The sequence below is a fragment of the Musa acuminata genome, chromosome BXJ1-8 (genome assembly GCF_036884655.1).
Source record: "Musa acuminata AAA Group cultivar baxijiao chromosome BXJ1-8, Cavendish_Baxijiao_AAA, whole genome shotgun sequence".
Taxonomy (NCBI): domain Eukaryota; kingdom Viridiplantae; phylum Streptophyta; class Magnoliopsida; order Zingiberales; family Musaceae; genus Musa; species Musa acuminata.
The window spans coordinates 321,155-443,050 of NC_088334.1; the positions used below are offsets into that span (position 1 = coordinate 321,155).

General features: G+C 36.6%; 11 protein-coding genes and 1 long non-coding RNA gene across 36 annotated transcripts; 6 read left to right on the top strand and 6 right to left on the bottom strand.

Moving 5' to 3' along the window:
- The first annotated feature begins 718 nt into the window (after nt 1–718).
- On the top strand, nt 719–11,877 carry LOC135680460 (serine/arginine-rich SC35-like splicing factor SCL28). 3 transcript variants are annotated; one of them, XR_010515442.1, is made up of 8 exons: nt 719–1,296; nt 3,228–3,305; nt 6,877–7,041; nt 7,234–7,301; nt 7,403–7,442; nt 10,553–10,711; nt 10,819–11,067; nt 11,351–11,488. XR_010515442.1 is itself a non-coding variant. In XM_065194359.1 (7 exons), the coding sequence occupies exons 1-6, from the start codon at nt 1,115–1,117 to the stop codon at nt 11,553–11,555; spliced, it is 738 nt and encodes a 245-aa protein (XP_065050431.1). In that variant the 5' UTR covers nt 719–1,114; the 3' UTR covers nt 11,556–11,563; nt 11,630–11,877. The 3 variants fall into 3 exon arrangements, 1 of the variants encoding a protein (XP_065050431.1); XR_010515443.1 differs by lacking the exon at nt 10,819–11,067; XM_065194359.1 differs by lacking the exons at nt 10,553–10,711; nt 10,819–11,067 and adding an exon at nt 11,630–11,877 and having other exon boundaries at nt 11,351–11,563.
- A 2,656-nt stretch (nt 11,878–14,533) lies between these two features.
- LOC103994200 (uncharacterized) lies at nt 14,534–18,518 on the bottom strand. 2 transcript variants are annotated; one of them, XM_009414528.3, is made up of 8 exons: nt 17,845–18,512; nt 17,660–17,754; nt 17,459–17,562; nt 17,282–17,382; nt 17,109–17,209; nt 16,599–17,036; nt 16,393–16,524; nt 14,534–14,994 (listed from the first exon to the last, which is right to left on the bottom strand). In XM_009414528.3, the coding sequence occupies exons 1-8, from the start codon at nt 18,118–18,120 to the stop codon at nt 14,796–14,798; spliced, it is 1,446 nt and encodes a 481-aa protein (XP_009412803.2). In that variant the 5' UTR covers nt 18,121–18,512; the 3' UTR covers nt 14,534–14,795. The 2 variants fall into 2 exon arrangements, with proteins under 2 accessions (XP_009412803.2, XP_009412802.2); XM_009414527.3 differs by having other exon boundaries at nt 17,109–17,382; nt 17,845–18,518.
- Nucleotides 18,519–19,486: 968 nt separating this feature from the next.
- On the bottom strand, nt 19,487–26,350 carry LOC135680461 (uncharacterized). 2 transcript variants are annotated; one of them, XM_065194360.1, is made up of 3 exons: nt 26,169–26,350; nt 23,860–24,003; nt 19,487–21,534 (listed from the first exon to the last, which is right to left on the bottom strand). In XM_065194360.1, exons 2-3 carry the CDS (start codon nt 23,937–23,939, stop codon nt 19,599–19,601), a joined length of 2,016 nt encoding a protein of 671 aa, XP_065050432.1. In that variant the 5' UTR covers nt 23,940–24,003; nt 26,169–26,350; the 3' UTR covers nt 19,487–19,598. The 2 variants fall into 2 exon arrangements, with proteins under 2 accessions (XP_065050432.1, XP_065050433.1); XM_065194361.1 differs by lacking the exon at nt 23,860–24,003.
- Nucleotides 26,351–27,771: 1,421 nt separating this feature from the next.
- On the bottom strand, nt 27,772–43,382 carry LOC135584866 (putative inactive cysteine synthase 2). 5 transcript variants are annotated; one of them, XM_065194365.1, is made up of 10 exons: nt 43,095–43,382; nt 40,122–40,231; nt 39,988–40,045; nt 39,651–39,914; nt 39,402–39,539; nt 37,039–37,090; nt 36,895–36,947; nt 34,065–34,124; nt 33,832–33,896; nt 27,772–28,095 (listed from the first exon to the last, which is right to left on the bottom strand). In XM_065194365.1, exons 1-9 carry the CDS (start codon nt 43,293–43,295, stop codon nt 33,837–33,839), a joined length of 996 nt encoding a protein of 331 aa, XP_065050437.1. In that variant the 5' UTR covers nt 43,296–43,382; the 3' UTR covers nt 27,772–28,095; nt 33,832–33,836. The 5 variants fall into 5 exon arrangements, with proteins under 5 accessions (XP_065050437.1, XP_065050434.1, XP_065050438.1 ...); XM_065194362.1 differs by having other exon boundaries at nt 33,832–33,912; nt 43,095–43,381; XM_065194366.1 differs by having other exon boundaries at nt 36,895–36,944; nt 43,095–43,380.
- Nucleotides 43,383–49,043: 5,661 nt separating this feature from the next.
- LOC135680462 (uncharacterized) lies at nt 49,044–60,583 on the top strand. Of its 8 annotated transcripts, none has more exons than XR_010515445.1 (6): nt 49,044–49,459; nt 52,685–52,826; nt 54,810–58,347; nt 58,726–58,807; nt 58,993–59,222; nt 59,295–60,583. It is a non-coding gene; the product is annotated as an uncharacterized LOC135680462 (long non-coding RNA). The 8 variants fall into 8 exon arrangements; XR_010515446.1 differs by having other exon boundaries at nt 54,810–57,081; nt 58,159–58,347; nt 58,993–60,583; XR_010515451.1 differs by having other exon boundaries at nt 54,810–56,708; nt 58,159–58,347; nt 58,993–60,583.
- Nucleotides 60,584–61,843: 1,260 nt separating this feature from the next.
- LOC103994195 (17.4 kDa class I heat shock protein-like) lies at nt 61,844–62,606 on the top strand. Its single transcript, XM_009414522.3, has one exon. The coding sequence runs from the start codon at nt 61,913–61,915 to the stop codon at nt 62,348–62,350; it is 438 nt and encodes a 145-aa protein (XP_009412797.2). The 5' UTR covers nt 61,844–61,912; the 3' UTR covers nt 62,351–62,606.
- Nucleotides 62,607–63,171: 565 nt separating this feature from the next.
- On the bottom strand, nt 63,172–71,411 carry LOC135680464 (ethylene-responsive transcription factor-like protein At4g13040). Of its 4 annotated transcripts, none has more exons than XM_065194368.1 (8): nt 71,184–71,411; nt 70,334–70,450; nt 68,001–68,063; nt 67,351–67,481; nt 66,570–66,654; nt 65,750–65,930; nt 63,610–63,731; nt 63,172–63,526 (listed from the first exon to the last, which is right to left on the bottom strand). In XM_065194368.1, exons 2-8 carry the CDS (start codon nt 70,434–70,436, stop codon nt 63,381–63,383), a joined length of 831 nt encoding a protein of 276 aa, XP_065050440.1. In that variant the 5' UTR covers nt 70,437–70,450; nt 71,184–71,411; the 3' UTR covers nt 63,172–63,380. The 4 variants fall into 4 exon arrangements, with proteins under 4 accessions (XP_065050440.1, XP_065050439.1, XP_065050442.1 ...); XM_065194367.1 differs by having other exon boundaries at nt 70,334–70,467; XM_065194370.1 differs by having other exon boundaries at nt 70,334–70,423; nt 71,184–71,409.
- A 1,744-nt stretch (nt 71,412–73,155) lies between these two features.
- On the bottom strand, nt 73,156–76,282 carry LOC103994193 (serine hydroxymethyltransferase 4). Of its 2 annotated transcripts, XR_672452.3 has the most exons (5): nt 75,458–76,282; nt 74,195–74,585; nt 74,005–74,106; nt 73,440–73,747; nt 73,156–73,340 (listed from the first exon to the last, which is right to left on the bottom strand). XR_672452.3 is itself a non-coding variant. In XM_009414518.3 (4 exons), exons 1-4 carry the CDS (start codon nt 76,133–76,135, stop codon nt 73,515–73,517), a joined length of 1,404 nt encoding a protein of 467 aa, XP_009412793.2. In that variant the 5' UTR covers nt 76,136–76,270; the 3' UTR covers nt 73,156–73,514. The 2 variants fall into 2 exon arrangements, 1 of the variants encoding a protein (XP_009412793.2); XM_009414518.3 differs by having other exon boundaries at nt 73,156–73,747; nt 75,458–76,270.
- A 3,547-nt stretch (nt 76,283–79,829) lies between these two features.
- LOC135680465 (uncharacterized) lies at nt 79,830–98,661 on the top strand. The gene is made up of 7 exons (XM_065194371.1): nt 79,830–80,175; nt 80,294–80,699; nt 80,787–80,943; nt 85,602–85,646; nt 88,082–88,247; nt 95,267–95,628; nt 97,541–98,661. The coding sequence occupies exons 1-7, from the start codon at nt 79,957–79,959 to the stop codon at nt 97,857–97,859; spliced, it is 1,674 nt and encodes a 557-aa protein (XP_065050443.1). The 5' UTR covers nt 79,830–79,956; the 3' UTR covers nt 97,860–98,661.
- Nucleotides 98,662–101,539: 2,878 nt separating this feature from the next.
- LOC103994191 (polyphenol oxidase, chloroplastic) lies at nt 101,540–102,638 on the top strand. The gene is made up of 2 exons (XM_009414516.3): nt 101,540–101,919; nt 102,011–102,638. Exons 1-2 carry the CDS (start codon nt 101,689–101,691, stop codon nt 102,494–102,496), a joined length of 717 nt encoding a protein of 238 aa, XP_009412791.2. The 5' UTR covers nt 101,540–101,688; the 3' UTR covers nt 102,497–102,638.
- Nucleotides 102,639–103,229: 591 nt separating this feature from the next.
- On the bottom strand, nt 103,230–110,944 carry LOC103994414 (uncharacterized). 6 transcript variants are annotated; one of them, XM_065194377.1, is made up of 7 exons: nt 110,631–110,944; nt 109,702–109,868; nt 109,526–109,617; nt 108,705–108,871; nt 106,099–107,140; nt 103,896–103,963; nt 103,230–103,465 (listed from the first exon to the last, which is right to left on the bottom strand). In XM_065194377.1, exons 4-7 carry the CDS (start codon nt 108,836–108,838, stop codon nt 103,363–103,365), a joined length of 1,347 nt encoding a protein of 448 aa, XP_065050449.1. In that variant the 5' UTR covers nt 108,839–108,871; nt 109,526–109,617; nt 109,702–109,868; nt 110,631–110,944; the 3' UTR covers nt 103,230–103,362. The 6 variants fall into 6 exon arrangements, with proteins under 6 accessions (XP_065050449.1, XP_065050446.1, XP_065050444.1 ...); XM_065194374.1 differs by having other exon boundaries at nt 103,896–104,053; nt 108,705–108,839; nt 110,631–110,943; XM_065194372.1 differs by having other exon boundaries at nt 103,896–104,053; nt 110,631–110,941.
- A 1,475-nt stretch (nt 110,945–112,419) lies between these two features.
- LOC135680467 (uncharacterized) lies at nt 112,420–121,562 on the top strand. The gene is made up of 8 exons (XM_065194378.1): nt 112,420–113,202; nt 113,312–113,380; nt 115,169–115,648; nt 115,725–115,793; nt 120,106–120,267; nt 120,385–120,595; nt 120,716–121,051; nt 121,152–121,562. Exons 1-8 carry the CDS (start codon nt 112,579–112,581, stop codon nt 121,259–121,261), a joined length of 2,061 nt encoding a protein of 686 aa, XP_065050450.1. The 5' UTR covers nt 112,420–112,578; the 3' UTR covers nt 121,262–121,562.
- The last annotated feature ends 334 nt before the right edge of the window (nt 121,563–121,896 follow it).

The window sequence follows — 121,896 nt, forward strand, 5'->3', positions numbered from 1 at the left end:
TAACGTATGGTTTGAGAGTGCATATGTTTTCTATGACGTGCAATTGGAAGTGCAGTCATAACGTGTAATACATATATATGCTATAACTTACATTGTAAAAGTGCACAGTACACGTATGTATTATGATGTACGGTATGAGAGAGTACATATATATTATGACGTACATTGTGAGAGTGCATGTATATATATTAAGATGTGTGATGTAGAAGTGTATATATATATTATGACGTTCGATGTAGAAGTACACATATATAGCACGATGATGACGTACAGTGTGAGAGTGCATGTACATGTTATTCTATATGGTGTGAAAATCTATGAATTTACTATATTTTTTATATATACATATAAGTATTTAAATTATTTTAATGTAGAATTTTACCTTTGTATTATGTATATATTATTATATAGGGTCATGCTTACTAAAGAAGTAGGATGAGGTGTTAACCATTAAATATCTTGTGTTAAGGATTTTAAAATATTATATAGATCGATACAAATCTAATAAAGGGAATAGGAAAAATAAATTGGAATACTGAGCTTGAGAGCAGTTAGATAAGGTTAGGAATTTGGCAATATCGAGGTAGGAGAAAATTTTTAAAAGTTATAAAATAAAAAAGGACGGAGAGATGATTTGAACCTTTACCTAAAAGACATAAAGGGAAATACAAAAGAAATAATTAAACACATAGGATCGATCACTAGGTCGAGGAGCAGCGATCGGCTCGAACTCAGAGGGTTGTTGTTGGGGGCAGCGATTGCAGCAAGGGCGGAGGTGCGGCAGAGGAACGAGGAAAACAATCTTATCATTACGAAGAAGGGATACTAGTTGGGAATTTTCGAAAGTTAAGAAGAGTGCTCAGAGTTAAAATTCCCCCAATTTATTTATATAATTTTGCTTTTTTTTTTAAAAAAAAATATCAAATAGAAGCGGCTCCGAATTCGAGTTCATCCCCAACACTAGCTGTATCCGCCTCTACTGTTTAACACTCGCACACGCCCAATTACGACGCCGTCTCTCTCGCTCCCGCTCCCTCCTTCCTTCCGTCTTTTCCCCTAGCTAGGGTTTCTGTTTGCCCTTCTCCCTCTCCCTCTCCCTCTCCCTCTTCTTGCGATGGCGCGATACCGGAGTCGGAGCAGAAGCTTCAGCCCGCGGCGCGACAGCCGGAGCCCCCCTCGTCGCAAGTACTACGACGACCTCCGCGACCGCCGCGGCGGAGGAGGTCGGGACTACAGGGACCGGCGCTCCTCCGCCCCCTCGGGCCTCCTCATCCGCAACATCGCCCTTGACGCCAGGTCCATCGCTCCCCCTTGTTCTCTTCTCTCACTTTTTTATTTCTTGATTCTCTACGGTTTGCTTTTCTTTAGTCCTTGTTCTGTTTATTGCTTCCGTACCTTAAGTTTCAGTTAAAGGATAATATCTTTTTTTTTTATATTGCGCTGCTTATAGTACTGTCATGTTAAATATTTGAGGCACGTATAAGTGAATGCTGTATCCACTCGTAGGACTTCACAATGTTCTGGTAATATTGATGTAAGGAAGACATGGAAGTTGAGCATACTTCATTTTGAAACAGACTTAGTTCTGAAAGAATTGTGGCTATGCATAAGACAGTTTGAATTATAAAATTTTACGGTTGGTCTAGGTCTCTAAGGGTGTTGGTTGTTTCTTGCTTTTTGGAAATATGCAGCTTGACTTCAGTATTACATATGTTTGTAGTTTAACTAACTGGGTTTTACGTAGGTAGTAGATGAACATTTGGGTTCTTTGTTGGATTACTAGATTATAATTTTGGAATGTTTTTATATTAGACACATTAAATCTGGCATGCTTCATAGTGGCTAATAACCCGTGTACAAGGCTCCTTTGAGGGTCGGTCTATTTAAGTAACAAACTTCACTTTACAAGCTTTGGCAATCTTATTTTCAAATTGCATTTGATTCATGCTAATCCCAATGATCTTATAATGTAGCAGCATGGCCTTCCAATCTTATATAATTATCATGTACGGAATCCATTTTGAGCAACGATGTTGAGAACTTATCCATGTTCATGTTTTCACATCCTTCCAAGTCCAAAAATAGATTTGAACAATGCTTTATTAAGTATGTGGAAGCTTGCTATTCACTGCACTCTCCTCCTTCATTTGTTATTGCCATCAAATCAAACAAGTAGTGGGAAGGAGGCTGGAATAATTAAGTCAAAAGGAAAAAACAGTTGGTTTTACTCCTAAATCTCCAAGTAAGTTTGGTGAAAACATGAGATGTTATACAATTTATTATTTAAGCACTAAATAAGTGTGAGCTATTGATCCACCCAATGCAGTCCTTGTTTGATATTGGTTCTCTGTGAACATCATCCAACTGACAGCCCATATAATTTGCAATTTGATTATTGTTGTGTAAAACATCGCTGAGATAGGCAAGAGTTTAATTGAAAATGAAAACTAAGGTGAGATGTGATTGCAAACTAAAAGGCAACTAACATCACCATTTCCAGGCTACCATATGCTTTTGGAAAGTCCATACAATTTTTTTATTGGTTTTTTACTATTGCGATTGAAATGGTTTGTTTAGTTGGTAATTAGATCAGAGAAAAGCAAACATAGTTTTCTTTTAAATTAGCCAATGATATCATGCATGGTTGATAAGAATTGTAATTTTAGAATTTATAAAAATACTAAATTTGAGGTGTTTCAGCTAGAAATTGATGCTTATAAAAATGCTAACTTTCCATCAATTTAAATTAGAGATTTAAAAGTGTGATAAACATAGATGGTTAATAAATTTCAAAATTTCTAGTTTCATTTCATAGTTCTATTTTTGCTTCTTTTTATTTTTTTTAGAACTATTCAAAATTTTATGATTTTGAATTCTTTTTTGGACTGATCTGTAGATCTAGCATATTATAATCTTGCTTCTGTTTCTGATCTCCAAGCCATTGTGTGCTATACAAAAATGTATTTAATTTATGATTATCTTGATATTTTATCAGTTCATGCAATTGTCTATGAGATCGAGTGTTTCTGGTTTCTGTTGGTTTTAGATGCAAATGAAGACCAGTGCTACCATGTTCCTTACTGTAGCTTCTACGTTAGTGGTGTATTTGCAAACTTTATTTTCTTTGTTTCTAGATGTATGATGGTCATGTTTATTATACAATAAAATTTGCTTATTTGTTAATCTCTTGTGAGTTTGATAATAAATGATGTTGCTGTTATATGCAGGCCAGAAGATCTTCGCAATCCATTTGAGCGTTTTGGTCCTGTGAAGGATGTCTACCTGCCAAAGAATTACTATACTGGGTATATTTTGTTGTTGCCTGTAACCAAATTGTTTTTTCCTACTCTTATTATTGGCAAAGATTAGCTATGTAGCAGTTTGGCATGTATGTCGCTATTTAATTTCTGATCTAATGGCCAGCTATGCACATGCTGTTCTTGTGCGGATCCACTGTTTGAGAACCTCAGAGTTAAGTGCAAATTTCAGCCATGATAACTGCATGTATGGGGAAAAAGACATGTAGTTACAATTTCAAAATTCAAATGGCCACAGTTATGTTTTTTTTTATGAGATGGTTGGTTACTTTCTCAAATTTCTGCTATAAGTGAATAACATAAAGCAAAAAAAATTCAGCTTCTGAAATTGTCAGTTTTTTTCTTAGTTCAGCTACTTCTATTCACATGCCAGAAATATTTTGTTAAATAGATTTAGGTCCCTACCACTTAAATTATTTTTATTGTTTGTTATATTTTAATTGATGGTGAGAATGACTAGATAGGGTGAGATAGTGAACTTTAAGATGATGAACATATAAAGATCCCTTTACCTGGATGAGGCATTTGATGGAAATCCTAGTGATTTTTTTTTAATCAGAAGATTGCCCGAGACATCTTTGTGGGTTAATGTGATGCTGACAAGAAGTACAACTGGCATTATTCTTTTTTAGAATTGTATTTCAAGTTCCTTCTTGCATACTGTAGTTTGTTACTGCCATGAAGATGATAAGGTCCACACTAGTGTGTGAGGTCTCTGTGCTGCAAGGAATTGTTTGCCTTGGTGTGAACTGTGCATGATTTTGCCCTTTTATTTTTAGCAATTTAAGATAACATCTTGCATCCATAAAGGTTGGCAAAGGATATCCCAGATAGAGTGATTTATTAAGGCAAGTTATTTATGAGGGTTTTGTGCAAGAATCATAATCTGGTTTGTAATCTATGGAAATATGGTATTATACTATAACCTGCCTGTTCTTTATTTTGTTTTCTTGGAGATGCCCACAGGTCTTGCTGCTAGCTTAACCACTTTAATAGGTTCTCATGTACATTGGAGGATTTAACTCCACACTGATTTGTTACCACAATAGTCCTCTTCCTCCAATAATACAATTTTTTTTCATTACCACATTTCTTGGGCATTGGTCCTCTTTGTTAGTAAACTCTTTAACTGATGATGGATCACCATAATTCAAGTTTGTAGTTATGCTCATGACATGATGGGCATGTGGATGGTACCAATTATATGCTGCAATAATTGGGCTTTAGCAGAAGCCTTTTATTTGATAATCTTTACCCCTTTTTGTTTGTCTACTCCAGTTGGCACCAAAACAAAGTATGAGTGGTGATAGGTGATGAAAATGGAGCTAAGGGAGCTTATGAGAAGGGAGTAGCGGAGATATTTTTCATGGACAATTAGTTGTGGCCAAAATTAAGATCCTTGCTAAACTCTCAAGACCTTTTTTTTAGAAAATTAGGTTGTTTGTGTGGACTTTTATTGTTTAGTGTCAATGATGATCTGCACATTGGTCACATTCTTTTTTTCCTAAGGATAGTAAATGGTTATCACTTGTTCTATCAAGGGTAGGAAATAATGGGTATAAGATCCGGGAGAAAGCAAAAAAAAGAAGAAATACAGATATCTACACAGGATCCTGACAAAACCTGCAACACATGCTTGCCATGGACCTCTAATTAGAGACTGTGCCTTCTATTGCAATTGGATTAATTTCCTTGCCAAAAATTGATTTGCGGTTCCAGAAGGCTCCAAATGGTATTAAGTTTTAGGTTATAATTTGTCAAGTATCACTCTTTAACTATATATTGTAAATATCAAGTGAGAGAGGTTACGTTTTATTGAACCATCCTGTAAAGATTTTGCATTAACAGAAAGGATGTTAGTTTGGGGGCTTGGCAATCATTTGAAGCCTACCAGATACCACATTGTTAACCATAGGATTTTTGGAGGCGACTATCTTGATCTTTTTCCCTTCTTGTTTATACTCTTTGTCTCTCTATATTTTTCTTTGCTTTGTTTTGCCTCTCGTGTAGGCATGCTTGTGTTGGCACAGCTGCTAATGGAAATGGGCATGCATGATACCAGTATTTAAGAGTAATAATAGTCAATTACTGAATCTTTAATATATCTGCTCTATTTTATGGCCACTTGTTTAGATTAATCTCGTATGTAAATCCACACTGCTGAAAGATACTCAATATGTGTGCAAACTTTGGGAGGCTTTTTATGGATAAAGATGTTTCAAGTCTTGGGCATTGATTGAGGCACAAATTTTCTTAGGAATGCATTGTAAGCAAATGCTGTACATCTATAGTTATGCACTGCACCATTGAAGCTTTATACCATTTGAGGACGTTGCAAAGACGAAGTGGCATGTGATAGAAAACACAAGAAACCAATGGTTTTTTCCCTCAAAAGATTAGCAGCTGACTAGCATGTTCGTTATTTGCTTATATACCAGAACTCCTGACAAATCTTATGCCCCTTCAACAAAGACCTGAAAGTACGAAAAAGAAGTAACTTTAAAGAGAAAGCTTAACAAAAGAATGTGGTTGTTTATCCTCATGACAACCAATAGATGGTTTACCATAGAAAACATAAACATCACTCTATTTGGTTTGGCTTCTTTGTCATAGAGGGTTGTTATGCACCCGCAACACCTTCGTCAATGGATCGTTCGTCACTTTTGCTTGCTTGTACATATGTTTGACAGCATGTTTTGTTTTGTTTTTTTGTTTTTGCTTAAAAACTGAGCAGGAACAATTTATAGGGTTGCAGAACGATCGTTCACCAGTATGGGCAAAATTGCTGTAGAATGGCCTTGTTTTGTGTGCCATGACCTGTTTTCCACAAGCTGTGTTGTGGCAAAATGTTGGTCATCTCAGCACTTCAGAACCTTCCGGGTGGTATAGGGTTGGATGGGGGTTTGGGATAGTGTTGGGTGTTGATAGGATTTACAAGTTTGCACGTTTAGTTTACAGGAACTTGCCAACGTGCCCGACACTCGGTGAGCAGTCGTTTGCAGACCTGCGACTATTCGTTTTGTCTACTAAAATCTTTGTTTTTTTTTTTTTTTCTCTTGCACACCAAGTGTTTGTTGAATTGCTTGTAAAATTATCCTTTTTGTGAGATGTCGGGACTTGTCTGTCGTTTATTTTTGAATTAATCAATTTGTATTTTTATAGGTCCTTCGGGACCTGAGCGAGGTTGCAACTAGGTTGACCCCTTGCGGATGGATAATACAAGGGTGTCTCATAACTTATGCAATTTTAGCTAAGTCAATGACAGTTTGGTAAATTTCTTTATGTTATGCTGCATGCTGATGTGTGTTGACACTGTGCAAGGCTGTAAGTAGGTAATTTGGTGAAAGCTTTCCATCATGTGAATGAAATGGTGAAAATGATCTTTTTGCACTATGGATTGACAAGTTACTTTCCTCTATTACTGCATACTTTGAAATTCGTAAGGAGCTTTTATTTCTCATATACCATGAAGTAACCTAAGGAAACCAAAAATGGATCTGTTTCAATATTAATGTTGCTGCTGTTAACAAAGTCTCATATGTGGACACTGCAATTGCAGGGAGCCCCGGGGTTTTGGATTTGTCAAGTTTCGCTATGCAGAAGATGCTGCAGTGGCTAAGCAACATATGAACCATCAGATTTTAGGTGGACGTGAGATCTCAATTGTCTATGCTGAAGAAAATAGGAAAACTCCACAAGAAATGCGTATGACGACAAGGATTAGGTGTGCTTCATGTTTTTCTTTGATGACATCATCATCTATATCCTAGATGCTATGCAAATGGTTGCAAACTGTGTTGGTCTATAATCCCATCGAATATCATGATATTACTTTTTATTTGAGGAGGCCATACATTTGGATTAAATTAATTTTTTTCAAGGAATTCAGATAGCACTCACATTTATGCTGGTGCAGTGAAAGATACATGGAAGGAAGATACAGTAGGTGTTCTTTATCCAGATCTCCTAGACGTCAATATTGCTGTGAGTATTCAGAAGTTAGCCATGTATACTGAGTAAATAATACGGTGAATGATCTTTATTGTCTTCAAATAAACTTATGATATATCATTCTCTTTTGGCAGCATATTCACGTTCCCCCACTCCACCCAGACATGAATCAAGGTCAGACTTATTTTTCTGCTTCAATATATATGTATTGGTCACCTTATTTCTCCTGTGCTGTTTATAATGAATTTATTAGTAATGGTATCATTTCTTCTTGCTTCCTGCTTGTTGATCTTGCTTGGAGTTTGTGGTGGTTTAGATTTGCTTTAATTCATCTTGGATTTAGAATTATTCTTCTAGCTGTCCGTTAGGATTAATTACTGGTTCTTTGATGTGCACATGCACTGAAATTTCTGTCTACTTATTTTTTTCAAAAACTAGCTTAATATTGTTATTTTGCTGCTAGTTAAATTTTATTTAGTTCATTTTAAGAAATGATTTACTGTATTCTATCATATTGGAGACAGATTTTTGCTATGTCCATTCTATACACCATAATATTTGGATTGTGTTGCAATTATCGACTAACAGATTTTTGCGATCTCCAATCTATCCACCACAATATTTGGATTGGGTTGCAATTTGTGACATTGGTTTCACAGCCTAGGTTATGGTATGTTTGTAATCTAGAACCAAAAAAAATCAAAATATGAAAACCCTAAAAGGAAACAACAAAAAACATAATTTCTCAGTTGTAAACCGAAGAAACCAATAACAAATTGTAATTTCTCAATCGTATGGAATTAGCTTGACGAATATTTTCCTATCAGACGATGACAACAATAATCCATAAATCTCAACTATTTGAAATCTGTTACATGGATCTTTTGCCACCAATGAGATGGATAAAAAATCATATATTTAATTAAGTTAAGAGTACCTAAATCTATATTTATAGTTTCTATTAAAATCTTTTTAGTTTTGCTCTACCTCTCCTTATATCACTAATGGTAACTATTTCACCTCTCACTTCTGTATATCTCCTGAGCATATGTCCATGTCCATAAGTAATTGTTCACGAATAAAAATATTTTTTGTCCATGTCCATACCTAATTGGTCACGAGTAAATACATTTTTTTTCCAATCTTTCGTAGTAACTTTATATATCCACCTCAATATTTTCATCTCAGTAACATTGACTTGTTTGTATATGTTATTTTTTAAATGCCCGCATTCCCAAAAAGCATTATTGGTCTAATAATTGTATTATAAATTTTTCTTTAATCTTAAAGTTAAGATATTCGATAATCACACAACTCTTAAAGCCCTTCATCATTTTAACAATTCTGTTTTTACTATATGAATATCATCGATCAAAGTAGGAGCAAACTAAGAAAATAAAAAGCAAGAGAGCAAACATTCATTATTATACTGTTTATTGATTAACCTTATGCTTCCATTACATGTTTGTATATACACGCATACGCATACAAGAACAACAATAATAATAAGGTTGTAAAGTCCCAACTAAGTTAAGGTCTTGATCTTGTGCCCCTATTGAACTATATAAAAATTATATTCTTAGTTAAATTAAAAGTATTTATAGTTTCTAATAATATCTTTTTAGGTCTTCCTCTATCCTTCCTCGTAACTCATATATATATTATCTTAAATGATTCTCCCTCTTTGTATACTCTATCAAAGCTACAATAATTCACAAATAAAAATGTTTTTATTTCTTTTCTTGTTCTTTTTTGTAACTCCGCACATCCAATATTCTCATTTTGACCACACTCTTTCTATATGTTATTAATTGCCTAATACACATCCATGAAGTATTGGTGATCTAACGATAGTCTTAATAAAATTTTTATTTTATTTTTATTTCAATCTAAGAGGTATCTGATGATCAATAACCCTTGGTATCCTTTTCCATTTTGATCGTCTAGTTTTTACAATATGAATAATAACAATCTTTGATCCAAGATAGTCTAAAACTTTCAATAGAGCGTCTTGTTCATCCAATTTAATTATATCCTTATGTTTACTATTTCTCGTATTACTAACCTATCTCATTTATTCAATCTTAGTCCTACTCAATTTAAAATTGTCTCTACAACTTAAGTTTAGAATAAAATTCAACTGCAATAATATCGTTAACAAATAAAATATAATAAAATATACCAAGGAGCTCTATTAAGCTTTCTCTAAATCAACAAAAACCATTTATAAATTTTTTTTGTTCTTTCTATACTTTTTCATTAATTGCCTCAAAAATAGGTATCTTCCCAGTAGATTTCTTTGTATAAAACCAAATTAATTTTCGATAATAATTATTTTATATCTTATTTGATTTTCATTCACTCATTCTCGAAATTTCATAGTGTCACACATAATCTTAGTTCCTCTATAATTAGATTAGCCTTGGTATCACCCTTGTTCTTATAAATTGGTACTAAGAAGCTTTTCCACCATTTCTAAGTTTTTTTTTCTTTTCTAAATTTCAAGATTTTGTTCAATAAATTAGTCAACCAAACTATTCCTCAATCTCCTAAGCTCATCCAAACCTCAATAGGGATGATCTTATACTTTTAACATATTTTCATCTTTTTTAAAGATTTCTTAAACTCACTTGCTCTAATATCATGAACAATTTTATGATTATTAAACCTAACACTATCCTCTATATTTAAGCTAAGTTATTTGTAAAATATTCATTAAGTAATTTATAAAAATAGTTTTTTCATCTTTGAAAGTCAGTTGGATCTTGGAATTCAGATGGTTTGGATCACTACATGACACCAAAGACATTGGTGCATTTAGTTTCTGATATCTCAGATATTATAATGCATGTTCTTGCAACTTGATATATGAAATTATGTAATCATGGCGTTGTTTTGACTTTTGAGTTATATAAGACATGTCGATATGGTCAGTAGTTGCTCAATGTCGATGGTTTCCTTTAGGATGATATTACTGAAGCTGATGAAGTTTCAAACAAAGCTGCATTTTCCTCTGGCTTTGCTTTCTTTCTTCAGTGCCTTTGGAAGATGAGTTAATTCTGGAGGAAAGATAGTACTGTAACTAAAAGTAAAAAGTAACCCTTTTTTTTTGCAGCTTTTATGACTAGAAGTAAAAAAGTAACTCTTAAAGTGCTTGTAGAATTTCCAAGTCTAATTACCAGTTACATTGACATGCAACCATTTCTTTGATATTTGATAATTATTGATAGATTGCTTCATGTTCTTCAGAAAATATGAAATGATTTTTTATGTTGCTCATGCAGATCATAAAAGTGAAATGGGATTGTAAAGAATCAAAGATTATTTAAAAAGAAAAGAGTGTGACTCTAAAGTTGTTGGCTAGTTGATTGACTTGTTTGAAAGCTATTGAAGAAGTTTCAGTTCCAATTTTCAACAACAGTGGTTACAGATTGCAGAGTTTGGTAGAGATACTACAACACTTGAGAACTTCCTTTTCCCCTTTTAGAAAGAACTTTCAGTTTCATGTTTTGCATTCTAAAGATGATGTTTGCTTTTGTATACTATCCAGTTACGAAAGAAACTATAGTTAAAGGTTCAAGAGAGACAACCATGGCCTCCAGTGAATAAGCCGAAAGACAAACTAGGATGATCTCCAGAGAATGGAAGCCCATCGAGATACCATAATTCTTGATGGTGGTCATACCTGAGTTGAAAGTTAACAGAGTGATCAATAAGCAAGTACACTGTTTAGGAGAATAACCAACACATGCTTGGATCAAAGTTGCATATCTCTGTTCAGGAGTCCCTGTGATATGTGGTAGGTAGAAATCAATGTCGAATACTTAATCCGGTTTGGAGAGAGACTTTTAGTCGATGTTATGGCACACTGTTAAACTACCATATATATTTGAACACACCTGCTTTAGATTAGGCTATTCTTCCTTATAGTAAGATTGGCGAGAAGTTGCCCTTCCATTGCAGATAATTTTGTGTCATGATATATTTAGTTGCCATCCATAGAGATACACTGGCCGATGGTTTTTTGCTTACATATCATGCTGCGAATTTCGTTATTAAGTGATGCTTATGGATGAATGCAGGGATAATGGCCGGAGCAGTAAGGATAATTATTACTCTCCACCGAGATCCATCTCCCCATCTCCACAGAATGATAGGGGTTATAGGTCGCATGATAGGAGGGATGATGATAGGGAATACAGGTCTCATGATGATGAAAGGGATTACAGGTCGCATCATCAATCTCCAAGTCCTGCAGGAAATGGCCGGAGCCCATCAAGGTCATGATCCTACAGGTGAGGGTGATCTTCTCTCTGTGTTGGCTAATGAAGAAGTTCTCACTGTTGACTCAACTCCTGCAGCCCTCGGTGAGCGCTGGAGGAGGCATTGCAGCTGCATCTAGAGATGGCATTATGAAGCCTGGTGATACATTAGAAATAGGCAAATCTGTATGCAGAAGACATGGATAATCCTGGAATTTCAAGTTTTCCTTAACTTGATGTTAGGAATTCAGATTTACCTCTGCCCAATATCCATTCCCGAAAGCATGAACTTGGTACCTTGAATCTTTATCTTATTTCCTTGCGAGCAAATGTTGCATTTCAGATGATGATCATGCCCTGTCTCGTGCTTCGCTCAACGCCCAAATGGTTGTTACATGTGGGATATTTTACTTTAGGGAAGTGCAAGTGATGTCTCCGAGTTCTTTTATGCTTAAGATTTGTGTGCCCTCTATATTTACATCGTAATTTCTCAGAAACACCTTCCGGTGGTGTGTTATTAGCAGTTCATAACTTGGCTGGCCAATCGAATTGTTCAGATCAGAAACTCTTCTTCGAGGTATGGTATTAATTTCAGATATTTGCAGAATTTTCTTTTGACTTGGTTGGAAGTTTTCATTTCTGGCAAGCTTAGCTTGCTCGTTCCTTTTTCTTTTTTTTAAGAGTCATATGAAGAAATTTGTGAAAATAGAAACAAATAATATATAAAAATGCAATGCCTAGAATTGGACCTATAAAAAAACATTGATTTGGTGTGATATTGATGAATCGTTTTTTACAAAATCTACTAATTTACACGAGCAAAGCTCTCTACTTGCATCTCCTATAAAAGTGATATCTTCAATTAGTAAGTAATAATTCGAAGTAATATATTCAATTAGTAAGTAAACACATCGATCAAATACGGCTTGAGGTAGAATTTAATTTAAACCTCACCGGTAGAAGAAATATTTGACAAATGATATTATACTACATTATCCTCACCTAACTTCTTTTTAAAACAAGAAATATGAAGAATTGGATGTATCTTAAAGCTTGCTGGTAAATCCAAGCGACATAAGGCTCAAAGAATCGAAGAGATAGCTTCGTAGAAGATCGAACATTTATAGAAGTTGGTTTATAAGGTTAAAATTGAAGGAAAACCCAATGGCATATTGTAAACTCTCGCTTGTTGAATCTCGAATTTTGATGATGAAATCAATTGGTAAATTATTTGATCTAAGACATGTGTTGAGATAAATATGCAGGATTAACTACGATAGCAGTAAGGCGTAAAGCAGATGATGGGTCGGAGTCGAAGACTCAGACGATATACCGGGAGCTGGCCAAGAGTTCATCGTGAGATCATCGGAAGCACGTTGGAAGACTCACCGAAAGCTCGCCGGAAGACTAGCCGAGAGTTGGTTGGGAGTTCGCCGGAAGCTCACCGGAAGACTCACCGAAAAGTTCACCGGAAGATCGCCGAGTGAAAAATCGATGAACCATGCTTGCCTTAATCGTAGTTAAAACGATAATTAGAGTTGATTTGGGAGGTAATCCCATCAACTCTATTAGGGGCCAACTGGGCTCGGAGTTGGGCTGGTTTGGGCCGGAGTCAAGGCCTAACCAGGATACTGAATTCCTGGCCGGCGATGGTATTGCTTGGAAAATAGCACCCCATGTGATCTGGGCGGTGGCAACGCCGGCAGTTATTACTACCAACGGTGGTACCGCCAGAGCTCGGTCTCCTAGTTCTGTCAGACGGTGGTACCGCCCAAATTGAGCGATAGTACTGCGCAATGTCAGATGTCAAGCGGTAGTACCACCCAGTAATAGCGGTGGTACCGCCAGTATCCCGAAAATCCGGGATGAGACACTTTTTGGCTCCATTTTTTAAAGCTATTGGGGCATATAAATACCTCACCCTTTTCAGCATGAAAAGACACCGAAGTGTGTTATTGGGGTGTACAAGTGTTGTAAACAAGTGCAAGAGTTCTCCTTCTCCCTTTCTAAGTTTTGAGATCATTGAAGAGAGGTGTGAGACTTAAGGGTTCTCTCCTAAACCCGTGAAAAGGAGAAAGCGCTGTAAAAGGTAGTTGGTCTTCACCTATTGAATGAAGGCCTTTAGTAGACGCCGAAGACCTCATCGGAGGAGGAATCCGATAGTGGATGTAGGTCACATTGACCGAACCACTCTAAATCTGGTTTGCATTTCATTTTAAGCAATTTTCTTTAACTGCAAATCATTTCATAGCAAAATGCTTCTTCTCTCATCTTGCTTTCACTACACTTATACTCTCTTACGTTTTAAAGTTAATATCTTTCCGAATCGATTTCCTTCGTACATACAAAATATTTTCTGAAATCGCGTTGCACTAATTCACCACCCCGCCCCCCCCGCCTCTTAGTGTCGCTTTTGATCCTAACATTGCTCACTCTAGGAAGTTTACTTCGTTCTAGCTAGTGAGAATACGAGATTATCTCTTAGAAGTTGAATAATCTTATCCCTATCAAAGAATTCCTTATCCACTTAATTAATCTTAAAAGAATTATTTTGTAATCATGAGAGAAGATCGATCATAAACCATTTCAAAAGGAATTATTTTCATAAAAGAATGATATATGGTATTATTCTACCATTCTGCCAAGGAAATTGTTTTATCCACTAGTTTGATTTATTCATCACTTCTAAGATAGTTTTCTAGACATCTATTCATCACTTCTAACGAAAATAATAAATAAAAATAATAATCCCTAATTGGCTACATCAAAGGATTCTTATCACAATTAAAAAATTAAACTCAAAACTAAATAAAAAATAAAGATTAATAATAAATTCTTAAATTAAGGAATCCTAACACTGTAAACTTATGTTTTCTCCTTCTGTCTGAAGAAGTGCCAACACTAACAACCAGCCAAGAAAATTTGGTGAATACAAATCATCTCCTCACTCATCATTCTTGGCTCTCTTTAATTTTCACCTTCACACAAAAGCTTACCTGGCTGTGGACTACTGAAAGAAAAATCATTAAACAAAATCCAAGTAAATTGTCTTGTACATTATCAAAATACTTTCCGAAATCTTTTGATTCAAGAAAGGTATTTGTACAAAAAAAAAAAAAAAAGACTCGAAGAATTCTGGATCACTAATGAGGCCTGGCTTTATATGGGACTGGAAAATAGTCTAATTTATACTGGAGCTCAATCTTAGAAAGAATACATTATATATGAATGTATATAATTTATATATACTATTTTTATTTGTTCTCTAACCACCTACTTGAGTAGTCTGGAAGTTTTGGGGAAGTAATTGGCTGCTTTCACTGCGCAATGCTGGTGTCCTGCTTCTAAACATGTGCTTTCTGCACCGCTGAAAAATGCCATCATACATGAGATCAAATTGTGCTCCTGCTCTCTCCCGATTCAAGATGAAAAAGATGTGATCGGCTTCAATGATCTTATAGTACCTGAAAGAACATCAAAAGAATTTTTCGCTTAATACATGAATCCATGACATTAATTGTACATATAACAATAACAAGGAGGACATACAATCTTGACTATTTTGAGTTAATCCTATGTATCTTTTGCCATCATTGTGTTCCGTAGAAAATTATATCTTTAGTTAAATTGAGAAAATTTAAATATTTATCTATAGTTCTTAGTAAAATTTTTTAGATATCCTTCTACCTCTCGTCGTACTATTGATAGTAATTTTTTTTTTAAAACTACAACATCTATGGGTATCTTTAATATATGCCTATATCATTTTAAATATTTTTTTTACTTTACTCACCACGAAAGATTCACTTAATTGTCAATGAAAGAAAGAAAATATTTTTTCCTAATTTTTCTTATATCTCAACACATTCATCTCAATAATACAAACTATACATATAGTTTTTTAATTACTCCACGTTTAGATTTACAAAATATTGCATGTCTAACAATTGATTAATAAAATTTTTCTCTTACTTACTGATCCATGTTGGTACAGAAAGGAGGAGGATATTTTTGGAAAAGATCACTTTTTTGTCACCATATAAAGAAGATCTACAAAATGAAAGCTAAATAGCTGATAAAAAGAAAAGGAAAACTGAACACATGATTCTTCACTTAAAAAGCAGTAACATCAAGCACTGAATAGCATGCACTTTTCTCTTCTTTTTTTATTTTTATTTTGTGTAATATACACACCTGCACAACTTCTCTCTGAGACATAGTCTGCAAACGATATTACTTACATAAAAAGAATATATATCATACAAATTCTAGCCTAGGTCACTATCATGGCTGGTTCAAAATATCAGGTTGGTGACTTCAAGTTCCAATTACCTCTTTTAATTTAAAAGAAGAAAAAAAAAAAAACATGAAGTGCTTAACGCCACCTCAAAACATTGATTGTCAACATATGATTTGATGTCAAATCTGATCTGAGTAACCCTATTATTACTTGCAATCTGTTGGTTTTTAACCCAAGTCAGGAAAATGCCTTCTAATTTTCTTTTTCAGGTTCATCAGCTTCTGCTAGAAAAATGGGCACAGCATGGTAACTTAGTCACTGTGAATACCTTTATTTAAAATGCTAATTATCCAATAACAATCCTTTAACACTGTGAAAATGTTGTGATGCAATGTTTTGTTCTCAGTACAAAGGGAAAAAAAAAAAGAAAACTATAGACTGATGCAATGCTGCTATCAACTAAGAAAGCTTAAAATACACAATTTTAATACATACAAGACATGAAGAATGAAATATATGAAGTAGGAAGTGCTCTATATACTTTTTTAAGGACTACAAAATGTACGTATGCTGAAATGTAATGCTATCACATGAGATAAAGAAGCAGAGTTGGAGTACAAACCAGATTCCTGGCTGCAAAGGAAGGCATGTCGAGTCATCCACAACAAGAAGGCTCGGGTGCTCTACAGGAAGGCGAGGATGAGTCATGGATATTGTGTTGAGAGCTCCATCATTGTCTTCCCAATCTTCGTCTCTGTGCCAACTCCACCAGATCTCAGCTTAGCACTCAAAAGAACATTAGCTTGCATTGGTCGATCGCTCACTCACCTGTAGCCTTTGTAAGGCAATGATGCATTGCGAGGGAAACGCCACCGGCACATCTGCAACACCCGAAGGAAGAGCAATGGATGGACGCCCAAAATGGTGGAGGGAACCGTGAGCCCAAATATCTTCCTCGTCCTCTTGGTTGCGTAGCTGAAGTAGAAGGTGTTGGGGAAGGTGCGGAGTCCCGAGTTGAGCTTGATGGAGCCTTCAATGGTGAGGTCCGGTAGGATCCAGTCGCCGGTGGCGAACGGCCCGGTGTTGCCTAAGAGTAGCTCAGCCAGACCTGAGACGCCGGTCTTCCTCCATCCCATCTCGAAATGATCGAACCCGAAGTTGTAGTAGTTCTTGAGCCATGCAATGTCAAACCAGTCGAAGAGTGTGACCCCAATGCGACAGAGCTGAAGCAGACATATCGACTTCATCGTCCTCCCATTTCCTGGTCTGCAACAGAAGAAACCCGACATGAAGTCATCCATCCATCAAGAACTTGCTGGAGGAATCCTGATGACTCACCGCATGCCGTCGTAATATGTTCGGATGGTTCCGTTGATTGCGCCGGAGAGGGAGGTGATGCTCAGCACCCAGTCCTCGGAAGTGTCGTAGCCGCTGAATGCCTGCAACAAGGAACATGTTTGATTCAGGGAAGTGGAGGAGGAGGAGGAGGAAGAGGGAGGAAATGGAGGCACCTTCTCGGCAAGCATCTGCTGCAGCACCCTGGCAACCTGCACGCCTGCGGAGTGCCCGACGAAATGGACGGGGTGGTGCTCATCCCATGAAGGGTGATGCCCTAAGTCGCGGCGCAAGAAATGGATGAGCTGCAATCTAATCCGGCAGGAGCGGGCAGTGATCGGTTTCTGCCTTACCTCGTTCGTAGATCTTCCCGAGCTGTGCGTGACCAAAGTTCCTGCTGTGTTCTTCTCCGTAGTCCACTTGCCCTCCCTTCAGAAAGTAGAACAGTTCCCTTGCCCTGGAATCATGGAGCACAAAGGTCTCATTTTTCTTTCCTCTTTACATGAAAACCCCTTCCAATTGACCTCAAAAATGTGATCTTTGGGTAGACCTACCTGTCGTGGATGCTGGTTAGGGATCCTAAATCCGGCACCAGAACGTGGTCGTCCTTCTTCTCTGCCCCTGCGAAGTACGACAACCCTCCGAGCTTCTGCAACCCGATGAGAGACAGAGAGAGGATTCAGTACCAAATCAAGAAAAGAGAAGATAGGCTTAAGCATCGTTGACGAGGAAAGCAGACCCCTTTGCCGAAGCCGAAGATGCCGTGCACCAGAACGATCGGCGGCTGCGGCAGCGGCGTCGGAGACCCATCGAGAGCCGCTGCCTGGCGCTTGCTCCCTTCGTCCGGGTCTCCGGTGGCCAGGTTGAGGACGTTGGGGCGGAAGCAGTCCGTCAAAGCCTGAGAAAGATCCGACGCCACCGCGGTGCTGAATATGTAGAAGCCGAAGAGCAGGTGCACCGCCGCGCTGACGAGGAGCTCCGTCAGGCCGAGGATTCCGATCGACAGCCTCGCCATTTCTCGTCGCTCTCTCTCAGAGACACCACACACCAACACTTGCTGCTCGTCTTCCAACAAGGACAGCAGAGATGAACAGGTTGTGGAGACGAAGGGAAGAGAGAAGGCAAATGGACCCCTTCCTCTTCCTCCTCCTCTCCGTCCCTATCTCTCGCTTTCACATCAGCATTTTGACGAAGGAAGAAGCGAGGAAAAGATGACTCCTTCCTTCCAATTGTAATAATACCACACAACCTTCCGAGTAAGCCAGGAAGGAAAGAAGAAAGGTGGGTGGGAGTTGGGAACGGGCACTCTCTGCCCCATTCATCTTTGAATCCCCAATTTGTTTTCTCGGTTTCCGCTCCTCTCATTCCCACTAATGCTTGCTCATTGGTTCGCTGCCAGTGCCGCCAGGCTGACCTCTCGATCTGTTGATCGACAAACAGGGATTTAGGGACCTAATGATAGACCAGTCGTCGAAAGAGGCGTGGGATTCTAATCCATCCACCTCAGCCTGTCGATGAAAACGGTTATAAAACTTGGATCATATCAACGAATGATTTGATGAGTCGATGATGTCGAATCCAATTTTAGTGAAGAGAGGACAACAGATGTCTTTGACTGGAGATGGTGGGTTAGTTTAATTATATAGCAATATCTTTTATGATTGGATGAATGCATAAAATAAATTGTTGTTTGCTTTCCTCTTGTGTCTATGGTGAGAGAACATTGCAGATAACTTCATCTCTTTGAAGGTTGCAAATGGTAGATTTATATGGATAATGATATGTATTGTTTATTTTCCTCTAGTCTGTCTGCTGTAACATGAAAGTAAAGTGAAAAAATAAAAAGGTCAACGATTGATTGATTCTATTGGATGTATAGAGAGAGGGATGAAGAAGAACGATAGATAGATAATCAACAATAAAAACCAGTGAATAAAGTTTTTATCGTCTTTTGACTTACAGCCGCGCCGCTTGGAAACGATGGAGCAGATTCACTACGCGAAACAAGGGGATGGAAACGAGCCCCTTGGTTGGCCCATTAGAATCAACACCGAGAACCGCTGACGTCGGCTTGGTCAACTAGGTAGGGCGGCAGTCCACGATTGACCATGGAATAATAATAGTCCAACTTACAAGGCGGTTGTTTCTTAAGCTCATGGGCATCAATGACAAAGGATGAGAATGTGGATCGATCTGTGCATTGACAACGACCCAAGGGGACCTCAAATAATACCACAAACGCATGGTATGGTGTTCATAACCATAACCTGGACGGATTGATTGGAGAACAATATTGTCATGCATCGTGAGCCTATCTATGCATTACTTCATCCTTCTCATCTCAACATGTCATAGAGATACCAACCCATTGGAACCAACCAAGAAAGCAATGCAACTTTTTTCAACCAGGAGCATCAAGAGCCAGCAGCTGCTGCTGCTGCTGCTGCAAATCAAACCATGTCCATTTTCCTCAACATCTTACAGCTAAACTTCCTAGAGGGACGAAGAATTAGTGACGAACCGTCTTGGAACACTGAACAGATCCCTCCCTGCAAAAGGGGATGACCACTCGAGTGATCCAGACAAGTACGAGGAGTCCGTTGAGAGGCCGTCATCGTGCATCCCTGGTACGTAGATGCCACCTGTGGCGTCCATGCCTGGCCTCGCAGCTCTGCCACCCATAAACATGGTAGACCACGTAGCAGATAGACGATCGCTCTTCGTTGATGGCCTCATCAGAGTTGTATCCAAGCTCCAGTCTATAGAGGTGTAGTCACATGGTGTCGATCCACCAGAACTCCAGTCTGCTGGTGATGAAAAAGAGGAACCAGATGAACCCCACCCGGTGAAGATTCCAAGTGAGGGTGGCACCACAAGCGACGATGACGACGATGATGAAGAACCAGCAGCGTTCCATGAACCATCGAAGCCAGAAGAAGTTTGGAAATGACTCTGGGGAACCAATTGCTGGGCACTGGAACCATTCAAACCCAAATAGTGTGGACCATGGCCCAGACCCCCATTTGCCACCATCATCTCCATGCTAGAAATACCATTTGAATACCATCCTGTGGAAGCTGGTGGTGATACACTAATGCTGGGGCTTGTGGACGTGACATTGTGCTTGGCATTGACGGACTGGGGACGCTGCATTACACTGACCGGTTCCCTCAGTTTTATCGATGGCATGTTGGCCCTAGATTCACTGGTTGCCATCACAGACCGAGTGGTTGGAGATGCAGCTACCTGCAAGGATGACAAAGAGTATGAAATGGATGGTGTAGGACTAAAATTTGACCACTTTTTCTCCACAGGAGCAGCCACTTGTGTTCTTCCCCAATCTGGCTTAGACTGTACTCTTCTCAAAGATTGCAAATTCCTACTTGTGGACTCTACATCTCCATTTGTCACAGTTTTGAGGTAGTTTGGATCCCGTTCATCTCTTCTCTGCTGCTGAGTGCCAACTGACGCCAGCCCCTTCTGTTGATGTCTTGAAGTTGCATTCTGAATAGGTATTGCAATCTTATTGTCCAGATCACTTGCAGTGGCAGAGTCACCTGTTTCTTCCGATTTCAATGGAGTAGATTTTGGCTCTTGCTTCTGTGCCTTTAAAGTCTCTTCGGCCTTTTCTAGGTCACCCTCACAAGCAACTACAGCTCTTTCAACCTCCTGCTTAGTGCACTTGAACTTCACCACCATGTCTGAAATCTCTGCAAGCTCTGCGGTGATGTCTATTTTCAAGTTAACACTACTGTCTATGTTTGCGGCAATCTGCTGTTTGCTTTCTTCATTCCCTTCAAGGAGCCAAGCAATGGATTCTTCGACACGCCCTTCATTTTGTATAAGAGCCATTGTTGCCTGTTCTGAAGAGAAACCCATTGCTACAAGTTTCTGGGAGAGCATCTCTAGTTTCCTAGACATGAGGTACCCACAACAACGCTCATGTAGTTCCTGTGCTCGCCTCTCCTTCTGGCGTTGATGCTTCTTCTCATTTTTCTGCCGAATCTTCTCGCGCTTGTCAGTATCACAACCAGGTACAGATTCAACGCGAATTGCATTATTAGTTGTACTTTTCTCCTTCTGATCCTCGGACTCACCAGAGTAGCCATTATGGTTAGACATCGAATCAAACTCACCTGTTGTACCAAGTGAACTACTACCAGAATGCTCCTCCATTTCATCTATGGTTCCAAAATGACCATTCAATTGGCCTGCCGGCAATGAACCAGAGGCCGTTGTATCAAAGGTGTGGAATGTCCCTGAATCTGGATTGTATGCGTTTGAAGAAGAACCATTCCCATAGCTAGGAGCCAGAGAAGGTTTCGAAGAGACTTTGGCTTGTTCCTTGGCAGCCTTTGCAGCCAATTTATCCTTCGACTTAGATTTGGACGCTGGAGACATTTCTAATGATTTTATTACAGTAATTTTCCTGCAAAAGATCATATTGCAAATTTGATTAATCAGACTGTCATCAAACGATTCACTCAAATAGTATTATGAGGCCTGCCAGAACAAAAAATAACAGACATGAACAGCAGCTTCAACCAGGAATCTCAACTCACTTCAGAAAGGAATATGGAAGAAATAGAAACAGAACCAAGGACAACAAACCAACACTTACAATCACAAGTTACAACGTCCTGACTAATTAAAGTTGACCACATAGATCTTTTCCCACTATATGATATTTTCTATAGGGCATATCCCTAGTTAAATCAGTGGTATTCACTTTTTTTTATATCATTTCTATAAAGTATTTTTAGGTCTTCCTCTTATCTCCCATGGTACTGTTAATCCTAATCAAATCAGTTCATCTAATCATGGCATACGTAGATCTTAGTAAGATGTCTACACAATCTTAAAACAATTTTCACTTTATCCTTTGTCAAGACACATAATTGCACACGTATAAAATGTTTCTATTTTATTTTTTCTAATACCTCCACACATCCATGTCAACATTCTTATTTTGAGTGCATTAACTTTACGTATTGTTTCTTAACTTTCTAAGATCGAACACAGAGCATGATTCATCTTATAACTATATTATAAAACTTTTTTATCTATGGGGTACACAACAATCACACAAAAAAAAAATTCTAACACACCTCGACTTCATATCACGTTTTCATTTTATTAACAATATCTTCATCAATCCTTTTCTCCCAGTAAACAATAGATCCAAGATGACTAATATTCTTAACATTTGTCCATCCATCTTAATTATAACCTTGATTGTCATACTATTACTGAGATAATAATTACATACACCAAGTATAAGTCCTACTTAATCAAAGTCCTCTAGTTAATAAACATGGTCTCAAAAACTCAAATTAATCCCAATTAACCTTTCATCAATTGAATCAAGGAATGAACTAAGTGCATCCAAATGAAAAATGCAACATAAAAATGAATATACAAGTCTCCATCCACCCTCTCACCACAATCATAAGAAATTTCTGTTGACTTCATTCTGTTCAAGCACATAGTGAATAACAGCAAGAGACAAGACAACACAACTTGCATATATACCTAGTATCAGAAGAAACCACGAGTTCCTGTTGCAAGTATAACTTCCTCAATATTACTAGCTTTATCTACCTAACACGTTGTTTTTAATGATAATACAGGTAAATTACAAATAATTTGTACTAGTCCATCTTCAAACGTCTATTTTTTGTTTGGTGTAACATCAAGATTGAGATAATAATCAAATAAAAGTACCCAGGGATTATACATCAACCAGTGTTCCTAAAGCCAGTCCTAAGTCAAATAATTTGTACGGTTAAACCCAAAACAACCCATGTTAATGTTGAACCTAGAAGTAGCAAATAACAAAGTCTTTCTCGGGAACATATCCACAAAGAAAAATTACAACAAAGAAATTACTGATTCCACAGAAGCATTAGTGATCGATCCCAAGAATGATGAAATATGCTTTAAAACGTATAGATAAACTAAGCATTTTTAACTTACGGTCATACCATGCTCAATTATGAAAATAAGAGAAAAGACAAGAAGAGAAATATGAAACTTCAAGAAACAATTACTTGCATAATAAAACATAGAGATTTCCACAATTATCTCCTGGTAATGTTCCAACCATGCAAAGGACTGAAAACAAACTGCCCACAAAAATAAATTATTGCAACAAAAATATGGAAACTCTAAGTTTGGTCATGCTGAATATAAAAAGTGAACAGCTCGACAAATGGGGCGACAATGAAGATATCATTGTATTCCAATTCCAATATGGTATGCTCCCATAGCAGTATTATCCAAAGCTGATTAGATTCAGGCTGATTTTCGGCCTTATAGTTAGAATTTAAAAAATGGTCAAAATTGGATTGAATCAACCATATTCAGCCATAGTTTGCAGATTTTAACCAATTTTAGCTGATTCAACAGACATAATAAAAAACAAAGAAGGGAGGAAAAAAAGGGGAGAAAAAGAGAGAAGTTGGAATATCTTCGATGAAATCGTCAATGAGACATGAACAAAATGCTGAGAATATCTTAAGCACCCATTTTCTCAAGGTTATAATATCGTTCATTGCCACAGTTCTTTCGTGTTTTTTTACTGTTGATTTGACTTCCAAACAAACAATACTTGAAAGTGACATTTGTTGAAAGGGAATCCTTAAAACATCTCCCAGTGGTTGAATTTATTGTTACGTTAGATAAAACATCAACCAAGATTCTGGTTGTACAACAATGACATTCTATGTCAACCCTATGCCAGTAGTGAACTTACATTGTATGTGGCATGTAATGCTGGGTTACAACACAAGGACTTGCATATCCGCCAGCTAATGGCATGTTATAGTGCATCATTTGTGGTATGCTGTTGTGGATTGCAGAATAGCAGGCTGGCACTAGCAAGATGCATGGCTCCTTGCTGTTGGTATAGGACAACTTGGTTATGAAAAGAAATGAAAGTTTGACGTAACACTATTTGAACTAAATAAACAAAATTGTGGAAGGATTTTATAGATGTACAATATTTGGTCATTGGTAAGATTGCATAAATTTGATCCACCCAAGATCCTACATTCCTGGGAACCTGATACACTGTACCATGTTTTGCATCTTTAACTATCCTTTGTCACCTATGTTTCTGGTGTTTATGCTGATCATTGATTTTTTTTGTTTTTTGCAAATACATTTGCATCGTTGGTACAGAAAGAAATTCGTCTTTTCCTAGGGATTTATTCATTAACATGATTATGGAATATCTTAAATTCATTGTTCCTTGTAATTGTTGACAGACTGCAAAGTTAGTGGATAAAGGACTTTGAGGTCATTGTTTAGCTTTAAGCAACATCCTGTCGTATAGGCTGGTTAGCTTGTTCATTGGAACATTCGAATACATCTGTTTTCTTTCACCAATGCAAAGCTAACCTATGCTGTCACTTGTTTACTCAATTCTGAATACAAACAGGAAAGCATTCACAAGAATATAATTAATCTATTAAAAATCGGAAGCCTATGGATCCACACACTACTCCAATAGCTGAAGACATTTTTGTTAGAAAATCAAATTTATAACTCCCACATTGAAAAATAAAATTAATAAAAAAACAGTGTGCCAGCACAAAAAGGATCTAAAAAGCTTTTTAGACTTTAAATAGTAAAAATCTAGCAAAAATCTCATAATTTTTTGCTGGTTTAGATGGATTATTTTGACAAAATATGGCATAACCTTCTAACTCATTACAAACTTATATCCTTATGTCCAAACATCCAAACTTCTATTGATCAATCCATTAAAGATGTCAGCTTATTATAGTGTTTGGTTGATGCCATCATGAATGTAAGGTGCATTTTGCATTGCATGCATGAGATCTGTGCATCTGAATGCCAAGTCCATAAAAACAAAATAGAACTCTATTCCAATTTCAGATTGATACCCCTGGTCAAATAGTTGTATATAATCTGAATGGAAATATGTGGGTCGACAAAATTTGATAATACCTATGGCATCAATCGTATCCAATGAAATCTTTGTAGAACTTGCTGTGTTTATATGTGGATAAAATAATTTGACAAGCTCATAAAATAAATAAATAGGTAGACCATATGCCACTTGACTTGTCTAAACAAAAAAAAAAAAAGGTAGAGGATAAAGAACAGTACATATCCTAGTTATATGTTAATAAAAATGCTAGAAACAGACAAATTATGTTACAAACTAAGGCCAGAAAGGTTTAAAAACAGTTGCATCAAAATATCAGGTCGATAAATCATAAGATGTGACTTAAACAGCCACCATCAACTTAGAGAAGGTAAGAAAAATAGTGGTCCGCTACTTAAATTCGAATATGAGACATATATAACCAGCTCGAAAATTTGTGTATAGGATGCAGATATAGCATAAATAAAAGAATTCTTAAATAAGATTTTATTTATACTCCAAGTTAATAACGTGACACAAATATATGACAATAATATGAACAAAAACATCAACGAACAAACAACTGAAACTGCATCCGACAACCATTTCCGAAAGAACTATGGAGTATATGCATACCCCAGTTACACAAATCTTACCATCATTAAGACTCAAGAAAACAAAAAAAATATCACAACAAAGGACTCAACAGAGCCTGAGCCCTACATTACGTCCCTAGACCCAGGCGCATCAGTAGCTTAATCCTCTGACGAAGAAAACCACCGAAACGACCAAAAGCAATCTAACCAATCAACGGATCCACAACTATATAAAGAACAATCCACGAAAGAGATTATATTAGTCAAACACGCGTCGGAATTCGCAAACGGCTCAAAGATTCAAAACCGACAAAATCAGAATACCGAAGATCCAAACCCTAGCTCAAGTCCCCTCTAAAAGATCCGCCCCCAACGAATCGCCAAGAAACAAGAAGAAATCGTGCAATCCAATCCTCTTGCAAAGAAACGACCAACCGAACCGGAAACATATGCGAAACAATCGTAATTCCCTGGCTTGACCAACCAAGATCCAGAAAGCACTAAAACAAATAAAGCAAAAGCAGATCGAGATATCGGAGAGAGGGGCGGGGCTGATTGAAAGCGAGGACTAACCTGAGGGACAAGGCAATCTATCTGAGGGCGGCGGCGGCGGCGGCGGCGGCGAAGGGGAGGTCGGAAGACGTGATCGATCGTTGTCGGAACAAAAGCTAGGGTTTCGAAGGAATCGGAGTTGGAGAACGAGCGAAACCCCTCTCTCTTTCTTTCTCTCTCCTAATTTGCGATTGGCTGTGGACGGGCGTAAGGAGGTTATTAAATGGGAATGACGAGGAGAAGATTTGGGATCCGGAATTTTGCCGTGTGTAAATAGCTCGCCGCCTCACGGATCCGTTTCGACTTTCTGACACGTCAATTGACTCGCCTAACCAGAGGATTGCGTCACGATTCATCTCCTACGGTTCGGATTGGTGGTGGTGTCAGATTACAGAAACTACGACGAATTCGGTCCAGCTTTCGACTCGCCCGACTCGAGGATTGGATCAACGTTCCGCCCCGCCCCCAAATTCGAATCGGATTGGACTCAAATTGCGAGTCCGAGCTTGACAGAGAATTGAAGGAATACGTATCACCTATCGAGTGTAGGATTAAAACACGCGACATCTTTATCAATTTTTTCTACGATCGAAATAATTTGATTTAAAGCAATATATAATTATGATGACTATAATGACATACATGGATCTCATATATAAAGATAGATATATTGATAAAATACTTGATATTGATTATCATGAATTAACATAATTTTGTAATTATTAATGAAAATGATTATGGATGTATAGGTTACAAATTGACATATTCCAAAGTTATAGTTGGTTCATTTATAACCAAATTGAGAAGCATATATCCAACAAAATAGTGTGTAGTTGGATGAACTTATGCCTTACCTTTCAAACTGTTTATTTGATGACTTGGTTGAGCTCAACTGTAAGTGGGTAACCAACAAAATGTAAATCCACATAGGCTCCAAATTTATGAATCTTCAATTTTGATAAAAGTTCAAACCTAAACTAATTAAATGAATTTTCCAATTCAATTCGATTTCTTTTTCAACCTAGATTCATTAAAAAAATATAATTTAATTTTGATATATATATATATATATATATATATATATATATATTATCAATTGGTGCAAAACACCAATTGATAAAATAACCCATCAAGTGGGACTTTTCTTTCAGCTTTATATATTTATTTTTTAAACAGAAACAACAGCCTTTCAGAAAAAAAAAAAATTCTTCAAGAAAAGTTTGATAAATGTGGGCCAAAAGAATAATTTAAGTTCGTCACAAGATTACTCGAAATATCCAAATAATGCATATACAAGTACAAACTTCACATGCGAGCGAGCATTAACGAATCTTAATTTGAAAGGGATTTCAAATATCTAACTATTCCACAAAGCTCTAATAATTCTGGAAAAAAAGTTTTTAAAAATCATACTAGACAATTTTCCTATAAGAAAAGCATCAAAACGAAAAGTCTTAGACAACATTATAGTGTTGCAATCAGTAATCATATCGATCATTCCTCAAAACAACAAAAATAAATAAATAAATAACACAAAAGAGACTACCAGCAAATGACAGAATATAAGCCTTAATCATGTGGATCATCCCCAGATTAACAAATGGCACAGTAAGCCTTAAACAGCTAATTCCAAACCTAAAGCTCCATATTTTCTTGCCAAAATATAATAAAGACAATTTGATTCATACATAAACAAAATTGTTACTGAAGCACCATCCGAAATACAGTTACATTATCCGCTAAACAGAGATACAATTCAATTGCTTAGTCAGATATGCCACAAGATTTGTGCTAGTGCCTTGCAGCGGTACCCTTCAGTTGTTCATGCTATAGTGATACAGTTTCCTTGACATTGAGAATATTACTTCTGAATCTTCCTGACTTCCTCATGAATAGAGTGAAAAAGAACTGTGGAGATGTACCTTTCACCAAAGCTCGGAAAAATAACCTGTATTTGTGGTTTATAGCTTGAATGGACATTGTGTTGATGTCTGTCATTGTAGCATAGAAATAAAATGCACAATTCAAGTTGAATGCATAACAAAAAAGCATCTGCCTTGATTTTTTTTGTTGAGGATTTGAAGATCAATTTTCACATGTTATACCATATTTATAGTAAATATATTAATTATGATTGTCGCAGCTTTCTCTTATTCCTTTGACTTTGGAGAGGCTATTTTATGTAGGATATTTGTTTCCTATGGAGTGTCTTCTTATGTTGGATGAAGATAGTGCCCTTGAAGATAGAGTAAAAAGAAGCAAAACGGAGAGAAGAGATTTGAGTATAGGTATAGGAAAGATAGAAGGGACAATAGTAAACAGGAACTCTAAATGAGGAGATTGCATTTGGAAGAATAATTTAATTCTGTATCTCAAGGGCTACGTAACTTAGCTATGGGAACTCTACTCCCAGGCATATACAATACCTGACATTCTCCCGAGTTTCAGTGGAACTAGAAAAAGGAAATGTATTAAGTCGTTGGCTGTTTGTCAACGGTCCCAGCTCTCAGCCACACCATCAATAAATCAAACTTCTAGCAAATTTCCTTTACGTTTATCCCCTACTCCACCTAGCCACGTTTGGTCCTGTTAGGACATTCCTAATGGATATTCAATCTAGAATGGTGCAGCTCTGGTCTGATTAGGAGTAGTAGCTGACCCATCAAACTTGGTGGTGTGTTAGCTAAGACGCTGTTTAAGGCCTCAAGTGATCTCTGACTATTGATTTGGCACTTGGGACCCTTACTGGACCATCCATGTGACTGGGACCTTAAGTATGTTATACTCCTATTGTGAAGGGTTGTTTTGAACTCTCTCTTAGCCCACGCTGGAAAAGACTTTGGCAGGCCCAAACATGACAAGAAAGAGATATATTCTCTTGCTTCTCACTGCTAACACTGAGGAAGAGGCTTGGAGCATTTCAAAATTTGCACCACAACCTTTTCACCAAGAGCAGACTGATTCTGCAAATAGCATATTTAGAAGAATTCTTTTTTCTTTTCATGCGTGGAAATCTTAGAAAGAATCTTCATCATTTTATAGGATATCCGACCATCTAGCTTTCGGCAACAATACCTGGAAGTCTTGCATAGATGCATTTTTGTCGATATTTATTTTATGATCTTGTTGATTCTTTTAACCTACTTACTGATAGCATCCCAGATCAATTTAAAAACTCCATGCTAAAGTTGCCCATCTTTAGGCTGCTACCTGTAGCAGATGAACATTGTCATATGCCAGCTTAAACTCAGGTTTGTTTTCAGTCTACTAAAGCCTTCCACTGAGCAAGTTCCAAGTATATTCATTTTAATAGATTATTGTGCAATTTGTTAGTCACTTTTTATAATTATGTTTTACCAGTGGTGGCTCCCTGTGCAGCCAACTAAAGCCTTTCTATAAGAAACTACCAAGTTAATTCATTTTAATAGACTATTGTACATCAATTTGTGAATCACTTTTTATAAGAAACATTCCTTAGAAAAAGCCGATGGTTTTGTCCTTTTTCCAAGGAACACTCAAGTTTCATATTTTCTGGTGGAGCACCACTATATTTTAAAATCCCAACATTACCCTCTATTTTCCCTTCCGTCCCTTTACAAATAATTCTTTCCTAATACGATCCAATGAATTAAAAGTTGATAGGCAATTTATCAAAAAATCCCTTCACTATTGGCTTTTTAACAGACAGCTCCTTTTTACCTTGGGGGGTGCCCCTATTTTCCCATTTGAACGAAAATGCCCTCATTCTTTAGGTCAAATGACATCGGCACCAATGCAGAATTCATGATACCGTTCTTTTCTGTTGAACCAGTTTGGTTCGATTCTTTTCTGTTCAGTCAATCCGATCTGCACATATATTCCAGATTTAACCCCGCCTCTATCGCCTCCTCTGACATAGGAGTGTCTTCAGAATTTAAATTCAGAGAAGTCAATATAATCACACTAATTGTTTAGTTTTTAATAAATCAAGAATACTCATTTCACATTAATTCAGAGATTATTTCTAATATATATATAACATGAATTATACATCATTGGAAAGCTTATTGAGTCAGGAATCAAAGGCATCTTACAGAATTCGATTTGATTCTTGAAAAAGTTACCTAATGGGTGCTCTAGAAGAAAGTTTTCACAAATTGAAGTCCCTAGATGACACTGCATAGTCATGCTTGTTGCCATAAAATTGAAAAGGCATACATCTTTATGATGGAAAAATCTCAAAAGAAGAGAACATGAACGTGAAAGGATCTTATTTAATATGGGAGAAAAGGAAGAGGGAACTTTAGAAGAAACATGTTCCTAACAACTATAGGCAAGATGTTTTTCTTAAGTTTGATAACTTCAAACAAAAGGATCTTTCTATAGAAGAGTACACATCCTCCGAGTTTGAGTGGGATAGAGAACCAGAAACTTGGGTGGTCCAGCACTTCAATTTCAATCTTTGAATCTCGATAAAAGAAGCATACCATTTTCTCTAGTGCTCTATTGCCTGAAGAGACCACTTCAACCTCCACATCCTCCAAAAAGGATGAACTAGCCCCAAGCTATTAAGGCGGAAGGAGTCAGTGTCGAAAGATTGGATGATCAAACTAGTGACGTCTTCAATCTCAGAGTATAAGATGGACATGGGAAGGAACTTATTTTCACAACCTAGTGATGCTTAAGGATTGTTCTTTTTTGACGTGTTTAGGTATTATGATACAGTTCAGAGGCTAAAGCTTGATTTCTTAGAAGTCAAGGTCGTTGAGGTAAAAAGTTTGCCTTCTATAGAGGCTGAACGACCCTTGGCCTTCACCCACATTTTATGATTTCTTGTTGTTTTGAGTGATGGCACGCATGGTGACTCCTCATTGGTTCAGGTAAACTAGGCGCTCGAGGGAATCATCCTAGCACTAAAAATTGAAGCGAATCAATTTGGTAGATGAACAATTCATGGCTGCAATTGATGCACAGCAAAAAAGTGATCATGCCTCCAACATGAAGCAACCATGCTCAAGATGTAATCAAGTCATGCCTAAAGAAAAAGAAAACAATTTACTGGTTTGCGTTCTATAGAAGAAAAGGTCGCCGTGGTAAAAAGTTTGCCTTCTATAGAGGCCGAGCGACTGTTAGCCTTCACCCACATGCTCTGATTTCTTGTTATTTCTAGTGATGGCACACATGGTGACTCCTCATGCCAATACACAAGGGTGCCATGAAGAAAAAGATAGCAATTTACCTGTTTTGATACCATTTGATTATTGATCTAATCTAATCACGGCTCAAATCTTTCTGCAAAATAGTTATAAAGAGGGAACTGAGAAAGGTGGGGGAAGGAATGACCAACGACTATAGAGGAAGGTGGGGCAAGGAGAGGGTGGCAGACGAAACTACAACTGCGAACTGATGAAGCTATAGCGGCGAACGAAGGCAGCAGACAACGTTGTCGATGACGGCGAACGGAGCTACAACGTCAAACAAAGCGAATGAAGGCAATAGAAGAGGTTGCCAACAGCAGTGGACAAAGCTACAACGACGGATGAGGTTTAGGGTTTAGATAAGCTATAGCAGCGGATGAGCTGCAGAGACGAACAAACTGCAACGGCGAACAAGCTGCAACAACGGACGAGCTGCAGTGATGACGAATGAGATCAGATGAGGTTTCTGATGGCTACGGTTGAAGCGAACAAAGGCGAGGATGTAGGGTTTCACTTTCACCTCTACTTTCTTTCACAAGGTCAGGCAAGGGAGGGGGTTGGGGGGTGTCAGGTCACTACGTTAGTTGGTTCGATTGACCAAGTTATAAGTCAAACCACCTGACAAAGTACATCAATAAAGCACTGCTCCTGAGGGTTTTGCGAGGCGCTCGGGCCTAGCCTCACATCGTCCGAGCACCTTTTGAAATCACTGGTTACACGATAGTGGTTCATTCTTAAAACTTCTCGTCCAACCATTCCATAATTATAATTCTCCTATAAGAACCCTACCATTATGAAATGCTCTCTAGGTTTTACAAGTAGAAATTTTCACTCCAGACTCTTTGAATCAACCACTTGAAATTAACTTAAGCATCAAAGAGTCCAATGACAAGAACAACCCGAGGTTGGACTCCCTTCTTAAGAGAGAACCCTCAATTCAATTCTTCTCTTTAATGTGATCCTCTACATATGAGCCAGGTTGAACTCGCTTCATTAAATATAAGCAAGCAGCCAAGAACAACCTTAACACGACCATTTGAAGAAAAGCAAAACTTCCTCTCAAGAAATTTGCCCATGAGAGAAAGGCTCCAAGTCTAAACAATTTTAGAAAATTGTTGCAAAAGGGGGCAATTGGAGAAGAAATGAAGAGAAAGATGGAAAGGGGCTGCTAGTAGAGAAGAAATAAGAGGAAACAAGGAATCAAGTGAGGAAAAGAAAATCAAGATGAGACTGATATTGGCGTTGGTCAGAAGGTTCACACATTGGTACTCACATTGGTGGCATTACAAGTAAGCACAATGAAAATATATGCAAGGCTTGCTATATCGCTCGAGTCGGTATGGTATGAGCAGTATGTATCGATCTGACTCGCCACCGAGACATAGCTCACCCGAGCCCACCCTAACAGACCATATGTTGATACACCGGTATAGATCAATACATATCGTACTGACAAATCTCTAAGATGGGTCTAGTACCCAAAATGGTCAAATTATCATAAATGTACTAGTTATGTTATGTACTTGGACCAAGCAAAATTGCTTTATCTACATGTCAATTCGAGGTTGGACAATATAAACTTCTCGGTATGGACTAGTCCAACTATACCAATATTCTTGGTCCTAAATAGTAAATACCAATAACTTTGCATGCATTTATAGTCACAAAAAGGAAAACTTCGCTTTTTACATATTAGTAACATAAGAAGCTTGTCTTTTGAAAGAATTTTCCTGCCAATTTTTTTTTATTTTTGGATGACATTTATCATTATATTTAATTTCCAAAAGTAATTTTCACATTTGACTTGGGATCAAGAATACATTTCGAGAAATGTCCAACATGCATCACACTAGTACATACTATGATATGAAGAAGACAAGCGGAGAGGATGAGGAGAGAAAGACGAGGGAAGGATACGGCAAAGTAAACGAAGAGGAGAGGAGGCAATGGCAATGATTGAAGAGGTCGATGAGGAGAGGAGCATTGATTCTACCAAATGGGTTGATGGATGATGGGAGTTTAGGATTTTTATTAGGGTAAAAAAATTGAGAAAAGGAACCAGACAATAAGCTCAGTTTACAAGCTCATTGCGAAGTAAGCCTTTTATCACATGTGGATTGATGGTCGTATTCAGTTCATGGGCGGACCGGTATGTAGCCACTAATTGTTCTTCCAAGGGGTCACACAACAAATGCCAATTTTCAAGCAGGGACCATTATGTGAGAACGGAATGTGTAATAACTTACAAACTAGATTTTCTCACATGCATCACATTATACTCTCCTAATTGCGGTATTAATTAATAAGGGCTTCCTGCTTTCTATGTTTTTCCAAGCTTGTTCTCCCAGCATAAGACAACGTCCTTTGGACACAAAAAGTAGACTACAAAATGTGCATTACATGAGTTGCAGAAAATTTGAAAAGCATGTTTATCTTTTAGGAAACCCATTAACTTTATGCTATATTGGAAGAAAAGCAATGTGGAGAGGGAAGATGTGTTTCATTACCGCAATCAACTTTCCAGCATTTTCAGGTCTTTTAGCCACATGGATGGCAGCAGCAGCAGCAGCTCCTGAAGATATACCAATCTGAAAATGATATTATTATGAATATTTTCGATGACTTGCACAAAGTAAGATTGCTAGAATCAGCAAAAACTAGTATGCTTCTTATTCTTGAAAGATATGGATCGTCCATAAAGAAATTAATCTTCAAACAATTAGAGACCAGACATAATTACCAGTAAACCTTCCTCCAATGCCAACATCCTTGCAACTTCAATGGCTTCAGTAGTTGTAACCTAGGATTAAAGAAACAACTAGATTGGTGCTAAGATGTCATAAAGTTAAATAGGAAAGAAATAGAATAGAACCAACTTCACCTAGAACATCAAGACTAAATAGAAACCAGCTCTTTCATCTTGTGCCAGTGCCACATCAAGAATATGCAAGTCCAGGAATATGAATGACAAAGGATTCTATTTAAATTATTTACATAGTGCAGAAAATCTAAAATTAGTGACAAATGGAGAGTAATTTTTGGGTTCCCTAATCGGAAGATATGTTAACAAAAAAAGAAAGTTCATGTTATCAGTGTAAAAGCAAATAAAATGATGATTTACACAACCACTATGTTGTACAAATTGAAAATATTTTGCAGATTTTGCCTTGTTCTGTACTTGATCAATACAAATATCACATTTTTTATAAAAAAAGAAAATTATGCCTACTTCAAATGTTGAAAATAATCATTTCAATGTCTGAAATCAAGCTAGACCATTCTGACACAAAAAATGTGGATCATCTGTTTGGAAGTTTTACCCAGAGAAATGAACCTTTTCTGGAAATTGACAGAATCTTCAATTCAAGAAAATTCTATGTATGGCAGTCAACACAAACCGTTGATGAGCTGCTTGTTATACATCAAGGGCACAGGCAGACATAAACATGACACCATAGAGACATGTGGGCATGACAAATCTTGTCAAAGTATTTTTATCTTTTGTGCAAAGGTAAATTGTAAAGACAAAACTCAATTGACCTTGCTATTAATAGTCAAGGTCTTCGACAACTAAACAAGCTGACATCTTTAGAAATTTGTCCAATTGAGACTTCAGACCTCTAGTACACAACCACAAGGCCTCGCTCGCTATCTTGTAGAAGTAGGATAGAACACAACATAGGTATGACAATTGATAAAATATACAATTTCTTTTTATTGTTATAGACTTGTACCTCGTAAAATTTAAGCAATCTATGATCATCATATATAATTCAATCCATCTATCAAGTCAAAAATTCACAAAAATACCTTAAATCTATATAAAAACATTGATTCAATCAAAAGCTTGATTTAAAAATCCAAGCATGCTGGTCAGTCCAAACTGGTATTTGTCAGTCCAACAACCATAGTCTTGACTACTGTAATCCTAGTCTGGCTGGTACTAGGAGATCATCTTATTAACCCACTAAACCATATCCATACATGGTCAAACTTGGTGGTGGCCTAACTAAGATGATATATGCACTAAATAATCTGATCCTTTGCAGTGGGACATAAACCCTACTTTGAGCTACCTATATATGGTAGGGATGCCTGAATTTTGACTCCCCATTTGAAAGGTTGTGGTTAAACTCTTTAACTCCCGTTGCCAAGACCAGAGTCAGCCCAAATAGGACTAGAGTGTGGTCACTGGCCTTTTTTTCTCAAATTAGTTCAGATGATACCAACCAGCATGAATCAATCCGCCCAGCAACCAATATGGCCGGTCGGAGGAGATGGCCTCCAGAACTTCCAACTCAATTCAAACTCCAAATCACACTTGCAGAAAATTCCAGAGAAGAGAAGGTTTCCTAGAAGTTTAGGTCTTAATGGGTCATGGATGAGTAATGGGAGAATGAATAAGATTGGGCAACCAATTAACATACAACTTTTCTTTTCCTAGTCCGATTAGCTGTCAAGAATGGATTAGCTAAAACTATATAGAAGCTTGAATGAAAACGTCAGTACTATATTAGGTGAGGGGAATTTGCGAAAAGGTGTGCTACGTAGCCCATAAGACATAAAACAGAAGTATCTTGCAAGAAAATTTCCTCTTCAAAATTCCTCTGTACTCGCTCCTAGAACCTTTCATCTCCATTCTCAATGTGTTCTCTCTTTTCTCCCACTTTTATCTTGATTCTCTATCTTCGAAGAATATTTTCTTTCCTCAAAGCAAGAAAACACTTGATTGAAGGCAAATATCCTAATAATCCTTGGTCTAGAGTAAAGAAAAAATTAACAAAAGCTTGAGGTCAAATAGCATAGATTAAGAAAGGCAAAGTTCCTCTAAAATAAAATATTGAACCTAGGTTAAAAAGACAAGAAAGGCTCAACTTAGTTGACCAACTCATGTCTGAGTACGATTGGTCTCAATGTGGGATGCAATTAAGAATTAGGCAAAAGCAACCACCTCGATGCATTTATAGTCGCCCACAATATCAATCATTATGGTGCTAACACACACACACCAGTCCCCTTTTTAATACTCCATTGCAGCATTCATAGGCAAAAAAAATCAGCCCTACTGCCTTTTAGAAGAATGAATCTAAGTGCACTTAGATATAGTTTTTGCCAACATTAATAACTTGTGAATTAGAGTTAAACAAGCATCTATTTTCTTACGAGCCAAACCTGATTCTAGAAAATAAAATAAAAAATTAAAGAACTGATTTATAATTTATAATTTATAATTTATTTATAAAAGCATTATTATAATTTATAATAAGTAATTTGGATCTGAAATCGATCAGCTGGGACAAATTACAGGTGAACGCATATGTTCACCTATTTTCTTAGAAGATTCTTCAACCAAGGTCAATCCTAGAGTCAAATCCAACTGTAAAACCATAGTTGGAGTTGCCTCTGATTGACCCACACAGTAATTATCAAAATAATTCCAAAGTCGAATTCAATTGTCAACAAAAGTGTTGGACATGTACCAAGTGAGCGAAGATTAATGCTTTAGAAGATCTAACAATGTACATTGGGGAGAATATCATGTAATGTGAGTTAAAATAAGACTTCCTAACCTTTATGACCTCATCAAGTAACGTGACGTCCAAGATGCTTGGTACATAACCTGCTTTAAATTATCAGAAACAATCAGTGAGCACATGAAGAAAATACCAGAAAAGAAACCACATTTTCTATAGGCAATATCATTTAGCATTTACCTGGATTGTCCCCACAAATAACACTAGTTTCAGCAGGTTCTACTCCAATTACCTAGATTAAATTTTCCAGAAACATTAGTGCAACAATGCAATGTCCTTAAGAAGCAGAGAAATAACATAAAACCTTGCATAATGAGCAATAGAATGCTCCTGCAAAACTCATTTTCAAGCAACACGCAAGATATTAGGCAATGCTACTGAAAAATTTCACATTATACATGGTTAAACAAACCATATAAAAGGTGAAAATAAAGAATAAAACCTGAAAGCAAATTATGTTGGACAGCCACATGGGTTTGTGATGTCAAATATCATTATGCAAAAGTTAAATTGCCAGTGTCTCCCTGCATCAATGAAGTCACTGATGCTGGATAGTGATTTGTCAAAATACTTTCAAGGTGGCTCAAAGAAAGAAACCACCTCTAATTAACTGAATATAGTAGATACCAAAGCTGTTAAAGTGATAACAAGTTGTTTGAGTGGTGATGTTCAATTCACGTCAAGTATATAAAAAGTATTATTAGCAAAACTTTAATGAATGTCAAAGCTATAACAAATATCATGCAAAAAGTTGATAAAATCAGAACTGCAGAACTACAATACATTGCTAGAACCTACAACATAAAACTATGAGCAGATGAATGATCACAAACATGTTAACAACATCTCAAAAAATTATTTTGAATGAAAATGGTCAAAATTTGGGTTTTCTTAGAGTCTACGCAATGATATATGTCTCAAGGGAAGCATTGGCATACAACCACAAGAACACAAATCCAAGAAGCCAAAAGCTAATATTAACAAGGATCCAGGCATATCTTAAAGCCAAGATGTGGCAAGATTTATAAAGATCAGAGTAGTATTCTAAAATGTGACAAAGGCATATATGCATATGCGAGCATAAGACGAGCAGCATGTACCGATCCGAGCCTGAACCCATGTGCAAACTGCCCTCATTTCGACCAGTCCAATCTAACCCATTAAAAATAGAAAAAACACCTATTTAACTCATCAACCGCTGGTTTACATGAGCCATTTCTGTCATGCACACCCTGCAAGTCGCCTACTATCTCCCATCGAAATCAGGTATGCTTCCTCCTCTTCATCCCCACTTTCTCTTCTTGATTCATCTTCCTCCTTCCAATTCCTCTATCGCCTCAGCCAGACCCATCTTCTCTAGCATCCAATGAGAACTGAGGAAATGAATTTATTCTAAAGATTATGTTCCCAACGTATAACAGTTACCATTTATAACACGAAATACAAATTTGTAAACCTCTTATTCCTCTTTCATCCTCCTTCCAGCCAGAATTTGGATATTTATCGACTCTAAGAATGAGGTTTGGCAGTAACTTCATGGAATATAAAGAAAAACCACCATGAAATCTTTTAGCAGTGAATTAGCCATCAATTGACCCAATGCAAAATACAAACTATTTCATTTATAAGGACCAAGGGACTTAAACCACAGGTAATTAAATTGCTCAGACTTACCTCTAAATAGTACATAAAATCAAATTTTAATATGGCTGAGTTAGACCAAACTAATTCAATCAACATAGACCTGAATTAGAATCTGTTAGACTAGCATAGACTAAATAAAATATGTGCATCAGTGGCACATTCAAAAGCCCAGTGCTAATCATAGATTCATTTGTCGGTGAATTGAAATATGAAGATCACATGTATCAACCTTCACCACTTGTTCTTAAAAACATGTATTTGATACTTAAGCTTTCAACATTTAACAAAGTTTATTTAATTTGCAGATAATTTTTCTTTACAATATTGATTTGTATGTGATAGTGCATTACATAAATGCAAGGTTTGCTCATTATAAAAAAAGTAGCTAGTGCCATCATATATAGTTGAGCTCCAACTTATATTCAATTAATGAGAAAATATGCAACTTGCACTTTATTGGATTTACCAGGTATCAATACATGTTAAAACGTTTTCCCTCTTCATTTTCATTTTTTTTTTACAAAAATACTAAAAGAATCATTAACCAATATCAAGTATACAATAGAGAACCTCTTAGGCTCCTAGAGGAAAAAAAACAGGGAACTATTATTGCTTCTTGAACCAGGATAATGTCAACAAACTATCAAAAAGATCATGTCAATGAAGAAGCGATTATCCCATATTGCATATTCTACTCTTGTTAACAACTCAAAAAGATGGCATATAGTTGTTACAGTTGGACCCTAAAGTTAACAGGAAGCATTATCTAGCAAGATCTTTACTTTCCTATGAAATATTCTTGAAGGACAAATTGACTGCACTGTGACAAATTATTGGTTTTCGCATGCCAAGAGTGGATAAAGAATAAAATATAAGATTCGGCCAAGAGTATTTCAGACCTTGATATGCTTGTTCATCATTTTAAGATAACGTCCTGCACCTGTGATAGTACCACCTGTTCCAATGCTCGCAATAAATATGTCAACACCACCCATAGTGTCCTCCCATATCTCTGGGCCTGTGGTTTCAAAGTGGATCTGTATATTAAAAGCTATGTATGAATTATAATAAAAGCCACTCGTCTACATATAATATACTTCAAACATCATAATAAAGAAAAGGAAAATCAATCCATCTGAGTCAAGAACCTTTGTATTAACTGGATTGTCAAACTGCCGAAACATGTATGCATTTGGTGTCCTGCTAACTATTTCTTCAGCTTTGTCCACTGCTCCTTTAATCCCTTTATCAGGATCTGTTAGAACAATATCTGCTCCAAATGAACGAAGGAGTACACGTCTCTCCAGATTAATTGATGCAGGCATAGTTGCTATAAGCTTATATCCCCTAGCAGCAGCTGCAAATGCAATACCAACTCCAGTATTTCCACTAGTCGGTTCAACTAAAATGCTCTGCAAAGGATAACATATACACCATCTTTAAAGGAATTCATAGTTTTAGGTAAAACAAGCAAATAAAAAATACCTTCCTCGGAAAAATTAACCCCCTTTCTTCGGCATCATTTATCATGCTATATCCAATCCTAAGGGATAAAATGATAAGAACTAAGTTAATCAGAAGCATCAGCTGAAAAGAGCTAAAGTGCAAAAGCAAGTTACCTGTCTTTGACACTTCGACAAGGTTCCATGGACTCAAGTTTCGCGGCAATGTTAGCAACACAACCTTCAACAACTTTGTTAAGATAAATCATAGGCGTCTTCCCAATTAACTGATAGCAAGTATAAATAAAAGATATGAGGTCACAGAGGCTTAGGCACTGAACAGAAACTTCAGCAATTCCATCACTTTTTTATGTCATTTCTTTATTACAAAAATATGTTTCAACAATCTTTAGTACACCACTGAGGCTATCTGAAGTCATGACCAAAGAGTTCATATCGCTATATTGTTAAGCATGATGCAGTAATTAGGAAGGTCACTTCCAAATACTTGGATCTTCCTTCATTCCTTTTAGAACTATATTCAGCCAAAGCCACTTGACATAATAACAGAATGGCACTCAAAACCCCAACAAACCAGACAATTGTAATTAGATAGGCGAATCAAGTTGAAATTTTTTTTTTGTTAATCCCAACAAGATTTTCCATGAGTTCTGTAATCAAAGAAATCTTTGTAAACGAAGGGCGACAATCCACAAGGAGTGCGGGCTAGGGGATGGGCATCAGCAATAATCACAAGCTGGGGGGGCAACGATCGATGATAGGGAGCTGGGGAGCATTTATAGTGGTAGGGTGCATAGGTGATGATCGTAGGGTATGTGGAGAAGGGAAAAAAAGAAAGGGTAAATTCAAAATTAGAGGGTTATAAATACTAAAATATTATTTTACTAGTTTTTTAAGGGATTGCGAATAGTAAGGAGGTTGTCAATACTAAAAAAGGGGCTCCAAATATTAAGCTCCTAAGTAATTGACATTAGAGTTTATAGTCCTTTATAATAGAACAATATACAATATACAGGTTTGTTTTGTTTGAGATCTAGTGATATTTGAGATACTCTATTCAGACAAAATTATCATATCACCTTGTTTGTTAGCTCACAAAATTTTTTTGATAGCTCAAATACTGCAAAAAAAAATTCAGCAAATTTAACTCCTATTAAGTAGGTTTCATTCAAAATTCATCATCAACCACCTCATTCCATACTTCTATCAATTATCTTCAGTTTTCAACAAGCAGGCAAGAGCATACGAAAGCTAGCAGTGAGCAAGATTCAATGTTTGTATGGACTCAAAGATAAAGTAGATGACAAACCAAGTAACATTGAGTCAAGGCATTGTCCCTATGTGAATTTCTACATCAAATACATGCACACAATGATACTTATAAATGAAACTGACGATGCTTTATATCTTTGTTATTGTCCTCGTCGCCATTGGGAATATCATCTACGTCCTTTATCATGAGATATGGCTACACATGAATTCAAAACATATGAACTCTACCATCCATCAATTGTTTTCAAGCCTTCTTAAAGATAACATCATTGTCAGTAATTGTCTGCACTACAAACTTGGGTTCAATCTCATCTACCACAACCTCCATAGACCCTAGATGTACCATGTATTGTATCTAATTTGATGCATCAATTGATTTCTGAGAAACCATTTTTTTGTTATAGCATACCAAAAGGTTTATGATACTCATCTTGGTAGGATCAGACCAATTGTTGCATATACATATCACGACATATAGGTCTCATTGCTTCTTAAAAGAACAATTCAGTCCATGATCTCATCGATCTTCTTATCAAGATATACGCCGACGATCTCATTTGGTGGGGACTATACTCTAGAACCATACTTTAAATGATGGACATCATGGATTGATGGTAAGGTCCTCGAACTACATTTAGCAGGGATGTAATTAAATTGGATAATTTTACAATTACCCATCCAATATTATTGTTTTTTCTCCCTCATATGCATTAATGATCTTGGTGGCTAATTTTGCAATCTAAGGTGGGAAAGTTTTGAGATCTAGATCCATAATATCAAGATATCAAGAGCAGGCCTCCTATTAATTTTGGATGAAAATGAATCATATACCACCTACTTGGGGACACCTCATATTAGTTGTGATGCCCAGGAACCAACGAGCTGCCTTAGGCTAGCAATTTTGTTTAACCTTTATGCATTACTACCTTGATGTGAACAATAATTTTTCCGGATCTTGAGATTGAATCCTCTTCTTGTGCCAAACAACCATAATGACCCTTGATGAATTTAGAAGGGAGCTAAGAGTGAATTTGATGTGTTTTGAGAGAAATTTTAAAGAGAATAAGAGTGACAAAGAGGGATCGAGAGAGAGAGAGGAGAAGAAAGGGGCTTGTAGGGGGGCTATTCATAACCACCCAAAACAGTCTCTCTCTCTCTCTCTCTCTCTCTCTCTCTCTCTCTCTCGGTAATAGATCAGTGCATATAGTTTGATGTCAGTTTAAACACTTTAAGATGTCTCATCAAGATATCTTGTTTCCATTTCTTTAAGAAAATATGAAAATTCGTTAGCTTCCCTCTAAGGGGTGATAAAAAAAGAACAGGAAACATCAGAGTAGGAGCTTCAGCTCCCCACTTCAAAATGTTACCCATCCTATGAGCAAAATTCATTATCCTTCTATAAGTTGCTCCTTTTTCCTATGCAAGAATTCTACTACAACTTGTTTTTGTCCAACATAGTCTTGGCTACACAAGGCACCAAACCAAAGTTGGGCTGATTGTACCCCAGGAACATGCTCACAGATCAAGAACGAGAAGGCTTCAATTATGCATTTAGGATACTGCTACTTAAACCTCCATCTCTGAGCATATTTTTCTTTGTTTCACTTTTTTTTTTTTCCTAAAGGTTTTGCATGGACCTTGGAAATATTTCTGTATTCAAAAGCACTGTACCAATATTTTCTAGCAGTAAAAGCTTCCAAATCAAATAGCAGTCTTAGATTGCTGGTTAGCACATGAATACTCTTTTTATTTCTGTAACATTATGACTCGGACAAAGCCTACAAAAGAAATGCTTACTTTCCTAGCTTATTCTAATAATATATGTAGAGCTCATTAAACAATGAAGCTGAATGTGACCTGGGTGACGTCCTCGGCGATGTTGACGGTCTCAACCTCCGCCGTCGAGCGAAGAGAGACGGCTATGGCGGAGCCGGCGACGGGCTTATTCTCGATGATGCCATCGAACGAGACACGGCCGGAGAGAGAGGGTCTGGAGGGGAAAAAGCGAGAGCGGTGGGGGGAGGAGAGGGGAAGGATCGAGGCGGAGAGCAACGCCATAAGCGCGGCGTTTATGGAAGGGTTTTGAGAAGACGGGGAGTTTTATCGCTTCGAGGTAGAGACTTGTGGATAGAGAACCGCCCGATAGCGGTGCCCGTGCGGTTTATATCGCTTGCACAATAATATATCTCAGCATTTCGTTCGAAACGGGTATTTATCGCTTTTTTTTATTTATTTCAAAATCCCTCTATCATTTTATAAATCCAAAAATATTTCTGATAAGACTCGACATAATTTTTTCACACAAATACCCTAATATTATTATACAATCAGTTACAGCATTTTAAATACTATAATTAAGAAATTAAATCGGTTCACCCTATTTACTTTATCCAAAATCGGGTTCGCAAACACACGAGTGAACCTATTGTGGAACGCCATTGTGATCTATCTTATACCATGAATTACAAATAATTTATCGTGGGATCAAACTTTGTGAGCTGATACTAGTAATTTTTTAGTGAAGTAGTTTTGGTTGTAATTAATGAGATCTGATACGACATATTTTGACCCCCAAGATACATCATGTCAGAATCTGTATTAAGGCATTGCTCGACCTCGAGAATCCTGAGACGACGACGCCCCCAAGACACGCTATGTCAAAATACGTATTAAGGCATTGCTCGACCTTGAAAATCCCGAGACAACGTCGCCCCCAAGACACGTCATGTAAAAATCCATGCTAAGGCACTGCTCGGCACATCCACCACACTAATCTGCATATGACCGACCCACGTACAGTAATATAAAGACCTATAGCCAGCATCTGGTAAAGAAGGAAAAAAATCAATTGATCACTCAACTGACTTGCTCGTCGAAGGGGCATCGTTGGGTGATCCCGACGGGGGTCATTTTTGCAGGAAAATACGATCACCTCACGAAGACGAGCTGTCAACCACCCGGGAATCACCACCTAGTGCACGAAGGAGAGCAGCCAAACGGTCCAGATCCCGACCAACGCTAGCCAGCACTCTTTCCCGAGGGCGTGGCCACCTTATGAAAACGAGCTGTCAACCACCCCAAAGAAGGAGAGACGCAGCTCGGCATACACGGCGCTCGGATCGGCGCACCAAGGAACACTGATTAATACCCTATCGCGATTGCCCGATCGACCTCGGCACCCAGCTCAGCCGACAGAAGACTCTCGACATCGACCCGTGAACCAGGCCGTACTGACTCATCAGCCACGACACATTTGTTCACTAACAAGATCTAATATGGTCGAAAAGTTTGAAAACAATATTGGAATGTAATTCATGAGATAACGAGAGTTGCAATTGTTTTGGATCTAAAACTTAAAAAGATTTAGAAGCTGAAACCATTATTTAATGGTTAATAGGTTTTGATGGCAATGAGTCCATTCCTCTTACAACTTACGTCCGTGAGGATACAGCTTGCGACCATGGAGTTAATAGGTTTCACATGTCTTGGACATTATTTAATATATAATCATTACAATCCCCACCAACGTATCATTATAAGAATTGATGGTACGTGTTGGTGCATTATCTATTAAATCAGTACCATGTTGATATTAACTAATATGCTATGGAAGTCGACGTCCATAGATATCTTGACTTTAGGTTTTTAGGTGTCCTGAGAATGATTTTAAAGACTAATTAGTTTTTATCCCATGGATATAGAATGACACATTATATTATATTAGTATCATATTTGTATCTACTAATATAGGTAGGGGTAAGGAAGCAGCCAATATGTCAGCACTATATAATCGATACCTTAGTGTCATGTGATTGATACCACAATATCATATGATCTTGGTCAATATTTTAGCATGAGATCGAATTAATCAAACGTTATAATATCTTAGATTTGGTGCTTCATGATCTCGATTAAGTTTGAAAGAAATGCATCACCCTCTTCGTAATTAATGTTGATCACTAGAGTAATGATAGTAAAAGTTTACTATAAAAAAGGTTCTTCAAGTATACCCCTCGATACATATGGTAATATAGTATAAAACCTAAGTTTGAATCCTTCAAATTCAAAACTAATTTAAGTATTAAAAAAATATTATCAAGAATATTTTGAATGTAGTTTTGTAGAGTTTAACATGTATTGTTGATTTCAAAGTATTGTCGATTGAAATCAACATGAGACAAAGTTAATATCTAAGTTTGACAAATTCTCAAGAAAAAGACCCTCAGATTGTTCTTATGAGTTTTTTTTTTTTTTTTTCTCCGATTCAAACATTCTAAACCAACAACCAATATTTTTGTTTAAGATTATAATGTATATTTGGAGGTATCAAAAATACTATAGCTAATATAAAAATATGATTTTTTTACATATTTTTATTCCCAAACCAATAAGAAAATTAATTTGTATTATGTTTTGAGTCATCATTCATTGGTTATAGTATTATTTATATATTTATAAAAAATACTAATAACTTTATGCAAAAAAATATAATAATTGGATCACACCCGTGGAGTAGTCAAAAGAAAAGAAAAAGCTACGATGAATATTCAATAATAAAAGTATTTTTGGATCAAGAGAAAGAATGTTGGAGAGAAAATAAAAAAGGAAAGATACCTTTCAAGAAAAACCTAACAAGTCGATGGGATTTTCGTGGGAATCGGCTCATTGGATTTAAAAGTTTCAATTTCTTAATTTTTTGCTGAGAAAAAAACACAAAAAGAAAACTCAAAAGAATTTGGACATGGAATCTTCGTAGAGAGAGAGAGAGAGACGGTACAGATATGTTGGATCTACAAAACCTTTTCCCCGTCACCGAATCCACTGTACAAACCACTTGTGCCCACAGGCGTACAATTTGCTCGAGAGCGGTACTTTTTTTTGTCCTTCCTGCCTTTGTAATTGGAGGGACCCTTGATAGATATAGGAGGCGTTCACAACACAAAATAAACAGGTCTACATAGCTTTTTATCGATGAATTATAAGTATATGAATCTATTATAACATTTCAAATGAGTTTAATATGAAAATAGGTATTTGAATCCAGATTAACTATGGTTACCATGGTTTTTTTCTTTTTTGTTTGTTCGCTTGATGCCAAAGTAGGTATGTTAGCGAACCCTTACGCCACGATCGACGTGTCAGCATGGCTCGGTCTAATCGTTGATGCAGAGACGTCGAAGCGGATAGTTGATTGTTTGAAACGTCTATCGGGTCGGGTCGAGGTTGAGAATGTCTCCAAACGTGGTCATTCTTATTAGTCAGGCATCTACTTCATCGTTGTCGGGTTCTTACACACAAGTCGAAGTCAGGAGGGGGTTTTCCTGACTCGACCCCTCTAAAGACCAAGTATTGAGTGAAGTATAGGAAATTGTCCTCCCCCTAATGTCGATAAGGTGGTTGGCTTTTATACTTGCTAGCGAGGGTCAGTCGTACGCGATCCTAATGATGGCAATCGACTCATCAGGCGATCGACTTGTACCTCCGTGCGAGCACCAATCGACCCGCATGATCTGCGTCACACGACATCATTCCAAGTTTTCTAAAGCGAATCTGTATTGTATGCCATTGTCTCGTATGGTTTCGGATGGCGCGAGAAAGGATGATCGCCCACCCGAGTCCAAGATGCCATGTTGACATGACGCATCATCTCAGTCTCGAGGCTCCGTATCCATACTAATATATTTGCTGACTATCGCCCCTACCAAAATATGTCCTATCAAGTCCAACCAGAATCCAAGCACTCAACCTACGCCATAATATACGTAGAGTTCCACTTTAGAAGGAACAATTTGTTGATGGATTCGAGAACAAACTATCATACTTTTAGTAAATTTAGACACTCATAAATAAAGAATTTTTATATTATCATATATCTCTTTTTTTTCCAAGACATGATTGGAAAAAATAAGAAAAAATTATTAACCACAGATATTTTACTATTTACAATCCTTATTTTACTATTTATAATCTTATTTTTTTAAATTAATATTTTTAAATATTTTTTTTCTTCTTCTTCCTTCTCATCTTCGTTAGAGGATGGCATTAAGAACTGACATCGCTTCTTCATTATGACTGATGTTCATAATGAGCGACGTTGGCGAGGATTGACATCGATTATATTTACGATGAGCGCTAATGGGCCAATAACAACTATATAGAAGAAAAAAGGAAAAATCAGGATGAAAGAAGGGAGAGAAATAAGTGAATGCACACGGTAGCTTTTTCTTTAAGGGGTAAAATCAATAATATTGAGAGAGAAAAACAAAATAATTTTTTATCAAATTTTATAAGTGTTGTTAATAATAAGAGAGTTAACAATAAAAAAAAGGAACCTTAAGTAGTAAAGCTTCTCAACCGAGTTACCTTGAGATTAACCTATTGAAAACATACAAATTGCTACTCATCATTTATTTCCTAACATAAAAAATAATCTATCCTAAAGTTAGAATAAATATATACTTAGGTTTTATATCGAATCACATCATAGTGGATAGTTTATAAATGATTTTGTCTTAATTTTTAAATTAAATTTTGATGAATCTTATGTAATACCCATGATTAGTCTCTCATCCGAAGTGAACAAGATTAAGATTGACTTATAAGGATTTGATGAATATATTACTAAAAACTTCAGCTTAAATATTTTGGTGCTCGTAAAGCCTCAAGCCATGAGATTTTATGATCAGAAATAATTTATGTTCTATATTTTATCATTTTACATATTTATTTACAGTTTAGTTTTGTGAAATTATAATCACATGCTTCTACAAAGACTACAAACTTACCTCTATCATATACATCTATATTTTTAGTTATTTGGATAGTGTTTTGGGCGAATATTCAGATAAACTTTTTTTTTTTTTAACTTTTTTGCAAGAGGTACATTTGTCGTATTTCCTTAAATGTCTTCTTGATAAGACAATTGGAACTATTTAGTTACACTTATGGATCGATTTAATCTCCATATATAAGATTTACATGATTAGTTGTAATATTTTTTGAATAGTTTATATATATATATATATATTTATGTATTTATAGAATTTTTTTAATAAATTTATTTTTGACACAATCTCCAATTTAGTTACAGGATTTTTAATAGGTGTGTTTTATCAAAAATAATTTTTGCAAAGATAGGAAAAGGAACATTAATTATCCTAATGTTCCTAAAATATATTAAAAAAATGTTTTGCAAATGCAAAATATTATCTTTTTATATTTAAGAATGAACAGGAAATTAATTTCTTTTTTTAATCTATTTATTTATTTCCTTTTTAATTCCCATGCACGCTGTACTTGCTGTTTTTACACCCAATCAGTTCACCAGAGGCCAGGAGAGTGCAAGCATGTGAAATCAAGGGTGTGTATATATCAATCAATCGTGCTTTCCGTGATCACAGGGATAAGGCCTCATGATTACCGATACGACAGCGGAGGACGAAGTCGCGTTCCCCCAAATGACGCAGGCCAACCGCGGTGGCATTCTCGTAGTTACGGACGAGGACGAGGGCCAGTTCCGTACCGCCACCGCCAACGGTCGCGCTCCAAGACGAGACACGTTTCGATTGCTGACTCGTCCGGACACGGTGTCCGGTCCTACCGAGCCCGACACCGCATCACCGCCCAAATTCTCTATGAACCCAAACACCTACGATCGTCACCCACACGCGTACCTCTCCTCCTCCTCCCTCCCCACCCCCAAACCGTGGGTCCCGCAGAGGAGGACGTTGTCAGAACTTCACCGTTCTTCTGTCGGTTATGTGATTGGTGATTATTATATATCTATATTTACCGTCGCCGTATAACTCCGCTCGTTAAATGGGAGGCGAAGCCCTCTCCATCCTTTTTGTCTTATCATCATCGGCTGCTCTTTGATTCGATCCATCCTTTTATTCTCGTGTTCTCGGCTATTTTTCCTTGAGATTGTAGTTCGATTTTGATCTGCGATCATTCTAGTTCTTCGGTTTCTGCTTCGGACCAAGAATTTCCCCATTTTTTGAGGGTTTCGATCGTCTCCCGCTGAATCCGGCGGTTGAATGATCGATTCCGGATTTTGATGCCGCCTTCTGAAGGTTGCATGCGTGGTTGACAACGAGAGAGAGCACGCCGGTCCGCAATCATGCGGGCGGCCATGGTTGTGTGTACCAGTGTGCTCTTTCTCGTCGTCACCTGGCTCGCTCGCCCTCGCGACGAAGCGTGTTCTGTGCCTAGATGCCCTCTAGGTTCGTTCTTGTCACTTCGATCCTTGGTTGTTCACTAGAATCGATTTGCTTTCAGTTTGATTTAAGTGAACTTGAGAACTTACATGCTACTGTTTTATGCTTCTTCTTATCCTCGCATACATTCTATGTTGAAGCTAGTAGACATCTTGATGAATCGTTTGAGCTTCATTCTTTCTCTAGAAAAGGTGCCATTGTCTTCACTCTATTACAAGTGAATGCTCTACTTTATAGTTCTATAAATATAATATAGCTGAATGAAAGCACGATTAACTGACCTGGTGCCCTACGATGTTGATGCTTATTTCCAATTAGTGTACAAGTTGTAGCGAAGATCCATCTGTCATGTTTCCCTTTTAGGAACCAAGCGAAGATATGCAAGTGAATTGGATGAGGTGAACATAGCGTGAGGAATATCCGAGGCACATAAACTTATCAATAAAATTTCGAATACTATGTCTTTTACGTACAGGAGAATCCCCATCTTTACCAGCTTTTTAATTGTGCTGCACTCTAATGGTGTTTGTACTAGGAACGGATTAATGACACTGCAGTAGCGGAATAGTCTCCAATTCATGTTGTTGTGTTATAGCTGTTAATACTGTTGCGCTAGTTTGGGTTTAAAAGATTGTATTGGCAATTTTAATGTTTCTTTTATTAGATTTCACGGTAATGAAGTTTCTTCCTGCCTAGTATTTCTTCTTGAATTTGAAGTCAAATGAGTTTCTTTTGGTTCTAGATTTGTCTGAGATTCTTCCCTATTGAGTACAACAACTGTGAACCATCTATATGCCTCTTTTCCTGTTGGATGAATAAGCCTGAAGGCATTGTGCTTGCAACTTGTCTTGTGTATACACATCACAGGAAGGATGTAATTTTTATTCTGCAAAAAAGTACACACAGCTCGAAACTTCCAAGGATCGAGGCTATTTTGAATTTGTATTTTTGTCACATAGTTCAATTATATAATTTGGATATTTCATTTTTCTGATTCATTTCTTAGCCTTTTTAACCTATGCTTTGTCTGTTTATTTTAGTGTGTTCAAGAGGTAAGTCAGAATGTCACTTACACATGGTAGTAAAATGGTACACTGTCGGCATCATTATTTAGCCAACTTTTTGTGTCTTGGCTTTTTATTCGTAAGCTGATCTCTTGTGGCTTGGCTTCTTCTCTACAAGCTGGACTTTTTCTCCACTATAATGTGATCACTGCTGTTGGTTTGAGTCGGTTCATTTTCTTTTCAAGGGAAAAATTGTTTATTCCGGATGGAATGTGTGGATCATCTTATTTGTTAGATGAACTATGTTTATAAAGTTACTTTTGGAGGATTGTAGAGAATAAGATATCACCTGACATATATGGTTGCCTGTACTTTATTCTATGTACCTGTCTCATACAATTGATATTTCTCTGAAGGACTACATTGTTTGATTTAGACACTGTAGCAGTAAAAATTTAGTCTCTAGATACACCTTAATGGCTGATACCTAAGTATATGTTATTGTTGCTGAATTAAGCAAGTATGCTCGACTGATTTGAATTGTAAATTCTGTCTGTAGTAATTATATTAACTTGAAATAAGCATGCAATGATGCAGCACCAAATAACAAGGAAAAAAAATCACTGAGACGGATGTACAACTGACTAATAAAAGGTTCTGTAAACTAAATAAGATTAAGACATTCTAGACTAATATGGGTTACCTGTGAAACAACTCAGCCTGTTATATAATCATAGCAGCTTTGAGTACATGTTTCAAGAATAAGAGTATATCTGCTTATGGTATTAAAAAGTTGTTGATCTTTACCATGTATGATAATGAAATACTATAGTTTGTTTTGAATAATACCTGACTGCTCAACATGGACTTATTTTTATCTTTACATAATAAAGAAATGGAGAAGCAAATAAAATGTTCAATCCAATGAAGCAAGTTGAGATTTATAGGCAAAAAAAACTAACATCCCTATTATAGTTGGTTATCTTTGTAAATATTGGAACTTAATAGACGTGGAGGATTTAAATTTGGATAAATTGATGGTTAATTTGCAATCCAATTTATTAAGAGCGGTGGTAAATATTATATTAAGTTAGACTTTCATGGTTATGATTTTATGATAAAGGGTGTATCTAGCGCACGAGACTCTCGCCAATGTGGGGTCTGGAGAAGGTCAATGTATGCAGTCTTATCTTTAAATATTTAAAAAAACTATTTTTGTGACTCGAACCCTAGTCTTCCAAGTTGTAAAGGAGCAACCTTACCTTATGTCTAGAGAGGGCTTTAATTTTATGATAATAGTAAAGTTATTCTTTTTGGATGAGATAATAAATTACATGTGAGTACAATAAGATGTTTTAACATAGCCTCTTGGATGGATAAGTGAAATTTGGAAGACTTACGTAGTTAAATGTGTAGAACCAGTTGCATGTTTAAAAGTATAATAATCATGCAAAAACTTCAAGAACATAAGGTGAATTCTACCAAAAATACATGTTCTAGAAATAAAAGGTATCCATTAAATAGTATTATCATCCATCAGTGACTCTTAATGTCCATTAAATGCAACAGGAGGCACCAAATAAAATCCACATTCTGTATTTATGTTATGTTTTGTGATAGAGGTTTGAGATAATTGTTGCTTTCATGTGGCTTGTTTTTGGTTCGTAATTACCAAAGATTGATATAAGATTGTTTTATAGTCTCTGAGTTAAAGATCAAAATGCTAAAAGTAGTCATTATTATCATAGACAGTTGAAGTTCTAGTTTCTGAAGTAAATGATCTTCAAAGAAACATCCTCAATGGATGACATTGGTTAACATGAATTTTCCTTGACCTGAAACTCCTAATACTAAAACTACATAGCAGGGAGATGATGTTATATTTTCATTGAGATAGAATTTAATCTGATGATAAGTTTGCTTGTGAGGTTGGATGTGTTGATGTTCATTCGATGTATGTGGCATTGGCAACAATAAATGCAGTGGTTACTTATGTTGAAAAGAAAGTATGATTTCAAAATGTGTCATGCAAATGCAGAATATGATTAAGTGAGATATCAAAAGTGGATTTCTTCATGGAATTCTTAATTTTGTTATTTACAAGGTTCTCAAAATTTCTGAGGTGGGTATCTTCATAATAATATCCTCTTGTATGTTAAAAAATAGAGTTAATGCATGCAACTTCTACATGACAAAAATTTGAATCTTGCTCCTTTTCCATGTATAGATTGAAGGAAAGAAGAGAGAGTTGTATTAAATCTATCATGCCAGTAGAATGCAATCAATAAATTTTCATCTTCTGGGCAAGCCAGCGCATTGTCTTGCTACCTGGGCAAGAACTTCATCTTCTGACTGTTTTCGGGAAATAGGTTTGCCTCTGATCTTGACTTTTTGGTTCACTGTGATGTGAACGGGATTGGATGTAATCTCTCTTTTTTATCATCTTAATATAATTTTCACCTTTATGGAAAAAAATCAATAAATTTTTAAAATATGAAAAAAGGGTGAACAAGAAATTATATCATATTTACAAGAAAACAAATAAGTTTTCATGTGGGAAATGAATGTAAAATATGATATAATTATGTAATAATGAGAGGCAGGTGTTTGGACCATGTTTCTTTGCCCATACTCTCTTCTCATATCTTTCTCTTATTGTTGTCCCAGTGTGATTTCTTGTGACCAGATGATTTGTATAACCTTTTCTTTTACAGGTTATAACCTGAACTTTGCACAGGACCAATTCTAATGATTCTTGATCCATTGTCTGTAGAGAAGAAAACATCATAATTAGTGATACCTTATTTTTGTCCTCTTTCATGTTCCAAACATGAGCATGAATCATTTGTCTGTTAGCCACATCACTGGTAACTGAGAATGTTAGAGATGTTGCAGGATTTAGAGATGAGACAACCTATCACGAGTCCTTGTAAAGAAGGTGGTCTTTTTTTATTTGACACTGGACAAAGTGCCATATTTGATTCTCAACTTAGGATCCAAATCTGAATATAATAAGGCTTAAGTATTTAAATGAGGATTCAGATAACATGCATTAAAATAAAACTACTTTTGAAACAACAAGGTTGGATGTTGGATTTTGAAGTTTATATATCCAGTTACTAACTGATGTTTATATTTGTGAAAATTCAATAATTTATGGATGAAATAGAAATTTTATTTATGAAATAACTAATAGATTTAAACTATCTTTATTGTGTCACATAGGAACATTATTTGTTGATTGAATAAACTCTGTTAAGACTGCAAGTGTTAGAACTTGAAAAGGTATATTCACATGAACAGTAATGAGCTTTAGGATTAGATAGGGGAAAGGGTTTAAGGAGTTTCAATCGTTGGCATGTCATAAATAGTAATGAACAAAGGTGGGAGATTGTTAGGATTAGATATGTGCAGCAACCTGTGTCGATATTCATGTTCTTGCTCACCTGCCTGCACGTGCAATTCCAGTCAGGTTTCAGTTTTCAGGCATGGATCCTGCTAGATGGTAATCTGATATACTATTAGGTGTAAAAAATCAGTATAGTACGGATATAGCTCCTAATATAATCAAGATATCTTTATTTTCATTTGTCGTCCTTCATAGTCCTGCATATTTCCTTGGGAAAATTATGGAAAAAGCTCCTCTTATTAGATTTTTTTTGGAAAGTGTCCTCATTTTTTAAATATTCTAATATCGTCAATTTTTTTTCCTAATACCTCGAAAACACTTGATAGTTAGTCATGTACTCTTTCTTCCTTCCTTTTCCTCCATTTTCCTATGGTTTGATTCATAGGATGAATAAATTTAGATACTATGTTAGAGATATTTTTTCTGGTAATACAGGAAAACACTGACACATTACATATTTTTTTCATACAAGTTTTGTAAAAATAATATTTTTATACTATATTATAGCGTTTCAACAATATCAGAAAAATACTGTAACATAGTGAAAAAATTGTATAACTGGACTAATTCACCCTATTGACCAATCCATAAGAAAAGGGACAGGTGACTAGGGGTAATCCAGGTGTTAGGGGCAAAAAAAATAAAAGATGCTGTTAAGGAATTTTAAAAATGGAGGTACTTTTGGTTTTGGAAAAAAAAGTCCAAAAGGGTTTTTTTTTTGTTGAGAATTCATCCTATTTCTTTGACTTGATGTTTCTTCACCAGCATTAAAATTTGCAACTACCTCAGTTCCAAATTTGTTTTTCGAACTAATACAAGCTTCTGAACTGTGTAGTAAAGATTTTTGTAATAGTTTCAAGAATTTATATTTCAGTCTTTTTCAACTTAAAAGCTTTTTATTCAATGTATATGTACCCTTGAGAGTGGTCAACATGTTTTGCAGGTGGCAGGCTAATAACTGTGTTCTGTGCTTGTGCATGTTGCATGATGTACATGTTTGCTGGTTAGATGCATTGGTACAGTATGATTGACGTACACCGTTATGGACCTACTTGGGATAACTACACGCCCTAACATATGATTGATCTAAGTACATCAACTGGCATGACATAGCATGTTACGTACCACGAGACCTTGATTGACATAGGCACAATGATTGACAACTTTGAATTGCATTCGGTCACGTAAATGATCTTTTGTAAGTACATAAGTTGTACACGGAAGTTGATATTTTTCAACAAGTATTTGTAAGTACATAAAAAAATGAATTTTTCAGTTACAATGGAGGTACTGCTTTGTGTTGTTTTGATCCACCACATACATTTGTCACCAAGACTTAGTTAATGTTGATGATCAAGTTCCTATGGATGCCTCTTTCTTAACTGGAGAATAGAACTTAATGGAACATTTGATCTTTGCTACTGAAAAATCTGCCTTACCATGAATCTTTTGTCACTAGCTAGCATGATCCTTATTTACTAGCACGTGGTACATGACTTTGTTTATGCATGTGAAGATATGTTTATCCCTCTTTTGTTTGGTTTTTACTTTTTAGTACTATCGACAAAAGAATTTGCAGATGACAGGTTGATTACTAAACTTCATACTAATAATTTTGATGACATTTATTTTAGTCACTTTAATTGCCAATTGTAGTGAAAGAATCAGAAATTGATGTGTAAAAATTACTTATTTGCTACTTCCTACTTGTTTGTTATAGAGCTATGTTGAAAGAAGATTGACAGCAACAATTTAGGTTGCATAAAATTACATGATAACACAGAAAATTAGTGTACAGCCAAACAAAGAGGAAATTTTTTGTCGTTTGTTTAATACACAATGTCTAACCTATAAATATATAGGCAGACTCTACAAGCAGAAACGAAGCTGATAGATTTCTGAAATGCAATTTTTGAAGTTTGAACAATGTCAACATTTTACATTTGGTGGTGACTCTTAGATGGAAAACCATCAAACACAAATTTCAATGGCCTGTGTGGTTGAAGTTGTGAACTAAATGTGTCCATGGTCAACTTAGCCTAAACAAGTTCCTTATATTGTCGTCTTATGTAGCCTTGAGGTTTTTTTTTTGGTGTACATACAATGGGTCAGCTTGTATTTTGATTTGGAAGCTTCATGTTGAAAAATGTCTTAATACTTTATTCGATGCATGATATTTTGGTTTTCTCATGACTCATGGAAGTATATTAACTTCACCCACCGTATATATTTCTCAAAAAACGTGGCTATGGATCCTGCTAGATGTGAATTTTGGTACTTTCACTTACCCACATGCATGTGTGATTCCAGTCAGGTTTTAGGTTTCAGGCGTGGATCCTGCTAGATGTGAAATCTGATATAATTCAGTATAGTATGGATCCATGCCCCTAGATATAACCAACACATCTTTTATTTGGCCTCAGACAGGTTCTGCATATTTCTTTTACATGATGTTTCTCCACCAGCATTAAAATTTGCAACAACCTTAGGTTCCAACTTTGTTTTTTCCAACTAATACAAGTTTTAGACGGAAGTAATAAAGAATCTTTGTAATAGTTTCAAGAATTTATAATGCATGATTTTTCAAAAGCTTTTTATTCAACGTGTATGTACCTTGTAGAGTGATCAACAAGTTTTGTAGGTAGCACAGCTCTGAATTGTGCTCTGTGCTTGTGCATTTTGCATGATGTACATGTTTTCTGGTTAGCTACAGATGCACCGATACAGTCTGATTGATGCACACCATCAGGTACCTACTTGCCCTAACATGTGATTGATTGGTCGAAGTACATCAATGGCAGGATACCATGTGAGACAGAGATTGACGCAGTCATAGCAATTGGTACTTTGAACTGTATTTGGTCACATAACTGATCTTTCTCATGATGTTGATAGTTTTGAACGAGTATTTTTAAGTATATAGAAAATGGATCCATGCTTGGTTTAGTTTGAAATTAAAACTTAATTTGCTTTATTAATGTCTACTTTAAAACTTATTGTTATGTTTTTAACTGAAGTTTAAAATGCTAAATGAAAACTTTTAACAAAAATCATACCTTAGTTGCAGATAGATCAGAGTGAAAGAGAGCTCTAATTGAGAGGAAAGATGCAGCCTCGTCAGATCACTGAATGAGAGAGAAAGAAAAAGAAAGAGAGAGGAATCGAAGAGATGGCATGAAAGAGACATTTTTAAGCACCATGACATGATAACTTCGGTTAGGGGCCTTAAATTCCTCGTTTTGTTCTTATTCCATTATTTGTTCCCCTGTCTTGTTCACTATTCTGTATAACAATTACATGTAAATGCATCTAGAAACAAGTCTTTAAGACTCTGGAATGATGTGATAGAATCCAGTATGAAGACTAGTTAATCTTTGAATTGGCGAACTATATTGGTGGACTTCCACAAAATGACTCAGCTGGTGAAAAGCCAGTTCTGATGTACATTTGTGATGATTGTGACCTTTATTTATACGATGCTTTGATTATGATTTGGACTTGGTTTTGTTGTTGTAGTTGCTGCTTGGATTATGATCTGTTACTTTTTAAACTTACACTTGTTGTAACAGTAGCTATAACATAAACTTATGTTAGTTTTTGTTAATTCTTAGATGTGCTTGCAAGTTATAGATAATTCCGATGAGATTTAGGAGACCAAGGATATTTACTGCAAGATTCGTAAATATGCTGTGATTTAATGGTTTTTGGAGACATGCTTCTGTAGATCATAGTTTTATTATAGAGTGTGTTAATCCTCTCACAGTTTCTGTTATTTGTTGTGGAAGGACTTTCCCATGCCTAGCTTAATTGCCATCTGTCTGACACCTGATTGGAAACATACTCTTAGCTCTTGTAATTTTATTATTGGCTAATCCTTCGCAAAATTTTGCCTGTAAATGTATGGGGTTATTATGTTTATGATTTAATCTTTATTTTTTTATCCATCAGCAGTAAAATATATTCTCATCAATTCCTTGCATGTTTTTTTTCTGAGCTTTTTGCATTCAACTGTGAATGTTTATCGGCTTTAGCTGTTATCATTTGACTGAATTATAGTTTTGTGATCTAATTCTCGTGCTACTCAAAGATAATAAATAGTACCAAGTGATGTTTTTCTGTCTGCCAGTATAAGTTGTTGATGAGGCTGCAGAAAGTAATTTGTTGCTATTAAGATGCAGGCCCTACCTCTGTCATCAATGAATACTAGTCATGAGTCATTGTTTGTTCTATCGATTTACTGTTTAACTATTATTGATTTTGGACCTGCTATAATTTCTTTTCTTTATCATTAGAAAAATGAAAAGAAAGCTAGATGGCTTGGCTTCCATGCTTTTGAGGGCTTCAGTGGATCGAGTTGGTGCATAATCCAGGACTTGGTTTCAGTTACTTGTTTGATCTCCAGCGATAACCCAGTTCTGGTGCATGAAAGGAGGTAAATCACCTTTTACAGTCACCAGATAATGAGCATAGACTGGAATGAGGTACATAATCTTGGCCTTTGTTATTTATACTTTGTAACTGGTAGCTAACTAGAATCTTTGTTGTAAATACCATGAGAAATTGATGAGGCAATTAGAGTTGCAACTGCTTGGTGTATGGATTTCCCATTAGAGCTTATTTTTAACGTTTGCAAATAATTGATTGATTTCCTTGTCACTTTTCATATATTTTCTTTTCAAGGTTAGCCCTACACATTTTAAGAGTATATATATCTCTCTAAATATTTAGAACCTCCACATATCACTCCCACTACCATTTATTTAGAACTACCCCATTAGAGTTTTAAATATAAAAATATCAAAAGCATGCTTTCTATTCTAAGTGATTGCTTTATATCTGCCTTGTTCATTTTCTTGCAGGTCGATAAGGATTACATCATTGAAGAAGAATAATGATCATAAATAAGCCATCCAATCAAATGTGCATTTGTATGATGATAAGGTATTCTATAATAGAGTTTCAAAGTTTAACAGTTAATGCATATGAACTACAATGATGATAGTAAGTTTTGAGATATGTATATGTGTGTGTGTGTGTGTGTTAAATTTAAATTTTAAGGGGTAAACATCACGATTTCCAGTAATGTTCTCATGAGCCGAACACTGTACACTAAAATCTCATTTCAGGATGGAAACGTCAAATGGCCAAAGATCTGAAGGATGCAAATATCATTTCCATCGCAAAACAAAGATGCAAATGCCTACAGAAAAACATGTTCAGGGGATTCATTGGCTGCCACTATATCAGAGTTTCCAGCCACAAACTCCTCAAGGGTCAGAGCAGGGAGGGAGAGAAACTCCGGAGCTCCATCCCGGTTGTGCAATGTGATAATCGTCCTCGATCCATCGCATCCAATGTGAGTCACATGCTGCACATCCGTTGGGAATCCAATCTCCATCTCCACCTCTTCATCTTCCTCCCTCTGCAGTGCAAACAACTGAGCCATGCTCTTGATCAGTCGCTGCAGCGCTGCAGATATGTTGTGCCTCGGAAGAGGAGGAAACCCCAGCGATCTCTTCATCTCCAACCTCGGTAAGCTCTCTTGTACACCTTTTGATAACAAAAAGAAGTTTCTCCTGGTATCATTTACTGAAAGGAACACAGAATGGCATTGAGAGTAAGAATGAGAAGTTTACTTTGCGATGATTGAGTGATTCTGTCGGGGCTTTCTTGTGCTGCTTTCTATCAACCGAAATATCTCATTGCCTATTAATGGAGATGGAAAGGGCACAATGGAGTGCAACAGAAGAAAGAAGGGACCTGCAGACAGAATGGCTTATCATGACAGGGGGAAGTGTTTGTTGAAATCTCTGACGATGGATGTCATTGACTTGGTCATCAAGTTAGCAGATCTCCATAGTCTATAGCAGGGCATAGACGTGTGGTTGGTTGCTACTTTACTCGTTGCTGGTTGCAGTGCCGTCTGTAGTCCTGTATTGTGTTTCTGAGAAGGCTCCTATGGTGTGGCAAATATGTGTAGCTACTCTATTGTGTCACTCACTGCCTCTCCCTTTTGATCACTCAAAATCTTATCAAGAGTGCAATCCAAGCAATTCATCCAATCATCCAGAACTGATGCCATCATTTAGAAACAAGATCAAGAACGTCCGAGTCAGTCAGGCGGTCACAGGAAAATAAAAAAGAAAAAGGAAGAGATATGGGAGACTCCACTGTCGCTTTCTTTTGTTTGTAATATTGAATGCTTTGGAGTGGACAATGATCAAGTACAAGTCACCATCGGAATCTATATCCAAGGATGCTGCAGTCCTTTTGCTGGCCTTAAAAGCAAATGGAGTTTTGAGGGCTCCAGTTAATTCTTTTGGAGTATGTAACTTCAATTCTTCTCTCCAACAAATAATCATCCCATCCCATGGAAATTTTATTGTGCGAGTTCCCAACACTCGAATGTATCTGGTAATCATCTGTGACCTATTCTGTAATCTTCACTCGGAAGCCATCTGCGGCCATCAGCCCCCATCACTGTTCAGGTATCAGTCACCGTCATCTTCACTTCTGTTTTTTTCCTTACCGATTCGAGACAGAGCTTTCAATTTGAGTTGGATTAAACATGGTTCAATATGTAGTTAAACTGTCCAATTGTAAGTTGACACATAATTTTTTTTTGGACAGACTTAACTTACCCTAAATCCAATCTGTTGTTAGCCAATTTTATAAAATAATATATGGCGTCTTAAGCACTTTTTAAATAATTTTCAACCTCGTCAGAGTTTTGGTAGTTGAATTTATAGTGTTAATTTATAAGGGCGTTTCTCTATTGTTTGATTCTTTGTCCTTTTTGCAAAGGGTGTTTAATGCATGTTTTTTACTGGTTTATTTTTAAAAAATATCTCCATCTTGCATTCTATGATTGAAACCATTTATTTAACCTTTGCGCAAGTGTTAGTCTTTGCCCTTAACTTGTTAACTGGTTGGATCGGTTCTTGGAATCATGAGTGTGATAGTGGTTTGAGAATTGTGAATGCTGTTGGAGATATTTTTTTCACCTGATGTCTGTTATAGATGATTATAAAAATTTGTCTATATCTTATGAAAAAAATCCTGTAGCTAACTAATTAATCATTCATGCTCGTTCAGTATATTTTTTGTTTTAATCTTCGTAGTAAATTCTTTCCGTTCCGTTCTTAGATAGATCTCTTAGTTTGCGCTGACGCCAATGAGATTGTTTCCTTTCATCAATGAAAGAAAGTTATTAACTTTTCCTTCTTGAAAAATAAAACTACTATTTAGACTACTAAGAGGAGGAGGACAAAATTAAATTTGATCATTAAAATTAAATGCATTTAAGATCTTTAGCAAACAATTCATTATATATATATATATATATATATATATATATATATGAATTAATTATAAATTATTTTTTATAATTAATTATTCTTAGTATTTTAATTTTATTAATAAAATCGATGGTACGAAAAAAAAAATGAGATTAAATATTTAAATTTTATAAGTATAAATATCTTAATATAATTTTTAAAATTAAAAAGATTAAAATATTAAAAATAATTAATTATAAAAGATAATATATAATTAGTTATATATATATAATTTAAATTTTTATTTTTTCTAAAACTTGTATTATTGATGAACTCAGTTGAATTATAGATATAAATTTAGACAGAGGAGAGAGATGAGAGAATGAATTTGAGTTCGTTCAGAGGGATTGGGTGACCGGCGAGGAGGGTGGAGACGATGATGCGCTCCTTCCAGCCGTCCGACGCCTGCCGCCCCTGTGGACGCCATATCCCGCTTAGTGGCCGCACCCGCCGACTAGGGAGGGGATAGCAAGCAGGCCGTTTGCGTCAACGGGGAGGAGGAACCGAAGGACCCGATACATGCGACATAGCGGACGAGATAATATCATAGTATAACGGCCGTTACCAACTCGGACGTGTCGGCTAATTTTACGAATCCGATACGATCTTAAAAAATCCAATTAAATCTCAATATTTCCCTAAAAATTCCATCGACCAAACCATAAAACACTAAAGATAAAGAAAGAAAGACACCCACCACAGTCTCTCGATGTCCTCCGTCTCCGGCCTCGCATACGCCTCCTGGGGGAACAACGTCTTCGACGCCTTCTCCATCGAACCGTGGGATCCCTTCGACGGCCTCCCCTTCCGCTCCTCTTCCTCCGGCCCCCGCTCCTTCTCCTTCGTCGGCGCCCGCGTCGACTGGAAAGAGACGCCGGAGGTGCACGTGTTCAGGGCCAACCTCTGGGGGCTGAAGCAGGAGGAGGTGAGGGTGGAGGTGGAGGACGGGCGGATCCTCCGCATCAGCGCCGAAAGGAGCCGGCGGGCCGACAACGCCTGGCACCGCGCGGGGCGGAGCGGCGGCAGGTTCCTGAGGAGGTTCCGGCTGCCGGAGAACGCCAGGATGGAGCAGGTGAGGACGGCAATGGAGAACGGCGTGCTCACCGTCACCGTTCACAAGGGGGTCTTGAAAGGGCGTCTCTCGTGATCTCGGCACAGAGAGTCTTGTTTTGGATGGTAAGTAAGCGTCTTCTTATGGACGTGTTGCTGCGTGGTTGGGCTTTCGTAGGAGTGGTGTTTGCTATCGTTCACCAGTGGTGGGGATGGTGTAACAACAATAACTAGGCAATGGCTTATGTTCTCGGTATAACAGGGGATAAGTTCTCATCAGTACAAAAAGCATGGAGACAGAGTGCCATCTTCGCTGTGCTTAACGATTACGGTTGGAGATTGTTATTCACTTATTTTTTTATTAATAATTCCTTATTTCATACAATCATCTAAAATATAATTTTATTAAATATAATCTTTTAATTATCCATCAATAATCTCACAAACTCTTAGTTATTATTACTTCATAAAACGCATTTCATCCATCAGTCGGTCATTTTAGTTTTTATTGCTTTAAATATTGAAACCTTCCACAAATGTTGTTGTCATGATTGCATTAGTTTATTTGAGTTCAAAGATTATTATTATTATTATTATTATTATAATATCTCTCAAAAGCTTTCACATAAGCATGTGATGGAAACTATTAACTGTTGCTTAACCATCCTAAAGGCAATTTAATTGTAATTATAGCATAATAACTACTTCGATTTCTTGTTCGTTAAGAACATAAGCTACACATTTAAGCACATCTTTTTCATCAACATCTTTAAAAAAGGGAAAGGAGAAAGAAATTATGTTGATCATCGTATTACCAACCACAAAGTCAACAACTTAGCAATCGTGTGATTCTTATCTCGAGTCCTGACACGATCCATAAGGTAATATATTAGTCTATGAATTTGAGAAGGTAGAAGATGACTAAGGCATCATAACGTTAGAGATCTCTTAAAGGAAGCATTTTGATGATTACAAAATGGCAATAGCTCGCCCTAATAGGGGCCTTTATACAGAGCAAATTAATGAGAAATAAAGCTAAGCTATGAATTATGGATATGAAAAAGCTTTAGCCTCAATAATAAAAATTATGAGAACTTGCACCTGGATTCCTTGTATCATCATAATGATCACAAGACTGATGTATCTGCGTCAACATCTTCTTCATCGTCCTCGGACATGGATGAAGCAGGGGTGCCATCCTCCTTTTCCCAGTTGTTGGAAATCTGAGTCTCGGATTTGTTTCGCCTCCGTGCACCAAGCTTTCTTTGGTGCTCTAGAGAACAAAAACAATAGAAATGAGCATGGCAGAGCTATGTTGGGAAAGCACATAATTAACAGATATTAGCTTCAATTTACTCTTGTTGTTGATTGCACTGCGGGTCATCGCCAAGAACTCTTCCCAGTTGTACTGTCTTAGTTCCTGTTTCTCCTCCTCCGTGAGCTCAAAATTGGGTTCTCTCCCACACATGAAAGCTGCTCTGTAGGCAAAAATGGACAATTCGAATAAGCAGGAAATAATGAGTCATCCCAACAAAATTACTTACAACATATATAATCTGTAGCAATAAGTCAATACCTTCACCCATTAGCTGGAAAATTGCCTAATAAATGTATTCCCTCCATGCACATAAAACGATCTCATGCTTTTACGTGAAATGTGCGGTGTTTCCACTGGAAAACCATGCAAAACACATTTGTTTCCAATTTGGAATTGTTATGATCATTATGTAGGTTCTGAACCTACATGACCTTAATTGCAACTCCTCTGACCTACCCTATAAACATAAGATTTCAAATATTTGATGTTTAAGATTTATGAATTTAAAATGCTACATATCATAATCAATAGAGGATTCAATTTAAATAATTTGTGCAAGTTCTACTTCCATCTCAGATTGGTCCTGGTGGCCAACTCAAAAACATTCTCAGATCCTCTAGTAAAGTAATCTGAACAGCGCAACAATAGAGAGTCGAAGATGCATATAAGTATACAATTGCATTTTTTTTAAAAAATACAATTGCATTTTAAGTAATACTTAGCGAACAAGATTATAGTAAAATAATTGACGGACCTAAGATAAAATAGGTAAAATATTTCTATTGTTTATTTAAAAAAATAAGATCAGAATCTCAAACTTCTTATAACTTATAAAAACATCTTTGAAATGAGACCATTGTGAAAAGAGTAAAATGTGAAATATGAAAGGAAGGTTAGCAATTATATCTAGAAACAGGAAACAAAAGACAGCTAAGAAACTTCTTATGCAATATGCATGGATTGTTATGCTGATCGAACCAATTTGTGTTGTTTGTGTTTTAACGGACACGGAATCAGCACCAGTAACAGCTTCCCACTATATCAAGGTTATTGTCAACATAAACTTCACAAAGCTTCCTTTGTGCCTTTGGCAGCAGAATTTGGTGTTATCATGAGTTTCAGTTTCATGCCATTTCACTGACACAATGAAGTCTATCACACTGAGTGCTTTTCAGCTGAAAACAGCTTTTCAGTTATTTTCAAGTTTTTACCAGTTGTGTCAGGTGATCTTATCAATGCGTTAGACTTAGATTGGCCATATCAGGTAAGCAACATTATGTAATTAAACAACCAGTTTGTTTCAAAATATCTGATCCATTATATCTTGAGGAGCAGAGGGGAATTATCACTTGGGAGTTGGGAGTACCATTGCCTTTAAAGGGAAGATGCTCCAGCCCACAAATGTTACTTGATCACCGGGCAGAATAGAGAAACATAAGGCTGGAAGAGAGGTTATACCATAGGATAGGTATGCAAGTATTACTACTATGTGTTATTTTACTCTAGTGAAAGCTTTTTTTTTCTTCTTTTGTTTCTCTTTTCTTTGAAAGATTCGACAAGCTGCCACATGCCATCCTGACAGCCAATCAAAGTGTTTTTCACTACTGTAACATAAAACCTTGCATGTATTAATTCTCTAAGGTGGAGGTGAGTCCCCTGCTCTCTCACTCCCTCGCAGTTTTGAATTTTCTAATTCTTTGCCAATATGCCTTATGGTACATGCCATCAGACAATCAGCACGGTGACTCATATCATGGTCCGCAAGCCAAGTCCAAATTTTTGGAATTGGCTTTATTGGGAGCTATCACCAATTCTTTTCCTAAGCACTCCAAATCCTTCTTCAAACTTATGAATCACTTTTCTTTAGCATTCTTCTAGTGTTTACACTAGTTTGTGAACATTTTATTAGTCAAAAGTTTAAAGGATAAAAGAAAATCAGAAGAAGACAAAGATCTTGGGAACTAAGACATTCAGAAATCTTTGGTGACACCAAGAGGGGGCAATAATTAAAGGAATATACTAACAGTATGGACAAAGATTTTCTTTACTTATGGTGTAGAGTCAATAGTGAATTCAAAGAATAACCAAGAGAGAAAATGATGCTATTGCAAAACCTAGAAACCTTGTGACATAAATAAAGATTACAATCCAAGTTAACTGCATCTAATAGCACACTACCTGTCATACAATCGAGCAGCGTCTTCCTGAGATCCAACAGTCCCCAAGTGAATCTGTTTCTTGTCAACTTTTATTGCTGCCTGCCATTTCATATTTTTGAAATAAACCCCCCTCATTATACATGGTTCCTGGTCTTCGTAGTGCTTCCTCCTGTGTCGCTTTCTGCGTTTTATTTCTTTACCTATAAATAAAATCCAGAGGCGAGCCAGTTAAGACTTCCTTGAAATAGTTATCATTATGTCAAATACTTCAATGAAAGTTTCGTAATTCATGCCATCACGAAGAAGAATCTCTTTTAACTTCTTTTGTTACGGCAAATATGGCAAGCATAATGTTTTAATATACATGTATATGTGTTTTACTCTTCAAACTTGATACTACAAGAAATAATCTACTTGTGAGTAAAATACTATAGGAAATAATGTACTTGTGATTACTCAAGATATCTGAGCCTTCTATATGTAGCATGTGGCAATTTTTCGCAAAATAAATGAACTGAAATTTGCCCTTATTATAGCAAATATGGTTCATACAAAAAACATTTGACTTATATGGACAATATAATGACAGTCACACTTCAAGAACTTACAATGTATAAATTTCATGAATTGGACCATTCTTTCCATTGAGATGTAAATCTTGTCCAACAAAATGTTTCTATCTCTTAGTGACTTGTTTTCTTGTTTTTATAAGCAAATTTAAGAATTTTTTACCATTAGAAATAATTATTTATACACAAGGATATTCCTCATTCGACGAGATAAATATATTACGTTATCAAGACATACAATATCAAGTAAATCCAGCAGAAAGAACAAACCAGGGTAATAATGGTTTGGCTCCTCCTTGGATGTGATCAAGCCAGATGCACTTGAGGATCCAGGATATGTTTCAGACTTAGCTACCTGCAAAACAACGTAATATGCAAGGAAAGTTTTAAGCATAATATTACAGTTAATGATGTTTATAATAGGTCTCAAGAAAAAGATGTCACAATAAGATATTAAAATAGAGTTGATGTAGATACAAGCAAGGGCCCTTGTTTAGAAGGTAAGCCACAAACATCATAGAGTAGCAGAGTTATTTTGTTCTTGGGCTTCTTTTTCTGAATTTCATGAAAAACAGAACAAGTTGATGCACAAATTTTACATCAATTCGGAGTCTAAAGAGGGTCAATGATAGCTACCTTACTCATATAAGCAGAGATGGTGGTTCTGTGACCAAAATCCTTATCACCTAAAACAACCTTTCCCAAATCCAATGTACCCAAAAGAAATATGGTATAGAGGGGGTATACAGATTTGCAGAAATAATAGGACTTATAGTTAAACTTATTGTACTATGGTAGTACAAATAAATCATAGGATGCAGAAAGGATATTAATCAGAACAAAGAATAATGCACCTCTAATATTTCAAGATAAATGCATCCTATTTGTCCTAAATGTCTAAGAAAACAACTTATAACTATAAGACCTTTTAGTCAATCATTAGGCCATTGCAAAGCTTCAATTAATAGCACATAAAAGATTCATAAAAGAAACATAAGGCACGAATGTAGATGGAGAAAAACAAACCAATGGTACTATAGATAAATATTACCAGTTTTTTAAGGCTTGTATCAACTAAGCGCATGGGATGCACACTGACTGGCTTGATTTGTTGAGTAGGACTTTCCACAGCATTGCCATTCTCGATCGGCCTAGGGAGCACAACAGGAAAGGAACTTTTTCCTGCAATATCATGTAAAACTCTTCACTAAAATTACAAGCCCAATAAACATGTTCTTATCTCATTCAATTATCAAAATGAAGCATCATAGTTCCACTTCAAGATGTCTAAAGTAGGAATATCATAAACATAAGTTAAAAATCACCCATGTCCACAAGAACTGAGCTGACTATGTTTTGAGTTTTTGACTTTACTGAAAGTAATAATCCTTCCCTTATCAAACAATGTAACTACCCTTCAGCCATTTACGGCAATTGAAAGCTTGAAAGATCATGAGAGAGAGAGAGAGAGAGAATTTGTCTCCCAGAAAGATTTAGAAAAAATACAAAGTGAAGTAGATCAAATAGTAAGATTATCTACCATCACAAAGAAATCGCTTAGGATATCACGTGTTCGTATGCTAAATAAAAGTTCACAAAGAAGCTCCAAATCATTAATCCTAATTCTGAAAATTGAAGGGAAAATATTCATTTGCTTCATCCACAGAGTGAATTTATTTCGAGATCAACAAAGAGCATTACCAGAACAGAGCCCCAGATATCTTCTTCGCCGTATGCTAACCATCGCTGACTGCTCTGATGTGACTGGAAATATACATATATATATATTAGTGAAGAAAACATTTTTTAAATACTGTTAGAAAATGCACAAAAAAGTAAATGGTTAATGGGATTTCCAGTTGGAACAATCGTCAGTGTTGTATAAATAGTTTCAACTAACTTGGCCTAGTTAAAGGACTGGGAATTAATCAGGCAGTAGATCAAACAATTAACAGGCCTACTTTTTTTTTTTTTTTTTGAAAATTGGAAGAAGTTTCCATTACATTACATTAGAAGGCCTACTTAATTACATATAACTGGTCAAGTTATGACTAAACTTAAAATCTGTTATATGACAAATAGCCTTTTATTCGAACCATGCTTAAAAAACAATTGGACTTTGAGACTTTTGACATGCTTGGTGTGAAGCAACTCGGCTATTAAAAAAGCTCTTCACGAATCTACATTATAGAAGCCCTTAATATAGGAAAAAGAAACATTGTTTTTCACCTTGTCTTGGAGTTTTTGGCAATTAATCCTTTTACTTTTAGTTGTGGGCTTAGCAATTCCTTTAAGCATAAGCCAATAGCTTCTCTGAAAACCTACTCACTAAATCAATGTACTTAATACAAAAAAATTGATATATGCCTAATATAGCTACATATGAAGAGGTAGATGTTATCGATATCTATAACATAAATTACCATAGGAAAGCCAAGGATATTGGATCTCAGCCAGTCAACTTCAATCCTTGATTGATTTAACATTTCAATATAAACACTAGATCTCCCACATATACATGGTCAATGCATCAAACTCCCATGGAAACATAAAAGAAATTAAATGTAGCAAAATTCACCTATTGGTTCTTATCAGTAACCAGAGTCTAAAGTAAAGAAAGTTGACTGGATCTGGGATATGTTCCCCCCATATAAGAACAAATCGTGGTTTTCAAAGTAAAAGGGATTTCACAAAGATGTGATAGTATCATTTGATACCACTCCAAATTATAGGAGCTGTTCCACTTTGACAATGAAACTTTAATCATTTTCACAAGTGATGGCTTGAACATTTTCTAATTGCTTCAATCAAGTCCGAGCATCCAATGTCTGCCAAGAAAAGTTGACAGAAGTATGGTGTGTCCAGAGTCAGTCAGTGTTACATGGTTCTCATTAAAGGCATAACTTATCTGGAGTTGAACTCCCTCTTCTATTGTCTTATAGTCCTACAGGACAAACCATGAACTCAGCATTTGAATTACCATGGAACAACTTGACTTCAAACCCAATCCATACACCAGCATCTTCCACTAGATGGTCAAGTGTTGTGCGACTATCACCCTTCTGCAGCCTATCAACCAGTTTGATTGGAACATGACTATAATGCTCAACAAGATTCGCTGATAATAGAGCTCCGTCTTTGATCACCTTTCCATCACTGGATTCCAACCTAGCTTGCCACAAGTCAAAGGGTAACATTTTAAGACTATCTATCAGCATGTCAATCCTGAGGAGGAATTGATGGAGATCCACCAGAAATATGAGAAGGGACCAGGGCAGTCTAGTAGATCTCCACTGCCATAATATTATTTAACTTGAATGATGTTCAAGTAGATGATCAAACTATACGGCATTCCAAATGAAAACCACAAATTCTTTTCACGATTCTGTCTGTTTCTTGAGATTTTTCTTTAGAAAGATATGATGATTTGCATGGATGAAATCCAGAATCATCGTTCCTTCAAAGAATAGAAGGCTTCCAATCGATGATCCAATGAAGAGAAACAACCTATTAATTGCCCCTCACATCATGAAGACAACAACCATGGATAACAATGGTAATAATGTGAAAGCAGTGAGCAAAATAACAGAATCTACCCTCAATATATCCAAAATAATAAAAATATAAAGAAACCCATAAAATTGAAACATTGAATCGCTTGATAGATATCAATAAAGAAAACTAAAAGAATGTTAAGCTAGGCAAGTATGCTGTACTTAAGTAATAGGTAGAACTCAGGGTATTTCTCTGTAGGGTAGATCATGCAAGTGAGGAAGAAAACTAAAAAGTGCTGATAAATGCATGAGGACAAGAAAAATATAAAATGTTTGATAACAACAAGAAGACAGGAAAGAGACCAACCCGCTAGAGGCTAAAGTTTGATCTCAGGGACAACGGAAAAGAATAAGATTTAAAAGGTGGAGATCCTTTACTAATTCCATACTAGATTGGCTGAACTGTTGGAAAGTGCAAACAAGCTATGTTTGCTTCCCCCTAAATTCCAAAAGATATCAGTTAAGAGAAACCAGTCTTACATGAAACACCAGATTTTGGAGAACCAGCATGAGAGACAGCACCAAGCGATTGTTCATTCAGATGGTATTCCCCAGCCAAATCAAGTTTGTCTTGCCAACACATACTGTAATAAGCTACTGAACATAAACGAGAACTAGCAAAAATACTAATCAGACAGTAAGTGGGTGAGATTAGTCAGTGGAAAGATTCTCACTAAGCACATAAATAGACAAAAATTTCAATTAATCATAAACAATTTCTTTGAAGCAAATTCTCCCGCACATCAATTGCCTGGATGTTCTGATCCCATCGACACCAAAATACCACCCCCTTGCTCTCGAGAACATGAACTAGTCATCAGCAAACACTATCATCATTCATCCAAACACAATTGATCATATTCCGCAGAGCAGATAGAAAGCAACTACAAGCAACACAGTTCACTAGAACAGCAATCCCTCGGACAGAAATTTAACAGGGTGGCCTGACCCCGAGCTCCACCAGCACTACGAGATCAACAACCAAACCCATCAAGAACCTCTTCTACTCACCAGATGAATCTCCATCGGACATCGACGACACAATCTACGATCAATTTCCCTCGATACATCGACTATCTGAAAGCTGAAACTACCAACTCAACAGAGCTCTTGGGAAATCCGATTGCCCGACCTCCATCCACCCATCTTACACGCCCCCCATAAACCCAGATGACAGAAAACCACCGACGAGGTCCAAAACCGTGTGCCGAGGTGGCCGCTAACCTCCGCTCGCCCCACGACGTACAACATGATACCAAACATCGGCATCTCGGAAGAGCAAAAGAAGCACAAGCAAGAACCCGAGAAAGAACGGCTGACGGTTCCGTACCGGGTTGACGCCGGCCGCGGGCGCCGATGCAGGAGGAGAAGACGACGGCTCGAGGGAGGGGGAGGACGGGAAGGTGGCGGAGGGGCGAGGCGCTCACATCCACCACCTTTCTTCGCCACGATTAGTAGTTTCCATCCATCCTTTCTTCCTCCTCTATTAATCTATTCTTTTTTTTTGCCTTTGGGTCTCCTCGGCGCTTTTCTCCTCCCGTTTGTTGTATCTGTGGGGTTGAAGGCATCGATGGGGATGGGGGAACGTAGGCTTTGTGTCTCCTCCGACTCTCCCTACTAAATGACCAAACAACCCCTAATCATTGGGTAGTTTCGGACCTTCAAATTGATGAGTTTCTTCTAATTAGCAATCAAATTAATTTTTATAATATTTAACCAACCTATTAGGAGTTGTTTGATTACATTCCACTTTACCAATAATTTCATTATTCATCTATGCACATGAGGAAAAAATATTATAAATAATTTCATTTGATTCAGATAGAAGCATACAAATCTAATTTTTTTTACATATATTAGATTAAAAATTAATATAATCTAATAATAATTATTTTATTTTTCTTGATCCATAAAATCCATGGCATGAAAAATAAATAAATCTAATAATTTTTAAGCATTCAGTTTTATCGATAAGATATGAAGGCTTACTTTACATTTAGCATCATACAAAAAATAATTATCATAAAGAGGTCTAAAAATATTCTAACAAAATATTTATGTAATTTTGGGGAGTCCGAAAAAGGGCGGGCAGCGTCTGGGAGGGGTATTTTGGGGATTGTGGGATCGGCTTAGGTTTGGGTGACGGAGGTGAGGGGACGGCAGTAATACCATCAGGCGGCAGGCACCGACGGGGTGGTGGTTGGATTCACAGAGAGAGAGAGAGAGAGAGAGAGAAGATTAAGGCTTATATTAACGAACGCAAAAAAATGGTGACCATAAGGAGTGAGGATAACGTCCTGCCCAACTAACCTTTTCTCCCCTCGTGAACCACCTAACCTTATCCGACTCCTCTACCTGGCTCGACCACAGTAAGCCGCCAATAAACCACGCCGGCAAACCCAATGAAGTTAGCACATAGTCGATCGACATCGTAATTAGGATTCTTAGTCACGGTTTAATCAATGGAATAGGATAAGCTGTTCTGTTGCTGAGGGACGCTATACGTTGTTGCTAATACGGAGATGGAGACTATCCTTATGTGGTTGATGGCAGCAACGACATGGAATCACAGGGAAGGACAAGCACTCGGGGGCGTTGACTTCGTCCTGCTCGCTGATTGGTCCGTCGGATTCATATTATCACTTGTATGGCAGTAGGCCACTGCAACTTCTTCATTTGCAATTACACCCTCTCCAAATACATTATCTCAGATATGCCCTTGGACTCAAACTTTGGCCTCTTCTCAAACAATTAAAATTTTTGTTTAAACTAAATTACTGGATTCGAATATGAGATTTATTAACCGTGTAATATTGTACTGATCATAACATTGGAGGCAATTTTACTATAGATAGTAGTTGGGACTGTCTTAGTATACATGATAAGGGGTGGTGTTTATTAATAGCATGGAAATGGGCTTATCTTTGGAAGCATATCAGTGTGTCCAATTCAGGAGGATGACATGGGTGTAGACATGGGGGAGGAAAATAAATTTCACCTACTACAAAATAAAAGTAGAAAAGAAACCTTGGAAAGCAGCCGAGTTCTTAAATAGAAGCTACAATAAATTCAATCTTGCTTACCTGTTTGAGCGTATGTTAGTCTTAATAAGCCAAACTATTGGAATAACACATTCCATTGACAGTCAGTAGGCAAGAGAAGAAACATATCGTGTAAAACCCTACACTCGATTAATTAATTAACAGCTGAAAGAAAATTCTTTACAAGTTGTTCAGCTTTAATAATATTTAGCTATAGTATAAATTCTAGAGTTTCACATTGCATACATATAAGCATGATAATTGACCATGGAAAATATATCAGTTATAAATATCATGCCAGACTTATTAATTGTTTATACATCAATTTTTCACTATAATTTATCTCCTATGAATCAGTCTTACATGGTTAATTGCCATACTCATATTACTTCCAAAGTACATGCTCATACAATATTTATTATCTTCTCCTTCCATGGGCACATCACCTAAGAAGAAAACAACAAACAGTTTAAATGCATAATAAAAAACAAGCAAAACCAACAGCAAAAGAGTCAAAATAGAAGATATGGTAGAAGATGAGCTACATGACAACTATGGTGTTCGAGTCCTTGATGCAGCTCCTCACTGTCTTTGTTGTTCACCCAGCCCTTGTTGAAGTCTTATGTTGAGGGCATTTGAAAGCCAGGCATGTCAAATGATGCAGCAAACTTTTCAACTGCTGCCTTCAGTTCCTCAATGTCTTTGTTGTTCACCAAGCCCTTGTTGAAGTCCTTCAGAAGCTTCCCATGTTCTTTCTGAATGCACAGGCAAAGGGTCACTGCCTGATGAAGGAACTCTGCTATCTGCTTGAAGTCCTCCTCGACCAAGCCTCGTGATGTCATGGCAGGAGTGCCTGGAAAATGAATCATAAGGATTACTTGAATGACTTCAAGAATGCTTTGCAGAAGTATGTACTGATGCAGTTGCTATAAGTATGACAGAATTTTAAGCAGAGGCTTCAGACCACCGAGAACTTTTATCAACAGTATAACAAAATCCATCCCCTGAAAATTGAACTTCAGAAATTGTTTCAGAGGTTTCAAACATAAACATCTTTAAGACTAAACAACATGGTACAAGTAGGTCATGCTCCAAATAGAACGTTCTTACCAATTCGGACACCACCAGGAGCCAATGCACTACTGTCACCAAAAACAGCATTCTTGTTAACAGTAATATTGCAAAGATCACAAAGTTTCTCGACCTTGTTTCCTGCAACATTACAAAGTGAATGAAAAAAGATGAATTTGAGGAAAACTAATTAGCAACAAACTAAATGAAAAGGAGAAACCGCTAGTACCAGTCAATCCAAGAGGTCGAAGATCCCAGAGGACAAGGTGGTTCTCAGTTCCATCGGTCACAAGCTTGTAGCCCTTGCTCATCAGATAATTCCCAAGAGCAACAGCATTGGCTCTCACCTGCTTGGCATATGCCTTGAATCCAGGTGACATGGCCTGCTTCAATGCCACAGCCAGAGCAGCAATCTGGTGATTGTGAGGGCCACCTTGGAGAGCTGGGAACACTGCAAAATTGATTTTGTCTTCAAAATCATAAACAGCATTTTCCGGCTGTCCCTTCTTTGGAGGCTTAGGGCCTTTCCTGTAGAAGATCATGCCAGACCTAGGTCCTCTGAGACTCTTGTGAGTAGTTGTCGTGACCACATCACAGAACTCAAAGGGGTTTGCAGCCTCCTACAACATAGTGAATTAAACATTCTAATCAGTACAACACATCGTTGCACAATTAAACTAAGAGATAAATTTACAAAAAAAGGAAAAGAAAAACAACTTTGGTATCTCTGACTTCTCTCATAATGAGAAGCAATAGTTGAATGTTAATGGTCAACAATATAATCCAACTACATGCATGACTATATGAAATGACTGATGCTCTGATCTTCAGTAAAGGTGGAGTCCAAAAAGAAAATAAAGCTAATACTCAAGAAAATGGAAGATCAATCCTTTGCTTCATCTGCAAATAAAGAGAAAAAGTATCCAAAAAAAACCAAATACTAGAACCAAATAAAACGTAAGAAAACACACAAATTCCAGATTGACTTGTATTACCCATTAACTCTAATATAGCTCAAAGAAAATTTAGTAAAATCAATATGTTCCGATATTCTGTCTAAGTTTGAGTTGTGTTCTGCTTTGTCATCAATCAACAACAAACCAATTACTGAAACAAATTACTTTTGGCTAAAATCAATCGACAAAGAATCAGGATAAGGCCTCAGTCTGTTCTCTGGAAAAAGATCAGGATATTCAGGTCTAGCAATCAAAAGCAACTATATCTAATCCAATCCAAACTTGCAGATCTATCCCTACCATGCAAGCCATCCAACAAATCTGTCCATTTAATCCAGATCTATATAAATATTCATGGAAACAAAAAAAAAATTCCCATAAACCAAATAACCATTTACCCAGATCTACCAGATCTAATATACCCATCATTCACAAGAATATGCAGAAATTAGAAAACAAAAAGTATTTTGAAAGCTAAATTAACATCAAAATATGATTTTTCCGACTGAAACACAGAAGGTTAAAAAAATCATCACCTGAGCGGCCACAAGGCCGCTGATGTGAGCCATGTCGCAGAGCAACAAGGCCCCGCACTTTTCAGCGATGGATCTGAACCTCGCGTAGTCCCAGTCCCTGGGGTAGGCGCTGCCACCGCAGATGATGAGCTTGGGGCGAAAGTCGAGGGCCTTCTCCTCGAGCTTCTCATAGTCGATGTAACCGGTCACAGGGCTGACCTTGTAGGGCAAGCTCTCGAAGTAGATGGAGGTGGCGGAGATCTTCTTGCCACCGGAGGTGTAGTAGCCGTGAGTGAGGTGGCCACCGGAAGGGAGATCGAGGCCCATGATGCGGTCGTGAGGGTTGAGGAGGGCGGTGTAGGCGGCGAAGTTAGCCGGGCTGCCGGAGTACGGCTGGACGTTGACGCCCCACTTGGCGGGGTCGAGGCGGTAGGCGGAGAGGGCACGGGAGCGGCAGAGGTTCTCGATGGCGTCGATGTGCTCGTTGCCGCCGTAGTAGCGGTTGCCGGGCATGCCCTCGGAGTACTTGTTGGTGAGGGCGCTTCCGAGAGCCTCGATGACGGCGAAGGAGGTGAAATTCTCGGAGGCAATGAGCTCGATGCCATGCGACTGCCGCCGCTTCTCGTGCTCGATGAGATCGTGGATCTCCGGATCCACGACGAAGAGCGGCGAGAGACCCCACTCGCTCACGGACTCCATGGCGCCGTAAGCCGCCGTAAGGGAGCTGAGGTGGAGTAGGGGGAAAGGAGGAAAAGGCCGACTACGAGGAAGCGGGGAGGTGCGGAGTTGACGGTAGTGGAGATGAGGACGATTTATACGCAAGGCGAGGGTTTGCCCACATGTGTTGGGTGGATGGTTGGTGGTGGTGGCGGTGATGATATCACTCCTATATCTATATATATATATATATATATATATATAATGGTTGTTTTTTGCATGAATAAATTTACACATTCCTGTAGGGAAAATACATATATACAAAAAGGTATACAGTATATGCTTGCAATGTAACACGTGCACTATAAATTTATTCTAATTTGCAATTACGAGGAGAAAGTATTGGAATTGACTGTCTCTGATAAACCCTTTAATTAATCAAAATTACAAATAAAAATATTCTGAACTTGCAAATTTATTTAATTAAATTCCTCATAAAATGGTTCCAAACAAGTATGTCTCCAATGTCATACATACCATTGGTAATATCCACCTCATTTATGATGTCACTCAAACATCATCATCATAACACCATATGCTGTATAATTAAAAAAATACTAATAATAAAATGCACACCATATGATCTTAGGATTAATTACAGATTGATCGACACCGCTGCGACATCGCTCCTCCTCCTCCTAGGCTAGGCGCTGTGGCGGAGGCGACGGTGGTGACTGTGGATGGGGCTTTTTGATCGAAAGATCTCAACCTTGTCCGCCCCCCTCCCTGGAAGCCCATCTACCGCTCTCCTCCTCGGATGCCGCCGTGGCGATGGAGATGGCGGACTCGGCGGTGATCTAGATCTTGTAGAGGAGCTCTGTCGAAGAACACACGTGTCCACTGGAATCGTCTTCGCGTCCAGATACCCAAACCTCTGTCTCTCCCAGCCATCCTACTCTGACCTCCGACGACAAAGATGGACATCATTGTAGCAACGCCACCCATCATTGGCGGCGGCTCCAAATGTCGCTACTTCCGGCCCCAGATCGGCGTAGGAGCTGCTGCTCCGTGTGGGCGGCCTCCACGGGGTACGAATAGCTAGCCACTGATGGAGGACTGGCGAACCTGGGCCACTCGTCGTGGGCCTCCTGAAGAGACTTCTCAGCGTCGTCGTCGTCGCCAGAGCGGCGGCCGAGGAGGCCGTAGAGAATGGCGAAGAGGACGAGAAGTAAGTCGAGGGTATCCCATTCGTTCCTTACCACAATGATACGGGAGCCACGGAACGAGGAAGAGAGGGAGTGAGAAAAGCAGAACAAGAACAACCTATAGTCGAATTCCAGCGTCAGCAGCGGAAACTTCTCTTTCTCTTACCATTTGGGAGTGAGGAAGGACAAAGATAAGCCTTTTTCTTTCTTCTCTTCAATCCTTGCTTTACCATCATCTCTTCTTCTTCACCGGTTACCACCACCGACGCCACGGCGCCGTCGTCCGTCATCATCGAATCACTAAAGAGATATGTAATTAGCCCGGTGATCCTGAAGTCAAAGGCAGCAGTCATGTGGTCTCTTTGGATGGCTTGACACCTTCGCCACCAAAATCTTCACTATTTCCCAATATATTTATATACATATACATATACATATATATATATATATATACATATATATATATATATGTATATGTATATATATGTGTATATGTACATATACACATATATATACATATACATATATATGTATATATATGTATATACATATATATATCCTTCCCCACCAAAATCTTCACTATTTCCCAATATATATATATATATATATATATATATATATATATATATATACGTGGGCCCCAAAAATTGCATGCTAATGAAAATGTTATTCATTCTCCTATAAAGAAACTCTCCAATATGTAAAATTTAATTTTAAGTTTATTTCATTTGGTTGATTGTTATAATGCTTTTGAATGACCAAATTGATAGCTCTAATTATGTTTTGTGCAGGTTTGTCTTTTTTACGGGGAACCTAACCAGCTATTTTGCAAGGTGCAAACGAGTGATGTATGATTTATAATCTCCATCCTATAATTAATGTTGGATAGTAAGGGTTGCCTCATGAACTCATATTGTATTATCATGACTCTTTTAAGATATCTATTACCATGTTGATTCCATATTAATGGGAATATTTTTTCACCTTATTACATGTAAAACCACTATGGCCTATTAATAAAAAATAATATTATAATTGATGATAAATTTGTTAGGATCGTAAAGATATTAAGAGGGGGTGAATTAGTATTTTTAAAAAAATTAAAAATATTCTAAAATTCATTCGATTGTATCGAAAATATATTTAATTTGGAATGTGATTAAAAGTAGTGAACAACTAAATCAATAAGCAATAAGAATGAAAAGCATAAAAGAAATACACACGGATTTATAGTTGTTTAGTTGTCGCAATCTACGTCTACTCTTGATTCCTTCTTCGTCGAGACGACTTTCACTAATGATTTTTTTTAATGGGTGAAAGATCAATCACCTTTATTACAATTTTTTTTTCATTCTCACAAATTTAGAAGAGAATCTTTACAATTCTTTTTTATAAGTAGTCCTCACAACTCTCTTAGAATGACTTAGAAGATTGAGGAAGAAGAAATTTTTAGGTACTAGCGATACTACCATTAGTGTTGGATGGTATCATCGCCTGTAGCACTGATCACTGATAATACCACGATTGGGTCTTCCAGAAACGTATACTTTGTACATTCTAACTCATATGTGGTTTCACTTCCTGACCTAACTGTAGGTCACTGAATGAATCTTATAATAGACCCAAATCAACCCTAATTCAGGCCCAATGAGCCTCTAATTAAGTTGACATCATTATGCCTAAAACCAATTCAATTAAAACCTAAACTACTTTATTCAAGATACAAACAATTACAAAACATGAATCATATATTATCCAGTATGTAATTGATTCATCTGAACTCTTGGTGTATCATGCTTTGCTTCGATATATTGCCCGATCCATCAGCATGTTGACTCCCACAACATTCGATCTTCGCGCAATGTCTGATCCTTATAAGCCGATCTTTGACTTCAGCTCAACATCGATTTACCTTTTCATTACTTTTCTCAAATATTGATTAGATCATAAATTCATCATCAAAATCCAAGACTCAACAAAATTAATACTAATTTTTTTTATCATTATCCTCGATATCAATTAAATTATTATATATTTATCGGTGGTTTCAAGTGACTATATGGCAAGAACCTGATAAAAGAAAAAAAAAAAAGGCAAAGGAATAACTATTAAGTGTACAAAAAAGAAATAAAGATAACAATTTACTTATATGAATTTTCTTTTCTTTGTGATTCTATGCTTAAGCAGACGAAAAAACACAGAAGAAAGAGAGGGAAGAAAGAGAAAAAAAAAATCAAAGAAGAAGAAAAATGATAATAAAAAAAACATGAAGTTGAACGGTACATTATATATCGAGCTCAGAGACATAACTATTGTATAAGTATTTTTAATCAGACTAAACCAGTTATGAATCGGTCAAATATTTATCCCTTAATTGAATCGATGATTCAAAAGTTATTTGAGTGAGTGAGAAAATAATGATTTTACTTTCTAAGGGTAAAAAAAAAAAAGAAGATAAAATTAACTAATGAGAATTTTCAAACTTAACACGACACTATATAAATAGTAAAACCGAGTAAATAGTGGCGGTGAGAGGAGGCTACGGCGACCGTGGTGGAGGACGAGAACCCGTCTCGGACTCCACTCTTCATCTTCGCTCTTTCTGGCGAAGGCACCACCGTCTCTTCTTCGTCTTCGCTATCCTTAACGAGGGCAGACATGATGGATTCGTCACGCCTGCTAAAGAAGCCTAAACTGGAAGACGAGCCGATCGAACTCATCGAGGGCGACAATGAAGGAAAGCCATCTAATTATAATAAGAGCCGCGACGATAACGTGTCTATGCAGGAGCAGGAGGAAGCCCTCGTCGCCCTGATCGAACATCGCACCAAGGAGTGCCAACTTCTCAAGCAGAAGCTTGCCCATTACAAATCCCAGGTTTTTGATACTGTTAATGCCCTTTGTGTAAATCGATTTCAAGCATCTCTTTGTTTGTTGGTTAGCTTGAGCCGCTTTTCATCTTAAAAGGACGATCGGTTGGTATTTCTCTGTACAGCTCGAAGAGGCGGAGAAAAGATTGAGCGAGTCCCAGGCCAAGCTGGATCGCATTCGTCTCCGCTCCAAAGCTGCTCCTGTTGCCACGGATGCTGTTAAAACCGAAGCCAGGCCGTCGAACCCTATCCGGAACAATAATGACCACGCTCAGACGCGCCCTACGCCGTCGCAGCAATTGTCGCGGCCTCAGCTTCTTATTCCCCCTCATAACACCAGGCTTCCTTCCCTGGCTGCAGATGCCAGAGCCGGACGGAATGCGAAGCCAGAACTAAAAGCATCTGCTGCCGCTGGCGGCCCAATGGATTCTTCCCCTTCTACTCAGCCAGCGGGTACAGGGGCATCTAAGCCCTTCATTGAAAAGGGTGGGCCTGTTGGATCTAAAGAAAAGAGGATAAAGAGGAAGCTTGGTAATAAAAAAAAGTTCTCTAGATGTCAAATTTGATTGCTTTCCTATTGATGTCTCTCAACAAAGTTGTTTATGTTAATCTTGGCAGAGCAGAAGGAACACCAGGATCTGATTCACAATATACGTTCATCTTCTTCACCTTGCATAATTAGATTTCAATCAGGAACCTTAATTTCCAGTCAGCATAAAAGGAAATTGAGAAGTCTTGAGCTGTGCCCGGTCAATGATCATCTCTTCGTCACCAGGTAACTGAGAATTTCACAAGAGCAGGTTGATTGTCTATTATATTTAGCAACTGCAATATCCTTTAGATAACACAAATCAACAGTTTATTTGAGTGCCTGACCTCTAAGTTCATGCACGATAAGCTGGTCTGATTTGAAAATATCTTTTGTGTTCATATTCTTGGTCAGATCTGATTGCTTTGTTTCGTCTTTGGCTGTTAGAACCTTTAACATGGTGCATACTGTTTCATGATTACTATCTTTTATTTGGCAAGTGGTTTCTTGTTTGATTGTTAGAGTGGCAAACAATGGTAATTTGGAAGGGCCATTTTTTCATGGGACACCTTGAAAATGTTGAGCCATTGGGCCTGATGGTGATGGTGGCTTTAGTATATTGTACAGTAACTTCTTTAAGTATTGAAAATCTTTCAAGGACTCCAATCAATGGGCCAATATGTAACAATCGGTGTTTATTGGTCCGACCAAGTACTGGAATCAAAAAGTATTTCTCAATTGTGTTCAACAACCTGCTCAATTCAGAGACATGGCAATGACGTAAACAACATTGCCTCAATTGATGATGGCGACGATGCCGGGGAGTCATTGGTCTCGTCTACACAATTTGAGGGTGGTGCATGGACCGAGAAACAATATTTTACACATGCCACCCAAGATTTAGATCATGGAACTCAATGAGGATGGTCTCGAATATACCATAATCTAACAATTCAAATCATTTATTTGTAGATAATTCAATATTAATGAAAGGACGATTTGGAAAGTATCACAAAACTACTCCTTAAAGCCCGAAAAAAATATGTGTCACTATTCTTTTCTAATTTAGATTATTTTCGCTAAAATTATACTAAATTTATTATTTATTTCCAATTTAAAAATCCTAATCTAACATTTTTCTTCTTCTATTTTTAGGTATTTTTGGAGCTATTTTCGATTTTTTTGGCCGTATCGTTGGTATGCACTAGCGTTTTGTCGATATGCCTTGGTACGCATTGTATCGATCATTGGTCGGTACACCGGTATAGACCAAAATTGCAAACCTTGGTTAAAGGCACTGGGCATTGAAAGATGCGCTAGGCGTTTGCTTGAGAAAAGTAGGGTGCCTGCTAATATAAAATTATAAAAATATAATTAAAGATAAAATCATTAAAATAAAATTAATATAGTGACAATCGTTAAGGATAAAGGCAAACATTAAAATAAAATAAAATGTGAGGCATTACCTATGTTACCATGTTTCAAGATCCTAAAGCTGCAGTAAAAATCTTGTAATCAACACAATTGATAAATTGTTCCTAATAAGAGATAATATTATTGTTATTAATAAGAGTTAACCATTATTAATTGACTCAACTATTGTTAACAAGAATTATTGGTGAGATAAAAAATCAAGAGCAAGCTATATCAGAATGCAGAGGTGACGAAGAGGAGATGTGCAATGGTGGACAAGAGCAATGGAGTTCGGCTGGCTCCAAAGGCAACAAAATCCTATGGTGTGGGGCTGCCGTGTGATTGTATGCAAGAGGGCATCATTGTTGGTGGCATTAGGGCTCCCGAGGGTGCTGCAGTAGGGGGAGGGGGTGGTAGAGGACGGAGAGAGTGTGATGTTAAGTTATTGGCTTGGTTGAACTGAACTAATTACCAATTAGTACAGGTTCAACTACTTTCCTTTTGGGCTACGCGAGTTCTTGGGTCACCCAACGCCTAGGCCTAGGCATGCTCCTATGGCAGCACCCATTCAAATCACCTCTTCTGAAACAATTTGAGGTGCTTGGACCTCACCTCTCTTTTCCCAAGAACCTAGGCGGACACTGGTGCACCTCATGACAATACTATAGTAGGTCTAGGTTACCCCAAATAGAACTAAATGAAGATCTAATCCCTTGGTTTAAACATCCCCAATTTAGTAGGTCACTTCATCATGGCCAACCGCCAATCCAACTCGACTGACTTTGAGATGTCATTGTTAAAATCACTAATGTCCAGCTAGAAATTCTAGTTCAAGTTGTGTTGTTTATTTTCTTATGCTGTTAGATGTTACCAAATACATGTAGTTACTTTACTAAAACTTGAGTATAGATATTGGAGTTTGTGTTCTAGGGGCCTAAATTTTTTTATTTCAAAATAATTTTGAAAAACCATACAATTCACAGAAATTGTAATGAAAGAGAGATAAGAAATCAGATTCTCATAAAATGCTGATATTAAATTTTATTATCAAAATTTACGTATTTGGTCATCTTTCAGAGCAAACTGTTGAAATTTCAATGATAAACCTCATCGAATTGTTGAACTTGATGTTGTAAATGGCAACGTTTGCCGTACCATAATGTACTGCCTAGTACGGGTGGTACGTATTAGTTCGATAAGGGATTGGTACGAGTGGTACATACCAGTTTGTTAGTATGCCCCACCGTACTATGTCGGTATAGTTTGGTACGTACCATACCAACAATTGATCAATACACCAGTATGGACCGGTAAGACGAACCATGGTAAATGATACATTTCTTAATAAAGCTGTTATAGTTTTAGAACCTTTTACTTTATTAATAGATAAAATATGACCTCATTTGTTGTATTAAGATGAAGGTACCCCCTTGTTAGGGGTTGTTAGTTTTGTGTCAGCATATGTTGATACCTTTTTAGAATAGCAGAGTTCTATATTGATGCAGAAGTGCCTGCATTGTAGGTAAAAAAGCAATATTTTAATTCTGCAGAAGATTCAATACAGTGTTTTCTCCTTCAATGCATATTGAGCTATACCAAACTACAAGATAATGATTGCCCCTCATTCCTCGGGTGATAGAGTCGTCATCATAATTATCTTTGTCAATGAACAATCAACTTTGAGACATACTTATTAACCCTCAAGGGTCCCTGTTGTTTTGGGTCACTAGAGCCCACTATTTGGCACTGTCCTTTAGTTTGTGGATGACACTCTATTGGACCTAAAGTGATTCTTTACTACCACAAACTTTGCTCTTGGCTTGCTCTTAAGTTTAGTAAGAAAATCCATTTATATGGACCTACATGCTAAAAGAAGTAATGGTTTAGCCTCCATCTTCAAGTACCAGGCCACTGGTTTCCTCTTTAGTATTTTGACCTTCCAATACACCCTGATAAACTTACAATAAAATACTAGATGCCTCTTGTCCAGAAGTTTCAAACAATTGGAAGGTTGGTATCTCAAACTACTATCTTTTTCTGGAAAGATTGGTTCTTGTCAATTCTCAGCTGACCAATCTACTGGTTGACTTTTCTTTATTTTCAATATTTGATATTTTATAAATGAAATGAATAGGATTAGAAGAGCATTTCTTTTGGAAAGTCCAGAAGACTATTAAGAATGGCTGGGCCATAGTAAACTGGATGTTTCTCTATTATCTCTCTCCTGTCCTCCCTTTATGCATTTTGCAGTTTTCTTTTCTCTTTTCTTTTTAATTATCTTTCAATGAATAAGTTTGCAGCATTGCTGCTTTTGTCCTAATAAAATGAATAAAAAATTGTTACATCAACTTCTCAGCTAACATGAAGAACTTGTCCAAAACTGAAGCAAAGAAATGGAATGATGAAAAGGACAGGGCATTTAATGAATGACAAAACAATAACCATTTTGAGTGACTTTATATTGAACGAAAATGATCCCTATTATTAATGTAAGATATGAGATTATTAAATAAATAAGAGGGCTGAAGACCTTGCAAAAGCTTGCTGTTACTCGCTGAAGCTTCCATTTTATTCAGAATATCTTGGCGAATCTTATGAGGCATTACACAAGGTGAGATTACTTCTGAACTTCTGTAAGATCAAGAATGGTGGTCTAATCTTTTATATGTCAAAAAGTGTTCATAGCATTGTCTACTAAGACAAGCAATCTATTCAAGACTTCTGCTCTTGCAAACCCTGATTTACCCATATTGTCTTTGAACAAAGCCGCCAACCATCCAACTAATTTTAAATGTTAGAAACCACTGTGTAAGTAATAACAGTGGATGAAGTTACCAACTTTTGCTCACTGATGAGCACCAATCTAGTTTCCTAGTTGTACTTCCAGTCTAGGACACATCCACTTTTACCACTGGTTTAATTCTCCTTCTGGATGTAAAAGCACTCCTAGAGGATTATGATAGGACTCAGCTTGATTTTGTTCTTGAAGGACAGATCAAGCACATAATTAGCCTGTTAATACTAGTTGTACTGTATGATTAGAAAAAAACTGCAAGATATTTATTATTCATTGTAGTAACAAATTTTGAACATTAGGGGAAGGCCCCCCAATAGGACAAAAGAGGAAATGTATCAAGAAGCATGAGACTGATAATGAGATTGTCATGAACAAAGAAAAATATTTTCACTTCTAGTAAACATTTTGCAACAGTAGTGCCTCATTTTTTGTCTTACCAATATGTTACATAGCAAGTGGTGATGGATGCTCTTATGTGTATTAATTACTGAATCTTGCATTTTGAACTCCTAAAATTTATTTTCTATATTGTATAGTTGCCCTATTGCTCAACTTGGATAACCATTTTTCCATTGTTTCATTTCCATTTCCATAACAAGTCACATTTATTTACATCTTAATGATTATTTAGGATTTCTGATCTTCTTAGTTCAGGATTTTAGTCTTGGTGGCTTACTTAAATTGTACTTTGCAGCGCTTTGGATGGAGTTGTCAACTTATGGCAAGTGCAGGCCAAAGGGTAGAACTCCTAGTCTTTTCCTTCATCTATATTTGTTTTCTAGTTTTTGCAGCAGAATAGATTTGCATTGAGGGTGAATTTTCTTTTGCCATTATTTATTTTTCTTTTATGAAGTTCTAGGTATGGAAATAACTATTTCATAAGCTAACTTTGTCAAACAATTATTTGTAGGAAACATCAAGTACAATTGCACTTGCGAGAGAATCATGAAGGCACACTGAACTATTCCTGATTATTGAGAAAAAAAATATTTTTAATGGAAGATAAAAATGACTTGTTTAGTCAAAAGAGCCCTATATGTGTTTATATAACGATAGCAGTCATAGTATTTAGTATAAATATTGTTGAGAGGAAATCTGGTAATATGTAGAAATCATATGGCTCATAGACACAAATTTTCTGCAACCCAACAATTTTATTACCAGTAAGTTGCTAGCCACTAAATAAAACAAAATGAAGAACTCTTTTCCATTAACCTTCTCCTTTGCTATATGTTAGAAACTTATATGCAGGGCAGCAGGGGGAAAAGTATGTAAGCAGATAAAGATATAATAAGGCCATTAAATGATGATACTTGCTTATGCACAATAAGTTCCACCAGCTTTACAAGACATGTTAGGTAACACAGAAATGTATTTACAAGTTTGTCCTATAGGTTGTCAAGTTAAACTTTTATGAAATTGATGATTTATACCATTTATTGATTCACCTATTGAGATATTAAATTTTGTATCATATGTCACAAGAAATTTAACAAAATAACTCTGAAAATCATACCAGCAAAGGTAGCACAAAAGCCAGGTCCGTGTCAAACAGCATTCAGATACACACTTCCAGATCCAAACAGGACTCGCATCTGGTTTTCTGGATATCATGGCTTATTCAGACCAAAAACATATTTTTATTTTGGAACAAAAGATGCCTGACTTTATTTTTTTCATCAAAAATAACATATCAAGATAATCTATATAACAGGTCCCAATTTTTTACTTGAATGTTTCACCAAATAAATGGCAAACCAGTCTTTATTTTGATAAAAGAATGCGGTATGACCTTCAATCTAGACAATTGTTATCATCTTTCTGGTACTCTGGATCAAATGGATAAATTTTGCAATATTATCTGAATGTAGTTTTAGAGCCATTCGGCAGTCTGAGTTGGCACTTATTCTTTCATGTTGTGCTGTTGTGTAGCCATGTGAAGGCATCATAGTTTGCAACTTTGCTTTGTTCCAGGACATACTGTGTGGTATGATATATCTAAAATGGGATCCATCATACAGACATTTATACCAGTGTAGCAATACTCTACAATGTGATAATACTTAATACTGTTTGGTTTGCAAACTATATGCTCAGACACCAAACCATTATTATGATTTACTACTTTTTAAAGATTATTTGATGAGCTAAATGAACATGAAATTTGCTTAATGTTTAAAGAATTCTTCGGTGGTGTCTTGTTACGCATGACACTATCAATGTGATACTGATAGATCAGTTTCTGCTATGAGTATCCTGTCATGTAAACCTTACCAATGTTTGACTAAAAGTTGAGATGTCACAATCTCCCATTCAAGGTGTTTGATGTCATGTTAAGGGTAGGCCTAGAAGACACATTTAAAAGTATAATTTTTTATTATCTCAAGATAAGACCATCTCAGTGTGCACAAAGTATGCCATCTTGACACAGCTTAGTTAACACAGAGTGGCTGACAGAATTGGATTAATATCATTGTAACAACCTGAGTAGTCTACTAGCTGATAGTAATAGTATGTAGTGGATCATGGCCAACAATCCCTACAATGTATAAACCAAATCACTAATAGTGAGCGCTTATTCCCCAATAGACCCTGAATTGGCATGAACCTTGTGTACTGTGTTTACTCTTATTAGTACTAAGCCACTAAATCTACACATATCAGTCCTATATCTTGTTTTGAACAAAATGAAACTAGTGGATTGTTACACAACCAATCCATATAAATTATATGAAACCAAAATTTTCTGTTCTTTCACTTTTTAACTTAAAAATATATCTGAAAAAATAGAAATGAGTTATTGCTCATAGGTATATTGGATTATATATGCTTCTGAGAGAGTAGATAGGACTCCATACTAGGAACCTATTTGTTTCTACTTTCTACAATTCTTTGCCATTTATAAATGTTCCCTTGTTTCAGCTTGAAATCGTGCAACAGAAATTAATTTACTTTGAAACTGCATTTTTTTTTTCAATGTCATTGTATGTCAAGTAGAAATTGTCAAAATAAAAAACCAAAGCTTTAAAGATTTGGTCAAAAGCAAAAATTAAGCCAATACTTTGAATTTCAAACTTTGCAGTTTCTTGAATGTCATTGAATCAAACGAAAATCAAACTTTCTAACTTTACAATTTCAGTTGTCATTCATTGTGCTGTACTTGTGTGAGTGCAGATCCAATGCATCATTACTAAGCAGCATGGATTGTTTATCTCCAAAGCAACGGAGATGGCCAGAAGATATAGCATGGCATCCAGATGGAGATAGAATCTTTGCTGCTTATACTGCTGATGGTGGTGACTCACAGATCTCGGTTCTAAACTTGAATGCATCACGAGAAGTAAGATGATTTTTAAAAACTAATGTCTATGATAGATTTGAAAGTTGAGTAACTTTTCTTTTCTCTTTAATTTTCTTTTGACTTCTAGGGCATGAATGTGATGGTATATGCTTTTTAATACATGATTTCAAGAACAGACTCATTTGGAGTCCTGTGAATGATTAGTATACTGACTTGCTACATGTACACAAACTACCATGAATGTTTAAATACGTGACAGTCAAATGGGCTTGTGGATGTTCACTGGTCATTGATGTTTTAGAAAGTGGCCATAGTAGTATAAAGGGCTAGTCACTATAGTGCATGTAATAGATCAGCAGCAACGATAATGGTCAAGAAGTGGCTATACTGAGGGAATTTAGTGGCCACTTATAAAATTAAAAAATGGGTGTCTTAATACACATAACTTCCACTTATATAGGGTCTCTAAAGGGCCAATTACTTTAATCTTATCCCTTCAGGCTGCAATACCGATTTTATGACTTGAACCCTGGTCAATATATGCAGTTATACCATTGCACAAAGTCCATAAATTAAAGAAACTAGTCTTTAATTTTTTTACTATAACTTTTTGTGATTAAGATAAAAGTTCAAATGTTGTTTTGGATCCAACTCTTCCATTTTGTGGTCAAGATAAAAATCAGAAGGATCAAAATTGTTTGTCAAGTTGCATTCTTCTTATCCCACATATCTCTTCCTCATTCTCTCTTCTACATTCTTAATGCTTTCTGTGTCTCATGCTCTATTCCACTCAGCACCTTGGAACACTGCCTTCCACCAAACATTCACTATTAGATTTCTTGTTTTTAGTCCATACATTGGATGGCTCTGGTATTATATTTCTAATATTTTATGGTCACATGATAGATTGATCACAAGTGATAATTTAACATTTTAATATTTTATAATTTGTGAACAATCATGTTGCTCTTTGATATTTTAATATTGTACAACATCCACTTTGCATGGAACTTACCTGGTAACTTTATGTGAACATTTAATATTAGAATTCTTTGTCATAGTAACTTCTTTTTTTATGGAATAAATCATAATTTTTATTAGTGATCCAACTTTGGGCGTATAGCACCTTCAAGGGTAGGCTTGATAGCGACCTTCTACTATTCACCTTGAAATCACTTTGCTGTTTGGTGCTGTTTGTTACCTTGATATGTACACGTCTTGATGGCATGCTCTTCCACATCATATTACCAGATTTGGCATGCTGGTAGCATCCATGTCTGTGACAATACATTTGGTTACATTGATTTGTACTGCACTTATCTTTAATTTAGACAATATAGAATTACTCTTTTTCATATCTTCGGTGCTTTACTATTTCTTTCTCTTGCCCATGTATTATCATTTTATGCACTATGTTTGTGGAGATACCTAGTTGGCATGTTATCTTTTATTTCTATGTGCAGTAAAAATGACAAATTTTAATCAGCAAATTGAAGCAACCTTATTTTCTCTTCACTTGCTAATCAAAAGGAAAGCAAACGTGAAAGCAGTGTCCTAACAAAAAAATATAATTTTTGATCTGGTTGTGGGGCACATATTTGATTCTTAATGGATGAACCTAATGCAGAGTTTCGAAATTGAATGAATCAGCAACCTTACCCCTACATAAGAGAGGTTTCCATGACTCAAATCTTGATCACCCTGATCTCAAGGTGCAACCTTGCCATCATAACAGAGCTCGCCCTCGTGTATTTGATTCTTAATAAGATGTTTCATTTAATTTTGCATTATCCTGTTTGAGAGAGAAAATTTGAGAATCTGATTGTGTTTGTTATGATAAAAGTAAAGAAATCATCAATTGAAGCTGGTTTGTGCATGAAAGCTTGAGGATCCATCAAGACTATCCCTAACCTTTCAAGATCAACAGAAGTTTTAAATTTGGATTGAATCCAAGTACTATCAAGTCAAGTGAAAAATTACCATAAAAGAAGATGGTCTTTTGTACCCATGGTCGACATGTCAATGGAATACCAATACATGCTGAATGAGCAATTAGAAAATGACATGGGTCATGTTTTTTAATTCATGTGTACTGAATAAGATGCTGCTGATGACATCATGATCCATAATAAAAAAGATCACAATCTGCAAGAGAAAAGACCATTAAGCTGCTAGAATTGTACTGGTCGGTCTTCTTCGATAGTCAAGTTAATGTTTGATTGAGATATAGAAAACAAACAATAAATGTGAGTGTGTGTGGGAGAGAGTACAACAACAATAAAGCCATAAAGTCCTAAGGGATTGGTTGCATAGATCTTTTACTATCATTGATGAATGTAGAAAACCATATATTTAACTAAGGGTATTTAAATTTTTATGTATAGTTTTTATTAATGTTCTTTTAGGTCTTTCTCTTCCTCTCATACCACTAACAAGAGTCATTTCATTGACTACCGCGTCTCTAGGTATCTCAAGCATTTGTTCATACCATCTTAAACGTATTTTTCTCATTTTATCCTCTATTAAAGCGATAGATAATTGTTCATGAATAAAAATATTTTTTTTCTATATTTCCTTGTAACTCTACACATCCATCTCAACATTCTCAAATCAACAACACAAACTTATTTTTTATATAAGTCGTTTAAGTGCCCAACATTAAGATCCATGAAGTATTAATAGTTAAACAACTGTCCTATAAATTTTTTTCTTAATTTTAAAGATACTCGATGATACCATAAGGTTCTTGATGCCCCTTATCATTCTAACTATCGCGTTTTTACTTTATGACTAATATCTTTATTAATCTCCACCTTTTTAAATTATTGATCCAAGATGCCTAAGGTTACATAATAGAACTTTTCCCATCTAACTTAAGTATTACTAAATTGCATCTTATATATTACTTAATGAACCTCTTGCCCATCTAACTTAAGTATTATCAAAATTGCATCTCATATACTTGTTCTATTTAATCTAAAACTTTAGTTTTTAAGGATTGCCTCCATAACTCAATTTTAAATTAATTTTATTTAGATTCTTATCAACGAAGATAATATTATCAGCAAATAACATACATTAGGGATCTCTCCTGTAAATAATTAGTAAATTCATCTATTATCAATGTGAAAAGATAGGAACTTAATGTAAATCCTTGATATAGTCCTATACTAATAGAAAACTCACTAGACATACTCCTCATAATATTAGTAGCTATATTATCATATATATTTTTAATAATATCAATATAATTAGTGGATGTATCTTTCTTTTCTAAAACTTACCATAATAAATATCTAAGAACTCTACCCTAGATTTTCTCTAAATCAATATCAATATTTCTTTTTCTCTCAATATTTTTTCATTAGTTATCTTAATAAATAAATAGTTTTTATTGTTGATCTTTCAAACATAAAATCAAATTAATCTTTAGAGATATTTGTTTAAGGTTTTATCCTACTTTCAATAACTCTTTCTTAAAGTTTCATTATATGATCTGTGATCTTAATTCCTCTGTAGTTAAAATAGTTTTGTATGTCAACCTTATTCTTGTAAATTGACACTAAAACAACTCTTCCTTTATTCATCATGCATTTTTCTAAATCTCAAAATTTGGTTAAATAATATAACTAAGTTATTACTTGATCCCCTAAACTTTTTTAAACCTCAACAAGGATCCCGTTAGGTCTTACACTCTTAGCTATTTTTATCTTTTTACAAGGCTTCTTTACTTTACTAGCAAATTTTATGAACAAATATATGATTATTAGATCTACCATTATTATCCATCAATAAAGTTAAGTCATTTGTGGAATTATCATTAAATAATTTATAAAAATAACTTCCCCGTCTTTTCTTGATTTCGTTATCATTAACATGTAATTTTTTATTTTTTATCTTTAATGTTTCTAATATTACCTAAATCCCAACACTTTCTTTCCCTAGCTTTAGCAGTTTGATATATATTTTTTTCTTCATATTTAGTACCTAATTTGTTATAAAAATATCATAAACTTTATATCTTGCCATACTAACACAGCTCCCTCTTGAGAGAGAGAGACGATGATGAAAAAAAAGCTCCCCTAGCTTTCTTCTTGTGCCCTTCATTTAGCTGCGATCATAATCAATGGATATAACCAACATTTGGGTGGCTAATGGTCTGCTATGCATCATGGAGCCACATGGTTTTTTGGCATGTAGTATATGCCCTAACACTTTCGGGGGTGTGATAGAGGTCAAGCAACCTTTTGGGAGTAGACTAAAACCACATAGTTTCAGCACAGAAGATCAATCGAAGGTCTCTTCTACAAGTGCTATTTGTTGTGAAGTCTAAACACATTTTTTGGTTGGTCACGTAGATGGATTCTAGCAATTAATTTGGGCTATATTCTCTGGATCACCTGTCCCGAAAAGGGTCTCACCAATGATGTCATGACTTGCAAGAATTAGACCAATAGGTTCCAGTGGGGTCTTCCTCCATCAGTTAGGTTCGTGCATGATTGATATGTAATCAACAGGTAATAAATGAGTCTGAGCCAAAAAAGAGTTTTCCTCTTAGCTTACTTTCTATGCCCTTTAAACAGTTGTGATCATTGACAACTGATTTAGCCAACCGGGTTGCTAATTATTAAGTGGTTTTTTGTTGCATGGATGCCACATGAATTATTCAGGTTTTTCTCTCAGTAGAGGCCATCTGTTGCCGTGAGATTTCACCCCCTAACGGCAGAGATGGTACAATGGCAGAAATACGTGAAGCTGCTATCCTTCAAAGAGGAAAAAAGCAGATAAACAAAGGGTTGATAACTACCATAGGTTGCAATTGTAAGAGGAAATGGGAAAGGAAAGATGAACAAACCTGTTACTATGACCATGAAGTTGAGGAGACATCGTTGATATCGTGTCCAATGATCAAATGTCATCGGTTCATTGCATTCACTATTTGCCACCACTATCATCACGTTTGTCCTCTGCCACCACATCAAATCAGAGGAAATGATGGAGGGGGAAGGGGAAGGATAAAGGGATTCCATGATAGAGTATGGCAATGCCATTGGATTTGGGATTAATCCTGAATCCCATTTGTGCTTGCTTCGAAGATCCCTTTCTTTGCATGCCTTTGCATTGCCTAATGCTTCATTTGCATGATAATTAAAGAGGTGCTGGGAATGGGGACTTGAGCTCTCATCAAAGTGGTAAATGGAAGGTTTTAGGCCTTTTTATATGATATATGAAAGAGTCATCTCTTACATAGTAACTTGGTATAATATGTTGGTAAAAAAAACTTTGTATTATATGATTATTACTTACTTTCACAACACATATATCATATTTATTTCATGACATACATATATCATATTCACTAATAACTTTCAGCATGATTTTTATATAGTTCCTCATCATTTATGTTTAGTTCCCATTTCTTACAAGTTAGATATTCTATGGAATATGAAGGTAAAAATGATCATTAGCATACATGATTTTTAATTTTTGATTATTTACTTATTAAATAACATATTTTATATTTTTATGACCCTAATTTGTTTGTTTATTTTCCTTTGAGTTTAATCCAGAATTGATTTTCTTTTATTCACAGTTAACTATCAAGTTTTATCCCTTTATTTGTGCTAAGCTTAAAGCAATCCAAGACTTATGAATTTGAGTTGTTGCCATATGTTTCTGCCATGTTGATCTGGCTGATTACCCTGAAGCCGCGGACGACTTGTTTCTTGTATTGCCTTATTTATAGTCTCATTTAACATTATCTTGTTAAAATTAGTTTTATGAGGAATATCAGTAAATGATGGAAAAGAAATTTGTGCATAAAAACTTCAAGAAATAAATTGTTTCCAACTCAAACATACCCATTGATGCAAATTTTAGAATTGTCTATGTGAAATATCTTTGGACAATTTCAGAATAGTCTGATTAATCTCTAGGACAGTAGTACTGAGTCTGGCAGGTAACATTTAACCCCTTTGGAATTTTCAGGACATAATTCCATACCATTCAATTTTCACCATTTTGTGGAGAATGATTCTACATTTTGTTCTTTCATACTCCTTAGCAGATAAGTAGCAGAATTGGTTTAGGGTTTAGACTACGAGCATTGGTTGATAACTTGCTGTTGTATAATAACTATTCAGAGTTTTACATGCTAGTTGGCTTCATATTTCAATCTAATGATATATTATTCTTGACAAAATCTCCCACAGTATGATGTATGTGACTTGTTTAATTTTATGGATGAGAATATACTGCTCATGACAGTGCATGCTAATCGGTAGATATCACTGGTATAACTTGCCTCTTCCCCACATGAAAAAAAAGGGAAAAAAGATCCTCTGCCAACAACTACCTGACATCATTGATGCTCTAGCCAGCTTGCTGATTGTTCGTCACAGTGGTGATTTCACATTTAGTGATAGATTATTCTTGACAAGGTCTCCCACATTATGATGTATGTAACATGTGTTTAATTCTATGGATGAGAATATACTACTCATGCTAGTGCATGCTAATTGGTGGATATCACGGGAGAACTTGCCCTTCCCCACATGAAAAAAATAAAGCAAAAAAAAGATCCTCTGCCAAAAACTACCTGACATCATTGATGCTCCAGCAAGCTTGCTTTATTGTTGGTCATAGTGGTAATTTCTTTGTTGCTGAACTGTCCCAATACTAGCTATCATACCGGCTACTGGATGCCCATTGGAGATAAGTTGTTTCATTCCCTTTCCCTCACAAAATTATAAAATTGAAGATAGTAAATTTTCTTTTGTATTTTTCTTGAAAGATGGTAGATATATCATGTCCAACCACACTAAGTGCATGGCATTGCTGGCTTTGCTAGTGGCATGTCAACCTGTGCCATGTGTTGTTATGACTAATGCACCTAAATGGAATTGTGATCCTTGAATTGTAGTGTATTTAGTTGGTGATATAGGCTCCACATTGTTTATTAGTGTCTTCAAAATCTTGATCTCTGTAATCTCTCACTGGAATTGCTAGACACGTAAGTTAGATACTAATGCAAGATCACATTGATTGTGTCTGGACAGAAAAAGGTTACTTTCTTGGAAGGAAAGCCTCATCAAAAAGGCATTATAAATAGCATAATGTTCATGCCGTGGATTGATTTATGTTTCGTAACTGGTGGGAGTGACCATGCTGTGATACTTTGGCAAGAAATAGATGATTCATGGAAACCCAAGACAATACATGGGAATCTGCATTCTTCTGCTGTCATGGGAGTTGCTGGATTGCAACAAAAGAAGACTGTACTATCTGTTGGTGCAGACAAAAGGATAATTGCGTTTGATATGTTATCAGGAAGATCTGAGTTCAAAAATCAAATAGAAAGCAAATGCATGAGTGTGCTGCCAAACCCATGTGACTTCAATTTGTTCATGGTGCAAGCAGGGTAAGTGAATAAGCTTGTGCAATGATTCCATTGAAGTCTTATTATTTATAGTCCGTTAGAATATTTTAATATTAGAATATATTGTTTCTGCAAAATAAAATGTAAAACTGTGTCTTCTATATTATCTATTCTAGTTTCATCTGGGATTGGGTCCTAGAGTTTCTTAGTATATTCAGTTTGACTTTTGGACAATAATACTTATAAAATTGAATCAACAAAATTATAAAATTTAATATTTTAACAACTGTTAATGCTTCTATATTTATAAATTATGATACTCATGCTTGTGTTATCTTTACTGGATTAATTTTTAAACCAAGGCTTACTATAACCTTGCCATGCAAGCTCTTCTTTGCCAGTCTTGTGAAATCTCCCAACAAGTTGTGCTCAGCCTTAAATGTCTACTAGCAATGATTTCATGCATTGATCATCATAAATAAATTGATAGTTAAATTCTCTGAATAATTTACTAAAGAAATATGACTATTTCTAGGGATGGGCCAAATAGTTTTGCACCCTTGATATCTGGAAAGAAATTTTCCTTCTTTTCTGTATGGTGCCTAACAAGTTTTTTCTGTTTGCTTATTTTTCTGATTCAGTATCTTTATTTTTTATTCGAATAAGCATGAATCATTTGGAAAACAAGCCTTAAGATAGGACAACCAAGTAAATATACATGCAAAACATTTAAACTGATCTAAGTAGTTGTGATGCAAATAACAAGCAAGGATGTAATGATCCAAGAATTAGATAGAATAGTCATCATTCTAGATTGCTCAAATAGCTGATCAGAAGGTTTACAAGCTTACAGAAGAAAGGAAAGCACAACAGTGACATGAATAAGCAAATAACTTATATCATGATGTAAACCAAATGTTTTAGTAAATATTGAGTGCTAAATTGGTAGCTAAGGAGCTATTGACCATCTACCTGCCATGTTGTTAGGGACCCTTTAGCTGATGCAGTTGTAATGATATTTACGCAGAAATGGTCCCTAACAAATCGAGAAAATATGTACAAACCAATCTTATATTCTCTTCGACGGTAAGGATCAAGGGTTTTTCTAAGAAAGCTCTCGCTTTCTTTTTCATTCTATGGGAAGTTGGGGCTAAGCAACATTAAGATTTGGGAGTTCACCGTAGGGTACATACATATGGGAGGATTATGGTGTTGAACGCGAGAAAAAAAATTGCTTTGGTTTAACCAGGCTAGATTGCAGGATAAGGTTTTGGCAAAATGAAATTAAACAGCCATAAATAACCCAAACAATAGGATACCAAAAAGATAAAAGTGCTATTTAAAAATAAAAACTAGATGGACCTTGGTGATGCCTCATTATGGGGAAAATATAAGCACTGGTCAGATTAGCAAACCCCAGCCAATCCTTCATTGGATGCTAGTTGATTTGATCCCTACAGATCATCTTATTTCGATTCCCATTCCCAATTTCCGGAGTCGACATGGAACATTGTAATTTGGTGGACCTTGTGGAATTGTGATCAACTAAATTTTCGGATCTTGCTGTGTACACTTATAATTATTGTGGTGGAGATAAGAGATGAAATTCTAGTGTATATGGAGCTATAAAATGTGTATGCGACTCATTGCATTCAACTAGATAATCAAGCTAGTTTCTGTAGACCCAGAAGATATGATCAGAAAATTTGTCATGTGTAGTTGTTGGCTTTAGTTCTTTTGACTGGCCTTTAGCATGTTGATTGAGCATGCTGTTAGAGAAAACCGTCTCTGAAGAAAGGCAACTACCAAATAGAATCATCTTTGAAGATGCCCCCAGATGTGGATTTTGGCTTCATGCTGTATAATTTCTTGTTAATCAATTACTATGTATTCTATCAGCAATGCAGATTCTTTCCTTTTCCTGACCAGTTGATGCTCTATTTGCATTTCTCAGGGAACCTGGGAGACAGCTTCGGTTGTTTGATGTACGGCTAAGGCAGACAGAAATTCATGCTTTCGGGTGGAAACAGGAAACAAGTGAATCCCAATCTGCTCTGATTAATCAGGCATGGTCTCCTGATGGTCTATATATAACATCTGGTTCGGCAGACCCCATGATTCATATCTTCGATATTAGATACGATGGACGAAAGCCTTCACAATCGGTGCAGGCACACCAGAAACGAGTTTTTAAAGCTGTATGGCACCAATCACTTCCACTTCTCACATCAATATCATCTGATCTCAACATTGGATTACACAGGGTGTTATAGATAGTTTAGCTTCTCAGCTGTGTGGTTTCCTTCTTAACCACAGCGTCTTTTGCTTAGATGACATCATGATGCATTCGAATGAAACCTTTTACTAACTAAAATCAAGGAAATTTTATTCTTTAATTTGGGTGGTTAATTATCAGAGTGAGTGGCAAAAGCAGCAAAGTACTTGAGATGCCTTCCAAGTTGGTGTTTGTAGCTGATTAAGAAGGATCAGGAGAGTATAGCTGGGCAATAATTTGTTAATGGATGGCTACCTACAAGCAAGCTTACGAAAACTATAAATTGGCTTGGTGGTCTTTTATTGAGCTTGGCACATGATGGGGATAGAAGAACAATCTCATCTGTGTGTAGGTGGTCTCGTTGACAATTTTGTATATGCTCCTGCTGGAGCACAGAGGATAACTCTAATGTGCTTAGTATTGCTCTTAAGGACTGGTTTAATATTTTGTGATGAGAAGGTTCCCTCTGCTTAAGAAGCTAAAGAGCAGGATATGAACTTCCCTTGTGAGAGTACTGCATCATAACCAGCTTGTTTTAGGGTTGTCAAACACTGATAGATGCAAGCAGCCAAATCGGGAGATCATATGATACATGATTACTGTGAAGTTGGTGTATTATCAAGAGCACAAACGCAATGTGATGCCATCGTGAGCAATTCATTATCTCAGCCATTTTGAAGAAAAGTAGTCTTCCTTGTAATATTTTATTTCAATGAGGGCTGAGTTTTGGTGTAATGAAAAGGAGGTTGTTGTGACGTAAAACTTTTATCTTATAGAAAAAGAAAAAGAGGTTTTCTCTACTAATTTGACTTTGGACGAAAAAATTTTCCTTTGAAGTTGATAAATCAGATTTTGATTATAAGACTTGTCGTCAAAGGGTCTCCATATATAACATAGGTCTGACTTTTTTTGAGTCTTGTCACAAGTTGGATTTCGTGAAGACAGAGTTAGGTAGGTAGATGACAGCAAAGATTTATGTTGGGTACGTGTTTGATGTCGGGATCGATAGGTTAGAGAGAAAAATATAAGTGAAATAGATTGAACGGTAGATGAACAGGTTCACTCAAGTAAAATACCTATAGGATACACCAATTGCAAGTTCATAAGTGAAATAGATTGAATGGTATATGAACATAAAAGTACTATCTATGTTCATATCTTCTTTATCAAACAGGTTTTGACTTATGTTAAATCTCTTTAGAAGTAATCTTTATACCAAAAATATGTTTAGCCAACCCAAAGTCTTTTATAACAAAAGTCTTGATCAACAATCCTTTTAGATTTACAATTTTCTTAGTATCACCACCAACAATTAACATGTCATCTATATATAGCAAGAGAATAATAAAATTATCATTAAAAGTTTATCTCAGATAGATATAATGATAAAAGTAATCGTATCATACCCATAATCTATAATAAAAGAATCAAATATTTTATACCAGTGCTAAGTCGTCAAATATATTATTCACACCACCAGTGCTATCCCTTATCATTAAATAACATATATTCATGATAAGAATACCTTTGAGAAGGTCTATGCTCTTTTTTTTGTATTTCCACAAAAAAAAAAAAGTAAAATCATTTATGCTAGCAAATAATATATTTTAATAAAATTGATATTATCCACATCACAATCTAAACTTTGCTTTGTATGATTTTAGTATCTTCAATCTGGGTAAAAATTCTTAGATGAATTTGTTGTCTTAACTAACGAGGCCTCTTTTTCATCTCATTTTTCCTTGAGAGATCTTACTTTTTTATAGTCCATCTTGACGTTTTTTCTAGTTCTACATCAGCATTTCTTCTAATTTTTTTTCAGATAGTATAGTAGGATATACACATCTTTCATATACTTGAGTACTCTTTGATATTTAAGTCTATTAAAATTTTCTATCATCTTTTAAACCATCCAAGACTATTTCCTTTTGATCTGAAAAAATTTATCATCATAATATTTCATCTCTAGTAATCTTTTCTATTAAATCTAAGTAATAACGAGATCCAAACAAATATCAAAACTCGTTGACATCGTGTTGATCATTTTTTTTCAACTGAAATCTAATCTATTGATTATCTTTTCAATCTCGATATCTCCTACTCTGATGATTGTCAAGATCAAATCTGCACTTCATTGATGTTATAATCAATTATTATTCATGGACATCATCCTAATTTGTGTAATCACTAGAGATTTTTTTGTAATTTTTTAAAAATTAAAATTATCGTAATTAGTGTTTTGTTTTATTTGGATTATGTATTCCATTTTTGTGTAATATGATTAAGAAAATAATTAAAATATATTTCCTTAATGGTTTGGAAATTAATTAATTAATACAAAATTTTAATTTTAATTTTTTATTTCCTTGAGAGGAACCCACCCTCCTTGCTCTTTATATCTATATAAAGGAGGTGAGGCTCCTACTTTGTTCATTACTGGATCAAGAGCGAGTGTAATAGTTGGGGGGACTGAGATAGGAGAAGGACCTCTACATCCATCCATCAGGAAGAAAGAAAGGTAGATCATATACCCCTTTCTCAATTTATTTTCAATGTATGTATTCATGAAAAATCTTGGTTTTGTAATGATATTAGTTTCATTGGTTTAGATAGCAAGATCCATGAATTATCATGTCATTAATTTAGTTTAAATATAACATCATATTAAATTAATGAATTTTTTCCATTATTCTTTAAGTTGATCCAACTAGTTTGGCATGTTGATTTATTCGATCAATAAATTTCATGAAATTTAAACTTTTACATTTTAAATCAAGTTGAATTAATAATTTGGTTGCATGTTGAATAATATAAATTACCATATTGATTGATTGATTGATTGATTGATTGATTGATTGATTGTGGAATTTTATAATATATATATATATAATATTTAATTAAATTAAAATTTTAAAATAATTTTGTTTGAATTAAATGATATTATCTATTTATTATATTTAATAATTAATTAAACACTAGAATGATTGAATGAAATAGCAATTAAGGGGTCGGAGTGCGTCAGACCGACTTCAGACCGCTGACTGCCACGTTGGCTCGAGTTTGGTATGACGTGGACCTGCTTAACCCAGCGGCCTAGCCAGTGGCTCCGATCCGGCTTCGGTCTTCCATAGAAGCGCGGCCCAGCTCGAGAGTCTCGTGCAGGAGGCAGCTTGGTATAGGCTCAGCCCAAAAAGACCCATTCGCGGCCCAAAAAGACTCCTTAGGCCCACACACGACCCGTCTCTAAAGCCCATACCGCCGCCTCTTGGAGCCGATCAGGCAAAATAAGCCTGTGGGCTGCACCAAGGTGGGCCCGAGCCAGATTGGACCAGGCCAGCCGCGTATGGAAGCTCAGTGTCCACGTGGCATGTACCGACCCGTCGATGGCCTATTGGTGGGTGGACCAAGGTTGGTCGTCTGGATCTGCGATTGGCTACGACAGTTGGACAACAGCACGTTTATCTCGCGGGTTTCTATCGGGATTCCTTTGATTGATGATACACGCACCCCGTGAACAGGGCCCTGCCACGATTCATTCATCATAGTGATAACGCTTAGGTGTCTCTGTTTGGTTGGCCACCTTGTAAATTTCGTGTGCGGGGCTGACAGCATAAAGAAAATTTCCTGGGGTGACCCGATATCGTGCCAACAGAGAGGCGACACCAAACCCCGGAATTCGTACCGGCGTGTGTGAGATATCTTTCAACTCCAATCCAAAATAATTCCACGTTTCGCATTTCATTAGATCCCCCCATCCGAGAAACCTTTTTCTGGTCGCCACCACCCTTGGGCACATCAAGCTCCCGGCACCCTCGAACGCAGTCGACATGTCCACCGGAGCGGCCATCGTGCTGAGCGCCACTGTCGCCGGCGCTGCCTCTGCGTGCCTCCTCCAGCGACAGCGCTCCCGCCGCCTCCCTCGCGTGTCATGCCACCGGGGAAGCCACGATCGAAGCGAGGGTCCTCGGCCGACCCTGCTGCAACGGCGAGGCTTGCTGATCGTCGGTTTGGGAGGGCTATGCAGCGTGGCCGCGGGGCCGAACGTGCTCGCGGAGCCGGTGACGCCCTCGGATCTAGATCTACATCTCCAACAGATAGCCACGACGCACGCCCAAGCCAGCGATTCTGATTGGTAATTGCCGCATGCAGGTGGATTCGTCCAAGCTAACGGCGATGGAGACCGAGGACGAGCTGCTGCGCGTGGAGGAGTTCGGAACGCAGCCCCGGAGGTTGGACCCCACCAGGCCGCTCCGGGTGTTGGTGGCGAGGCCCAAGAAGAGCCGCACCAAGGCGGAGAAGGAGCAGGAGGTGGAGGTACTTCAGATCAACGGCATACGGGTGGATCCGAGAAGCGCAACTCGCTTCGATGTCTACATCGCTGCCCCGCGCGGCGACCTCGCAGGGCCGGGTCTTGGGGAGTTCGCAGGCATCTTCCTGAAGCTGCCGTACAAAAGGGAGGACAGCGTCGTCGTGAGGACGGCAGGTCTCAAGCTGGGTCTCACCTCACTGTTGGACGACATGAATGCCGATGACGCTGAAAAGCTGGTGGTCTCTTTGGTTCTTCGTGCGGGCGACGTTACTGTGGGAGATATTAGTATCGATCTGAGGAAGACTGACATGGCCAGAGATATGTAGAAGATTATGTATGTTTTTGAAGTACGTGGCCGGAGTTGTATTGTGCACTCCAAAGCTTGGCAAATGCACACACACTGGAGTTGTTGATGTGGGGGTGTAATCCACGGTCTAATCTGATTTGAGCTGACAGCCTCTTCTTGCATATTCCAAGTTAAAACATATATTTTCTTTACAATGCTGCAAAGCAGACGTAAGTTTCGATTGAATGTGAATGCTTATGCTTTGCGGTGTTATATCTTAAGCTCAATGGTTTGTTGTTGTAATATTCCTCCTCTTCGTCTTACTTGTTACCAATTTGACTGTATTTCTACGTATGAATAGATAGGGATTCTGACTCTCGTTATTGAATGGAGGCGGTGGGATGTTGTTGGATGGGCTCTCGACGATGAATTAAAAAAAATTGGAGTAATTTTCATATAAAAGTTCCAACTTTATTAGCTTTTTATACTTTAATTGGGGACGTCTCAAATATGGTAACAACACAAACACGCCGTTGGCCTTTCAAATTTATTTCATTTGGAGGATTGACGATAAAAAGAAACAAACCTCATTCATCCAAATTGGCATAGATTCATGATACCTGACTACAGCTGCATCCTACACTCATGGTAAGCAGGAACCCCGACGCATGCTTCAGCTGATCATCAACACAAGTAATATAGCAAAAACAAGAGCAGAGGGGTGCATATTACATGGTGACTAGGCACAACCAAGAGCACTGAATTGCGATCGATGCACAAGAAAAGAGCATCCTTCAATGGATAAAAAAGTAGATATCAGCTCAAGTGGATTCATCTTTTCATGACTAAACCTGAAAAGGATTCAAATGACACTTTTTTTTTTTTTTTTTTTTTTACGGCAGACCTCTACTCGGACCAAAACTTGATAAAACCAGTCACAAAAGCTTTTATTGCATTCCACACTGGATTGGTTTTGGACTGGATCTCCTCGTTAGCATTTGCAGACTTGCTGAAAAGGCACAAGAAATTGTTAGTCAATGGCGAGTACATCTATGACTAAGAACAGATTTGCGATCTATTTAGAACTGGTGGTATACACTATCATACAAGGCTCGTTTCTCAAAACTCCTCCAGTCCTAATCAGACCCACAATGCATTCATTCACTTGATAACACTAGAAAAAGAATAAAAGTCATGAGCATATGGCCCATAATGTCATAGACTAGATATAGCAAGATAAAACTCCCGCGAATGAAATCAACTACTGAATGGGATGGGGGGGCTTTCACAAATAAAAGTACATTGTCAATATTGATAATGTCCTAGATAGGATATTACGCTAAGCTCTTTGCCTATTTTTGCTTATCAACCGGATCGCTTGGAGTACAAAAAATTGTTGGAATCATCTATAACAAACTAAAAACCACGTTGAGTTTTACCTGCTACTCCTGTCCATACTGTTATCTTCAGTTTTATGCCCAGTCTTTAATGGAATCGTTGATATTTCCTGCATGGTCAGCAAACGTGATTCAGGAGAAGCACATTCAGTTTTTTGCCTGGAGCTCTCCATATCATAAACCTTCGGCACAGGTGGTGCCTGCAAAAATGGCATACGAGAATAATTCCATTGGTCCACTTTGTCAGACATGCGGTGACATTAGCATGGGGAAAATATATATACGACAAAAAAAAATGATGCTGAAGAATAACTATCTGTGATACTAAAAATATAAAAGATAAAAACATTATAAAAAACAAAAAAATAAAAGAATCACGAAAGATAATTACTATATGTTGTTGTCGACTTGTCATTGTTATTGTTGTATTAAAGATAATTTCTATATGTTTATGAGTAAATAAATTAAATTGCACACATATTTTATAATAACTATTTTATATACCATACAAAATATTCAAAATTTATCAATATGTAACTTTGAATATATCCATAAGTCCCACTATAACTCCATTGCTTCTTTAATCATTTTCAATTATAGTGCAGAAAATACAAAAATAAATAAATAATGACTTGGAATTTATTTTTAATGTTATGAGAGAATCAATCCTGTTTCCTTAAGAGGTTAAAGACTCCTCTCCGCTCTTCCCTTTTCTTTTTTTATTGCTTCTCTCTATCTTATATGACATTGACCAAAGGATATTGCAACTATAAGTGTACTTGGCAAATGTAATGATTGCAACAAAAATTAAATATCGTGTCTCCTCTGTCTTACAATTCTAAATTCTAATTATATTTTTTGCATTTCTTTATCTCAACTTCTCTCTTCTCCTTCACTCGTACTCCCTTTTCTTTTTCTTATTTTCGGGTTTTGATATCAGCTAAAATTGGCTAAAATTTGTCGGCTCCATCCGACTTTAGTAGATTCTAGCTATTCCCACAAATTTGTAACAATACAGTTAAGAAATCAGTCAACCTTGGCTTATACTATTCAAATCAAGTCTATCAAAATCAGTCAAAACACTGAACTATACTATAACATGAACCATACCAGTATTAAACACTACTATAACATGAGACTAACATTTTTTCATATATTTCTTAAATATCAAAGAGAATTTTCTAAACTAGTTAATTTCCTTGTTGGAGGGTTTTTGCGACCTGAGAGACCAGGGTTCGAGTCACGGAAACCTCTTTAAATATTTGTGGGTAAGGCTACGTATATTGACCCTCCCCGGACCCTGCATTGACGAGAGCCTCGTGCACTAGATACGCCCTTTTTAGGGTTTTTAAGTGCAGCAATTGCTCTATAGGTATAGATGTTTGCAATATAAATATGGATGTCAGCAAAGACTTTAAGCTGCTTGGATAATTATGCTACTTTTAATGTAATAAAGTTAGCATATATAGTTGTATAGTTAATAACTCTAGCTTTCTCATGTAGCTACATACCCTAACCCTGTAATAATACTAAGCTTTGTCATGAGGAAACACTTAATATTCTTCTGAAGATTGTACAACAACCTATTTATCCAATCAAGCAGCAACACAAAATTAGTTTCCCATCACCTGCTGAAACTAAACTTCTAATAGAGAAAAATGCAAGAATGTAGAGATTTAGTCTCCTTCCTAAATTTTGTTGGTTGCATCTTTCCGAATATCAACCATTACGATCTTCGGTTATTAACTACCATTTCCCATATGCAACTAGATCTCTTACTTCACCTGAATAACATCTAATTGACCTCATCAATTGGACACGAATTCCAAAAAAAAGAATTCAAGGTACACCATTATCAATTTTACAATATAGAAAACAAAAGGTAATCATGACAATCTAGCAAAATTCGAGAAGCTGGTAGACTGTTAGCCAAACCTAGGCCTTCATATAACTGATTGTATATAAGTATGACTCTTAATCAAACTACATCTACTAGGCTCTAGCTTATCATTTTTCTTCAATTTATACTAAATTGCTAAAATTACTGTGATCAAACAAACTTGATCACATAACAAACAGATTCCTTGGAGGGTAAAAATAAAATTTCTCAAAAGAAAATGTGTGATACAGTAACAAGTACAAAATATAGAGAGCTTCAATATTATGGCACAAAATAATAAAGATGCCAAAGTATCATACAACCAGGTAAATAACAACACAAGGAAGAATGATTGTAGAAACTGACCTCAGCCTGCAAAATGCCAGATGGAGGGAAAATCGGATTTTCTGATACCTGCGACATGGAGTTTGTTACTTTATCATCTAAACTGGGAAAGGTATTTTCTACAAGCTCGGTTCCATTTGGAATGGAAAGCTCGTCATTGGATGACTCTTCCTGCACATTGGACAAACTTTGGATACTCGCAACATCCTGGGGTGTAACTAATTCGTCTGAGTCAGTCTTCATAGCAGAAGATACCAATGAAGAGAATTCTTCCTCAGAGGAAGCTGAATTACTAAACAATTGATCAGAAGTGGTCAATGAGCTTATAAAAACCTTTTCTTCTGGTAAAGCATCTGCCGTACTAGTCTCATAATTCCCATTTTCTGTTGACATGTTAACTGTCTCAGCAAGACTCTTGCAATTGTTTTTTACATCTTCATTCAGCAGCAGCTCTTCTTCTGGAGAAGTAATTGACAAAGTCTCATACAAGGGTTCTGGTTGCTTAACCTGATGAAATTTGTTTCTTTCTATATCACCGTGAACTGCAGAACGACTTTCTTCATTGTTTCCTGTCTCGTCATATGTCCACGATGATGGCTTTCTCAAGTTCACTTCCTTGGACTCTGTGTTGATTAGATGATCATGCTCATTATCACCACTGGAGCATTGCTGTAAATGATCGGGACTGTGCTCTACGACATGAGAGAACAAATGATTATTTTGACCAGATACAATAATTTCATTGAAATCAGGTAGTACTAATTGTTCATTGTCTTCGCCCAGGTGTGCTTGAGAGGATCTTTCTATCTGCTTCTCATCAACTGCAAGCTCAATAGATGATGTAAACACTTCATAGTGAGGATTGATGGCAAAATTTTCTGACTCATGTTCCTCCGAGCAATCTTCAAGGGTAAGTGCTTTCATACTTGGACTACCAGGACCCAGCACCTTATTCTCCTGAATTATATCTCGAACAATCTCCCTTACTATGTAGAAAGACCCACCGACTTCCTTGTGTGTTAGATTAAGAGAAGGAAATTTTCCATTATTTAATGTTCGGTACCTGAAAGCAGTTTTGTAACAATGTTTTATGTAACACATTCTGATAATGTGAAACACAGTTTTGAATAACTTCGAGATCATATGGCATAAACATTACAATGAGTTTTATCTTCAAGATGTCAGATATAAAATGCTACTTCAGTACTTGTTCCTAAATGCATAGTTAAAATTAGTAAATAATATATGCAAAGATTTGCATAAACAGGATAAACCAGTTGCAAATAGTGCAGAAGACAGAATTGAGCTCCCAAAATAACAAATGCAGATGGTTATATTTCATTGGTTATGTACCACATGAAAGAAATCAAAGAACATTGCAGACAGAACATTACTCTCCAATGCTTTGTGACCATAGCAGAATGGCTTCAATGACTGAAAACTTGGAAATGTATAATCACTTAATTCTGAATTGATTAAGATAGAATTACATGTCATAATGTGTTACATACTGAATAAGCACAAACATTACTAGATTATAGATGAAGAAATTACATGGGTATAAATGAAGAAAGAAATCACAAACCTTGTAAGTCTAATACCTTTAACATTTATAAGGAATTTAAAAGTACAATCCGAGGTGGATTAGTATCAAGTACAAAAATCAAGCCACAGAAGAAAGAAAAATCAATCAAAGACATCCAAGTCAGAGTGAGCCTTTGTACAATGGTAAGGTTGCTCCTTTGTGATATGAATGATTATGCTATAAACGATCGGAGTTCGAGTCACAAAAATAGTTTCTCTACTTGTAGAGATAAGGCTGTATACATAAACCATAACCAAAGCCACATTGGCGGGAGCATCATGCAAAAGGGTCACTTTTTTTCGCAATCAAAGACTTCCAAATCAGACAAAAATAATGCACCAAGAACTTCAATGAATCTGCAAAAGTGTGACTGGACAAAAGTAGAATAATTAAAGAGAACCAAAGAATAGTAGAGTAGGTATACAGTCATGGTTAAGAAAATCCATAAAGGGAAATTGAGTCTGTAAGTTTGATTAGTGATGCATGCATAATAAATCAAGATTTCCAGATTATCATATAGAGGCAAATTGTGTCTTGTAGCTATAAGATAGTAGGAAAGTTGAAAATATAGATGATTTCATTTCAACTATAGCATAATCCATAAAATGGCTTTTGGATCACTACATTAAATGGGTTCCTTAAGAATATTTTAGATGCAAAATTCATAGGATGAGGCAAATAAGCTTACATTAAAATATTTGTCACTGATTAGCTGCTATATTTTGTAAATTAAAAGTTGCACTAGAAAATGTGACACATCTAAGTTATTGTGTTGGACAGCACAAGGTGGTTGTGCTATACTTCAATCCTGCATATACTACTTGCTAATGACAATAATATGATTTGTTGAATTGAAGAAGTCCTGTATATTATAAACTTCCATTAACTATTGCAAGTTGCAATTATATGGTCAACAACAATAAAAATGTTCATGGCAGAAAGGATAAACACAAAATGGGGAGTTATACAAACAAATTCATGCAACAAACTAGCAAATAATTCCTTTGATAAGAAGTCAGCTGTTGAAGGAAACTTTTATTACTTGTCTATAAAAGACTCCACCAATGTTCTCCTTTCCTCCCTTGTTTTTCGACGCCGAGACTTCTTGTCTTTCAAATCACAGCATCTAATTAAAGCAAATCTTTGCTGAACACAGCTAGTGCTTAGACCCTGCATGCTGCCAAATGTTTACCAACTTATGGATACAACCTGCACAATGTCAAGAGATGAAGTTTGCCATAAAGTAAGACAACAACATCTCACAGTGTATATTACAGTCTAACGCCAGAGGTGTTCATGTTAGAACATCTAAAACATTTACTAATGGAAAGAGAATAACTTGGCCATGTAAATCATGATATACACAACAAAAGCACTATTGAATCTTGATTACCAATAGCAAGGTTTGTCGTACTGTGACATACCGTTTGGTACGAGCGGTACATACCAATCCGATAGGAGACTAGTACAGGCGGTATATCAGTATGCCCCTATGTATCATGTGTTAATACAGCTCGGTACAACTCAATATGTGTCATACCAACAACTGATCGGTACACCGATAAGGCAAACCATGACCAATAGATTATACACAGTTGTCTTCTACTAGGAAAAAATATAAAAAATCATGGTCAAAAAGCAAATAATCCAACCCATTAAAATGTAAGTTTACGGTTCATATACAGACTGAAATTACGAAAAAGACCTGATATCTAAAATTTAAAACATAAAAGAGCTCCATAATTTAGTTTCATGACACTTGCAAGGAAAGTAAAGTCCTCAACCCTTTTTTCCACATGTGAACCAAAGACTTCATGACCCAAAATAAATAAGGTGGTCCAAGAATTCAGAAGAACCTATTACCTTACAAAGTAATAGAAAGTAGAATATGTTTCTTTTCAGCTTTGCATCCCTTCTTTAAGCTTAGGCATTCCACGTCCTTATCATGCATAGCTCTATTGTCGGAAGCACAACAAGATGATCAACCACTGTCAATCTTCTCCATAGCATAAATGTTATTAATTGTGTCTACCACTTACTCCTCAGCGCTCGACCCTTTCTGCCAACAGAAGAGAAACCCTAGGTCGTCGTTGTCGTTTGTTCCTCCATCATCTGATGCTTCGTTACTCCGTCTTACACCGTCGACTGCGGCCTTTACAACCTTCCTTCGCCCTGTGCACCACCTGGCTGAGCCCGAGATTGCAGCCTTCCTTCGCCAAAATTTAAATTGTTTTCATAAATAAATTATTGTTTTAGATATAGCTTAATCTAGAGGAACAAGGGGTGTGTTACAATGTTACTTTAAATTTGAAACCAGAACAAATTACACCACTATCAACTAAACAAAATTAAAGGTATCTCTGGTTCGAGTTGGATAAAAGGCCTCGCACTATCAAACTAATTTATTAAATTAAAATATTTATTGCATTAGTAAAGGAGAATAACAATGCAGGGAATGCTTTTCTCATATACTATAGTCGTGGGGGGAAAGTTAATTTCATAACCCCACAAAATTCTAGCAAAATGAAGGCACCAAGAACTCTTTAAAGACCAATCCTAATATCAAAATAACTTTACATTATATCAATAAAAATGAACTTCTTTAAGGACCGTCTCCAGGCCGGTTCACAATCAATCCAATTTAACTTGACAGACGTCACCATTAATAAAAGGTTAAAACCCCTCAGCTAGCGATCATATCAAATAATAGATAATAGAAAAACCAATAATAATAAGACCCCAATAACCAAATCAGACATCAATCGGAAATCCATAATGTTAGAAATCCCAAAGGCTACTACGTCATTGAGAAAAGCTAACATAAAAATTGATTGAAAATAATAAATCTGCTTTGAAACCAAAACTACGATCAAATGATATACCGAACTTAACATTCGAATCAGATGAAAACTTCCATTAAAAAAGAACAAATAAACGAAATCAAAGGGCAAAAAAAATGAAAACCAACCTCAAAATTCGCAGCCCAATTTGCTGCCGTCCGACATCCACCTAATGCCAGTCTTTGCTTGTATGTCGCCGCCGACACAGCGTATCTTCAACGGCGGTCATATTTAGGTAGAGAGAGAGAGAGAGAGAGAGAGAGAGAGAGGTAGGAAGTAGGGTTTAGCGCCAGAAAATGAGGAACGAGAGAGCGCGAGGAAGAAGACGAAGGGTCCGGGAGAGCGACAGACGGACCGACGAGAGGAATCGGGGAAGAGGGGAGAGGGGAGCGTCGAAATCGTAAGTAGGGGATAAGAGGGTCGGGTAACCCCATGGTTAGGGTTTTGCGGTTTTTCTTCGTAGATTGCTCAGGCCGTGATCGAACCGAGTCGTTCCGATCGCACGAACTGAACCGGACCAAATTATCGGCTTTGGTTTTTTTTTTTTTTCTTTCCACTCTTTTTTTATCCCAAAACTGAATCAGACTAAATAATCTAATTTGGTTTTCTTTCTTAAATTTTTAATAGACAGATATTATTTTTGGGATAATTGGTGAAGACAGACAAATCTTAATTCTAACAAAGTTTTTACTGTGTATCTGATTAGATTCATATTTTTCAAGAAGATATCTAAATTACATTTTAAATTATTTTTCGTTTGTTTTCATACTTATATGTGGAGAATCAATTTTTTTTTTAATATTCATAATATCATTGTATCGAAAATAATTATTTTTCTCATCAAAACTTAGATCCAACAAAAGCCAAAGAGATTTTCTCATGATCATCGATCGATCATCATAGAGAAAGTCGATAAATTATTAAATATCAACTTTATTTGTAAGGTCAAATATATTGATTGACTTACAAATATTATACTTATAAGAAAAAAATATTTACAAAAAAATATGAAATGTTTTGAGTATATATATTAAAGTTTATCGACCAATCGATCGAGATTGATGTGACCACTAGTCATTAAATTTCATAAATAAATACATTCGTGAGATATAATTAAATCAAAATAGCTCTTGAGAAATATACTTTCTTGTTGGAAAATAGCTTGAGAAATATACTTTATTTTTTTCACTAGTAATTAGAGAATATATTGTTACAATGTCATGTTCTTCGGGGAGAAAAGAATACTTATAATAACGTGGCCATTATAATATTTTAAGGGAATGGTTGTATAATTGACATTATTATATAAAGCTAAATTTCTATGTAGGTATATATCTTCATTTCAAATTTATCATATATATATATATATATATATATCTTATGAGATTTTGATGTCTACAAAAGACAAAAAGTACTAACTGATCGTTGAAAGGATATTAGATAGAGATGTTGCTAATGACAAATTTGTCTTTGTATTCAAACATGATAACCCTAAAATTAGATTAGGTCGCATCAATTTCGAGAAATTTCATCTGTATCACTACTATAATATTTTATTCATAATCATAATAACCTAAACACTACCCTTATCATCTATGCAAAGCTTAAAAATTCTATTTAATTGCCATATATATATATTATATATTTTAGGGTAATATTACTTTCTATGTTTGATCAATATAACTCCTATCCCATTCTATCATTCATGTCTATTATTAATCGAAAAGTGCATGAGCATCGATATCTTTTGAGTTTGTTATGCTCTTTCTTCTACCCGATCCATGATCAACCCATTTGTTGGATCCAATATCTGTTGGATCCGAGTTGAGAGCGCAAGGTAACAATTTAATCGGACCCCACTTACAGCACAAGTAAGTCTGGCTATGGACCGGTCAATAAACAACAAGCAATTCCCACGCTGCGTCGGCGGGGCTTTCCTCGTCAGACATTTCCCGGCCCGTTAATTATGGCCGCACCATAAAGTCGCGCGTCACGGTACCCACCCGAACGAAAACACCTTCGGAAACAGCTCATTACCTCCTCCGGCTCGGCGGCCTCGCCACCACCACCGCCACCATGCCGGGGATCCACGTTCCTGCTGCTGCTGCTGCTTCCATCTTCTCCCCCGCGTACTCCTTCTCTTTCGACGATGACGACGGATTCGGCGACTTCAAGTTCGCCTCCTCCGTCCAACCTTTCCCGTCTCACCCACCGCCGCCGCCAACGCAGCAGCAGCAGCACCAGCAGGACGATTACGACTGGGGCGATTTCGTCGTCAGCCCGATTGGATCTCACCCCGTCGAGTCCCCATCTCCGCCGCCCCTCTTCGACGCCTTCCCTCCCCTGTACGCCGCCGCTTCTGACAAGATCGCCGGTGTCAAGCAGTGGGAGAAGCCCAGCGGTGCCCTGCCGCTCTCGATCTTTGGGGAGGAGGAGGTGGATGAGCCGGAGCCTCTCCATCCGCCCGTCCTCTTCTCTGCTTCTTTATCTTCTTCGATCCCGGCCAGAGATCGCAAGGGACCTGTCGCCGCGCATGGAGAGTTGAGGGATCTGATCACCAGTCTCTATGGACAAGCTTCCCAACCGGTCGGTGGCGACAACGATGGCCTTTGTTTGGCCGAGGGGAAGGAGGACGATTCCGACGAGAGCTCCTGGGAATACAAGGACGCCTCTTCCTCGTCGCCCAATTCGGTGCTCAAGGTGATGATAACATTGATATCGATGATGGGAGTTCTGATGGTGGTGGCGTGGTCTAACTTTGGTTATTCTTTTTCGCTGATTGATCATATTCTGGCTCTCTTTTTCTCAGGAAGATGGAATACGAAACGAGAAATCTGGTCTTCAATGCACCGAAACTGCGGATTTTAGAGAAATCGAGGTCAGAATCGGCAGCCTGTTCACTTGGCCCCTCTTTTTCTTTTCTTGCATTTTAGCTACCCTTTTCAGTGAGATTCGATGTGAGAATCTGCAGCTTATTCACTTGGCCCCTCCTTGTTGTCTGTTCTTGCATTTTAGCTACCCTTTTTAGAGAGATCCGAGGTGAGGATCAGCAGCCTCTTCACTTGGCCCCTCCTTGTTTTCTGTTTTTGCATTTTAGCCACCCTTGACATCTACAGGGTGCATTCAGTCCAGTAACTTGTGCAGTAGCTTCTGCATTTCCCATTAGCATTAGAACGTGAATGTTCCAGTGAAGAATACATCTGCCAATTATTTTTCATATTTGAAGAAAATAACTAGGTGCGTTCTCATCCTGAGCTATTGTGATGTACATTTGTGATATGAAAAGAATACTGTGAAGGTTATTCAAATTGGATCTGGAGTTCACTGGCAAACAAATAGTTAAATGAATGTTAGCAATGATGGACAAGATGTCGATAATCAAATTACAGATGGAACAGGTTCTTTTTCTGATATTAGTTCTCCTAAGGATTTGGAAGTTCCTGATAAAACAAGAAACACCTAAAATGAAGATGATTGGTTTTCCAGCCTGGAGACTAGCAATAAATGAGGTGAAGATGGGTTCTGGAATTTCAGTGGTAATTTTCTCCAGAATGATGTTGTAACAACTACTGGACAAGAAGTTGTGTTTCTCTATTCCTTGGAGTTGCGACATCATTGATTGATATGTATTTTGACAGTCTTATTAAAGCATTGTTCTTCTCTCTCTAAAGCTATGAAAAATCAAAATATTCAAGATGCTGAGTCGAATGTGTCGGGACCCAACAATCATTCTGATTTTCTACATGTTAAAAAAAGCACTGGATTTCTACCCTATATGGATTTCAGCCTGGGTAGTTTTATACTGATCAGCATATGGCTGTCCTGATTGTCCCTTATGGACTTGATTGGACTATTCAAAGGATTTTCCTAGATTATCTTTTAGTATATGAAGAAGGAAGGCTTTATTGAATGTACGTTTCTATAGATCACATTCAAGTTGCCTTCAGAAAGAAGAAGCACGGTCAGACAACGGTCCTTTTAGCTTCACATGAAGTTGTACTCAGTGCTATAAGCTGGCAAAAATATTTTAGTGGTTGAATTGTTTAAGTTGCTGATGACTGTCAACCGGTTGTTTATATGATGGTTCTTTTTTGAAATTTGCAAGTGCTGCAGGCATGTATTGCATGTGCTGAACTACGTTTTCTGAATCAGGTTCATAGTCAGAGTGGAACTTGGCCCTGATACCAGTTAATGCAGGAGGCTTGCATCACTTAGAAACTTCTGTGCATATGATCTCACTGTTCATCTGACCTCTTAAACATATTTCGTGTAACCCTTTCCAGTCAATCTAGGATCAGGAGCTATTTAAATTATTATAATGCTTCATATAATTGTTCTGGTTTCCTGATATACTACTTTCTTTATAATTAAATACAAAGTTTAACTAAGACTCTGGAATAGACCAACTATAGCTGCATACTAGGTGCATAGACCTGCTGGTATTGGTTGCTCACACACAATCTTGATCATTGGCTTTGTGGTTCCTAAACAAAGGTGAATGCAGTCAACCCTTACTGGCGCCATTATAATCCTTTATTATACTAAGTATTTTATATCATGTATGAGGGCATAAATTATAGTCAGCTATTTTGAATATGGTTTAGGAGCATTAATCTGTGGATACACATCTGATAATCACATAACCCCTTTGTTCGAAAATTTTCAGGTTACCAGAAGCATGCGAGAAAGTAACCTAGATGACTGGCCTATTCATTCTCACAGCAGTGTTAAAGAAGAATCTGATGTAAGCCCATATCATGATAAGAATGGGTATTTCTATGAACCTACATCTGTGGGGAGTGCAACTAAGGATATAATTTCTGGTCCATCTGCTGGTCTTAGTAACAACATACTGGACTTGTTTATTGAGGTTGATCAGGAAGATGCTATTTACTCTGAAAAAGATGCCACAAAGAAGGGACAAAACTCAGATATGGTTGACTCAGTGCAGAGGGATCATGATCTTGGTGGAACTCAATGGAAGTTCCTAAAGACTTTGGAATTAGTGGTTAGCAATCAGGATCCTGCATGTGAAATAAATAAATATCATTCAACTAATTTGTCATACAACACTCCTGTTGATCTTTACCACAGACTGAAAGATGGATCGATATTCTTGTTAAATTGCCATCTCGATAATCTCGAGGTTAGTGCAATCCAACCATATAATTCCTTCTATTTGTTTCACTAAATTAGGTAAAGAAATTGTTTTTTATTTGCAGAAAGCATATGGAGTTGCTTCTCTTTCTGGTGAACAAATTATAGAAATGAAAAGAAAAGAGGAAATTAAGGTGAGTTTGATTTACAATGTGAGGTCTCTTTTCCTTGGACATATTACTTTTGGATGCTTAAGTTTCGAGGAAGTTATTATATGTGAAGCATATTTTTTGTTTTATTGTTATCTTCTCTTTCTCTTACCTTATATTAACACTAGTACAAAACCATAGGTGATTTTACATTAATCAATTACTTTTGATGCCTTTGGTTCACTTTATAATTTATTTCTTAATTCATTTATTCATATCATCTCTATGCTATATAGCTGTGACCTTTATTTTGTGTATTATGAATAACAGATATAATGTGAGGAGATTGATTAGTCAGATAGTAATGATGTTAAATAAGTTATAGCAGATCTTTATTACCGATAAGCACTGCCATAATATGTAACTAGACCAATCTACATCAGTAAAATATCAAAATCTTATATGTTAAGAATGATTAAATTGTAACCAATTATTGTCTAAAATTGGTCCAGACGACACTGCACAAAGACTACCCATGCCTAAAAATACAATTGCAGTTGACCAACTGAGATACTTCTTCTTAGTCATTAGTAACCACTTTCACACTTGCATAGTTGATGTTTAGGCGTGCTTAATTGCATGGTTGACTGAACCTGTTTATAGTAGTGGTCCTAAGACCATCTTATGAGCCTTCTAGCTTCTCATCCAACCTCTTAAATTAAGTTCATGAATAAGAAAAACAAATGGAAATGCATCGTGCTTCCTGAGATAGACCACCTTGATTTATGAGGTCATTGCATTCATTTGATCATATGTCGTCAAAGACACTACATGTTGTTTTTGACAATCCTATTAGCAATATCAAATCAACTTAAACTTTATGAAACAAGCTTATGTCATCCATCACATATAACTTTTAATTTGAAAATGTTAGGTTTATCAACAATATTCTTAAACATAAAAAAAGACACTACTAGTGTAGGTCCCTAGCCTGTATGGAAAAGGTAAAGGGTTGTGTTAGGCTACTGATGTCTAGCACAAAATTATATTATATTATATAAGTATTTATGTCAACCACTTTCACTATAGGGTTTGTTTGTGACTTGGAAGTGATGTGAGGCATCTTCAACATCCGGTACCATGAAGTGTCAAGTGTAGGATGAGAGGTCTTAATGCTTGGATGTGGTACAAAATAAGCAAGGGTCCTCACATTATTCTGAATTGATGCTTGTAAAAAAGTTGTCCAAAATCGAAGGGCTATGTTGACAACTTGGAATATAAGAACACTTTAGTAGAATATGTAGGTATGGGAAAACTCTAGGGAAATTGATGCTAATTGATTTAACATTTGGTATGGTTAGTCTATCACCCAATATGATCTGAGGCATCTTCACCATTGGGTACTTCAAACCAAGTTTCGACTTCTTGTGCTAACCGGTTGGCATGGCACATTCTGCTCCATACCAATATACCATGTGTTGATACGGTGGGGCTTGTCGTTGGTACCAACTCCCCATAACCCTCGGAAAATACTTGAAAATTAGGAAAAAAACATAGATTAGGTTTTTAATTTGGAACTAAATGCAAGTTTAGTTTAATTTCATTAAAAATATCTAAATTAGGAAGGGATAGTGAATTAATTTTTTCGGGCTTTGAGGAACAACTTTGTTGTATGTTCCCAATCGTTTTTTCATTGATATTGAATTATCTGCAAAGATATGACTTAAATTGTTATATTACAAGTTGAAACTTTAAGATTGAAATGAATCAAGTAATCTTGATTACTTTGATACCAACCGTTGTAGAAGAGAGTATAGAGAAGCATAGAGAAAGCAATAGAGGAGTGAGATTAGAGAGGCAAGTAAGAGCCTAGAAGAGTAGAGAAGATGCAAGTTTTACATTCAAATATAAAGTGTTTGATCTATTGACAAGCCCCACTATTTATAGGGGTTTATGAGCCTTAATACAATCAATGTAGGCAATGAGTCCCAAGAGTAACATCCTAGGGAAATGATATGCCTTTCTGAAATAAAAAATGTGACTTCTAGGATACCTAAACAACTTTAAGACAATTTATTATAGCTAAGAAGAAAAAGAGTGCACTTAGTACAAAAGTGTACTTAATACAAAAATAGAGTCCTAAGGTTAGCACTTAGAAAGAGCAAAAGACTCTTTAATTTTTCACACAACCCTTAGAGTTTCTAGGTCAACTAATTAATTACCTTTTTAGCTGATTTCTTTGCCTGAAATAAACTCTTCGAAAATCTTTTATATAGCTAGATGGTTCTTCGGCACAAAGTAAGAAGTGTTCATTGTCCAATTATATCACATATGCATCAAGCCACATAGTTGAGTGTCGCTCCATATCTGTGCAACATCCAATTTCATAAAAAAAGGTAAATGAAAATTTGACTTATTGTTTGATATGCATCATGAAAGTGTTGTACGACCTCGGAGGAATGTCAGACACGGATATTGTAATTTTAGGGAGATTGATCTACAGAGACCTTGTCCTAAAAGATTAATTTCCAAAACAGCATACCCAATTTATAAAAATTCTTACAAAAGCCAGGATTGCTTAATTCATAAACTAAATTTTCATTTTCTCTAGTTCTAGGATATAATTTGATCGCTATATGGTCTAACACATTTACTTGGAATGACAATTCCAATCAGATCCCAATGGCATATCGGTCCTATGCTGCTCCACAATCAATGCCTATGGTAAAATTTTCTAGGACCACACCTATCCCTCTCTTCAAAAATGTGGGTACCATTTAACCAACATATGGAAGAAATACTAATGGAATTAAACTTCTTTCAAGTAATGATGCCAAGAGGTTTTCTGACATGGCAAACGTGAGGCCTGAGTGCCTTGTTGAGGTGCCTTCAACCGCTCATGTCAGTTGAGGTTCTAAGCTTCATAGGTGCTCACCTGGACTAGTCTGAGCAACCCAGTCATCCAAATCCGTTCCAAAACTAATTCTCATTCCCCCCAAGGGTTGCACCCAACACGTCCCCTGCCTTAGCATTTCTACCACTGATCTCTCATTGTTGGTTGCCTGTCCTCTCTTTCGTTAGTATGTCTCCTCTTCTCTTATCTCCCTTCCCTCTCCTATTCCTTTTCTTTTCCTCCCTCTTTCTCCCCTCTCTTCACATGTGCTCTACCATTGTCATCCTCTCTTCTCTTTTCCCTCTTCACTCTTCTTCTCTCCTCTTTTCTATGTGTGGCCATCTCTTATTGCGGTTTTGGTCTCTTCTTTCCCATCTCTCTTCCCTTTTCTTTTAATCTCTTCTCTTTTTGCGGCTAGCATTGACTGTCATTGTCCTCTCTACCTCAATAGTCATCACCACTGTCCTCCCCCCTTCTGGCTTTCGTCCCTCCTCCCTTTCTTCTTTCATTCCTTTCCTTCTTTCCTTTTCTTCTGCCCTCCCTCCATTGTTGCCCTTCCCCTTTCATCGCTTGACTCCTCTCTCTTTCCTCCCTTTTCTTCTCTCCCTTTTCCTTGTGACATCAATTTAACATGACAACAAGATACCTTTCCAGTGGCATCGATAGGTAAATCAGAAGAACCATTGTGAAGCACTAAACAAACTTTTAATGAAAGTACAATTATTATAAGGATGCACAAGTTTCTAATGTTTTTACTGTATGTTTTGCAGCAAAAGTACCATAGATGCAATAATTTTAGCAAGACATCATGTTTTTATTTGGATATTAAGATATAAAGATCATGTTTTGTTTGAAGTTCTTGTTTTAAAATTTATCTTTATTTTTATTATATTTTTTATAATTTTCATAATGCTAGCATCTCGTTTTGCTTGTATGAGCCCCTAGGGTGCTCTTAATAACACTGGTTTCATGAACCTTTATATCTTCTTGAAGTTATAATTCATACATAAACCTCAGGAAATATGCCTGAGTGTAATGTGATTACAATGCTAATTTCTATTGTATTGAAACAATAATATGATGAATATTTTGCATAGCACACAGCACTATTGTTGCCTTTAAGCACCCATATCGCACATCACAGGGTGATATTCTTTTTTTCCCCTACTCATTTGAAGGTAATATTATATTTGGCCTGGACTTGAAAGTCATTTAACAAATTAATTTATTAGTCTTTTTCTTATTTTTTCTGTGTCAAAAAAGTCATAGCACGTTTATCATTTAGTTTTAGTCTGCTTGCATTTGAGTATGATTTACTTTGAATCTTATATATTTTTATAAGCTATACTTCCTGGCTTCTCATTTCTCTTGGGTGGTTAAAATTAGTTAGGCATTTTTAATTAGATTTTTTACAAATTTTTTTAACAAATCGAGTTATGTTTATGCCTATTTACCCTCCTTCAGGCAGTTTATAAGAAGCTGGAAGAAGCTAAGGGCACTAGAAATATTATAAGGGGGGAGCACCTACCAGTAGATGTTTATGTTAGTCAACTGCTTAAAGCTGTAGAAGAACCAAACTTTCGAGCATTTGAGCAAGAATATCACCTATCAGAAAGAATCTTGTCAGTAAGTATTCTTTAGCTATTTGCTTTATACATAAAACTATAAAAAAATCTGTATCCAAACTTTCGTGTATGATGCCCAGAACTTATGAGCTGTTAGAAACTAACTCGCTTGCTTTAGGCAGGGAAAGAGGCAAGTGCAGCAATCGAACTTCTTGAACATACCACCTCAGTACTTCACATTCTGGCATTAGCATCCAGGGAGGAGCAGCGTGCTTATATTGATGTATGGTCTAATATGGCTGTGGCTTGTGTTCAAGAGTTGCAGCATGGTGCCAAGGTTTTAAAAGAATCAGTTCAAGCACAAACCTTAATGCAAATTTTATTTGGAGGTATACTCTCATACTAACTGAAATTAACTTTCATAAAGCCAAACCTGTAACAGATTTGGCAAATTCGTTACTCATCAGCACTGAATATCTTTCCTCCTGGCAAAATTTCATCCCCTGCAGAAGCTAAATATTTCATTGCCCTTGGAGAGATTTATAGAGTTACGGAAGTATTAAGAGCCTCCATGAAACGTTACAAGCCTTGGATATTACTAAACTGCGGTGGCTTAAGCAAATTATCAACTAGCTTGGATAAGTGTGCAGAGGCATGGACTATCTCTGGTCTGGAGGAATCTCTTAAAAACTTTTCCAATGCCAATGATGCAGAATATGCTGGTTTGGCCAAAGCACTCCTTGCATCCATCAAAATCATTCGTGATCTTGATCTCTCTCACTATTCTTGTAATCACAACAGAAGAATTTGCAAATTATCATTATTTTCCATGGAAGAATTACAAGGTACAGTGTGAATGCTTCTGAACTCTTTTACCTTGGTTATTATTCATAAAGATTACTATCTTTCATGAACTTATCTCCTCTTTTTCCAAAAATGGGACAGATATGAAAATGGGGCTATGGTGTGGGGAATATTATTTTGTCAAGCTAGCAAATCTCTGGGCCAATCGGATATCTTGTGATCCTCCTCAGTTGCCATGCTTACATGTCTAATAATATGAGAGACTCAGAGACTTGCAAAGGCACCCAGTCGAGGATTCTAATGAAACCACAAGTGTCGGAAAATCTTCATTTCATATGAAGCAACAAGAATCATGCTGCAACATCACCGGTCTTAAATGAGAAAGAATAACCGTAAACCCAGCCCTGAGTTTGTCGTCCACCATTCTTATGGTCGATTTCCTTTTCAGAATTCTAGTCCATAGAAATGCAGTTTGTGGTTGTAAATCGTGACTCTATTCTTTCTATTCTTTTGATGTATATAAAGACACGATCGGTACTTGTTATTTTGTTATTCTGGATTCTCGAGTCTTCAAAAGAATCTTGCATTTGTCGACACAAGACTTTTTTGACTGACGCATTCTCATTTTCATTTTCTTCTGACTTGAGTAGAAGAGTAAGAAGGAAAAAAGAAGTGAAGCATACGAGTCTTTTTAGGTTCTTGTGCGTGTGGTTTGGTGACTTCGTTTAGAGTCTATTGCTGTCACGTTTCATAACGTAAAAGCTTTGCTTACTTACAGTCAGTCCGATCATGGAAATGTAAAAGTGGATTTTTATTTTGTTTTTCATTGTCCATAGTGAAAGTTACTACGATTGCCACTATTCAAAATCTCATTCATCCAAATATT

Excerpts from the sequence above, each read along its gene's own strand:
- LOC135680467 (XM_065194378.1), top strand. The coding sequence starts at position 112,579 with ATGCCGGGGATCCACGTTCCTGCTGCTGCTGCTGCTTCCATCTTCTCC. Across the intron at positions 113,381-115,168 it reads CGGATTTTAGAGAAATCGAG|GTTACCAGAAGCATGCGAGA; the intron begins GTCAGAATCGGC and ends GAAAATTTTCAG. Across the intron at positions 120,596-120,715 it reads AATGCAAATTTTATTTGGAG|AAGCTAAATATTTCATTGCC; the intron begins GTATACTCTCAT and ends CATCCCCTGCAG.
- LOC103994414 (XM_065194376.1), bottom strand. The coding sequence starts at position 108,838 with ATGCAGGGTCTAAGCACTAGCTGTGTTCAGCAAAGATTTGCTTTAATT. Across the intron at positions 104,054-106,098 it reads CTGGCATTTTGCAGGCTGAG|GCACCACCTGTGCCGAAGGT; the intron begins GTCAGTTTCTAC and ends CCATTTTTGCAG. Across the intron at positions 103,466-103,895 it reads AGTATGGACAGGAGTAGCAG|CAAGTCTGCAAATGCTAACG; the intron begins GTAAAACTCAAC and ends GTGCCTTTTCAG.
- LOC135680460 (XM_065194359.1), top strand. The coding sequence starts at position 1,115 with ATGGCGCGATACCGGAGTCGGAGCAGAAGCTTCAGCCCGCGGCGCGAC. Across the intron at positions 1,297-3,227 it reads AACATCGCCCTTGACGCCAG|GCCAGAAGATCTTCGCAATC; the intron begins GTCCATCGCTCC and ends TGTTATATGCAG. Across the intron at positions 7,443-11,350 it reads CCACCCAGACATGAATCAAG|GGATAATGGCCGGAGCAGTA; the intron begins GTCAGACTTATT and ends GGATGAATGCAG.
- LOC103994195 (XM_009414522.3), top strand. The coding sequence starts at position 61,913 with ATGTCCTCCGTCTCCGGCCTCGCATACGCCTCCTGGGGGAACAACGTC.
- LOC103994193 (XM_009414518.3), bottom strand. The coding sequence starts at position 76,135 with ATGGAGTCCGTGAGCGAGTGGGGTCTCTCGCCGCTCTTCGTCGTGGAT. Across the intron at positions 74,586-75,457 it reads GCGGCCTTGTGGCCGCTCAG|GAGGCTGCAAACCCCTTTGA; the intron begins GTGATGATTTTT and ends ACTATGTTGTAG. Across the intron at positions 74,107-74,194 it reads TCGACCTCTTGGATTGACTG|GAAACAAGGTCGAGAAACTT; the intron begins GTACTAGCGGTT and ends GTAATGTTGCAG.
- LOC135584866 (XM_065194362.1), bottom strand. The coding sequence starts at position 43,295 with ATGGCGTTGCTCTCCGCCTCGATCCTTCCCCTCTCCTCCCCCCACCGC. Across the intron at positions 37,091-39,401 it reads TGATGAACAAGCATATCAAG|GTAATTGGAGTAGAACCTGC; the intron begins GTCTGAAATACT and ends AATTTAATCTAG. Across the intron at positions 34,125-36,894 it reads TACTTGATGAGGTCATAAAG|GTTACAACTACTGAAGCCAT; the intron begins GTTAGGAAGTCT and ends CTTTAATCCTAG.
- LOC135680461 (XM_065194360.1), bottom strand. The coding sequence starts at position 23,939 with ATGATGCACTATAACATGCCATTAGCTGGCGGATATGCAAGTCCTTGT. Across the intron at positions 21,535-23,859 it reads CATTACATGCCACATACAAT|GAAAATTACTGTAATAAAAT; the intron begins GTAAGTTCACTA and ends GATCTTTTGCAG.
- LOC135680464 (XM_065194368.1), bottom strand. The coding sequence starts at position 70,436 with ATGTGTTGGCAAGACAAACTTGATTTGGCTGGGGAATACCATCTGAAT. Across the intron at positions 68,064-70,333 it reads TCCAAAATCTGGTGTTTCAT|TCACATCAGAGCAGTCAGCG; the intron begins GTAAGACTGGTT and ends GTATATTTCCAG. Across the intron at positions 65,931-66,569 it reads GCCAAACCATTATTACCCTG|GTAAAGAAATAAAACGCAGA; the intron begins GTTTGTTCTTTC and ends TTTTATTTATAG.
- LOC103994191 (XM_009414516.3), top strand. The coding sequence starts at position 101,689 with ATGTCCACCGGAGCGGCCATCGTGCTGAGCGCCACTGTCGCCGGCGCT. Across the intron at positions 101,920-102,010 it reads CGAACGTGCTCGCGGAGCCG|GTGGATTCGTCCAAGCTAAC; the intron begins GTGACGCCCTCG and ends TGCCGCATGCAG.
- LOC103994200 (XM_009414527.3), bottom strand. The coding sequence starts at position 18,120 with ATGGCGAGGCTGTCGATCGGAATCCTCGGCCTGACGGAGCTCCTCGTC. Across the intron at positions 17,037-17,108 it reads ACATATTACGACGGCATGCG|ACCAGGAAATGGGAGGACGA; the intron begins GTGAGTCATCAG and ends CTTCTGTTGCAG. Across the intron at positions 14,995-16,392 it reads CCTTTGCAGCCAGGAATCTG|GTACTATAAGATCATTGAAG; the intron begins GTTTGTACTCCA and ends ATGTTCTTTCAG.
- LOC135680465 (XM_065194371.1), top strand. The coding sequence starts at position 79,957 with ATGATGGATTCGTCACGCCTGCTAAAGAAGCCTAAACTGGAAGACGAG. Across the intron at positions 85,647-88,081 it reads TGGCAAGTGCAGGCCAAAGG|ATCCAATGCATCATTACTAA; the intron begins GTAGAACTCCTA and ends GTGTGAGTGCAG. Across the intron at positions 88,248-95,266 it reads ACTTGAATGCATCACGAGAA|AAAAAGGTTACTTTCTTGGA; the intron begins GTAAGATGATTT and ends GTGTCTGGACAG.